Source organism: Nesoenas mayeri (genome assembly GCF_963082525.1).
Source record: "Nesoenas mayeri genome assembly, chromosome: 2".
In the NCBI taxonomy this organism is placed as follows: Eukaryota; Metazoa; Chordata; class Aves; order Columbiformes; family Columbidae; genus Nesoenas; species Nesoenas mayeri.
Window position 1 is genome coordinate 49,011,404 of NC_137543.1, and position 126,927 is coordinate 49,138,330.

A 126,927-nucleotide genomic window follows, 5' to 3' on the forward strand; every position below is an offset into this window, starting at 1 on the left:
TACTGTCACCCAAATGACTTGTCAAGTGTGTTTTTCTTTAATGTTCACATTTTTGAGGACTTGGGGAAGGAAGGGTTTGATTTTGGTGGGTGAGAAAATCAATTTTGTTGACCAATGATCAGTTTTTCAGAGAAATAAAAACATTTATTTCCATCTGTCATTGCTTGACTGCAGAATTCTATATTATGAATTATTTCTAGGGACAACTGCTATTTGTATGTAGGCATTCATCCTGCCTGAGGTTTATTTACAGTGGAAATGAAACCAAGACGTCCTGAGGGCCTGCAGACCAGTTGCTTTTTCTTAGACTTCAGTTTGAGCGGTTTATTATTTCTTGAGGGTCTGGAGGGATCGTCACTACCAAAAATCAATACATTGCATCAGGTCCCTGTGTTGGATTTGGCTGCCACCTCATTGATCTGGTTATTGTAGACCTCAAAATCCACATAGCATTTGGGATCCTTTATTTGAGACTGAAACTGCTAAAATCACATCCCTATCCCTCTTTGAAAAAAAGATGCGGGCCCATAGCACAGAAGTTCATCCTCTTTTAAACTGAGTTAGCCCTGATAGCTGGAAACCAGGCTTCTAGCATCCATGCTGGGGAGAAACCCTTGTGCCAACCTGCTGAAGCATCCTCTCTTTGTACAAGGATAAACTCCAGAAATGAAGGTGGCCTCTAATAGTTAGGGAGAAGTCTGCTTTTCCTTGAATGTGTGGATTTTTCCACATGTGTGTTGGCCTAGGGGCTCAGTATCTTACTGAGCCCCCTAAAATAATAAAGAGTGTAGTATTTTGCAACTGATGTTGGATTTTATGGGCCAGATCCTATCTTCTGCCCTCTGTATTCTGATTACAGATTGGTGTCGTTTGTGGATTGTAAGAAAATACGCAGCACGGTGATTGGCTGTTGTTACTGTTGCATTGACAGCAATTGTACGTTGTCTCTTGCATGTTGCTTCTAAAAATACATTTTTTTCCATTGCAGGTCAGAGGAAACCTGGTTTGATCAGACTCTTCTCTCTCAGCTCTATTGAAACTGTATGTCCATGAGCTATTCTCTCCAGAGAACCCATTGCTGGCGTGAACAGGCTGGGTTTGTGCTCCTTGGGGGGCATGAGGTGTTGGTGTCCTCACCCAGCCCAGCAAGCCCTGGTCCTTGGAGCACAGCTCTGTCTTGCTGGTCCAGGGAGAGATTTGTCTCTGTATTCCAGAGTCTGGACTGATAAATGATCTCATCTGTAGCTCCAAATTGTCTTCTAGCTTCTGTTCTATTATGTAGCTTGTCAGTGTTGTTATTAATTTTCCTGAGGAAAGTGTGTAGTGTGGGCTGGCTGGCCTTGCCCGCTCGCCATTAGGATGCAGTCTGAAGCGCAGGGCAGTGACCTCTCGAGTGTGTACCTCACTTTGGGCATTGACTTGAAACAAAAACTACACATGCTGAAGTCCCCAAATCTCATCTACTGCACTCATTCTGGCTTTAGTTCAATCCAGGGGGCTTAGCGGGGATCACCAATGGATGGTTGATACTTCATTTGATTAACCTGCAAGCAATTACACTCAATGCAAAAACAAAAGATAAAACAACCAGAGCATGAACACTAGTTCTGAAGCTCTGTAGCTGTGATTTCACTAATCCCTGCCGCTTCTGAATAAATACTTCAGCTCCAGGTGGCTCACATTTATTGCCAGATAAGTAACAAAAGTAGCTCTGCGTTTCTTTCCCTTGCTTTCTCCAGTTCAGGAGGCTTGTTTTTCTCCTGCTTGGGGCTGTGCCCGGGCAGCTCAAGAGTAATAGTTTTGGCCCTAACACAGTACTTGGTCTCTTCAAAGCATTGTACAAACCTTCAATTAAACATCTCTCTACCTGTAAGGGGAAAAAGGTAGCAATAAGCTCACCTTGCAACTGGGGAGGTTGGAGAGGTTTGGCTTCCACCCACCCGGGTAGCAAACTGCGCTTCAAGAGTCATGCTCAGCTGCCCCCATCTTTCACAACCCCTCTTGCAGAATAGAAAGAGGCTGGAGTCAGTGAGGTGCTGTGACACATGGTTGTTTAAAGGTGAGACTTGCAAGCTATTCAAGCAAACACAGGGCACCCCTAAGTTATCTAAATAAGCTTAAAAAGAAATGCTACAACCCTGTTAGGCTTGATATACTTTGGGGATTTTTTTTTCTTCCAACTCCTTCTCAAGTGAGAGAAAAACAAATGAAATAAAATTCCCTTCACCTTTCATGTTTTAAGTAGGGTCTGCTAATGTCTTCATCTCCTTCCTCTGGTTCAGTAGAGACTATAATTTTCAGTTTATGATATTTCAGCTCCTTACCATAGAACTCAGGCATTACAGGAGGTGGCAGGGGGAGAAATCACAACAAAAAGCTTCCTTGAAATTTGTGAAAGAGCTCTGGTCATTCATATAGCGGTCACAACAAAATCCTGAAGCACTCCAGGAGGGTCGACAGCAGGAACATTTTTCAGGTGTGGTTGCTGAGATGGGGCAAGGCATAGCTGGGCCCCAGCTTCAAACCCTCCAAAATGAAAATGACAACAGTGGGAAACTAGGTCTTAAACCCTCATGGATTATCTTCCTCCTTAAGCATCTGCTCCTTTTTCTCGCAGTTGTAGCCTTTAGATGAGTAGTTTAAAAGCTGTGCTATCGCCTCAACCATAACCAATGCAGCTATTCCAGGAGAAAGCTGCTTGGCTCAGGGACAGCTGTTCCACAGAAAAAATTCTCTTCTGATGCATTATTGATAGATGTAAGTTAAAGCCATAAAGCTCGCAGCTTTATCAGGCAATATCTACTAAATCCTGGAAGCATGTAAGATAACCTAAATGTAATCTACTGCATACCAGCTCCTTCAGTGATGGATAGCACAACAAAAGCAGGACTAATGAAAAATTAATGAAAACAGTTACTTCCATAAGAGAAATGATCTGTTTTCTCCCACCTTTGTATTGATTTTAACTGGCCCTGTAATTGGAAGTGTATAATTTTTTCCTACGGTAGAAAGCATTGAGGGCGAGGGAGAGCGAGCGTATAATTCTATCCATGTTTGTGACATACTTTCAGGCTACAAAAACAAAGCATTTTCCTTAGGATGTTGAAACCGCCTGTGAATGCAGACTTCAAGCATATTTTCTCAGCTCAGGCAAACTGCCACGCTGGTTGCCTGAAACCAGATATTGCATGAGCAGAGTACTTGGAGTACTTTGAAGGCTAGCGAGGAAGTACAAAGGAACAATGTTTAAGAAAAATCAAATATAGTGCATGTAACTTGGTGTGCTTAACATGTTTCATGCATTCAAGTCTATTCCTGATTGATCTGTCACTTTCTGAAAGCGAAAAATCCTCCAGTAGCTCTTTGGAAAGTGAATGAACGTCAGGCTCAGAGGAAGAACCTTCTCTGTGAGACCAAACCAGTTGCACCATGTTGGTTGTGCTCTGGCTTGATAGTGAGCTAACTGCCACATACAGTCCCACCACCTTCTCAATGACACCCTTAAACACAACTGTCTCTTCCCCTAAATTTAATAGAGCATGTTTTTTGTTTGTTTGTTCATTTGTTTGTTTGTTTCCACCATACAACAGCAGAAATCAGCCTAATCTGTGATGCTGCTGCAAGCTCTATGTTATATTATTCTTAAGTTTTTACCTGCTTAATATTAATATAGCCACTGAGCCCAAAGGGAACTGCTGAGATAATAAATCAATCAGAGTAGCATATGGTTTGTTTTGGTAGGGAAAAAATGCATTTCTCAAAGTGTTTATGAAATGCCTCTTTCCTGTGCCCTGTTGTGCATGGTATAGGTCTTTTTCTAATCTCGTCCATGAGAGCTATTAAAGACATGATGTGGGGCCATATTGTGATGAGGAGCTGAGAAGAAAGATGTTTCTCTGTATATTAGTAATAAATGCTACTCTTTGTCTTTCTCAAGCATCTTCTAGCTAGTATGCCTTCACATAAAATATACAGCTATTTATTAACTGGAGAGATTTAGCCACATCCTTGGTTGTTGCTTTTTGTTATTGTCTTTCTCATTGACCTGGTAACAGCTGCAACACAAGATGAACCACCTCTTTTGATGCATGTCATTAAAAATTAGGGCATTTACTTGTCCTCAGTGTTTGACTTGGCTTTGTTTTTGTTGCAGCAATCTCAGCTGGTCCAATCTCATCTGGTGCTCTGTGCAGCAGATGTGGTGAGTGATGGACATGGGTAACCAAGGGCTTCCTTTTAACAGTGCCCTCCCCGGCTCTCTGGGCCTTGCTGTGTGAGTGAGTGTTGCAAGAGCAGCACCAGTGATGAGAAACTACCCAAAAGTTGCTGTGGCTGCAGTAAGGGGCAGATACTGTACCCACTGTTGGGGACTGTCCAGGCTGCAGGGGTGGGAAGGATGCTGCTGTCAGCAGAGTGTCCTGGGTGGCCCACTCCCTGCTCCACCCTCCGGGCAGATCCTCCAGGCACAGATCCTCCATGCTCCCTGGAGATACTCAAAAACCCTCTGGACACAGTTCTGGGCAACCAGCTCTAGGTGGCCCTGCTTGAGCAGGGGTGATGGACAAGATGACCTCCAGAGGTCCCTTCCAACCTCAACTACTCTGTCTTTCTGTTGTTCCCAGGAACATGGGAAGGCACTGGGGCCCCCTAGGGGCTGAGGGTGCTGGCAAAGCACATAAGGGTGTGAGCAGGGCATTCCTGGAACGGGCCAGCTGTTTCCCTGGGTGACAATTAGTGCATGCTTGAGTAGTTAAGTGGATGAAGAGCTCAGCATCCTGGGTCTCAGTCCTGCTGCTCTGCAGTGCAAGCTCAGCTCTGCACGGTGGGAAGTAGTGTATGAAAGGAAGAACACTATGTAAACAAGAAAGGGTCTTAAGGTGGGAAAACAAAGCTGTAAGTCATCAAAAATCGTTAACAGCAATGTCACAGAAGAAACATGTAGGATCACTGGCAACTCTGGCATTAGGTATGTATTTTGTATGCTGCTTGTTAATTCAGGCTAGTGATGGCAAAACGTGGGAATGATAAACGGTGAGGGCAAGTAAAACATGCATGTGAGGAAGTGATTAGCAAATACTTTTTCCTTAGCATGCCAGAGTGAGAGCAGGACATTAATTTCAGTGAAAACACATGGAGTAGAAAGTGATCCTGATCACTTCCATTCTTTAAAGAAGAAAACCTACAGTTAAACCTGTTACTCCATCAAAAAAGGCAGGCCAGCCACCTTATGCTGGGCAAAAAAGAAGAGACAGACTGAAAAAGCCTGTTCTATTACAAATAATGTTCTTACTACTTTCTCCTTTCACCATCTGTACATGAATTACAAAGTCAACCTTCTGCCTGGGCATCAGTTCATTCTGTCTCACTCAGTCTGTGCTATGTACTGTAAGAAAGTTCATCGAAAGAAATAGAAACAATATGTAATTTTTTTTCCAGAAACAATCATTATTTACACTAACACGTGACTGTTTTTCTTAAAAATGAATATGCACTCTGTGTCTGTCCATTCCCCCACCTTGGCATTTAACTGGGCAGGGCAGAGCCTGAGTAAAGTTTTGCTTTGGGAAGAGCAGGAAAGGAGAACTCCTCTGCTCCACACATTGGGATAAAGTTGATGCTTGCAGAAAGAGCTCTTCTCCCAAGTGACAACTGGGAACTCTCATTAAACAAGCATAAATAAAACCAGAGCCTTTTGAGCAGCATCAGAAACAGAATAGTCTGCATATGTTGCCCCCAAAATAAAAAAACAGCAGGGAAAGGGCTTTCATGCTTCCTGGCTCTTCTTAGAGAGCCAGAGAGGCCACAAATGCATTTCTTCCTCCAAGTGTCATGTCACTCTTAAGAAGCACAGTTTATTTCTAAACATCACAATTGTCTTGCATTTTCTTAGAAGTGAGACATCACTTCATTCTGTTTTCCTTTTGTTGATGTATTATCTGGAGTTTTCATTCTGTCCTCTCATTTTTTTCAATCAAGGCAGAGCTTTTGCAGCTTTTATTTTTTTTCCAGTAGGGAATGGAATGGGGATTCAGTCCTAATGGGGGTTGAAAGCCATCGGGTGCCAGGGCTGAGCTTGATGTAATAAACTATATTTAAAGTATTACTCATAGAAAGTCTGTGAACAGTGAAACTGCAGTTCATAATTACATGACATTGTTGCTGAAGAGCAAACGAACAAACAGCAGTGCTTTGAGAAAGGTAAAGCCAGTGCTGCTCAGAGCTCTCTTGTGGGGCCCCCATTTGGGAAGGCATTTCGGGGTGTCCTTAGCCATCAGTACAGTGGAATTTTAGTCTTCGTTTCAATGGGACACTCGCAGTATTTGTGCATATATTGTACATACATTTCCATACCTCACTAAGCTAAGACACGGATGCCTAAAGGAAAGAAGGGCCACAAGACACCAGAGAAAGCTTCCTCAAAGCTCATTCTTCCTGATTTTTTTGTTTGTTTTACTGGTTATAGGGACAAATATTGATTTTCAAGCTCTAAAAAACTGAAGACATATAGCATCTTGTTCTGCCATGTTCTCAATATGCTTAAAAAAAATCACTCCATGACCACATTTTTCCCCTATAAAAATATGAGCAATTAACACCGCAGGTTCTCAGTTCAATGTGTACAATTTATTGTAAAATGTACATAATTGGGTTTGGCAGACAGCGAATGCACCAACACAAGCACAAACATTTTACGAATCTATATGTAATACTGGATGTTGATGGATTTTTACTACAGCAAGATGTCACATTAAATAACTGATGCAGATGTACAGTAGCAAATTACTGGTTCTGCCATTTTCATTAAAAAATGAAACAAGCAAAAAAAACCCTATTCACATCTCCATTATTTATTGAAGATTTTTTTAATACACTCACTGCTGGAGCATCTGGGTGTACTAAACAGCTGAATTCAGTATCATATTAAGCTAAATTGCCCACGATAGGCAGCTGCCTCATTTCACTCTTCTTAAAAGTCCAAAATGTGTTTGCTGAACCTGAGGCACTTGTCTCCTCACTGACATGGTGTGCTGGCAAGTATTTCACCAAAGAGAGGGAGAAGCAGGAGGTGGGGGGCACATGTTGCTCTGCTGCTGAGACCCTGGCCAAGCTGTGGCCAAAAATTTCCATGCACAGGGGGAAGGATAGGAACAGGATTAGAGGTCGAAACTTCATATTCACGGGCCTGTTTTAAAACCTGGTGGCCAAGGAGCCATCTCTGAGCTGCCCAGCAGTTGCAGGGTTGGGTCTGTGGACACAGCCACCCTCCTGAGTTAACTCAGCAACCTCTCAAGCTCTCTGGCTCTCAGATATCTACTGTAGAATCATAGAATAGTTTGGGTTGGAAGGGATCGTCAAAGCTCATCTAGTCCAATCCTCCGCAATGAGCAGGGACATCTTCAAACAGATCAGGTTGCTCAGAGCCCTGTCCAGCCTGGCCTTCAGTGTGTCCATGGATGGGGCATCTACCACCTTGCTTGGCAACCTGGGCCAGTGTTTCACCCCCCTCATTATAAAAAAATTTCTTCCTCATGAATCTCTTGAATCTCCCCACCTTTAGTTTAAAACCATTACCCTTTGTCCTATCACAACAGTCCTATCACAACACTAAAAAGTTTGTCCTTATCTTTCTTATGGGCCCCTTTTAAGTACTGAACGGCTGAAATAAAGTCTCCCCAGGGCCTTCTCTCTTCTGGCTGAACAATTTTCAGCACTCTTTTATCTACAGACCCGTGGATTGACATTTTATTTTTTTAAAGCACTCCGACACGTAGCAGGGGCACACCACAGCAGTCATGCATTCCCTTGGCCACCTGAAGTACCCCTTGGTGCTTGAGGTACCCCCAGCAGGACATGGGGAAATCCCTGCTGCTGGGTGAGAGGCTGGGAGCAGCAGGGTGCTGCAAAGAGGGCTGCACGTGTGTGTGTTAGGGTAGGGGAGTTGTGGTGGGGGGGTGAACTGAGTCTGCCCCGTCTGGCATGCCACATGGCCCTGCCCTGTGCTCCTTGGTCCTGTGGGAAGCCCTGCAGCACCTCAGGAAAAAAACAGAGGGTCCTGCAGCACCTGCCCAGGCTTGGACCCTGGGGCACACCAAGCAGGGTGGGCAGGACAAGGGGACCTCGCTCTGTTCCTTCCATACCCCATTACCCTTATGTCTTTTCCCAGAGACCACAGGCAGCTCAGACAGTTTCCCACCTCTCTGGAGGTGTAAGTGTTCTTCAGAGAAGTCTCTTCATGTCACTAGTGGAGCTCAGACCCTGATGTCAAAGTCCCTGTGTCCATCCCTATACCCAGCACCCCCTGTGTTTCATACAGATGTTCCTCCATTTGTCACCTGCTTTCACATCTTCTTTGGCCTTTACCTCATCCCAGAGTGAATTTTCCCATTTGTTTTCCCATCTTCTGTATCTTCCTTCTCCCTTAATCCATTTTTCATCATCTCTTTCGAGTCATCTGGTTTTTTTATTTCTCCTATAATCCTGCACATTAGGATAATTCTCATTTTAACTCTTTAACATAACCACTAGATTTGTGTTTTAGCCTTGTTTGGCAGGTTGAAGGCTCCCTTTTCTATCTTATGTTCTGCATTTTCTTCTCCCTCTTAATAAAGTCCAGGGTTGACAGACTTGGGATCCAGCTCAGCTTCAGTGGGAAGCTTCACCAGTGATCTCTGTGGGAGCAGGGGGAAAACATTCAAAATATTCCAATGTAAGAGACTATAACTACCTGGGTTTGTCTTTGGCCAGATTTCTCAAGGTAATCCACATTTCCAGCACCCTCAGCTCCAGAGGCACCTGTAGGTAGAAAAAACAACATTTCTGAAAAGCATGTCATGTTTCTTTAGGTTACAGATGACGGAGGGAGCATCATACCTGGTTTGATCCAACATGTCAGAGCAGGGACCTTATCTCCTGCAACTCTCTTCTAGGCATCGTGCCCAGTCCTTCTGCTACATTTATATTTATCAGTAGTACATTTGGAAGGAAGGAGAAAATCTTTTTTGCCTTCCAGCTTCTTTCCAGGGCCAGTTCATAGAATTTCACATCTTTCAAGCAAGCCAGACATATCTGTTCCATCACCCAGTTTACACACTCACGCATTGCATGACTGTGGAGCTGCCCCACGGTAGTTTTCTGTGTGTATGTATCCTCTAGACGTGCTGTGTCCATCCCCAAATCAACAGCTATGATGGGTGACACCATTCATCCACATAGCTAATCTAACAAAAACCCATAACATATGTTCAGCGATAAGCTAGAAAATACGCTTTTGCTGGCAGGAGTTACACCATGACATTTCTTTCTTCAGCAAGCAAAGGAGGGACTGATAGGAGGGATGCCTGCAGGAGGCTCACTCAACCTCTGCGTAACCTGGGGTGGCCACCCTGGCAAAGCTTTGCTAATGCAGTCGTGAAAATAGGCAGCCCTTGTTGTTTCCAGCCTTGTAGAAAGACTCCCACATTGTGCTCCCATCGTATTCAGATGGTTTTAATTCTTCAGTTGCAAAACACCTCAGAAAAATAATCCGAAATGATCTCAGGAGTGAAAGAAAAATGGGGTGGCAGCTGTTTTTGAGCAGGGCTCCTTCATCAAATGGTGTCTGTTCAAACCCCTTCTGTTCAGTGGGAGATGTCCCACTAGAAAAAGTCCCCCATTTCCAGTTGTCTTTCCTGCAGCTGTCATTGCACTGCTCATTGTTCGTGAAGTTACCGACACCTGTGTCTCCCTCAGATGCGATCTGGAGGCTCCCACTGTTTATTTCAATGTAAATATTTTTTTTGTTGAGAAACAAAAGGGCTGGAAAAAGGGAGGTTATGGGAATATTCAGGATGAGATAAGGAATCTGAGGCAGTGAAGAACACATCAATTACCTCAGCTCACACGCTCATCTGCCAGATGAAACCAGTTTTACCGGCTGTTGCCCAAAGGCAAAACACCATAGGGCTTCTGATGTCATGTTGGCCTTTGGTTATGAGCCCGGTTAAATGGGTACCTGGCAGAGAGAGAAAAAGGGCTGTGCTGCTTAATGCCAGCTTCATCTATTTATGTTCGTCTAGCATCAATTAAAAATATCTCTGTCTCATTCTGCCTGCCTGCCTGCTAGTGTGGTATTTGTTTTCTTTCCATAACACTGTAGATTGCCTTGCCTTACAGTTTACAACAGCGGGAGCTGGCATTTGCCTCTGGCAGGGCAAAAGATGAGAAACCATTTCACTTCCATGCTACTTTTCCTCCACTCTTTCTCAGCACAGAGCAGCAAAGGTGTTGGATGTACCGGTTGTTGCAGAGAGGTGATGGAGAAGGCCAGGGTTGTTCATTTGCAGTGCTTCAATAACATTTCTTTTTTCCTTAGGATTTAAATTGAATTGGTAGCATCGCTGAGACAATATAGTGCAGTACATCTGAACTGTGTTCTGTGTACTCAACTGTCATTTTTTCTTTATTATATTAACCTTTTTTTTTCTTTTAAATCCTTTTTATATCAGCAAGACCCAGTGAAGCAGACTTTATGTTGCAATGATTCTGCATGTTTTGGTTATAAATATCCCGAAGCAAAGTTAAGGTTTTTTTTCATATAACTATCAAAGCAAGTGTCTGCTTCAGCACAGAGTGAAAGGGCCATTTTACACATAAAAGCTCATCAGTGGGTGGTAAACAGCTTTTGTCCTAATACATATTGCAAATATTCTGTTGCGGTGTAGACTGAGGGCTTTGGTGAAATTGGTAGCATCTGACTGAGATGCAACAGTTCTCTATGTTAGTTGCTATCGTGGGAGCCTAACCAGGGTCTGAGCACTCAAGAAATCCCAGGAAAATCAAGTTTTTTGCCTGTTGCATTACAAAACACGTCTCCTGTGTTTTAAATTTCCAGTTGTCTCCTTGAGCAAAAACAAAGCCACAAAGTAATTTAAAACCAAAGGAGGTAAAAATCAGTAACTTCAGCAATAACGACGTAGACAGTTTCCTCCATCTTAATCTCCCATCTAGATTTTCTGAGCAGAGTTGTGATTTCAGCAGCTGCCTTGGCAGGTGCCCAGCATGATGCACCTGAAAGCAGCCAGATTGTCTGAGAACGGATCCGCAATGGTTTTGGAAAATCAGAGGTCTTCAAGAGTTCTCAAGTCGAACATCAAAAACTACTAAATATTTCACATTTTTCTCCTTCCTCAGTGTTGCATGCCCTCAGAATGGCAAACGTTTCATGATCTGAAGTCAACACAACAGCACTAGTGTATCACCGGCTTGCAACAAAATCTATTTGAAGGGATGTTTTAAAGCAGTCTGCAGTGCTGGAAGGCGGCTTTTTCTGTGCTGCTTCTAGCAAGGATGTGCTGATCTGAGCACTCAGTGGCATGATTTATTTATTAGAACTTCATACCATTTTTTTCTCCCCATCGACACAGGATTAAAATTAAACATCCTTAACTGCGCAAGATGAAATTGTAGCTTCGGTCATTCAGGTACGTCTGTATTAGATATGTGTGTAAGTGATTGCTCTCTAGTAGCTTGATTTTGTTTGTGTTTATGTACAGGCAAAAGTCCACTGAGACAGCTCGCCCAAGTCAAATGTTCAGAAGAACTGTAACTATTTCCGGAGGTGGCAATGATTGGAATAGGCCAGGGCAAACATTTGCAGCCTTTGATTCTTTGAAGACCCCATCAATAGCTGCCACTGATACTAAGGGGGGCTGTCATTAAGGCTAAGGTCCTTGTGAATGCATTAAATTCATGGCCTCATCATTTCACCTGCTGAGCATAGTGCTGTGCCAATAAGCCTTAAAGCTCAATAACTCACCTCTTCGTGGGCTGATGAGGAGAAGATGTGTTCTCAAGTCATGTACCTACCTGGCCACTGAGCACTGCTCTCCAGTGGTATGAGTGGCCCTGGGGACACCAGTGCTGGAAGAGTCTGACCAGGCAAGAGGCACATCCACAAGTGACCGCAGCACGGTGGGAGATCTTAAGTTGTAGCAGCACTGAAGCAAAGCTCGATGCAGGTTTACATTCAAAGACCCCTTAGAGGTGCACTGGGCCAGGGGTGGTGCTTCAGCACGTGCAGATTTTGCACGACAGCTTGGGAAAGCAAGGGAATGCCAGTGAAGGCAGCCGCTGGCAGCACAGACAGTGCCCACTCTACTTCACATTAAGAATTTGCTCACAGCAGTTACCAAGGCTCAGGCTAAGGGCTATAATGGTACCTTACCAGGGTCTCATCCTTTGGTCATGTTTCCTACTTGGAGATGGTCCAGGAAAATGGGAAATGTCTGGCTGGGTGTCCTGCTGCTGGTGCACAGCAACACCTCACAGGGTGACATCATGGAAAGCCAAAATGCTGAGAGCAGCCCTGGAGATACACAGGACCCAGGAGAGGGGAGGAAAAGCAGGTCCACTGTCACGGAGGCACTGCTGGCTGCTTTGGGTGCTGGGGAAGGAACAGGCACGTGAAGAAACACGGCTGGCAGGGAGGGTATCTGATGCAGAGTGAATCGGGACCCACATCCAGGCACTGCTATAGGCACCCAGGTGACCCAGCCCTGAAAAACACTGCGGGGCCAGATTGTACTGCTGCAAATGGGTTGTGTTGTGCTGCTCCACCGTTACATTTTCTCTTGCCCCATCAAGCACAGTTGCTCCAATGTCCATGCTGACACGCAAGAATTTGAGCTTGAGGTTCAAACACTATGAGTGAGGCAACGGGTCTCCAGAAGATAACACCAGCTTTTCAGGGAGGTGGTTTACCTGTGCCTCTGCTTCCCTTGGGGTCTCCACTGCCCTCACAGCTGGGGAGAGAGCAATGGGACGTGGTCATCCAAACTGGCCATGGGTCAAGCGGCCTGCTGGTCTTTTGCTGATGGACACGGTATTGAGTAGCCAGAGCCAGGCAAGCTTGTGGGGTGGTCTGTTGTCATGCTAAGAGCGTGCATGGTGCAGGCTTGCTTGGCCTGAGGAGAGTTTGAAAGGGGCTTGTTGGGGATGCAAAGGTCCTTTTTTTGGGAAAAGTGTTGCCTGTGAGGGACTCTAAGCTTCACAAAGCATGCAGGTGAGCACACTGCTCTGAAAAGAGTGGGAAGGACTGTGGCAGAAGGTGGGCTCTGCCCCCTCTGCCAGCGGGTCTGCACAGCATCCAACACATCAGAGTAGGTGCAGGCTTCAGGGGAAAGCAGACCCTGTAGCGCTGTGTTAAAGCTGAATGCTTCCCCTGCAAGGATCACAAAGGAGTAATGAAATATGCTTCTTACTGAAAACATTATTGAATGTACAACTTGCTGCCTTTCACACCAGCTGCTTTGAAACACAACCTCATCCTGCATGCAACCAGCTGCAAAAGCAAGGTCTGCTTTAGCCTTCAGACTCCCTAGTTTCCCTCCTTTTGCAATAACTAACAAGTGTATTACTTTGTCCACTGGTCTCTGTGCATATGTTATGTGGTGACATATGATGTGGTGACAACATTGAAAACAGCTGCCCTGTGCTCAAGATTCCCCAAGGTTTGGAATGAAAGTTATCATCACAAAGACCTTCACGCTTGAGTTGGTTGGTGATTACAGAGTATGAAGGAATGAGATAGTAGAGCTTGGGTAGTTTTATTGCAAACAGTGTGGTCAAGATTATGCTGTAGATGTTGAGGTGGCCTCATTCATGAAGCTTAAATCACACGATAGGAGATGCAGTCATGTTACCAATGCTCGCAGTAGCGTAATGTATATGAAAGTACTTCCAGTGCTTCCATCTCCCCAGAAGTAAACAGAAATTAAAATATGCTCTAAGTTTGCACACACAGAATCATTAACTTTGTATAGTTAGGGACTAGAGGGAGGGAGGGAAGGGGGATTTTTGGCAGTTTTTTTTCTTTTTTTTTTTTTTTTTTGCCTTGAGCAAAATTTTCAACATTAACTAATTAATGTTTATAAAGCACTTTGCATATATAGTGCCTTTCATCAGGGGATCTCCAAGTATTAGATTATATTATCTTGAAGGCCCCAGGCTTGTGCATACTAGCCCTATAAAGTATTAGCCTTATAAACTTTAGTAATACACTTTGGTTTGGTTTTTTTTTTCTGGGCTTTTTATTGTTGGGTTTTTAATCTTCCCTCTTCTGAAAATGTGCCGAGCATTTTGGCTGTATATGTATAAAGGCGGTAAAAAGGGTGGTGTCAGACAGAGTGACCATATGAAAAATCAGGGCCCCATAATGCACTTCTCAAATCCTCTAATTGCTGGAGTTGGGGAGTAGCAACCGTGCCAAACTTAAATTGAACTATAAATCCCACACATCAAGTAGGGATCAGGAGGAGGCATCATCACCGGTTGGGGAAGAGGCTCTGATATATAGTCTGTATTACCTGGTAACGACAGTGGAGATAGGGAGAGAAACAGAGATCTCTGATCTCTAGCAACATCAGGAGGCAAATGCAAGCTCCTGCACAGGGACAAGCTGGTGGCTCTTCTGTATCGCATTAAGTTTCAGTTACTGGTGGCTAGGAGCCAGGAACCCAAGGATGAGCATGAAAATGGTCACATTCAGCCTGCCTGGAGTGTCTCGGTTGCTGTCATCCTCGCGGGCAGAGGCAGGAGACAGAGTACCCCAAAGCCACGCCAACAGTAGTGAATCTCCCATGTGTCAAATCTGAAAAGCCTGCTTGGGTGTGGGCTCAGTGGATGACTCAAACAATTATTTAACAATAGCTGGTTGCGTGAGCTGGCAGGGATGTAGCCAGGTTCACAATGGAAAAAATGTGTAGGCATCTTGGCTTCAGCGAAACACATGGGGAGCAGACTTGCTGCTGCATGCAGGAACTACCAACAGAGAAAGCAAGGCCTTGGGGAGCAGAAACTTGACAGGGACAAGGCAGAGGATGTCTTTGCCCTTACTTGCAGGTCTTACAGGTGGAATTCCCCCAGCTGAATTTAGCTGGGTAAGGGCTGCTGTTCTGAGGGCAAAGACCCAGCAGGAAACCCAGTCTTTCAAAGAGTCAGCGGTATTCAGAAATCAAGAATGGTGCCATCCCCTTCAAGGCTGTCTTGCCCAGACCAAAGTACCCTTGTGACCAGTGAAATTGCACAGTGAAGGGTGGGACATCCCTCTTTTTCAAAGGCAAAGGAGAGTCCAGCAGGTCAAAAGCACACTTGGCTAAAACCAGACCGCTACTGCTTCATAGAAACAGCCTGAGAGCACTTCCAGAGCTCACACACATTGAAGAACTTGATAGTGAGCTTGGGATCAGTAAAATCACTCACTCCCCACTCATGGGCTGATGATCTGAGTCCCAAAATAACCACTGCGTGAGTACCATGGGAGAAGCAATTGAGAGAAGTGTGCAAGGGGGCTGCGGGGAATGGCTCACTAGGCAGGATGCAGGTAGAATCTGGGCATGGAAAGTCATATCAGGAAACTGAGCAAGTAGGATTCACTCAACAGGCTTCCAATATGGACAAGAGGCTCATGAGACTAAGCCTTGCACTTCGCATTGTGCACTCCTGGTCCTGGACAAAAAATGGGAACCACATACAGATCTGGAGGGTGCTCACTGTGTTGACCTAGAGGAGCATTCAGATGTAGATGCAGGTGTAGCACAGCTTGTGGTGGCAGGGAGAAGCCAGAGATGGCTTTGCCGTGAAGCTACATGTTCTCTGTCCCTGGAGCCAGCCCTGTGTAGAGCACCCAGGAGGCCACATACTGTCTTGGCAGATCTCCTAGGAAGCATAGCCCACGTAAGCTGCTCCTGTTGTAGCAGCAAGAGAGGGTCATAAGGGCCAACTATGGACTAAGAGTGAAGAGAGAGAGAACTTTTTTCCTTTGGAGACACTACACTGCAGAGACTTGGCCTGGGAGCAGCCAAAGGTCTCATCACCTTGATCCAGCCTACAACTGTAGGCTGATGTACAATGTATGACCTCAGTGAGCATGAGGAAGAACTTTTCCTGGTCTTCGGCCTCCCTCTCAGCTAGCTGTGGTTGAACAGTGACTAGAAGAAGAGGAATTGAAGCAAGAACTACACTGGGGTATATCTGGGTCTGCTCCCCGGGTTCTGATGGTGCTTGTTTCCTGGGATCTCTGCATATGCTGGGCGCACTTTGCCCTTTCGGCTTCTCCTACACTACACGTGCCATATTTGTTTCACACTGGCAAGTGTGTATTTACACTGGCAAATGAGACAATCTACTAGATAAAGAGCCTCTAACAAGGCAAGTAGGCATGTTTAGGAGGTGCCATTGCCACTGGCTGTGTGTGTATGTGTTATTCTCACCTCTTCTTTGAAGTAGACACTCCACTTACCAAAAGGGTCAGGCTAATACACCTGGTCCTTCAGGCCAGGATACTCCCACACTTGCTTATTATGCAGCAGGAGGGAGTGCTTGGTACTATTGATATTGCCTCCAGCCTAGAGCAAGGGTGGACTAATTCATGCTCATCAATAGAGAACAAGGCACCTTTTCCCTTTCAGGGAACTCAGGAAACAAACGTTGCTGCACCAGGCCCCAGGGAGCCTGGAGCTGGGCATGACAGCTCACAGGTAACCATAAACCTGTTGTGAGTCACTCCTACCCTGGAAGCCAACCAGGTCCTGCTCATGAGCTACCGTTGCAAGAGCTGCTGCTCCTGTTAGACATGAGTGGTTTTGCTGCCCACTGGTAGTGCTCTCTGCCCACTGGGTTGGAAGTCACCTGGATTCTTCTTACATAGGTGTCTGGTACAAGTGCTTTGGAGAAAAATACAATGCTCAGCTTTGAAGATAACAGCCTTTTACCCATTGCATGGCTGCAGCTCCACCCCTCACTGAAGCAGGTGCACTGCCAACTGCAGACTTCAGTCTCAGCAGGTCTGGGAGAACTGGGGCTCTTTGGTTGCTCTTCCCATTTGCATGCAATTCCCTGTAACTCCTGAATCCTCTCCCTGAAAGAGGTAATTTGCCTACCTTACAGGAGCTCAAGAAGAGCCACGTAGCCTGGGATTTCCCCAGATTTCACACCAATGAGTCCTTATGAGTGCACTCCTGTAACTGTGAGCTGGGATATAAGAGCGAAAAGGAGGCAACGTGCAAGGATGAGAGTGGCTTCTGCTGAAGCAAAAGAGATGCCGGTCCAGTGAAGAGGGACAACAGTAATGTGTGTGGGATTGGGAAGACCATCTCATAATGCTGTGTAAGTCAGTCTTGGGAGTCCTCTCCCATGGATGTCACCTTGCTGGTCCTCTGGTGTAGACAGCTGTAGCTGAGCAGCTGAAGCATGACCAGAGAGCTTGCAAGGACCGACATCACGGTGCTGGCAGTGGCTGAGGGACTCCAGAGGGAGGGACAAGAAAGGACTTGCTGCAAAGCTGACTCTGCAAGGCTGAGTTGGGCAACAGCAGTTTAGATCAGCTATAGATCTAGAGGCCCTCAAGTGAGGCAGGAGTTGGAGGAAGCTTCCCTCTCCTGCCAGCACATCCATATTTGGAGCTGTGGGTGAAGGCTGCTCACCGCCTAGGGGCTCAGGCACCAAAAAATGGGGCAACTTAGCCTAGCACTGGGGAAGTTTGCTGCCGTGCTCCCCTTTTCAGGTTGGGGGCTTTTTGGGTGACTTTGAAGTAGGAGATATACTAATTTGTGCCCCCAGATAAAATATCTTCAGCTCTGTCCTGTAGCATGCTCTTGCGTAGTGTGAAAAGCAAATAATGTTCCTCCAAAGAGCCATTGTGGGCAAATGTCCCTGCCTCGGGCAGCACTACTTTGGTTTTATGGTCCAGGCTATGTACAGCTTTGAACTGTTCAACGTAGTAACTGTGTCTCACTAAAGTCTGTGGGACAAAATGGAGATGCCGCTTCCTCACCACCTGTCCAGGGGGAGCAGACCAACACTGGTGCAAGTGGCTGTTATTACCCGCCATGGGGAGATGGGCACTGGGGATCGTCTGTCCCTCCAGGCAGCTCAGCAGGGACGTGAGGGAGCAGCAGTGATGTGCCATGGTGAGGGACAGCACTGCAATGAGGCAGCCTTTAGCAACTGGGAGGGTGAGTTGACCATATGGGGCTGCAGCACAGGGAGTATGGGTTCCTATAAGCACTTGTAAGCCTCAACTCCAGCCTGTCAGCACTCTCTTCCCAGTGGAGGGAATGCAGCTTCCCCTAGAGCATTGAAAACAGGGAGGGAAATACCCTTCAGAAACTGCCCAGATTTTGTATTTGAAATTCAGACCACCAGTCTTGTGATTCCTGGAGATCTGATTCATGCTTTTTGAACGTGTGGGTTTGGCAATACTGTGCTTGCACTTAGAGACATTTCCCAACCCTTTATTTTCCCCAGAGGTGTTCTTTTTTCCCTTTTTTTGCTCTTGTGTATATAAAATAAACTGCTTGGGGGTTAGAGGAGTTGTTACCGATAGCAAAACTCATCTATTAAACTCACAGTGAGCTGCTCACTAAACAACAACAACAAAAAAAAATTCCCCGCAACTTTATAGTCTAAAATAACCATGGCAGGTTGGAGCAACTCCTTCCTGCTCCTGCTTTGCCTTGGGGCGGGATAGACTGGGGAAGGGCTCCTTTCCCCAAAGAGCAGCAGAGAAAAGCTGCCCCTCAACTGCACCATGCTTGGGGCAGCGGACAAGCCCTGGACCTCCATGGTAGATGTGACCTGTCTGTCCCCACATGTTCTGTGGGAAAACTGAGCTCCTGCCCCCATCTGCTGCTCTGGGGATGGAGGTCATGAGTGCATGCGGGCATGCAAGACCCTAGGAGAGCGTTTAGGTGCCTCTCCTGTGGTCACAAAAAGAGGAGGGACTTGTTTCAGGAGATTAAGTTTAAGACTTTTGGACGCGTATTGTTTTTTTCTCTCAAACGTTTTTTTCATCCAGTCATGGCAGCAAATGTCTATCACTGTACATACCAATCAGGGGCACAAGTGCTACCTGAGCTCAGTGAAATAGTATTAATTCCCCACAGCCTGTGCTAAGCACCATTTGTATTCCCACAGACTGCTGCTGGCACAATAGAAGGCAAAATCCCACACCCATGGGAGTGGAGACTGTTTTCCATTCCCTGCGAGGGATCCCTGCCCACTTGAAGACAGGGCAGCAGTCAGGGAGCAAAAGGGATCCCCGCTGTGAGGGACAGGGTTTGCAGGGTGTCAGCCTCAAACTGGGCTGCAGCAGGTTCTGAGTGCGCGGGGACAGGCGTGGGAGGTGCTACGAGATGTGTTCTTGTTGGTAGGTTTGGGACTCAGGGCTGATTTCTGGAAAGGCCTTTGTCATGGTAAATATTAGGGAGCTATAAACAGCCCCTGCCACTCTAGGAGTCCACTGCTGCAAGAGACATGCCAAGGAGATCCCCAGAAGATAGCACATCAGGAAGGGGAACTACCTAAAACTAGATGGAGGGAAAACCCCAACAAAGGGCTTTAGCTGCTGAGAAGGGAGCGCTTCCTTCTTGCAGTGTTCACTGTGGTGCCACAGAAGCCTAACAACAGCAAGTTTTTGTTGGCATCACAGCAAAGGACAATTTGAAGGAGACATCCAAAAGAGAACAGCTTAATAGTCTAAAAGCACTGCAGCTGTGTGGGACAGCCCACCTCCTTCCTGCTGGAAGTGCACACAGGGGTCTAGGAAAGAAAAACTGCCCTCCCTCCCAGCTGTCCTCCCCCGAGGAAAAGGCAACCTGCTTCCCCAGCACCTTGGGAGGCTGGAGATGGCAGTGGAGATCTTTGCAGCCAGCATTCCTCAAGGTTCTCCAGAAGTCACATCCAAGATTTGGAAGCTCTTGAGAGGGCTAGTGCAATGGAAGCAACATTGGCTAGTAATTAACAAAGGTCATAGGAAGAGAAAGTAACTGGGCCCTATTTTAGCCCTATTCAATTTGATTTAACATCTCAGCATGATGGAGGGTCTCCAGGTGCTCAGAAGACAATTGGTCTGCTATAGAGATCTGTGAGCCATTAGCCCTGACAAGCAGTAGCTGAGGAGCTGCTTGTGCATGTCTTCCTATGGAAGGCAAGCAAAGCAGTGAGCCTGAAAAAAGCTGAGAAGGGATGGTAGTCATCCAAGGGAAACAGATTATTTGGGAGATGGGGAAGAGAACTGGCACAGCCATGGAAGCTGAAGAGGAACGCAAGCTTCTGGGAAGAGCAGAAGTGCCCAAAAGGCTGTGTAAAGGTGGAAGCACTCAATCTGGTCTTTGCTTGGTCATGACCATTTCACTTGGGTTTTACCTGAGCACAGAAGTTAAAGCCAGGCTGGAGGGTGCCCAGACAAAGCAGACAGTTCATTCCATGTTTAGAAATCATTCCCATCATTAAAACACTGCGAAAGGGCAGCAGCCAGGGAGACCAGCAAGCAAAGGTGGGCAGTGCTACAGCAGGTTTGTGCTGTAAGGCACGAGCATGGGGGCAAAATGCAAAACTAAGGCAGCTGTGGTGGGAGAGGGGAGGTGGGAAGGAGATCCAACAGCACAGAAACCAGGTGGAGGAGATGAAAGGCAAGAGTGGGAAAGATGAGCTGGGCCACTGCTCCTCAGCCAGGCATGTTTGGGGATCTTGTTCAAAGAGCCAGGGAGTGCTTGTGCCATATCTTGATGTCAGGAGCTGGAGCCCCTTATGTATGGCTTACCGCCCAAGACAGAGACTCGTGGAGCCTCCCTGTGTCAAGGACACCTCCTCAGCACGAGGCATGTCTGTGGAGGCTGAACATACAGTGCCATGACAGACCAAGGGGCACCCAGTGGGACTGGTGGGCACAAAGAGGGCTCAAAGCCCCCACAGCCAGGCCTCCCTCCCACCTACGAGCTCATCCTCTGGCCGAGAGCCACCAGACCCCAGTCTGGCACAGCTGAGGGGCAGGGCAGTCCCGCAGCAGCTCTGCGGCCCCCGGCAGGCTGGGCCGGGCCAGGCATGCCTGGTGGCCCTGGGGCGTCGGGGTGGTGCTGGCTCCTCCGGGCCCTCCGCCAAGCCGGCGTCTTTCCCAAGGGCAGCTCCGCCAGCGCAGCCCCACCGCCCCTCCCGGCACCGGGGTCCCTGGGCAGGAGCTGCAGGCAAGTTGCTGCTGGCTCCCGCCACCCATTGCCCCCGTGTCACCCACCCTGCCCAAACCCCGCGCCACTTCGACTTTCACATGTTAAAGTGCCACCCAAGGCAGGTGACAGCTACACGAGGCTTAAATCCTTTCTCAAACTTTCTGGGGGAAAAGAAGTCACAAAAAGAGACAGCACCCTACCCCCTGCCACCCCGCAGTGGCTGGGCTGTGCCTACCTGCCTTTCTCCCTTGAGGGACGCTTCCCCAGGGTCACCTCGTCTTCCCTGGTCCAAGCTACAGCCAGAAACTGCAGGACTGCAAAAAGTCTAGCCTGTTAAAGAGAAAAAGCCTGAAAACGCAGCCATTTGGGAGGTGGAGGAGCCTCACCCAGGGGTAGGGATGTCTGGAAGACTTGGGTCCCTGCAAAGTTTTCTTAGATTTTGACTTGATCAAGACTATAGAGAAAAAAAAAAAAAAGAAAGAAAAGTCTCCTGACTCACTGTCTTCCCAAGACTGCCCTAGCCCTGAGCGTTTTCCCTGCCTTGGGAAGTGTTGCAAAATCTGAGCTTGCCCTGGAGGTATCTCTCACTAATTACTGGATATCCTGGTTTTGTGTAAGGACACAGGCAGAACCTTCCCACAGGTTCTTCTTTACTGCATGGGAAAAAAAAAAAAAGAACACCCAACAAAAAAGCCGAAACACTGATTTCTGTTTCAGCATCCCGAGCAGACTGCTGTGAAGGGCTGATTACCCACTCGAGGGGATCTCTTTCTGGAGCCGTCCTCCCCAGCTCTGGGGCATCACTCACCAACAGTCTCTAAGAAGCGAAGAATTTCAAAGGCATAAAAACAACCTTACTTTTAATATTTGCCCTCTGTACCTGAAGTTTGGGTCACTTTCAAATTTTTTTTCCCCTGTAATAAGGAAGGCTCAAGCTTTCAAATTAGAAGCAAAGACTCTGTGAGATGAGGCCCGTTTGAGTTCGCACCACCTGCCAGCCATGGCTGCTGAAGGGCAGGGTGCAGAAAATTACAGCCCTGGCCCTGACAAGAGGTAGTACAACCCTGATTACCATGTCAGCTCGGCGCAAGGCAGATGCTCACACAGGCTGTAAGCCTCCGTCTGTGATTTATTCACATCAGCAGAAGAAAACTGCTCTGGCTCTGAGAAGCTGACTAACCCGCACTGTATCTACACATGTTCTGCTTGTTCCAGATTCTCAGCAGCAGCGAGGCCACCAACTCCCATGGACAGCACACGTGCCCCCGCACCCCGCAGTCCTTCAGCTCTGTGGCTGGACCACAGCACTGGGCTGCAGCTGGTGATAATCCTTCTTGCCACTCCTTCAAAGAGAGATGAGATTATTTTAGTGGGGTTATCCCAATTTTAGGAAACATGACGTTAAAAACAAAATATACGTTGAACAGGAAACAATGATTTAAAGATTTCTTCCCAAACAGAAATGAGTCAATAATTCTGCTTCGTTAAATACATAGTCTGCATATAAATATCTACCTACTTTGATGGATCTTTTTTTTTCTAGAAAGGCTCTTTTCTGTCATTAATCTAAATGAAAGCCATTGCCAAAATGCACATAAAGGTATCACCAAAGCTCCTGGAGAGAGGAGCAAGCTCTGTCTTCAATCCTCTGAGTGCTTTCTCTTTTTCCTACCCTCCCTTCTTGAGAAGTCCTGCTGATCAGCTCTTCAAGGGAGTCTTTATTCTCTGCCTAATTTTGCACACAGGTATCAAAGGATTTTAACATATTAAAACTTGAAACCTCTTCAAGAATTTGTCTCCTTCCTCTCTCCTTGTTGCTAGAGTTTCACACCTGGGAGCTGTTATAACTCAGCCCTTACAAGAAATAGGGTATTTCTTTTTAAAAGTTACTTAGCCATCCTTATACTCTCAGAGAACATGTATATTCACACATAATTACTTGAAAAAAATACTCTCCCTCCTCCCTTCCAGCTTCTAAGGACAGAAATAAGAAACACCTTCAAATAACTGTAAATAATAAACCCCGTCACGCTAAACACTTCAAAGTGGAAGAGCAAATATCTCAAGAAGCTTGGGGAACTACACATAATTATGAATTAACTCTCAAAACCAGATGATCTGTCAGATAATTTTTCATTCCAAATAGATTTAAAAGTAATATTCCCTGTGATCTGGTAGACAGAATAACCACTTACTGGTAACTGCAATTCTTCAAGGAAAGCCTGTGGAGTGGGAGCATGCATGCCAAGTGTCTGAGATGAAGGTAGTTTTTTTGCCTTAGCAGTGTCCATGCAGAAGACCTCCACATTTGCACCAGGGCCCCAGGGCCAGCAGCCTTTCAGTGACACTACTGATGGGCAGAGCTCTGGAGAAGCACACAACGGTCATCCCTGTGGTCTCAGTGCAGGTCCTGTATCTAGCCAATGTCCACCTGAATCACGCAAGACAGGGGTCTATAGCCCTCCCTGCTTCTGAGACAGAAACAGACTTAGGAGATATCTGGAAGAGCTGTGGAACTGTGAGATGGGAGCCGTGGGAGAAAATGGATGACCGACTCTGATATGGTCTCCAACAGGAACTTTGGGTGGCTCTGCCAGGGAAACATCCCTTGGAAGGTGGAAAGTACCTACTGCTGCAAGGACCTTATAGAAAACTCCTGACTGAAGTAGGGCTTAATGGCAGAGATCTCAGCCACCACGAAACACAAACTTTCTGTGAGGATCTGCTCCCTGCACAGAAAGTAGCAGCCTCACAGCTGACATGAGCTGACCTGCACCACCACCTCCTTCCACTCCAGTATAACCATTTAAGTCCAGGATGGAGATTCTCCTTTTCCTTGCTCCTTCACAAAAAAAAAACACCTTTCAAAAGCAGGCTGCTGGAGGCAGCCTATACACAGAGAAGAAGGGGATCCTGATGAGAGACTGGGGAGCAAAGTTAGCAGCTAACACACCAGAGTAACCACAGGGAGCAGGCAAGAAGTGACCAGCTCATGCCTATAGCCAAAGCGGTATGAAGAGGTGGAGCAAGGACTGCTGTTACCTGAAAAGACAAGGTTTCTTGCTTACTCCTTTAAAGTGTTATAAAGCCAAAAGGGGTGCTCATCTGGCTCACAAAGGGCCTGCACCAAGTGAAACACTGGCCTTGTGACCTCCAGATAGGCAGCCCTTCTACCAATTGAGAGTGGGACAAGCCACCGACATGTGGTAACAAGCCCAGTAAGTCCACTTACGGTAGTAAGTGGAAAACAGAGGTGTCTGGTGTGCTACATTCTTCGGTCTCGGTAGTCAATTTTGTGCTCATCAAAGGAGCAAAGCCTTTACTGCAGATTGCAGTTATCTCCAGACCTGCAGGCTCCAGCCATGGGATTTTGGATAACAACGGTTGGATCCAGCTCTTGGAGGATGTGCAGACATCATGTGTGCTATGTGCACAGGGAAGTGTGTGCAGTGCTTAGCCTCCAAAACCCAGCAGCCCTTGTTTTAAAACTTGCTGAGAGCAAGCCTATTTCATCAAGACCAATCACTTGGACTGTTTGCCCCTTCAGGACATCCTCGTTTGCTTTTGTCTTTCCTTCTTCACCCCAGTGATTACAAACGAAGAGGAAAGCAAAGAACAGAGCAAAGAGATGAAGCTGGAGAAGAGCTGACAGCGCTTTTGCTGAGCACAGTGCACTCACATGGCAGGACACAGGTGCCTACAAGAGAGTGGGTCTGCACAACTTGATGCAAACAGTAGCCTTAAGCCACTCGTGTCAAAGTGTCCAAGAGAGTGCAATGGCTTTGAGGAATCATCTAGCAATGTCTCGCGGGCCCTGCTACCTTCCTCATTAAACCTTGAACAAAGCTGCGGGGTGTGTTAGCGCACTCCGGCTAGCCTTTCCCATGGGGAGAAGGGAAAAGCTGGAGTCAAAGACAGTGCAAAGGGCAGGATTTAGCAGTAGGACTTGAAAATGGCAATAAAGGGAAAAAGCAGCAGCTGAAGGAGAAAGAGTACGGGACACTTTTGTTACCACATAACACAGAAAACTTGGCAAATTATGCTGCTAAGATAGTAGCTGTCAAGAGCCAGTAACAACAGCTTCCCCCCCACAACTGTACATAATGCTTTCTTTCAAGGCTGAATACTTGAGTGGCAGGGATAGTTGCCCAGGCAGCTCAGTGCATCAGAAATAGCCACCAGGCTAGCAGGCCACCTGGACAGCAGTTAAGTGCCTGGAGCAAGCCTCAGACCCCTCACAGCATCGGTGGCATACATGGCTCTACTGCAAGGTTCCCAAGCTTGAATACGAGCATCCCGAGAACTAAGAGGCAAGGGAGCATCATGGCACAGTTTGTCCTCATCACCTTATGACTGGGATTTTAGTATGCCCATAAAAGGCAGCAAGGTTGGGGCAAAAGTGGGGAATTGAACCCCTGGTCATCTCTCCTTTTAATTCCTGGTGTGGCTGAGCAAAGTCCAAGTGTCTCCTAAGTGTCGTTTTAGAGGAAACTTGCTATTCTTAAAAGCAAATCTGAGCTCGAATGAGAGGTGGGCAGAATACTTGGGAGGGAAAGCAGTATTTTTAAGCTTTGCACCAAGGTGTCATCTGTCCCTGTCTGAAATCAGGCCTAAAGATCTACTGGAAAATGTTTCTGAAAATGTCTGCTGCTCCTTACAGCATAAATGTGGGGCTCGGCGTGTGTTTGGGGCAGGGGAAGAGGGCACAAAGGGAGGAACCACTGGTGAGAGACAACTTGCTACGGCAGCAGTGAAGGCAAGCAATCTGCATCATAGGCAGGCCATAAAAGCACTTCGATCTCATCTATCATACTTTATATACATCTGTTTATCAATGAAGTTTTTGTCTCCAACAGATTTCATTTTAATTATTGCATTGGTTTAAAGAAGATGAAAAGGCAGGCCAGTAAGCAGATGGACATCTTTTTCTCCAGCCTGCACTTAATTATTTGTGAGTTGCTTTAAAAATAATTTAGGGCAATGCTTCCACTGCACATTGCTGAAGTCTGAGACAGCTCCTGTGTTTTTACTTCCCAGAACACATGCAAAGCACTCACCCCTACCCAGCTGCTAAAATAACCAAACCAACCCAAAACCCAACCACCACCAGACTCCATGCTGATTGACTTGAGGAAATCAGACAAATGAGAGGCTGCTTTTTCTCCCTGCCCACCCCCCTTCAAGTAATTCTTCACTCCCATCACCTAGTTCTGTTTAAAAACTTTAAAATATAGATGTTTATCATTAATACGTGATGTGAGGCAACCATGCCAATTACTGTGATGTGCAGATAGCTGGGGCTTGCTCTCAGAGCCACGCCATTAGTCATGGTGATGACAGCTTCAGACGCTGAAGTTCTCACATTAGGAAATAAAGTGACCAATTTATTATTTTTAATAAAATAATCACTTTAATGCAGTATTTAAAATAATTTTAAACATCTGATCAATAAGATACAGTACACAAATATGGAAAATGCTGCACTTTACATAAAAAGTAAAGCTAAGCATTTAATTATAGAAAACAATTTTGCCTGATGCCATCAATATCTTGCAAACCATAGCTTTGTCAAAGTACTGCTTTTCTTATATATTTATATATATATATGCTATATATACATATATAAATAATTTACAGCATCCATTTACTAGATTTTTTTTTACTACTGTTCCAACAAAAAACCATAACTCATTCAAAACGTAGTGAATTTGGTAACTATCTGCAGTGGTTCTGACAGTGGAGGGTGTTTGAATCATCGCTTCAAGTTTTGAAGTAGCATGCCAAACAACCATTGGAAGCTTGTTCCTTAAAAAAGAAAAGAAAAACAAAAAACAAACAGTTTCAGCAGGAAGCCATTCAATACAGTCAGTGCCTTTCCCACAGGTCCTGGAAAATAGCCATGCTATACAGCACTGTGTCATAGGAGGCAAAATGTATGGAGGCTGGGGAGAAGGGTGACCCAGGGAGTTTTCCTTCCACCGCAAGGCAGTGTTTACCAGCAAGTAGAGAGAAAACCTTTGAATCTATTCTAGGAGTCTTAATAATCTGGAGTTGTCCTCCTCACTGAAGGGAAACCAGGTAACTGACTAAATACTTTCTATTTGGGAAGTTTCCCTGTTATACCACACTGAGGTATTAAATCAGTATTCTAAATAAAGCAGTGAATCCTGTTCTTTGCAAACACTTTTCTCCTTAAGAGAGCATCCAGCTGCAAAACTTCAATGCATCTCAAGTTTTCCCTTTTTTACAGTCAGCACATGTTGCTTTTGTTCACTTCTTTCTACATCTATGCTCAATTTCAATGCTATTTTTTATAGCTACAGGAAGATAAGCTGTTTCTTCTGTTCACCCCTACTTTTTAGGCTCTTTCACTCTTTGTATTAAAGTTTAGTAACTGTAAGTTTTCCCTCAAACATCAAAGCATGCCCTAACTACACTGCCTGATGTACTCCAATCACAAGAATGACCAATTCGTTCACCTTCCCTCAGTCAGTTTCTCAGAGGAAAGGGGGAGGCAGTTGAGGCCAGGGGAGGAGAAAGCACCCCTCATTCCTCTTGCTTGCTACTTTGCTCTCCACAAACAAGCATTCAGTTGTAATTCTAAACCCAGAAAATTTCAGGAGATGCTGAGCCAGATAGGCAATACATTAGCATGTTGACTGACTGCTGCTTCATGATTAAATACAGTTGCCATGCTATGTAGTGCCTTTAAAGTGTTATTTGTTTGCCTAAAAAAGGTTGGGTTAGAAGAAGGCACTACATGTAGAGCAGATGTTGCAGACTCCGGAGTACTAAAGCAAGTGACATACATAAACTAGGGGCACATATCAAGCCCTCTGAGCCTGCATGACAGTTAAATGCAAGCAGGTAGTCAGGTGCTTGTGTGTACAGTTCAGTGTTTTCACTGGTTTAAGTAAAATATTATTAAAAACCCTGCAGGTGATAAGTTAGGTATTTAATAAAAATGTTTATCTGTAAACAAGAGTTATCCTTACAATGGATCATTTTCCACAACTTGGAATTTCAAGACAGTGCAACAATGCTTCAGTGTTTTCTTTGGCAGTAGACAGCAAGTTGAAATGTAAAATTCAAATCACTTCAGAAGAGCACGGTACAAGGTTAGAGAATGCTTCATCTCCCGCTCTTGTTCCATGCAGAATATCAAGTCCCTGAGACAGACGCGGGTTATTCTTGGACAGAGCAGCTGTTTTGTAAGGCCAAAACCTGATGATCCAGGAGCAGTTCCATTGCCATTCAAACCCTAAGTGGGGGAGGGGGAGAGAAAAAAACATTAGAATTCCATATAAACGCAAGTCTTTAACCAAACTCATTGGATTATAGTGCCTGTTGCATTAAACTAGTCTGCTGATGTTCAGCTGAAAACCAAAAGTCCTTGCACATTGGATACTTTAAAAGACAAAGCAAGCACTTGCCACTTAATGGTTTATCTCAGTCAAAGCAACCAGAAAATGTTATCTTTCTTTAAAACTATGTTATTATGGTAAGATAAATAACTGCCGCTTCACTGAAGTCATACTACAGAGACACTTGCTCTAAGAAAGGACAAGCTAACTACAAAGAAGGTACCGACCACAGTTCCTGTGCAGAGCCCCAGGTTGTGCACGGTTCTTACTCCCACACTTGCAAACCCCCCAAGCTCTAAATGTTCGCATCTCTTGAAGAAAACCATCACTGAGAATAGGCTCTAGCCTTGAAACACAGCCAGGAGAAACTCTTACCCCAACTATCACCTGTGAATTGTCCTTTAAGGCAGTAACAAATACGCACAGCCGAAGCATCCGCATGTTCAGAACGCTGTATCTGCGCCTACCCATCTCAGTTGGCCGCCCTGCTCGGTTATGAAAGCACAATAGGTAGGAGATGATGATGTTTAGTAGTTATACATTCAGGCTACTGGAATGAGCAACCCCCACGCATTCCAAAATGCCCCAAGATTTATTATTAGGGGTGGGGAGGAAGAAGATTACCATGAGCTGCACAATAGACCGGCTACTTATCTTGGAGCCAATCTATGCTACACAGCCAGTCTCTTATCACTACTGGAGGGTTCTTGGTAATGAATGCAATTTGTACAAATACGAGTGCTCAGTCTCTGTAACTTCAGCAAGGCAATGCCTGCCAGCATCAACACCACTTGGAGATGGTGTTGCTTGGATGCCGTTTTAACTATATCAATTCTTACCCTAACCCTCTCCGCAAGACTTTAGCAAAATGACTTTGCCCACTTTGCTTAGAGAAATCTGGTTAAAAAACCCCATATATTAGAAACAAATACTAGTGCTGGACTATCTATAGCAGCGAATGCTACCCTTGTTAGGGGGCAGGCATTGAAATTTATTTTAAAAAATGAAGAGATTGACCAGAGAGCACACACTAGCCACAGAAAACCCAGGGCATATTGCAGAAATGGAAGCTGTATGTCTTACTAAAGGCATGCAGGGTATTCAGCACCATTTCATTTGCTTTACAGTCGATACTATTAAACACTACGAAATGCCATCATTTCAAACTTTCAGTTTGTTAAATGGCTTGGAACAAACGCGTGCGTAGGGAAGACTGCTGGCCACACTGCACAGAGAGGGCACCGCTGTCCTGGTAAGACACAAAAGGGTCACAGTTCAAGTTTGTCATATGACGACCCAGAAGGATCCAGGGAAAAGATAGCTCTGCAATGCAGCTGCCAGCACGGGTTGAAAAGGAGGTCAATCCAACAGGATGCAGCAGAAGGCCTGAGGCGACGTTATAAATGAAACAAACCCCAAGGGTTTTCAGTAACCCAACAGCAATGTCCTTTATAATTCAAAGAACTTTATGGAGGTGAAAGTATTTTCTCTCTAAATAGTCATTAGACTACAAGTCTTACCTTTAAAAAGACACCAAACAGAGCCACCTCAACTCTATTCACCCCCTTACAAAAAGGAGGCAGACAGCACAAATCCTCCAGCCTACTTTGTAGCTGCAAGATGCTATACAACAGGACAGAAGTGTCAAGCTGCCTGCGTTTGGGACAGTTATGCGCTTGTTTCTTCTTAAATTCTTACCCCATGCCCAGTGCAGAGCCATTAAGCAATGTTATGCTGTAATATCACGCCCGAAATCAAGCTTATCCTGGAGTTCTGTTTGCTAAGACAGCCGGTTCATACTTTTAAGTTTCATGTAACATCACACCAGCTTATCAGAGCTACTGAGCACAGCATTTCAGGGACTCTTCGGCTGCTTACTGAACATACTTAAACCGACAGCTGCCACCACATCCAAGTTAAAAGAAAAGATCCTTCTCTCGAAGTGCAGATGGTTTCAAATTAAAGAAGCCAACAGACAGCCTGGGTCATTCCAGTCCAGACTGGGACAGCAGACAGGCTTCGTCTGGTTGGCGAACTCACCCAGCACCATATGCCTGGCTGCACAGAGCCTCCTGCGTGCGTCTCTCAACACAATTTATACAGTGATGAGTACCAATTCCTTTTAGCTTCTGTCTTCCACAGCTGCATCAAAACATGGATCTTTTTATGGTTTTGTTTTGGACTTTGGACCAAGATGTGGAGGGTGAGGTACTGCCTGTCTTTTTGTAATAGAACATTTAAAGAACCAGAAGTGAAAACACTTGAAGATGACATCTGTGCATCAAAATGAATCATCACAGGTGCTTCTGTTAACATCCAAGACCTTATTTAAGAAGCGCCAGACTCTGAGCTCTCCAGCTCACACCAGGGACACTTCAGGGGAAGGTCCTCTGCTGCTCAGTTCTCAGAGCCTACTCTTGAGCAAGTCCCTGTTGGGCAGCAGGTCAAACTTGTCTGGCCCTAGGCAGTCAGCAGTACCCTCCTTTAAATCTCACATACTCCTTCCTGCACAGAAGTTCCCCCACACTACTTTTGAGACCTTAATACCCTGGTTAGAAAAACACCAGCCTACTCCTTGGCTCTTTTACATTCCTCCTAGTTGGGCAGTGACCACTTGCATCTTGCTATTTTGGGGGATTCTTCACTGCCAAAGTCTTCAGACTACCCTAAGACAGCTTTGTGAATCTCTTCTGAGGGGAAGTGAAAAATGCTGCTTTGCAACCAGGGCACAGACAAGTACAAAGACAGGTGAATATAAAATGCATCCCTGCAGAACCAATTCTAGCAAAGTGTACTGCAACCAGGCTGTACCCCCCTTCTGCAATATCTAATTTTAGTGGCTTAACTAACTTTTTTTTTTTTTTTTTTTACATCAGGAACACTCTTCTTCTCCACAGTGGAGGCTGCAAGAAGTTCCTGTCTTTCACTGAGCCCCAAGCATGCCATTTTCCTTCTGAAAGAGAAATGATGCAGAGACACACAGCCCGAGATGGGTAACTACCAGCATAGATACCACCTGGGTATCAGCAGCCATGCTACAACAGCAACAACAGCTTCAGCCCAGCTGACAGACCCTGTAATGGCCAGGTAAGGTACTGTGACAATGGGACTACGCACAATTGGAAACTACCCTTCACAGTACAGAGACCACCAGTTGGCTTAAAACCACCCCTGTGAATCCACAACAGCTGCAGTCCTGCTTTTGGCCTCTCCTCAGAGTTGAATCAAATCAGCAGCTTTGCCAAAGCAACACACTGTCGCCTTTGCTTGATCCTCAGAGCCTTTTATATACACCTGCCAGAGATCTGCTATTCTCTGTGATCTTGGCAGCAGAAGACATGATGGAGCTCCTGTAGCAGTCCCATGCCTGCTGTGCAGCTTGTCTTGTTGGGAGGTTGCTCCCAAAACCTGTCTTTAAGATCTCTAGAGCTCTCTCCAGTGGCTGGACCAAGAATTAAATACTAACTCTGAAAAGGCACGAGTGAAGCTGATAGGAGAGCCACAGCTCACAACAAGGCTCTTCTTTTACCTGAGCTACCATTGTCACCTTATTCTTACTCTGAAAGGTATCTGGAGCATGTGATCTACAAGTCTGCATCTTGGGTACTGACAAGGATATCAAAGCTGCTCAGAACTATGCTATGGGCCCTGACACAAGATCAGAGGGCTCTGCAGACACCTTCCTTCCCTCCAAGTCTGGGTCAGGCTCAATGAGTGTTTCTGGCAGAATACATGCTCTCTTCTCAAATTCAACAGCTTCATACCAATCACATTTTAAAACTCTTAAGAGGCGGACACTTGAGGGGTGCAAAGCATTCAGTCAAAAGTCAAGCCAAGAGTTCTCACTTCGATTTTTGGTGTGGCATAAACACATCCCAGACTCAGAGCCAAGATCCCAAGAGAGCAAACTGTCATTGCAGCTCTGCTGTGCATTATAAAAATACCACCGGCAGAAGGAAGCAAAGTCGCAAGACAGTATTCAATGACATCTCCAAACAGTGAAAAATTACAGCTGCGTGCAGAGATGTTGTTACAAGGTGGTAAGAGCACCTACCGAACTGGAGCAAAAGCATCCAGGTTCAACCCCCAGCTCTGTCACTGAGGTCTCTGATATCTACTGTACCCTGTACATTAGTTTCCCAGCTGTACAACACAGAACACATTCCTGTCTCACAGGAGGAAAAAAGGTTAAAAATCCATTAAGCGATTGTAGAGTGCTCAAACACTTTCCTGGGTCTCCCCCAGCAGCAAGGGGGAAGGAAGAGACCCTGTCAGACAATTAAGTGCCTAATTTAGGCTGGAGAAAACAAAGCGTAAGAAGTTGATACTACTTGGGTGACAAGCCAGCCTATTCTAACAAGCCTCAGTCTGACAGAAATACTCCCATATTCACAATTACTCAATACATTACTCAATATTTATAGAATTCTTTTTTTAAAAAATAAAGTTGGTTGTGTTAGGTGGTTGCGGTTTTAATGATTTTTTTTTTCTAGACCAGGGGTGTCAAACTCATTTTCACGGGGGTCACATCAGCCTTTCAGTTGCCTTCAAAGGACCTAATGTAATTTTAGGACTGTACAAATGTAAACTATTCCTGCTGTTCTAGACCATTAGGATAGATCAAGCCAATGTCTGAAAGGCTTAGATCTCTATTTCCAGGCTGCTTCTCATGCAGCTGAAAACAAACATGTATATTTATGATGTTATCTGTAGTCTACAAAGAAGTCTCACGAAGCTGTAAGATCTATATAATAGAGAATGCTATTCAACTCTGCATTTTTCCTCAGATTTCATTGCAACATTCCTGCAAGTCCTTTCAAATGTAGGCAACAGCATGTTTTACATATTGAAACAAATCACTGCGAATGTAATGTCAGTTTATTCACTATTATGCCCAAGATTCATGTACGCATGTCACTTCGTATGGCTACATCAGATGCTTAATCTGTACCTGGAGGTAATGAATACTATACAAATATGTCATGTTAGTTAATAGACAATTATTAAGCTGAAATTTTCTGGCTCTTTGCCACATCATTTCAAGCAATGTATTGTCAACTAAATTATAAATCTCTTGACCCTTCACATGTCATCAACATTTGCGCACTACCAATATGTTCTGCCTAAAGCTACAATGCAATTAGTCATTTAAATTGCAGATATCTTTCGCACATAAGAAGAATTAAGTTCATCTCTAGCACGGAGAAGGCACGATACGGGCCAATGAACTGTATTTCTGAAGTGTGTGAATGGCAGTCAAGAATATTTTTGCCTGTTTACATGGGAAAAAATTCACATCAAGTGTATGGCCTAGACTGACAGCAGCCAGGAAATTCAGCACTGAAATTGAAACTCTCTAGCTGACAGGGCTGCGCTTAGGTCTTGCAGCAGATAAGCGAGATGCTGAAGCCATATTTTATAATTGCAGCAATACTTTTAGCTCCCCTCTTCCCCAAAGGTATGACCACACTGTTGACTCTTCAATTGTCTGATAGCCTGAATGAGAACCAGAAACTGAAATCAAGGGTCTGCATATATTAAGCATATGCGAAGTATAAAAAAGAAAACTCCTCCTGTATCACTTTAGACCTATAGGATGGGGGAAGGGGTGGTAGAGACAGAAAGAGACACAGAGAAAGAGAGGGAAACCCCTTGGATGGAGAAATAGATTTTGTGGCCTGGCTCTGAACACCTACTTACATGCAAGTAGTCTAGGTCCACCTTAAAATTATTGCTTTTAAATTCATTTTCTGCAGCTTTTAAGAAAATACTTTAGCAGGCTATCACGTACCAATGCCATGCACCAGCCAGCAGCTCCTCTGCACCCCATGGATACATACAGAGAGCAGCAAACCTATTGTCAGTCACTGCAGAACCAACTTCTGCGTTAAATTCACATTTAGATACAGTCACTTCCTTAACACCAGTACTAAAGTTGATGAATTATGCTAGTGTGCCCTCTCATTAGAAGAGCTTATGGCCAAAAAGGCAGCAGTAACTTCTACAGCTACGGCTTGTAAGAGTGTAAAGGCACATACGCACTCAACTACCACATATCCCTCCTGCAAATGCCAAAGAAGTGGAAGCGATTCGATCATAACACAGTGGAAAAAAGAAAACACCTCTCTTCCTTGGTCATTTAGAAGAGTTAGGATTTTCTTTCATTCTGCAGAAAAAGACTTGTTGCTCAAAGGCGTAGCTTTTCCTGAGTCAGCCTAAAGAGCATTTCCAAAGGTTAAACAAGCACCATATACAGAATATGTTTAATCGACATGCATACCAGCATCCTAAGCTGTAAGGCAAGAAGGGTAATTTTCAGTTCTCCTAACAATGGTCAGATGTGCAGAGACCTGCTAGCCCTAAAAGAGGACAAGCATGTTTTCTCCACCCACAATCAATAATAAAAATGGAACAATGACCAGTGTGGTAAACAAGACATTTCTCCCATTTCCTCTTGCCAAACTTCTTCCCAGAAGGAGAAGACAAGCTTATTTGTGGACTGCTGCATTAGATGTGCGTCACTCTGGAAGTATCACGTTATTTTATGCATGTTGGTCAGAGCTAGGAATCTGACAGAAATAAAGTACTTGAATGGCTCTGCACTGGCCCCAGGATATACATTTACTTCTGTAGCAGCTACTTGCAGTAGCCACAGTTTCCACAGCAGAGGTAGACTATGGGTGGCAAGGCAAGAGCCACACGTACTGACAGAGCAGCCAGTCTTGGTGTGGGACAGAAGAACCAAAAGCAGTATCTGGAAAGAGGAAATTTCCTTTGCCATCAGACCAGGCAAAAAGAAAGAAAACCCACAAGATTTACCCCTTAGTCAGTTAACATGACCAACCTGGAAGAAGCCAAGTGAAGGACATGCCACCAACAGCACTTCAGGGCAAGACACATGCATCACTTCAAAGCAGTTAATGTGTTACCACTGAGCCAGAAAACAGATCAGAAGCAAGCAGTATGCAAAAAAATAAAGTGCAGGCATTCAATTAAGTTTGCCTGTATAAAGCAGAAGAATGGTCCAACCACACTCTTTAGAAACTGACCATAAGAGTAACAGCCAGTCTTCAAACCCTACTTTCTAAAAGTATCTAGACTTATTTTTCCTCCCTTCTGCATGATACTGCACAAATATACTGCTCTCAATTCAAGGCCAAAGAGGAGCTGGGAGCTGAGACACCTTTGGATAGAAGGAAAGAAAGTTTAAGGACTCAGAACTACAGCCTGCTTCCTCACAGCAAAAAGAAGTTTTAAATATTTGCAAGGGTTTTCAGACTTCTAAGACTCCAGTTACAGTGAGAATGAGACAAAGCTGTTTCCAAAATAGCTTTGTCATCAGAAAAAGCAGTAAAACTTAATTCAAAATAATCTTTCACTATTTCTCAGCATTGAAAACATCACGGTGCATGTTACCAACCAATAAAAACTGTGAAACAAAACACAGAATCGGGGAAATAAGTCTGTGGCTTCAAGTATACTTGTTTGTGATTTGTTTTAGAAGTGTTCTCCCTTCTCAAAATGAGTTACTTTTCAATTCTTCCCACCCTTTCATTCATTACTGTTCACCACATGCCCCCCAGAAAAGGAAAAGAGGTGGGTAACAAATACACAAACAGAAAAACACATATGAATGGAATCCAAAGACTTCTCGCCCTTATTGTATCCAAAAATGTCCAGAGGGACCAGAATGGGACAGATTAAGATATTACCACCTCTGGAATACAAGTAGCACCAATTAACACATTTTCACAATAGAGGGATTTTCTTACCAGGGCCTTCTCAAATTACTCTTTCTGAACAATACCATTCAAATGTTAAGTTGTAGTGAAGAGAACATGTAAAACTACTCAAACCAGTGTTTCCAACCAGGAGAAAAAGAGTTCCCATTATACTGATGCCTTCTTTTTTTTAATCAGGACTGGTGCATTAGCCTCATTTTTTCATCCCATGATCTTCAAGGATTTCCCCCTACTCCTATTTCAGGTTTAGTAATATACAAGCAATAACCATGGCAAGATAGAGTTTACCCTTTTTATATTGCTTTTAGGGTCCAAATTAGTTGACAGACACTCCTCTGGGCAAGAACCTCTTTATTTTCTACCTGTCACACTACAAAGTGGTGTGGCTGCTGGTAAGCAGGCTCATAGCTATAAAGCACATGCTCATGTTCTAGTTGCCAGATTAAAATAATCCATACTAGGTCTCCTTAAAAGACAAACTAAAGAAAGCAGAATTTCAAAGAACAAGATAGGATGAATGTGCAGGAATTGGGCATTCAACTATCCCAGGAAAAAGATTTTCCAGAAGAGGTGCAAAACCAGATAGCAGAATACAGAGGAAGCAGATACCTTGGGCTGAAGACCATCCCAATTAAACACAGACACTCATTTGTGGAGAAAGGAAACATGGTATACCAACAAAATGCTGTTCCTAGCCCCTCACACCTGTTATTGCACCAGAAGGTAGCAGATCTCACACCAACCCAGACTGCTGAGCTCAGTCTTCACTACCCATTATACTTTGGTACTGAATAAAGAAAGGGAAATAGATAACAAACTTGCTTACAGTTTCACTTTTTAAATACATACTGTAACTGATGATTTCTTCCCTGTCTCCTCAAATACCTTAGGGCTTCAATTTACATCAATAATGGCTTGAAGCAATTCCTTTCCTTTAATTATTGCAGTAGGCAATGATAAAAAGAAGCTGAAGAGAGTCAACTTTGCTCCAACCCGGACGTAAGAGATACAAACATTGTACAAAGAACATTATCCAAGGAAAGTTGAAATCTTATTCAAAATCTCAAATGCAGTTAGCAGTTATTTAATTTGATGCTATCAAAGGATCAATCATATTCAAGAATAACTTCTTCCGTCATACCTGCCTACCAAGATATTAGGCTTAAAAAAAAAATGGTCACAGGAGTATTATGTATGGATTTACTCCTTGCTATTGCATAGTCAGGAAGTTCTGACATTTCAGACTACTTGAGAGGAAAGCTGTCTGTATTTGCAATTTGAAATGAGAAAGTACATCCTGCCTGTTTAAATTATTCTCAGACAGGTTACCCAAAAAGACGATTTTGAAGATGCCCAAATGTGTATCGGCCTAAGGCCATATTGTGCTCGCTTTCAGTTTCAAAGACCTCCTTTCATCTTTGAAGAATGGAATGTTGTTTACTGCTCAGGAAGTTTTGCCATGTTATCATGAATGTATTGCAAATGTTCTGCCTCTTGAACTAGAGAGTGTCTGTCAAAACCATTCCTTATTCTACAGGAGAAGTCTTAAGCCTTTTATAAATCCTGCTCAGATATATTGGGATGCTTAAATGTCTAAATCTAAACATCCCTCTCAAGTTTGCTATCTGCATAATTTCACAAAAGAGAAAAAAGGTCTGCAGAGAACTGCTTTCTGGCAGCACAAAGCCCAAGGACTATGCACTGGAATGCAAGACTGCATGTGACAAACACAAGTAGATGCACCAGCAGAATTACTTTCATCTACTACCCTTACAACTCAGTGTAGTAATGCACCTATACAAAAAGCCTTTTAAAATACAGTGGGTAAATCTGTGACAATGAAATGCTGTCAAGGTTTATGGTCAGTTTTAGGCATGTTATGTCCAGGTTCTTTTAAACTGACAATGTAAATAATGGATCACCACCTTTAGCAACACTGTTATCTGTCTTACTTTGGCACAATCTCATGCAGCTTTTAATAAAGCAGACACACTGCGGACGATGAGAAATAACTGAAATGTACCTAACAGGCAGATTTGTTAAATATTCAGAAACAAATCCGGCAATAATTACAGAAAACCACTACGAAGAACAGGAATAGTTACTCAATAGAAGCTTGGGGGGAAGAGGAGAAAAGGATGGGGAAAACTGTTTTTGTGCTAGACTTATTTTTTCAAGTTTTTCCAGTGGTATTATAAAAAAACAAAACAAAAACCCCCAAAACCAACAATACTTTCAGCTTCATGTGAAAGCGCATTAAAAAACTTCAAAGAAATGAAGAATAGCTGCTCAAAAGCTGGGAGGACTGCTTTCTGTGGCTTGTTTAGATACAGATTCCTTCATTTGTAGTAAAACAGGGAGCACTCAAGGAGCTAATTGTGTCTCCATGTCAGAGAAATGGAGACTACTTCACCTCCTTAGTGAGGTGTTTCATCACAATCCAGGCTGAGGGAAAAACATACAGGACAGAAGCCACCTCTATCTCCTTTAAACTGCAAATAACTGAACTTCATACAAGGTCCTTCCAGACTCCAGCATGTAAAAAACTGGAGTATTTAAGCTTCCTCTGCCACAAGAATGAAAAAGACTTCAGGTTTATCAGAAAGGACAGAACCTTTTGCACCACTGCTTCTACACAGGAGTTACTTTCCAGGCTCCTGTTGACTGTGCTTGGGTCACAACCAACCAGCCATTCTCTTGAGCGATGTTGAGGCTTCATGAGGAAGAGGGACAAAACCGGCAACAACACCTGAGCGACAGCTCACAACAGATTTCTTCCTTCTCCAGCCAAGATGATCACTAACAGAGGTTGGCTGTCAGTCTCCTTGGAAACACCTTGTGCAGCCTCACAAGCTTCCCAGGTCCCAGAAAAAGTTAATCTCCAGCACAACATTAAGGGATTTGTTCAGAGCAAGATTTGTTAAAAGCACCTTCCAGTCACTTTTACTACACAGCATGAGCCAGAAAAGGTGACCTGGTTCATTGCAGGAACCAAACGGTCTAGGTTTTATTTCTTTCTTTATTGCTTTTTGGGGGGTCTAGCCAAGGCAAACACAGTATAATTGAAAAGAGTCCCTATGCATTGTGCGTGGAAATAAGTCCACAGCCAAATGTCAAAACAAGAGCCATTTCGAAAGTCATCCAAACAGCCATCATGACTTCACCTGAGAGGTCATGACCACTATCTGCTGTGGAAGACCACCACAACTTCGTTACCCTCCACCACAGATGGGAGTTTCTCTGAGACATCGTTTCACTCAGTCCTTTACATACGGTGCTTTTAACCACAGTTCTTCCTATAACACACCATTAAACATCCCCATCAAATTTACCAGAAACAATCCTTTGAAGTATCTAATATATGGACTAGCTTTCTTACAGTACATAACCAGCAATTTATTCCTACAAGGAACGGTAAGATTAATTCAGTATGAAGATACAACAACATAAAAGTCATCTCTGTACCTCCAGCCCAGATCCAACGTTTGATGAATCCAATGGTCTTTTCTTCCTTGGTCCAATGGCTGCCAAAGCTGTGAGGTTGGCTTCTCTTTGTTGCATTTGTGCTAACTCCAATTGTTGCATCTAATTTAAAAAGAAAACACCTACATTAATTATGGTGTACGGTATTCTGAAGGTCTTGGTTCTCCTTATGGCACCTTCAGACAACTCTGCAGTCCCCCCTGAAAGAATGTATTTCACAGCATTTTTTTCCTGCCTTTCTAGACAGCTTTCCAGTATTTTGGAGACATTCCAATACTCAGTCATGCTTAGAGCTCTGAACACTAATGATGCTATAGATAGTACTAAGTAACACTTTTAATAGAGACAGTATTGTGGTATCAGTGGAGCCTTAACAGGAGCGTGCTGCAGCTCCTCAGCTCATAAGCTTTGCCGTTTCTGATTACCAGAAAATATTGATCAGAATTGCTTTATGAAGCTGGACTAGTTTTAAAAATTGAAGTTACCATGTTGTTTGAACTGGGCACATTCTTAATTCAAAATCTCAACTCATGACTGCACAAGCAAGACACTCAATTTCTTCACACTGTATTACCTGAATCCAGCACTCAATATTGCCATTCCAAAACATCTTATTTTCCAACTGAACCAGGACACTTACTTTTCACCAATATTCTTTCTTTTCCCAGTACCTATTTGAATCTTCAGGCATATCTGAAGCAAGTTAGAGATACACTGCATATATTTATTTTCACTCATCTCCAAAAGCTGTTCAACACAAAGAAATCCTTAGAAACAACCTCTACTTGGGTTAGGTAAACTTGGGATGAGAGAGAAACCCATAATCAAGAAGATTAATTATCTGAGCAATCCAAGGTACATACAAGTCCTTTCTATTGAATAACTATAGATGCTAGTCACTCTGGAGCTCAACCCAGTGAAGTCCTCTCATAAACTTACTATTAATATCTTGGACAGGCCTCCTTGCTAATACAATTACACTGCCTTCAGATCCACCAGTTGTCCAACTTGGAGCGTGGGTGGAAGGGGACACGCTCACTCTCTCTGTAGAGAAGGAAGGTTTTCTATTTACACAGGTCGAGTTTGTCCTTAACCACAAACCTCTAGGTTTGATGCTAATTTTTAAATGATCCAACACACAACTATAACAGCTCCTTAGCCCATGCTCTTCCCACTCACAGAATCACAGAATGTCAGGGATTGGAAGGGACCTTGAAAGACCATCTAGTCCAATTCCCCTGCCGGAGCAGGAGCACTTAGATGAGGTTAAGGCATCCAGGCGGGTTTTGAATGTCTCTAGAGAAGGAGACTCCACAACCCCCCTGGGCAGCCTGTTCCAGTGTTCTGTTACCCTCACTAAGAAGAAGTTTCTTCTCAAATTTAAGTGGAACTTCTTGTGTTTGAACCCATTACCCCTTGTCCTACCATTTGTTGTCAGAGAGAAGAGCCTGGCTCCATCCTCATGACACTCATCCTATATATATTTGTAAACATTAATAAGGTCACCTCTCAGTCTCCTTTCTCCAAGCTAAAGAGACCCAGCTCCCTCAGCCTTTCCTCATAAGAGAGATGCTCCACTCCCTTAATCATCTTTGTTGCCCTGCGCTGGACTCTCTCCAGCAGTTCCCTGTCCTTCTTGAACTGAGGGGCCCAGAACTGGACACAATACTCCAGATGTGGTCTCACCAGGGCAGACTAGAGGGGCAGGAGAAACTCCCTCAACCTACTAACCACCCCCCTTCTAATACACCCCAGGATGCCATTGGCCTTCCTGGCCACAAGGGCACAGTGCTGGCTCATGGTCATCCTGCTGTCCACCAGAACCCGCATGTTCCCTTCCCCTATGCTACTTTCTAATAGGTCATTCCCCAACTTATACTGGAACCTGGAGTTTTGGATGAGAATTCTTTACATTCATGGATGTCCATGTCTTTTAAAGAAAGCACAGCCATATCATTATAGCAAAGCATCCAACTCTCCTCCCTTCCCTCAACCCAGCAATTCATTAAAAAAAAAAACACAAAAAAACCAAAAAACAAACAAACAAAAAATCCTCATTCGTTCAGTATAGATATTTTGGTTAGTAAGCTTGCAATACACAATATGTCTTTGTTTGCTTTTCAGCTCCTAGAGATCTCACTTGGAGAACAACAATTCAGCTGGTAAAGAAATGAGCTCCTAGCACCTACACAGCACTAATCCCCCACTTGCTACTATATCACTAAGAATCCATAATTAAAAAAAAATACCATGGGTTCAGGGGGCAGAACAGTGGTGTCTTTATTGTTGTCAAGAGTTTGTTTTTTCATTTGGGTTGGTTTTTGGGGCTTGGCTTCACCCCCCTGCCAAGTCTGTTATTTTAGTTCAGATTGGTAGACTCATTCTTACTTTAGTGATGCTGGCAGATTCACATCAAGTACTGCAGCCAGTTAAGCTATTTAAAGAAAAACAGTATTTCAGTGCAAGAGTCCTAAAAGGATATCCTGCCTCACAAGACTCAAAATATACATATGCTCAAGATTTTTCAACAGAAATTGGGGAATGCAAGACTTTGATGTACATATGTTGAATAGTTGTGGGTTTTTTTGCTGTTATCTGTTTGGGTTTTTTAAGATGAGACATGGTTCAGTTACAAAAACAAACACCATTTGCAAGTCAGCTTTCATCACACTACGTAGGCTTTTCCTTATAGAAGTGTAGAAGTATTTCTTCAATGCTAGACACCATCATTCACTTACCTCACACCAGTCTTGCTTTAGTGTGCCACGTAAACATTGATAACTGTATTTATTAGAATTACTTCAGTTCTGAATGGGGTTTTTTGTCTTTTTCCAAGTATATACTATTGCTTTCAAGAATATTTTAGAGACAGTAAGGTCCCTTAAACTTGAAAACTACAGTTCTGAAATCATCTGACATTACCTCCAGCTGGCCTACTTGGATAAGATGTTTAAGATAAAGTTCCCTTCAATCTCAGTCTTAAATATCTATATTTATTAGGAGCACATTGCAACCAATGAGGAATGGGCAAAAATAAGACTAAATCCAAAGAAGTAACTTGAAACTTCATAAACCTCTGTGAAACACTGAGGCTTAGAAACTACTTTTTTGTGATATCTTCACTCCCTGGATTAATCGGGAGGAATAAAATGCTGAGATTCTTTAAAGGGGGCACATGCTGACTTCCAGCCCCAGCTGCCCAACACCTGGAGCCACCTCTACCTACAGACAGCTTGGGAGCATCCCCGTAGAAATGCACCTTCCTGCGAACCATGTAGTTCGGTTGTCACAGTGGTTGCATGGACACCGCAGTTTTCTTGCATGAGAAGAGGCACTGCAACACGCGAAGCACATGGCATCCCTCTGGGAGAAGATTAAATCCCAAAAGGCTCCAGTGGCAAAGAAAGCCAGAAGGGGAAAGATGTTTTGCTTTACTTTTAAGAATCACTGCACTTAAAATGAAAAGGACTTGTAAAACTGTTAAACCTAAAACAAAAAAACTAAAAGTCTTTATCAGTCTAACCTTGTGCTTCCATCCCTGGCAGCCATCACAAAACACATCCCCCCTTCTCCCTTAACCCCTACAAAACACATACAAACCAGCTTTGCTGCAGTTACACATGTCAAAAACAGGTGGCTGCTGAACATTTGGTCACTGGCTTGAAGCAGCACTGAAATTCTGGGCTTATTTAGCCTGGAGAAAAGGAGGCTGAGGGGAGACCTTATCGCTGTCTACAACTACCTGAAAGGAGGTTGTAGCATGGAGGGGGTTGGTCTCTTCTCCTAAGTAGCAAGTGATAGGATGAGAGGAAACGGCCTCAAGTTGTGCCAAGGAAAGTTCAGATTGGATATTAGGAAAAAATATTCATGGAAAGGGTTGTCAGGCATTGGAACAGGTTGCCAGGGAAGTGGTGAAGTCACCATCCCTGGAGGTGTTTAGAAGACATGTAGATGAGATTCTTAGGGACATGATTTAGAGCTGGACTTGACAGTCTTCGGTTAATGGTTGGACTTGATGATCTTAAAGGTCTTTTCCAACCAAAATAATTATATGAAATAAGGCCTCCTCTCCTTTTTACAGCTGGTGTTGAGGAGCAGCCATGGTAAAGACGGAGGACCAGAGGCAGAGCTATGAATTAAATCCCGAGGGAACTCTGTGTTGGCATCAGCATGAGTGAAGGGGACTGGGTGGGTTAGGTGCCTCTTGAGGGAGGCACCAGAGTGCTGCTCTGGCTGACGACTGGGGCACTGTCACCATTTCCCCACACAATCGAAGCTGGCCAAACACACTGTCACCATGGATGCTGTCACCACAGACGCCTGGAGCAGCGAGTGCTGCTGCTGGAGGGCAGGGCTGGCAGAAAACCCACCGATACAAAGGGCGGGATGACATGGTATGAAAACGACGTGCTTTCTAGAAGCATAATTGCTGCATCTTTGACCACGCAGTTCCCAAGATGATGTTGGAAATGCATGTCATTACCATCATCTATTCTCCCCAACACATTTTCCACCCTGTTATCAGTCAAAGGATTTTTCAAATCAGAAAGAATCTCAGCTGGGTTTTATTGTAAAAGAAAAAAAAGAAATCATAGTCTTGTTGCATTCTAGACATCTTGGGGATTTTTCTGAGAAGATAATTAAGACAAATGAATTTAAACACTCAATCTCCATAATGGACTCAACAGATCCCCATTAAGCCATTTGGGCAGGCATCCAAATTACCCTGCTGAAGCCAGCAAAATCATCTTTTCATCAAGTTTTGTTCCATTAAAAAGTGTGAGATTAAATGTCCAAACATTGTATGAGCAGTTAAAAGCACTGGATAAGGGGAAGACAGGCAGATAACATCAAGGGATACCTGAGGATACTGGCTGGCTAACTATTGCTGGAGTTTCCTAAACAAGATTAAGAGAGGGCAAGAGGCAACTATGTTCAGTCAAATCTTTCTTAAACAGACAGTTTTGTAGCACACAAGTTAGGGCAGAAAGATCACTGCAGCAAGTGAAAGACAGTTAAACTATAATAGTAAATACACTTTATTAAAATATAACATAGAGAAGCTGCATCTAATATTTCTTCCTTTCTAGGGGCCGCTTTCACTAATACTGGTGTCTCTGAAATAGGCTACAAATAAGAACTGTCATACCCACGTCTGTATCTTGAAAACATTATTTTTCTTTTCCCCTTGAAGATACAAGTGTGTCATGGCAACTCAAGAGGAGGAGGGGGAACCTGCCCCATACATCGGACCCACAAACTAGCAGGTTTCCCCTCAACCTGACCTACTTCATCTTGTGAAAGACACTGCTGTTCCACCACAACACAAGAGTCCAACACATGTTCAAAATTCATCCCTTGAGAAGGGTGTTGAGAAGGGACACTCTCCAGGCAAGAGGCAAATGAACGTTCAGGCTTCTTCTCCCCACTTTCCAATTTTTACATATGCTAAGAATTGCAGTACAAAGAGTTCTAAAAACCTGTGTATAAAGATCAAATTGCTATGAAAACGTCTCAGAACTTGTAAAATAGTCTTTGTTGCTGCTGGCCTTTTTAATAATAAAAATAGGGTTTAAAGTCTGGTCTTGCAGCAAGCAGGAATCTCTAGGGTGGCACAATAACCATTTTAGTTAATCTGACCTGCAGCACAAATCAAGAAGTGAGGCACGTTTTAAAGTCCTCCCTTATAGTGAAATGGCATTTGCAGCATGGCTGTAATCACACAAAATGAAAGGTTTTTAAATTGACCTCTCCGTTCTTCACTCAATCCTTTACTGAGAAAAATATTTCTTTTCCTGCTCACAGGAACTCTATCTCACTTATGTTTCATATTCCACATTTCAAAAAAAAAGCAAAGTCTATTTTAGTACTACACCAATGACATTTTTTGTGGCATTTTATTATTAAAAATTAAATTTCAAGTTGCATAAGAAGATAAGAAGTACTTCGGCTATGAGATGCCGAGACTTGTTTTTGTAAAGCAATACTGCAAGTTGGCTTTAAATCCTTTCAGTTACCAAGTACATGATATGTGGTTGTTCACATTATCAGAACTCCAGTAATTCAACTTATGCAGACACTGGAGGAAGAATTCCTTAAACACAGTTGAAGAAAGGAAAAAGTATACTCTGCTACAAGTAAAGTCAACTAATTCATACCAGCTAATCCATGGTGTGTACAGCAGCTGTATTATCAAAGGCGGGTAACAGAAGAGCTACCTAGCTCAATATATAGAATCCTAGAATCATGTTGGTTGAAGACACCCTCAGGATCATCGAGTCCAACCATAACCTAACTCTGGCACTAAACCACATCCCTAAGGACCTCATCTATAGGTCTTCTAAACACCTCCAGGGATGGTGACTCCACCACTTCCCTGGGCAGCCTGTTCCAGTGTTTCGCAACCCTTTTTGTGAATAAATTTTTCCTAATATCCAATCTGAACCTTCCCTGGTGCAACTTGAGGCCATTTCCTTTCATCCTATCACTTGCTACTTGGAAAAAGAGACCACCTCCCTCCATGCTACAACCTCCTTTCAGGTAGTTGTAGACAGCGATATGGTCTCCCCTCAGGCTCCTTTTCTCCAGGCTGAACAGCCCCAGTTCCTTCAGCTGTTCCTCATCAGACTTGTGTTCATGTTCACCTTCAAAAGGAGTAAAGAAAACCTTCATGTCAGGTCACAAAGTACCCAAGGCAGAACAGGGTATTTGGTATAAGCTTTCATAGAAGATGAAGCATGTGAAACCTTTACCCTCTAGATCCTCAAGAATAGTTTTACCAGGGCAGATTTCCCTAGAGACAAAAAATTAAGCACCTATATTAGCCGAGGCTCATAGAGCAGTAACCGGCCTGAGGTTAAAGAAAAGCCAAATGGGTGGAACTCGTCCAGCACAATGCTGGCAGATGACATGCATCTCAAGACATTTATACCACTGCCCACTTCTGCAGAAGCTTCAATATCTAAAGCACTAGGAGATAAATTAAGAGATTTCTTTTCTCCACTGCTCAGATTTAAAGGCTAGGAACTTATGTTTAGAAAAAAAAAAAACCCACCCCAAAAATATTATTGGCAAAATAACAACAAATAAATACAGCCGTATGGATGTAAATGAGCTCAGAAGAAATGCTGCAAAGACAGATGGGGAAGCGAAACACCACAGATCTGGACTTGGTTGTGATTAATAGAAAGGAAAGACTAAAAAGCACATGTACATGATACTGGGTTTAATATCAATAAAAAAGTGGGGATGTTCCCACATATGACATTGTAGGCTGAGAGTATGGGACAGATTAAATAAATATTTAAACTAACAGAAGAACTGGCAGGAAAGGAAACCAGGGAAGGCTGAAGACAAGTTAATGTATGCCTAAGGGTTATGTGTCTTATCCAGCAATAAGTACATCAGGAGTAATAAAAGCACTAATGTAGATGAACAAGAATTTGTAGAAGACTTGCAGGGGAAAAAAAGCAAGGAATATAAGCATACAAAAGAGGCAGAAGGCCCCAATTCTTTCAGCCTCCACAATAAAGAAATTAAACAATAAATTAATTAATATTAAAATTCAAAGTAAGTAAAAAAAACCTGTGATCAAATATCAACATTGACTTTTTTCTTGCTTGCATCAGTGAAAAAGGAACCTGAAAACCTACATGGGTCCTTACTATTGCCTCTTAATGAAAATTTTTGAAGAACTAAATATTGAGGTACTTTTTAAGTGGGGCCGCTTATCCCATTGAACCGACTTCTCTCTCTTCTTTCTATTCATTCTTCTTCCTGAGCATCTTTTTCAACATTTCACTGGGTTTCACTGAGTCCCCCATTTAGTGCTTTGAAAGTTTTCTACTGCTCCCAGTCTCTTCTCCCTTCATTGTCTTTGGAAAAAAAGAACTCGATTTTTTTCACATTCTGTTAAGCATTTTAAGGAACTTGTGATGAAAATGAAAAATAAACCTTAAAAATCTGTTTTCTATCCCAAGCCTCTCGCACTGGTTGTCATAAAGCTCCATGAGCATTACTGCCTCCAGCCTCTACCTTTCCCATACTAAATTTTCTGCCCTACAGGTTGAATGTGGTTGAATAGCAGACTTCTCATATGGGGGACATTCTCTAAGGAAAATTGATATTTGAAGGCTGCATATTTAAACATTTATCATCCTCTCCTCTTGACTATAATGCAATTTCTCTTCTTGCAATTGCTTCCTTTCAAACTCTTTTAATTAGCCATACAATTAGTTTCCACTGACTTTTCCCTCTGTTGTAATTTAGATTTAACAGCAGAAAGGCAGAATAGCATACAGTGGTTTGATATGCAGTCCTAACTTATAAGAAGGCTATATGTAATACTGTAGGTTTTTTCAGGTAATGTTCCACATATGTGCCTCAGTGGCAGAAATGGGCACTCATGTGGCTACGTCCCCAAGACCAGGTCCATTGTCTGTCTAGAACTAGAGGGTGCAATAAGATGTTTTGGAGAGCAACAGAATTTTTTTTCCAGTAGTAATCTATCCATTTGGAAAAAAAATAAAAAAAATCAGTTGCTATTTGACATTCTCTGATATATAACTAACTATGTCCCCACAGAATTAATGAAAAAAGTGAAGGGTGCAGTGACAACTTGACTCCTAATTTTGCCCATCTTGTTAAGAATTTCCTAAGTGTGGAGTGTGTATTTCACAGAATCACAGAATGTCAGGGATTGGAAGGGAGCTCGAAAGATCATCTAGTCCAATCTCCCTGCCAGAGCAGGAACACCTGGATGATATTACACAGGAAGGTGTCCAGGCAGGTTTTGAATGTCTCCAGAGTAGGAGATTCCACAACCTCCCTGGGCAGCCTGTTCCAGTGCTCTGTGACCCTCACTGAGAAGAAGTTTCTTCTCAAATTTAAGTGGAGCCTCTTGTGTTCCAGTTTGTACCCATTACCCCTTGTCCTATCATGGGTTGTCACCAAGAAGAGCCTGGCTCCATCCTTGTGGCACTCAGCCTTTATATATTCGTAAACATTAATGAGGTCACCCCTCAGTGTCCTCTTCTCCAAGCTAAAGAGACACAGCTCCCTCAGCCTTTCCTCATAAGAAAGATGTTCCACTCCCTTAATCATATTTGGTTTTTTATTTCCTTTTCCAATGATTTTTTTTTGTTTTGTTTTGCTTAATTATTGATGCATGTCTGTATATTCTAGTATACCTGGAGCATGCTTTTCCCTGTGCAGTCACATCAGCTTGCCTTTTGGAGACCCAGAGAAGTTCCTGGGTGTCTAGCATCCAGCACCAAGTTCTTTTCATGTCTGTTTTCAGACACAGCCCAGGCTACTTTTGCTACAAGGTCAAGAAGAGGCTACAGCACACCACACCAAAGCAATATATTCTGCAGTTTTTGTTTCAGATGCTATCAGATGTGAGAAGACTGCTCAATGACCATCAGCAGACCTGCATTATCGCAACAGTACAGTGCTCAGCCCTTGCAAGACGTTACTGTAAAACCAATCACAGTTCTTCTAAACACATGATTTTTTGAATGATTTTCACCTGCTGTAAACACTGTGTATTGATTCACTCACTCTTGAGGTCTCAAAGCTAGAGGACATTTAAGACTTATCTTCTACCTGCAGGTTTCTCCATCTCATCATTTAGTCCACCCAACACTCATTCTCGGCGCAGAACCCTCTGGTTCTCCATTATCATCTTTTTGTTATACTTTCAGTTCTAAATTTTCCTCTATTAGCAAGCTTCTAATCCCAGGCCATACTTTCAGCTGGTTACATGTCCATTATAGTCTATCAATCAGACAAACCTAGAAAAGGCTATTTGAAAACCCAAGAACAGGCTTAATGGAGTTCTGGGGGGGCTTTTGTTTTTCACTTGATAAAGATAGTTGTTCTGATCTTCCAGTCAGCTCAGCTTAGGGTATCTTATGCAGCGTCTCAGCTGCTCTTTTCTTCTGCTCCTTCAAAACACCAATACAGATGTCCTATAAACAGGGATTTGACTGACTTTTTAGTTTCCTCAATAATGTAACACTTACAGAATTCCCATCCCTGACTTTCTGCAAGAAGCATAACACACAGATTCTCTGATAAAAGCCCTTTGCTATTTTGTAGGGCTACACTACAGGTAACAAAATTTATGTCTATTCAATAATCATGCCTTTTTTTTTTTTTCCCAAAACATGCAGAAGCAGGTAAGAAACACTACAGAAAAAAAAAAAGATAATATAAATCAGATAATTAAACAGAAGCTCTCAGGATGTCACTGAAGGCTCATATAAAAGCCAATTGATCGTGATGAGATCTTATTTTGCTCGCAGCATCTTGTTTGCTTTTTTTGAGAGGTTATGGTTAACTAGGGAGTTTCCTCTTCCCCTGCCACAAGAGTTGTCTTAAAGAATTTGAACCGTTAGGTCCAGAAGACGAAATAGAGAAGCAGCAGAAAAGGTGTGGGGGAAAAAGGAAACAAACATCTTGAAAATGTGGGTTGGAGATGGTAGGGAGAGCAGCTGACAAAGAATCATGTTACAGTTACTTGTTATCTGAGAATGTGAGAGGAAATAAGGGAAAGAGTTAGGATGGACACATGAAATAGAACAAAAAAAAAGAAGATGATTTTTTGAAAAAAGATAGTACAGAACAACTGAAGTTCAGTCATTACTATATAACATCCAGGAACACACTGGAATCATGCAGACCTTTTGTTTCAAGTTTTTTGTAGGGTTTGTTTTGTCTCTATTAAAAAAAACCAACCAAACAAGCAAACGAACAACAAACCCTGGGGTTTGCTATTTCCCTCCCAGTCAGTTGATAGTAAAGGTATTGAATTTTCTCAGCATCTCATCTGCTGCCATCTTGCGACATCTGTGTCAAAATCAAACCAGTAAAATGCATGAGTGCATCAAGCAGGCAGGAACAAGGGACTGGGTAGAGCTGTGCAGTCACAAGCAAACAGAGCTGCTGGAAGAGCAAGGTGTGGGGCAGGCACGTCTGCTGCCCATCAGGTGCTTCACTCATGCCTTCCTTTATGCACTAATAGATGCTGTGAGGTGCCACAACATAAGAGAAGAGACGAAGGGAGCTGCTGCAGAATCAGCAAAAATGCTGCCAGTACGATGCCCATTCACCTGCTTGACCCCAAGTCACAACCTTGGATACAAACTACTGGGAAGGCTTGCCCGGCCTCTGCCTTCAGCTTCCTGAAGCCACCCTATGAGCACAGCCACTTTTGAAGATGAGAGACAGAAGCACAAAAGATCAGGGTTTATATTTAAAGTTACAGTACGTGCTGTTGAATACTGACAATTTACAGTTCTTCTGGGATGCACTGTTCATATGGCATGCTTGTGCATCTGATGGTATCCTACACCCACTCAATTTAAGCAAGCTAATTTCAGAAAAGGGATGAAGCCAGGGATAAACTATAAATACAGTGAAAAGAACTACACCAACAGAACAGTTTCTTTGTAATGGGAAGCATAGTTGAAAGTAGAACGGGAAATAGCAGAAAGCACCTAAAAACAGTTATGGTTTAAAATTGCAAACATCAGGGACAATGCAAGGACTGTCTCCTCTCAGCTTGAAGTAGCAGATAAGGTTGAATGAAAAGCAGGGGTAATTTACCCTGACTTTGGGAATGCCATTGCACAAAGAGCTGGCCCATGAGGTGAGCAAGGGCAAAAATCTTGAGTGCACAAAGGAGCAGCTTGGGGCGAGCCTTGCAGCTGTGTCAGAAGGAATGCACACTTTCTGTAGGTATTGAAATCTGCTGGAGCAGGTGAAAGGGGGAAGTAAATAAAGACTTAATTCATAGCAAGCTACATAGACTAAGAATATAGCAAAGTAAATGAGTTGGCATAGGGGAAGTTTGAGGCAATAGGTCATGCAAAAAGGGATGAAAAGGTCACAGCAATTATGTATATAGCCTTTTGGATAAAAGAATCCACTGCTGAGTCTCTGGATGTACCTCCAGCAATGTTAAGATGTTGCCTCCAGCTGCCGGATGACAGCACATCCTGGATTCATAAGTATTCATTTTTAGGATGTGCACTCTGCATTTTGGGAAACATTGCTTTAGAACATGCCCCAGTGCCATTATCTCACAGCCTTCTCCTGGGAGGTCACCAACAACAAACACATAAGAGACACCTTTGAGGAAGGAAGGGCCATATTCATTCTTAAAGAACTTTAAGCAGATCAGATTGGGCTTTCCAGCAGATACTCACCACAGTGGCCTGGAAATGATCCGATTCCAACTGACAGAGGTATCAAAATTCTCAAGTGTGGTTTGTTAGGAGCAGGTTACACTCACAACATGATAAGACAGACACCGGTGAGCCTTTTCAGGCTTTCATCCCAGTACACACTGTGCTTTTGAGTCACCAGTTTCAGCCTTGGGATATTTGTTGATTTTTATTTTGCTCTTATTACAGCTCAGCTCAGGTTTGCATTTTTTTTCATGCAAATCTGTGCTGACCATTTATCTCCAAACTGTCAATAAAGTGCCCAAACTGACCAGCTGCATTTGGGCTCATTTCCTCTCAAGCCTGGGATGGTCTCACAGGTAAGAAAGCAGCCCTGGCATGGGAGGTGGGTTTCCCGTGTGGCATGTGAAGCCTGGAGAAGTTCTGGCTGCCCCACTCTCCCGAGAACAAAGCGGTAGGACAGATGGCAAGGCGATACCAATACAAAGATCTGTGCTGTCCCAAGAGGCACATTTGTCTCCTCTTCTTTGGTGAAGCAGTTGGGAGACTATCACTCTTGAAGCAGCGCAGCATAGAGAAATATGCAGGACAAACACAATGAAGGCTGTGTTAATCTGGCACAAGATGCACTGAAGGATGTGAATTAAAGCACTTGATAGAACATTAAGTACTAAACTCAGACACCTTTCCACTCTGTTGGCTCCTTTTTTTGTACACCTATAGGCCACTTTTTGAGAGGTCTCATTAACAATACCAACCAATCTAAAAAGTGACCCAAAACACACACATCTAACTTCTTTCTGTTCTAAATATGCAAATCACAGAATATTTTTCAAGATCCTACACATTATTGTTCAGAGGAAAAGAGAGAAGTTGCATAAACGAATTGCTTTGCAGTGTTTTATTAAAAGAAAGAACTTCTAGAAACGACCAGATGATGCGGAGGTAAAGTCACCTACAAAACAAGACAAATTAGCATCACCCACTGATTGTTGATCCTGGTGGCACTAGAGGCAAACTGGGAAGGGCTTCAGGGCAACTTTGTACTCACAGATTGTAAGCACGAAGAAAGAGATGTAACCAGAAAAAAAGAATTAAAAGACAAATAGTAAAGCACGTTCTTTTTCTCTCCTCTTATTTTACAAATTTCTTATACTATGGTGCAAATCCAGAGCATTGATTTTAATACTATTTTACTGGATTTCCATTTGTTTTGCCTGGGTTCCTACATTAATCCAAACAATAAGGGCCTTTAAAGCATTCATAAATAACCTGCTGCTGCTGCTGGCACGTAGGAGCCAAGTGCAGCAATGTTAAGCAACAACAAATTTCATAGTTCAAGAGGCACAGTTAAGGAAAAAGGTTGCTCAGAAAATCACTCTCATTTAGCACAAAGATCCTTAAAAATTGCATGAAATCAGTCAAGTAACTATAGAAACCAATTTCTTCAGCTCTGTATCACACGTCTCACACCTCAATTGTCTTTATTATCGTCTGCTGTCAGATCCTTAATCAGAAATGTGAACAGGCTTGATGATTTATTCAGCAGGGAAAAGAATCTGTAGGTCAAGTGAAAAATTTCACACACACATACACACGCACACACATCTTCAACCTTAGGTACTTTCATTTCATTCTGTTCCCAGTAGCTCTGGGGGCAACTCCAGTGAGATCCAATATTAAGGCTCAATTAAAATAAGCTCCAATTAGTGGAGCTTTTTTCTCTCAGGCTAGAAAAGTCAGGAAATGGATATTGGGAAATGTAAAAAGTCAGCTACTGAGAGGAGGCTGCAGACATAAATGAACTTATTTGTTGATTTCTACAGTTGCTATGCAGAGGCCTCTGGGAGTAAAAGCTTAACCAGTCTAAGCTATAAACTAAAACCCCTGCAGCTAAACATGAACTGTGTGAAACAAGGGCTCCATTCCAGAACAGAAAACTGCTGGGCCCAGAAAATTAAAAGCCAGAGGCGTTTTCCATTTAAAACTAAATCCCAGTACCGCCTCCCAGCCAAAGAATTATAAGCAGTATCAGATTTACAAAACGAACAATTACCCTGGAAAAATGTAGCCTATTGTACAGTCCCAGATGCTAAATCTCAAAGTTTCTTTTTTTTTTTCCCCCTAATCCCACATTATATTCCTACCAAGTGTAGCGCTGCAGTTTACAAAGGACCATTTCTAGACAGGACTGAAACTATGAAAATAAAATGTTAAAAAAGAGAGCTCATAATTCATTGACCTCATTTGAAGCACTGCCCTTGCCTGTGGCAGTTCCTGTCCTTCCCCAAGGCCTCTGCAAATGGTATGCAGCAGCAAAATAAACCCTGACCTAATTGCCAGGACAGGGCTGCCAACCTTCTCTCAACACACAAAGGCAAGAATGGTAACTGGAAAGTCCTACCTCTTTCGCTTTCTGCTTTAACCGCAGTTGCTCTGGATCCTCTTTATTGGAACGGCTCTACCAAAGGAAGAGGAGAAAGACTGAGTATAAATAACTGGCATCCAAACACCATCGTATCCATTAAATATTTAATAAATGACAATTTTCTCTGGTGATTGAAAGATTTAGCTCCAGGGCTGAATGCCTCAATCCAGACTGGCTTCCCTCCCCCTCCACACACATACACACACCCCCCTTCTCATCTGGGCCGGCTGCCTCTGCTCTAGCCTGAAGCAAGATTAAGCTGAAAATGATGCTAACACTGTCAGTCAGGTCCAGTCTAGGCATGATGTTGTTCATGTCAGCAGCAGACACTTAAAAACGACAGGAAGTACAGGAAAGAAAGGGAGTCATACTCCCGCAAGTATAACGTGATTCTTTCAAATCTAGATTAGGCTTCCACCCTAGGGGCTCCAGAATTCAGCTTGAAACAAAACCAAAAAAAAAGCAACCAACAGAAGACAATCAAGTCACATCTGAGGGAGCAACACCTACTGATTTTTTGTCGCTTTGCTTCTTGAGGGAAGGGGGAAGAAGGGTACTTATTCTGTGCTAGCAGTGGCTCCATCAGGGGTTCTCAGATGGCAGGGTATCAGCCCCATGGCTAGTACTCTGATCTGACTACAGAAAAAAAATACAACTGGCAGGGTGTGGGCTTCCACCAGGCTTCAGCTTGAACAAGCACAGTGAACCCATACACAGATATGGAGACAGGCATACTGATTACAGAGCCAGAAATAGAGCCAAGAAGGACACTTATGGCTATGTGAATACTTCTTTTATTTAATTTTCACCAGTAGGAATAATCTCAAAGTGAGAGTTCACCCCACTACACATTCGAAAGAACTCTTGTTATTTTTTAAAGAATGGAAAAAGCTAAAATCCCGTTCTGTATAGCCTAAGCTATCCTAAACATTACACATTTCCACTTACAAGGTTAATGGTTACTATATTTAAAGCAGAAATAGGAGAAACCTGAGGATGTTCATCAGTCTAAAGGACACCACTACTTCCTTGGAAAGCAAGAAGCAAAGTTCTTACCTTGGCTGCTCGAAGCAACATTTCACGTTCCTCTTCATCCTTTCTCTGCTTTTCTAGGTGATCAAGCTTTTCAAGAAATCTCAGCTGTGCTCTGGTGTCACTAGATACGATGTACCTATCATTGCCCTGGAAAGACAAGTTTCTTATAGACAACCAGGCTTTCACATACACCACCACAGCTAATAAGCCCAATGGGAACAATCTGAAAAGAACACCCCAAGTTTTCAAAGTGTAAAAGTGTAGGCTGTGTCAGAACGACTTCAGGTGGTGGTTAGTCATTTCCACATCTCCTCTCCACCGAAAAAGTGTTTCTTGGCATCTATGACTAGCAAGAGGATATTGCAAGAATGACATTAGCAACATCTAGTTTTGTAACTCTAACAACAATGGAACAAAAATGAAGTCTAAATGCTAAAATTTTGTTTTAAACAGCAATTTCATATCCAGTAAAAACACATGTACAAGACTGTCTTTTGGACAGGTTAAGAGGGGAAAAAAAAAAAGAATTTTAAAGCCGCAGAACATCATATCTTTCCATTTTAAAGAGAAAGGGTGATGAAAAGATAATATTTGAAAAGTTATGTTTCTAGTGTTTGGTATTTTAATTTCAGCCATTTAATCTAGACTTTGAAATGAGTCTCACCTGGTATTTCCAAGAGAGAGTTTATGGAGCAGAGAGGCGATTTAAAACTAGTTATAATGAATCTTGAGGGTGGAGAAAGTGAGATGATTAATTATATATGGTTCATTATAGCTTTAGGAATACATACTTTTGCTTCAGTGGATGCTCTCAAGTCATAGAATAGTTTATGTTGAAAGGTGACCTGTGGCAGTCATCCGGTTCAGTCCCCTGTGCAAAGCTGGACCAGCGAATGACAAATTCTAATAATAACTGAACACACACCCACATTGAAACAAGACCATGGTGCTTTTAGTCTAAAAAAAAAAGCAATCAGTAGTGTATTTTTCATACTATTTTTGTCCTCACTGGAAAGTCTGAGTGAGTTTACTTTTGCTTTGTCTAGATAGGAAAGAAGACAGAAAGGAAAGACTTAAAACGTGGACAACTGTCAATGAAAAGCTTGGCTTTGCTGTTTCTGCTCTTCCAGACACATGCTATTTAAGCCGTGCGTTGGCCAAGGGGCATTAGGCAAAACAAGGGAGGGAGCCCATTCTTGAGGTACATCTGTGTCACCTGTTTGTGCCACACTTTAATGCATGTCCTAGAGTGATTTTCTTTCTCTTACTCTGTGAACTTGTCTTTTCCTGAGAAATTTATCCTTGGGCTTTTACTAGCCAAAACCACTACTTTTTTCATCAACCCTTCTTTCTGCCCAACCCCAATCTTACACTTTAATGAAGCAACCTTGACACACAACTGTTCTGGCATAAGCAGAGCATATATTAGAGCTACATTTTAGGCAAGGGTATATTTTAAGTATATGGACTATCAGTGACTTCAGTTCCTAAATTTCTAGTTTTCAAACACATGATACTCAGACTCTCTTTCCCATACCCAGTCATATACTTTTAAAACCTGGGAGAAAAGTAAAAGTCTCTTTGTGGGGCGCTGTTGTCTCCCAGTCTGAATTCCCACAACCCAGCCAGCCAGAGCATGAAATCAATGCCTCTTCTGGTATTAAGTTGTGTTCCCTTCAATGAGCCACCACATTGTCATGTATCAACAACTGTGGTTCAGACCACACCATGTGCTGCCACCAAGGAGACTTTCTTTCCCAAGCAGAGACTGTGGCTTTGCAAAAAAAAATGTCCAACAAACCTTTCCCTCCCCTTCTGCTACTGCTCAGGATATTTGTTTTCCTGCTCCCCACAAGACATGTGGTACTTTGAGTCAGTCTCAGTACATTAATACAATTTGTTTTGAAGCAGCAGTTTATAAGAATATACCACCATGCCACAATCCTTTTAAAGGGACAAATAAGAAATCCATATTACAAGATTATTTTCCCAAAGTTTAGAAGTGTTTCACTCTGGAATGCTCAGAGCTAGATACTTACATTTTTAAAGCCAAGTCTAAGACTCTATAACAATTAGGAATGCAAGCCTCCCAAACAGAAGCACTCCAATGCACTACCATGAGCTGATATGGGACAATAAATGGGTGCATTCCTAACGGTATTTCTGCTCATCAACTGTTTCCAGATACCTTATTTCAGGTTTGTTGGTTTTTTTTTTAGAAGAGGAACACCTGCAGTTATATTTTGTAATACTCAATAAACTTGTTCTCTGTGATCATTTAACATTGAATTGCTTAGACAGAAAAAAAAATGTATTATATAGCTCTTCATAACTTGTAGTCATCACTGTAATAATGAAGTTGTACTCAGTTCTAACGACCAAGTTGGACTCAGCTTTTGTCCATGTAACAGTTCAACTTCCTCAGGTAAGACCAAACTGATCCCAGCTACAACAGTGCAATCCCAATAAAACTAAAGTTGCAAGTGTATTCGAGAACAGAATTTAACTTAGTGACAAACAAAATATGTAACTACAATACAGAGTGTGGTTAGATTTGTATATGCCAAGCTGAACTTGTGTATCTGACCGTTAAAAAGTCATATTTACTGTAACTGAGCTAAATTCAACCCAGAGTTCACTTCGCTATCCTGAAAGAAGCTAGTGCTTTCACACAACAGCAGCACACTAGTGCATCTTTACAATCCTGTTACGAAATTAATTCCTCCACAATTTTTTTTTTCTTCAAGAGAAATGTACGCATTCAAGACTTCATGGATGCTCTCTAAAGCACAGCCAGCTCCTCCCAAAATCTTTATGTTAGGTTTTCACATATTTGAAATACGCAGCATTGAAGCAAAGCATTCCCAGGTGTGAATTTAGTGAGAAGAGAGCCGGTGACAAATTCAAGAGCAGTTATTTGCCTTGTCTGTGATTTGCAACTTCCTTCCTAGATTGTCACATACCTGTAAATGAATCTGAAACCTGACTAAGGCACTTGCGGTTTAGCACCAGGAATGTATTGCACGTCCAGAGGCATAAAGGAAAAACCCACATACAGGGAAGCGGCACGCCAGTGCAGCAGGAAAGAAATTGGAAGAATCCCATGAAGGCCAGTTCTCCCACAGGATCTGAACAGTTTAAGTCATATTGAACAGCCTTGCTGAGGACAGATGAGGGACAGGCAGTTGCAGGGGCCCAGCTACTATGTGGGAACCTACTAAACTTTGGCTTCTATATAGTCAACTCCTAAACCAAGGTAATAATAGAAAATCTTCTGCTAAGTTACCTCTGCACTCTGCAGTTTGATGGTGTGTGGGGTGGGAAGGAGGAGGCTGCTGTTTTCACATCTAACCGCACTCGCTCCACTACATTTAGAGCTCACCCCTTAAAACAATGCAGCTGCCACACCACATTGCCCTACAGATAGTACAGTTTAGGGTCTAGTGTTTTACTGCTACTGCACATGGGGAAGAATGTTTTCATGGAGCAATGTTTATAGCACAGCCATGTACAGTGCCTCTCAAAGCCATGTGCTCGTGGGCTCCAAGCACAGGAGCATGGCAGTCATCTCATGCTGTGTTGAACCTGCCCACAAAAACGTTTTTAATCACTGTACTGTTTAGTTGTCACTATTAATTCTGGTTTTGGGTATCATATTATGTCACATGCATACTCTTATACCTCAGCAGTTCTCTAGATCGTGGGAAGGAAGCAGCTGAGGAACCAAACCAGCTAATTGCCTTTATGTCTTACCAAGGCTCTACAAAGGCACTGCAATGAGTTGCAGCACAGGCAGCAGCTTACAACAATCTGAAAGGCTATTCCTACTTTGGATTAAGGGACTACCATGATAGTTTTAAGCCAGTTAAGTTAGTAACTTTCAATTAAATATAGTTTCCTTTTTCCTAAGAGGAGTTTCCTGAGCACGATCCTATGAATTACTGACTTTTTACACCAACTTCTCCCCTAACAATAGTTACCTTGGTTTCACCACACCTATCTCTATTACTGTGTGTCTTTATGTAATGAAGGTAGACCAACACAAAGCCTTACAGGGCAACTACCTAATCTTCCTGGAAAGGATCTGGATAATTCTCTGAAATACATGGAGCCCACATTGCACACTGGTGCCTATGAACAGCCTAGAGGGAAAAGAGGGCAGGGGCAAGCAGTGGGGGAGATGGAATACTGGGGTCTGTAAGTATATATATATATATATAGACACATAACAGGGCTCCAAACCCCTGTAGTGTTCTGTTCTTGAATTTAGATTTGTATAAGCCTGTCAGCATCTCTCACAATACTACTACTCACAAACACAATCCTGTAGGATACTCTTCTGTAGTGCAATACCAACTGCCTAACAAAAGAGAGCACCCGTGCCTCTAGGATTATTATGCCCATTACTTTTTGTTTATTTGTTTTGTTTTTGAGAAAAGAGGCAAAGCAAGCAAGCTTATTGCAGTCTTACAATCTTATCATTGTTTCTGGCAATTAAATCAGACAAACAATGAGAAAGAAATCAGCCCCATCAAGCCCACTGTCCAAAAACATTCCCTTGTGTCCTTGCTGTCTGCAAAGACACTCAGTCCCACTCAGGACTTCAGCTTCCACCTCACTTCTTCTCACGAGCTTTGTTGGATCTCCCGCTTTGGAGAGACAACAAAGAACATGTGCAGATTACTAAAGATTTATAAAATAAAACTCTTTCATTTTTCTGTATTGTTTTTATTTCTACTGCATCTTCTTCTGGCAAGGAAAAGCATACTCCAACTGCTCCAGACATCACTATAAATACTTCGAAGTTTCCAAATAGTTCCTGCTCTTTATTATTGCTTTTCCAGTGCTTAAAAGCCTATAAAAAGCACTCAGTACAGAAATAACCCCTATCCCATCAGTTAGCTGCTCTTGTTAAGTTTCATTAAGTGCTAAGCTCCTGTAAAAAGAAAAAAAGAGAAAAAAAAATCCAAAACCACCACAACAAAAAAGAATTTAAGAGTTGACGGATACATCTAACTTCCAAATCTAACTTCCAAATTTTTTCTAAAAGAGCTTGATACTTAAAAAATTAAGGACTAATATCTTATTATTGAATGACAAAAAAAAAAGGCCTCAAAGAGCTATTTTGGCTACTAGCAAGCTATTGCTTCCCATTTGTAACATACAAGCATCTTAAGGGATACTGGCTCACTGAAACCCAATATACTTTATATTGAATGGAGCTTACACAAGAGAGAGGAAATCTTAAGCAGCACTGGCAGAAAAAAAGTCCTAGAAACTTTAAGATCAAAAGGATCTCTGCCTTCACAACGAGCACTTTCTAAAACTAAAATACTCAATTCAGCTTCCCAAGGCTTTTTACTGAGCCAATACTGCAGTTTCACCAACAGTAAATGCATAAAGCAAACCCAAGTCCCTAAATCAACCTGACCACCAAGAGCATTCAAAAATAGCTTTACATTTACCAGGCAAGACAGACTTTGTATAACAACCATCATTTCTATGGAAGAGGAGAAATGTGTGCATTCACTCTTTTGCTGGGTTTTAAGAGCACCCATCGAACAAGCCGAATGGAAAACGTAAGGAGTAGTTAGAGGCTATAAACAGTTAAAATAAAACCAGCCTTTGGTAGATACTGAAAATGCACATATTGCATATGATGTGCCTGTGCTTGGAAGAGGTTTACCTTCAAGGCTGCAAAGCAGGAAAACTTTGGTGCAAAACTTGCTTAATGATTTCCTTTACCTTGTGGGTTGATAATCTGTGCTGAGCAATTACAGTTAGTTTTTCTAGGAGCCCTCGTAATCTCTCCTGTGTAGCATGGGAGATCAAGTTCACAACATCAGAGTTAAGTTCCATAATGTCATGCCTTTTACCTGTGGAAGCAGAGAAAATCCATTACGTGTTTTAGTAGTAGCTGATAATTGAAATAATTAGCACAGCAGGTATTCTGTTCCCCCTGGAAGTCATACCCATTATGAATAAAGGTTTGGAGATTATGATTTTCCTGGAAAAGTCACAACTTCAAAGATCTTAGACATTACATTAATAAAACTTAGCCTGGAGCTTCAGAAAATATAGACATTGTTTCACTTAGCCTCCAGAACCACTCTCCTTGCAAGGTCATTTATAGGACAAAGTTAATAAGAACACAAATCAAGCTTCATGTTCGGGGAGGGGGAGAAGCAGTAGCTGTAGAAATTAGTGCCATATTCTGTTAATTCCAGTAATTAAAAAAAAATGGAGAATTACATTTTGCCCTGCTTGACACCGTGCTTGTTAACAACTCATGACATTTATTCGATCAGCGAGGATGGTTTTTGCAGCGTATTTCAGGCACATGGGACCCTCTCACCTGCCTCAACTGAATTAACATGAGGCAGACCAACCCAGCCATCCTGCTGCAGCAGCTGGGACAGCGCAGATCACGTCCAGCTGGGGTCATCATGCCATCACCTTCAACCTTTTCTCCCGGGCTGCCGCTGCCTCTCTGCGTTTCAGCAGCTGTGACAGAGGCTGGTGACAGCTCCAGGCAAAGCTGTCCCAGCCCCATGCCCAGAGCTGGGCATCACCTCCGCAACCTTCCTGCGGCTGCAGGCTGCTGACAGAGAAGCCTTCCCGTGGTTGACACCATCGATCACTCAACACGACTCCGTCAAGACACCTGGACAGCAGCAACTTTTCCCTGGTAGGCACAGCAGGCAGCAGTTTCACATGCTTTCATATGCTGTACCTGTCAAAAGCATTTTTCCTCGCCCCTCGCTGCATTTACAGCGGCTGTAACATTTTATGATGCAATATACAGCACACTTTCAAAAGCTGTTTCGGTATTTATTGCCAAGTGGAGTGTTAAGAATGGATAAACAGTACACCATAAAAAAAATTAAAAAATCACCTTTTCATTTGCCTTTGCTACTCTAACTGAAAATTAATAACAATCTCACAAGACAGGGAGAATCTACAATGTTTTCTCAAATATAATCGCAGTGTTCCCGCTGCTTGATCTTGGCCAGTGAGCACTGGCCTGTACATAAGCTGAGTGCAAAGCTCATTTTGCTCAAGCACCTTTCAATACTTTCTCAGCAGTTTCCCACTATACCATCAGCATGCTGAGATGTCAACTTAAAGACAAAAGAAAATCCCCCCAAACCTCAAGACCTCCCTTCACGTGCACACGCACACTTCCTAAACCAAAGAGGGCTTAGTTCAAGAGCAGAAGTGTTCATTTTCCAAATTGCTGTACTCCCTAACAGTATTCCTTCCCTTTCAATCAAAACACTTCTCATTTATGACATGAACTATTCTTCTTCTTAGGCATGGTAGTGGTATTAATGTGGAACAGCTACCATGCCAGCCATAAACAGCCAGGCTTGTACTTTCCATCTTTCAATGAACTGTCTGCACACCCCAAAACAGACAGTTATTATAGAAGCACTTTACGTTTTTGTAGAGGTCTTTATTTATTTTTCCTTATATCTACTTCCCCCTCTACTGAATTTTGAGAGAAGCTTCTAGGCACCAGTTTCAATGCATATTTTCCCTTTTTCACTAGTAATACAGCACTTACTTCACTCAGCTATGCCCCACACAGCTCAGCCGGCACACCTGGGCGGGACGTATTGAGGCAGCTAAGAGCATTTGCAGGTTCCGTGCTCATCGCAGGCGAGTTTGGTTGCATGTAGCAGGACTTTGCAATCATGTAGTTAAAGCACTGTGACAGAATTATGACTGCACATACGAACCGCAAGCTTTCCTGAGTGCTCAGCTCTAGACTCGCTGTTCCAGCATGGCAGCAGAAAGCAGGAGCAAGGAGTTGAGCAGCATTCACCCAGTTTGCCATAAAAAGCAGCGGTACCAGCCAGTGTGGTGCTGTCCAAATTCATGCTCCCTGCTCTGACATAATACAACATTGCTAAGCAACAGTTATTGTTTTGCTCAGAAACTAACAGCTGAAATGATACATACACTAAAAACTTTCTATTACAGTTTAGTCTCAGCCACTCAACATGTATTTCACAGTATTGTTCACTGATACAGACAACTTTCATTAATTTTCTGTGAAAGAAATGTTAAAGATTTTCCATAGAAGGAGTCATACACAAAGGTCTGCCCTGTGCATATTAGCAGTTTGAAACTTCTTCCTCATCACATGGCCAGGATCTGAAATGTTGGTCAATAGAGTACATATATCTGAATGGGCTGAGGAATGCAAAAGCTGTTAGAAAAGTCAGTGTAACGGATCGAGTTAGGAGCTGCAGAAATAGAAGAGCATGCTTAAGTGTCTGATTTGACTCTAGCATCTATATGGTTATGTGTTCCATTAACAGTAATAAAGTTGCTCAGTTGTCACATGCAAAAGTGGCATCAATTTCTTTTTTCTGGTTGTGCTTCAGACTATTTCCATGTAAAAAAGTTCAAGAACAGTTGTTTCCTAGAAGAGCAAGTAAAAAAACTCAGTATAGTTTGGTAGAAATACATGAATTGAGATGACAGATCATAGCTCCAGCTCTTTCTTCAGAGACTGGAGGTTGGCTGCTGAAACAAGCAAGGACATACTACATCCATACGTATCTGTTATGTATGCTTTCTTCTCACCTATGTTCAAGATCTTCTTCTGAAGTGCTTCCGAGGAGAGAAAAGGTTCATCTGCACAAGAGTGGATCACTGTACCAATGAGCTCAGAGTTTGTTGCCAAAATACACGCATTCTCCTCGTTAAGATTGACCCCAGCCATAGAAGTCACATCGTTTATGTCATCTTCATCTCTACTAAAGAGAAAACCAATATTTTATACTCTGTTCAAAATGGATAAATAGAAAAGGCCTTCCAACTACCAATAAACAGCCACATTCAGGTACCTTGGAAGCTACCCCTATACGATAGATGCTTAGTGTAGGCATGGACACAGACGGCTCCTATTAACTTTCACACTCCAGTGCACTAACTCAAATGTTAGCTTGACAAATGCCTCAGTTGCTAGGTATAAAAATACTTTACATTAAACTGAAATTCTGAGCAAGCTTGGAAACCAAGGACTCAGCTAAACCTGGATTAAAAGTCCCCACAAGTCCCCCACCATGCACCACCGCTCTTACAGCCTGGAATTTGTTCTAAAACTCTAATTCACCAGGTAAAGCCACAAGTTGATTAAAGTTAAATACTGACTCATTGAACTTAAAAACAAGCCAATTTTCTGAGATGCCTATCCTACAAACTGAAGCTTACAGCACAACTGTATTAGCACAAACCTGATCTTCATTCTTCTTTTAGTGAGTTCCCTTAAAAATAAGATAAAAACGCTCCTTGTCAGTAGTATACAGAACACACCAGACCTTGCCCTTCGAATCAGTCCTACCACACAGTACTTATGTATGTAGCACGAAGGATGCTGCACTTCTGAAGAACAGCAGCAGAGCTCTAGTTCTTAACATCCACCCCTCCACTAGCTGGATTCTGTTGTAGTACCTTTGGCCTACATGTTTGAAATAAAAACTCAAGTCTGGCGTACTTAATGCTAACATAACTAAGGCTAACTATAATCACAGCAAAGCTCATGTTATGCAAGTAGCCTGTGTGCCTCAACTTTTTTTTTAAAAATGTAATTTTAATTAAAATACTGAATGAATTTTATATGGGTAAAGTTTTTGCAAGACTTCAGCAATGAAAATACCCAAGTTATTTTCAATTAAGTTTAGATCATCCAAAGAAAGCCTTTTTACTTCACAAAGTGACAAGGGCCGTAATGGTGGCTTCAAGGATTTAAAATCAAGACACAAGTGAGCATTATTAATAGAGACAGGTGGAAGCACTCTATCTGAAGGTCTTTTGATTTGGAAAACAAAAGAAAACAAAAATGAAAACATCACTCCCCCACCTTCAGAAAACACTGTGTGGTCGATGTAACTCTTGAATGAGGAGACTTGCTATTCTTAGGTGAAATGAGATCTCTTAGAGGCTGTCCTCTTGAGTGGCAACAGGTAGAAGCTGAAGTTATCAGAACATGGGTTTGGTTTGGGCAATACTCAAAAGACACAGGAAAGTGCTGGGATTTTTTTCTGAAAGTATAGATGCATTTTCTCCTTTGGGCTTCAATAGGTTTCTATGGTGCAAGTCTTCTCCCACAAATTTCTAGAGAGAAGCCTGGCTAGGAAAGGAGTCCAGCCTTCCCCTACTGATCCCACCATTTGTTTCTGTGCCTTCATGGCTAGGACTTCCTATGTGATTTGTACAGGAAAAAGGCGACACAAGAGATTCTCAAATCAGCTTCATTCATAAAGCCAAACAGATATATTTTCATGACTGGGCTTGTGTCCCAAATCCATCGTGCTATGAAAAGCATTAAACCTTCAGATTGTCAGAATTGTGACATCACCACAGTTACAATCCACAGCTGAAATCACCTCTGCCCTAACAGCTTCCTTCCTCATCCCACCCTTTTATAACCAGCAACCAACCAGTTCCAAGCACATACTCATGCTCTATCAGCCTAACAGAGACCCTGATCTTTCACGAAGCGTGTAAATGAAGCTTCACTGCATGTTAACTGAGTCTTCAAAAGTACACTCCAGTTTCTTCTTCTCAATGACCCCTACAGAGAAGCCTTTGCTGGTGGCAAAGACAAGAATCCCACCAAAGTGGAACTGTCACAGATCTGCTGATAAAGGAGTTTACAAAATCAGTACAACTAGTACCAAAAATGCACATCACAAGCTATCAGAGCTGCAACATTACCCTGATGGAGCTGTTACAGGGAATCCAACTAGGGATGCTTGCACCTCAGGTACAAGTAAATCAGTAAATCATTTTAGCTTCAGTACATCATTTTAGCTTTCAATCTGGCCACATACTCCAAATACTCAAGCAAGAAGGAGGTAAACTTTTATACTATACATCTCTCGACATACACAAGTTCAAGTTCTCTAAAACCAGCCTTTATCACGTTACTATTTTATTTAATATTTCCATGCACAGTCTCTCTTGGGAGTACACACGTACAAAAGCTTATATGCGAGTAGACATCTCTACCTGTGCTGTTTTTAATGACCAATTCTAACTTCTTCACTGTGGAATATAAGTTTGCATTAAGTCACCGAGTCACTAGCCTTGATGAAAGATTGATTTGCACCTACGAAAATACTGCTGCACTTATTCTACTTAACGAAACTATCATTACATTTCCTTAGAAGTCATGCTCACTAAAGATTAATGTAAGTTTCAGAAGCCATGTAGAGTTTGTACCATTTGCCATTCCTTTTTCCTTGCTGTTCAAACAAACCTCAGTCTTTTTAAGCAGGGTACCACGTACTTTGAGTAAGCTATAAAAATCGTTCTACTGAAGTGATAAATTTAAAATACTTCAGAGTATACACGCAGACATTTCTGTTGGATATGGACCTGCTTTCATTTTCAGCAATCCCTCTAGAAAGCTCCTCTTCTACAACACTTCCTTTAGTGTGTTTTGCATTTGATCAGGTCACACCCAGAAATCAAGAAGAAAAACTCTCCCAGTCTCCAGTGACTTAAGCTTATCAGGACACAGGGGAAAACAGAACATGGAGTTCTGAGCACTACCGTGCATTAAGTCAGATTTGACATTTATGCTTAATATTCCACTGGAAAAAAAAGCCTAAGCAATGCAGATACACCTCAGATGTAAGAATTGGCTTGTCTCGGCTGAAAAGTGAGTCTGTGGCACCCTCTGGTGTTGGACCAAGGCACATGCCTTCTTCTGAATTCATCTTTATTTACTCAATTTTATACAACAGAAAAGTAGAAAGGCACACTTACCCCAAACCTCCCTACACCATTACGGACAACTACATGGGACAGAACAATTCCAGCAAAGCAAGAACCACCAGTGCTTCCCGCCACCACTGGGCAGGGGGAGCAGCTGCCCAGATGTTTTCCACTCTGCTGTCTCACTCCTGTTTGTTCGCTAGTTGAGATTGCTGGTAGCTTCCAGACAAAAAGCACAAATTGGAGTTCTATGTGCTTTGGAGAACAATTCTATTAAATAAATAGATGCAAAAAGATATTTGAGGATGCAAATACATGTCTTATTTTTTCCAGAGTGCTGTCGCATACACTTTACAGAAGATGTAAGTGCAGTACTTTATAAAAATCTTGAGGCTTTTAAAACAGACTGTCCTTTATAATACATGCCATGGGGTAATCAAGTGCCAGTGATGCTCATGCTTAGTAGAAATAATTTCCAGAGCTTTTTTTTTAACTGTGGGGGTGGAAATCACCATTTTTTCTATTGCTCATCTCAAGCAACCAAAACAGCCTGTCAAAGAACAGACAAGGTCAAATTGCAGCTTATTAAGTACAGCTTAGTGAGTATTACATTCTCAAATCCTAACCTAACCTGGTCACACAATGGCAGACAGCATCAGGCTTGATGACACACTGCAAGGTGAGTACACAGCTTAAGTGTCACATGTACAATCACATCCATTTCAAGACATGCTCTCTGCCTATAACAAGTCTCATCACAAAACCTGAAAGGGGGCCCATGGTGCTTCTCCCCGCCTCACATATGATCAGCATTTGACGGATCACAGGTCACAAAGAAAAGCTGTGCTGGGAATACTGAAAGTAAGGACAAAAGAGAGCAAACACCTACATGGCTTACTGGGAAACATCTGTTGCCCAGGCCAGATTGACAGTATGTGGTGCTACACCTGCTTGGTGAACAGATACTTCACCTCAGGAAGCCAGGAGCTCAGGTACATACCGCCCATACCAGAGAAAGAGAGATGCACCAGGGATGCATCCAAAAGGATAAATTCTTCAGACGCAAGAGACTCACTAGAAAAATTCAAGGCAAGTTAGAGATTTCCAATCTGAATTATCATGGACTTAAGATACTATGAAAATCATAATCCAAAAGCAAGAATAGAAATCCATCTTGGATCACGACGTAAAAGCAGCAGTTTTCCTACACTAAGAATAACAATTCAAGGAAGGAACTTCAAAAGTTCACACTTTTGATACATTGATATATCAGTTGATATACTTCAATGGGAAGATCAGAAGAAAAAAAATTATTTCTATCTTTTTTGAGAGAATTTGTTTGTTTGTTGCTGTTTGTGCTTTTTAAAAAAAGTATTATATTTATGAAGTGATTTTTTTTCCAAACATTACTACCTAAAATTACATCTCGAGTTATACTCTGAAGTATGTTTCAGAAGAGCTTGAGGCAGCGGAAAAGAGCAACTGCTTCAACATCAGCTTTTCACTTCAACTTCTGGCTACCTGCATTTTAAGTGTTCAGTGTACACTGTATGTTACTGTAAACAACAGCTCTGTCTATATGAGTGCAGACAAAGCTGTAGCTTTCAAGAGATGTGTCAACTGGTCAACAAGACAAAGGTGTCATGTCTGCTTTTATCCCTGGAAGAGTAACTTCAAGCTCGCCTTAAGTCATAAGATCAATAATGCTTATGGCAGTCTGTACCTCTGTTCCAGCATCACATTTCAGAGCTCCAAAAAATTATTTCTGTTTTTGAAAAGTTAATCAGTTACCAGAACTAAAAGCTTTAAGCATTCTTGTAATCCAAAGGCCTAGAGAATATGCCAGAAGCCATAATTAGAGGTATAGTCAAAGAAACTCACCTCTACATACATTAATAAGCTTGTAAGAGGAGCTAATTTTGAATATTTTGAAATAAGATTTTGAAATATAGCATAGAGCTTTAGACAGGTTACCACTCAGTCCAAATAGCAGTACAATGCTATCTGTCCATCTGTAAACAACAGAGATTATATCTGCTCTAATCCTATGGGGAGCTTTTAATACAAGGTAACTTTGCTTTACTTAATAGTACGTATAGGACGGAGATCAATATGTCTCTTCTAGAAGTTAAAACTGGTTTATATTGATGCACACTGTTTATATAATTATACTCTTGTGACAATATGATGAAAATCTAACCTCATCAAAAGTTTTCTTATACTAAGAGTAATTAAATCTGCTATGAGGTCAACATTTTTAGGTACTTGTCAATTAGTATTATAACATGAAAAACACCTATAATAAACAGGTTTCTACAGAAACTTGGTTTTATTTGGACTTTGTTCCCACCTCTGTACTTGCTGTCTATTCCTTCTGTTTCTTCCTACAGTAAAATTCTGATATTGTATTTTTTTACCTGAATGATGTTGTTCCATTCTCTTTTATTTTAGCATTCTGAATAGAAGATGCTTGAAGTGACAGAATTTTATTTCCTGGCAGGGTAATTTGTTTCAGAATGGAACCTAAAACAAAGCAAAGAACACATCACAGTAGAAGGCACAACATAAGGTAACTGTTTCATCAGTTCATGCTTCTGGTAAAGGCTACTGGAGACTCAGTAACAACTAATTAGGTTCATTTGAAATCCAGGCACTATAGAGTCTTACATTCTACAAGTTCTGTATGACCAAAAACCCTACATGTTCTGAGCAAACACTACCCTCTGTGCTGACTAGTGAAAGGTTTTAGTGAAAACTATATGGCTGAGACAAATTCGCATTATACATCAACCTGGACCTGTTGAAGGAAAAAGCAGAGTCTCATGAAACAACTCTCAAAAGCATCACGGTTTAAAGGAGTTTACTTGCAGTATTTTAACAAGCACAAATGTTTAATTCACACATTTTTAACAGGTGCCAGAAGTAGACACGGCACAGTTTCTCATCAGAACTCCAAGCAGGCAATAAATATGTTCAACTTCTCGCACGGAGTTGGCTGCTCCAGACAGAAAACCACTTTTTTACATTCCTACAACCTACAAACAGCCTGCACTTATTTCTGTACTTCAGCAGTCCTCTCCCTTCTCCACTAAAGAGGTCCCACTTTACCTGCAGAAAACTGTTTAGTTTGAACGAGTGTATTCAGAGGTATCCTTTTCTCCGCAGATGTCTGTAGGGTCAGCGTTGAGGGTTGTGGGTGCGTGGATACTTGCTTTACAATGGTTCCTGACGGTCGCTGGACTACCTGGAAGTGGAATATCCAATATCAAGAGTGAGAAGAGCTAAACGCACAGAGAGGTAAACAGTATCAAGACGTTCATTCAGCCAGAAGTGCCGCTGGGCATGCATGCATGTCTAGCTTTCAGTTTAAAGCAAACAGCATGCTCAGAAAAAACTCTTTTTGTTTTTTCATTTCATTACAAGAAATGTTGACAACTTGTGGTGAGCTTTAAGCTCCAGCTCATTCAGTGAGCCCTAATAGACACTTCACCCCTGCTCTCTATTGATAACCATTATAGACCAGTTTCCCCGAGTATTACACAATCCATTACACTAAGAAGCTTTCCTCTCTGTAAGTCTTGCTTAACAGTCTAACAATCGAATATTGAGTCTTCCTGCCAATAAGTTCAAAATGGTAGGTATCACATACACCTAGTTGAAAAGAGGGAATACCAAAACAAACAGTTAGAAGTCTTGCATTAAATCCTTTTCCTACCAAGAATTAAGAGGACATGCTATAAAGTTACTAATGCATTTTTGGAGCTGCAACATCAATTGTAAATTGAGTTGCTGAGTTTCAAAGTGTTAAGCAAAAGTACACTGGACACATCAGGTAGCGGGAACATGAAGTACCAGCTAGCAACACCTACAGTGAGTAGAGCCTCTACATAAAAACATCAGCACATTGCTGAAGGGTAAAAAGGAAGGGGGTTGATAGTTTTGTTTAAAGAGGCTCTTGAAAGAAACAAAACCAGACAGCAGGGTGTCATCACAACACACACCTACAGGCACAGCCCATAAATACTAATTCTTCCTCTTCAGGGGCAGCTATTAAAATGCAAGACAGTTCTAAATTGCAGCAGCCCTGAAAAGCTTCATTTCTAAGCCTTCTAGCTAGCAGAATGTGAGCTGCAGCTTTTGATACATCGTTTAGAAAAGTTCTTGATTACTAGTAGACAGATGTGCTTTTACCAAAGGATAGAATTATCAGCATCTTCAGACTGAATCTTATTTTTTTCAGAGGCAAAAAGCTAACACAAAGGAATTTTTAGGGTCAAGAAACTGCTTGTTCTTCAACTTCAGAGAGTCTAAAGAATGCTTCTTCAGCGACTGCACAAGTTGCATTGAAGAACTGACATGTACTATATTTCAGAAATTAGACTGTCTCCTTCTGTCATCTAACTGCAGATTTATCAGTAAACCTCAGCAGCAAAAGCATCATGCATTCACAAAAAGAAGTACTTTCTGTATCGAATAGTCAAGATACACTCCACCCATCCCCATATTAATAGCATCATCATTTGGTATAGCAGTGGTAACACAGAACAGCTGAGAGCTGAAGGTGATATCTAAAGACGAGACAACAGACAGTTCTTGAGAAGAAACATAAGATCCATAAGAGGAAAGAACCATGGGAGTACAGGGAAAGACTGTGGACAGGGTAAAGGCTCACACATGTGGCATCTCCTCATGAAGTAGCACAGGCACCAACATATGCTTATATGGGGTTTTACCAAAGCACAGTTATGTCAAATCATCAGCCTAGGTGGAGATTGGGAAATAAGTAACCAAGGAGATCAAGAAGAAACAGAAAGGGTGTGCTGACAGTAAAGCTGATTTTCTATTTGCCATTCTAGCTGCTAGACAAACAAAAGCTGCAAGTCCTTGGGACTTGGAACAGGAGAGGGCAACAATTCTAGAAATTTTGACAAGGATCTAAGGACAGAAGTATTACAAAAAGAGGTAATATCTGTGAGAAAGAGTTACTGTCTCTTTTCTTTAGGTTAGCAGCAAGAAGTAATGGAGAAAAGGGACTACTCCTTTGTGCCCCAACAAGAACGTTAACAGAGACATCAGAATAAAAAGCACTGACACCCTTAAGTAAAAAAAATGCACCACAACAATTAGGTTGAGGCCAGTTTTATGAGGTTTAACAAGCCCAAGTGCTGGGTGCTGCACTTGGGTCACAACAATCCCAGGCAGCACTACAGGCTCAGGGAAGAGTGGCTGTAAGGCTGCCTGGCAGAAAAGGATCTGGGGGTGTAGACTGACAGCCAGCTGAATGTGAGCTAGCAGTGTGCCCAGGTGGCCACAAAGGCAAACAGTACCCTGGCTTGTATCAGGAATACTGTGGCCAGCAGGGCTCGGGAAATGATTGTCTCCTTGTACTTGGCACTGGTGAGACCTCACCTCAAATCCCGTGTTCAGTTTTGGACCCTCACTACAGGAAAGACACTGAGATGCTGGAGAGAGTTCAGAGAAGGGCAACAAATCTGGTGAAGGGTCTGGAGCACAAGTCTGACAAGGAGCAGCTGAGGGAGCTGGGGCTGTTTAGCCTGGAGAAAAGGAGGCTGAGGGGAGACCTTATCACTGTCTACAGCTACCTGAAAGGAGGTTGTAGCATGGAGGGGGTTGGTCTCTTCTCCCAAGTGACAAGTGATAGGACAAAAGAAAATGGCCTGTTTTACATTCATAAAGCAAAGCTCAGAGACAGCAGAGAGATGCTGAGGTATCATCACACACTACAAGCAGTAGTGCTTCATGAAGGAAGCCTCACCATATGAATGCGAAAGCATATACTCAGGACAAAAAATTCATGAAAAATCACGGAGGCGACTCTTTGTTCAAGAAAGCTCAGTTCTGAGGGCACTCAAGACTACCAGCTCTCTAAGAGCAAGTAGTTAAAACAGCACAAGCACTTGACTCCTTGCTTCAACTATTAGTAATACGCAGGGAGAGCATCTCACTGGTAATAGCAGGCACTACACTGCAGAACTCTTGGTCTTTATGCTTAACATGAAGTTGTAGCCTCACATTTGCTTTCTCATCACTGGAACCCAGCAGCTGGTAATGTACATTTTCATTTCTTGTGCTTTAACAAGAGACAAAACAACAGTACAGCATGACAAGCTTTATTTCCAATACTACACTTATTTGTAAGACAATGCCCTTAAATGAGACTATATTAAGAAAGTTACCAGGAGAGAACCCTACTAAACATGCAACTCTTGCAGCACAGGTGTGTGACCAATCCCAACAGCATCTCTGAAGAACAAGTCCCTTGGTGTCCACCATACAAACCCAGAGTTCCAACAATGAAACCACAGAAAAGAAACTTAAATGTCACATCACTGCAGTCACAATTTTGATTTTAGAATACTGCAGTGCTGCATTTTTAAGCATAATCAACATTACAACAGAGCTGGCACATGAAAGTTTGCTTTACATTCCTCAAGCACCAGAGACCTAAATCAGAAATGGGCATGGAGAGAGAGAGTATGGCATCAGACAGCCCTGCAGGCTGGAAAGGCAAAGAAATTGCTGGCAGTATTGTATGGACAGATTTGCACAGCTGACATGTGCTTGCTTTCAGCTGGCAGCAGGACCCTTCTGTTGAGGGAAGGTTCATCCAGATTTGTTTTCTTGTGGGAGGAAAAAGACCCTCTGTCCTTTCAAGGAAATGCACCAGGGAAACCTTAGAAGATGAAGATGCTTCTACTAACTTGCTCTTCATGCTAGTAGGTTGCCTGAACAAACACCAAGCTCCTGATATGGCTTTGCTGCAAAGTGGTCAACTTAGCCCTTCAAGCACATCCAAAATCAAAATTAAACAGGTATTTTGAAGAGCAGGTATTTTAATCACCGTGCCTGGGATCTACCCAAATGAGGATAAAAATATGTTTTGTATGCAAGTCAACATTTGTATGGCACAGTGAAGAAAAGCAATTGCAATAGGCTGCCACACTGCAGTAGTGGAGGAGGTAGAAGTAATTTATTGAGTTCAACAATATCATATTCAAGAAGTGTTTTGAATCCCTAGTGTAGAGTTAAGCTGCTTCATCTATTTGTACAGATGGTCAACCTCTCCCCTGGATTACATGCCTTGCTGTGTAGCCAAACTGCTCTCCAGCCCTTCTACAACCTAAGAAACCCTAATTTTCTTCTGGCTGGAATTTCAAATTTAGTCCTCAAAGACAGTAAGGGTACCAACTCCATCTCCAATTTGGCTTTAGCTACTACTATTGAAGACTCTTGATAACTTTTCAGTTTGGTTGTTCAGTTGGTTTGTATTGTTTTTAAAAAACACTTGTAAAAAAGACCCCCTATCCCCTTCATAAAAGGGAGTGCTTTGTTAATTTATTTAGAATTTTTTATTTAGAATGCAGGATGCTTGTATTATATCCACCTTACACACTTTGAAAGGAAGAAAATTTTAAAAGCAAAACATTTTAGGGGTCTGAATACTGTAAATCAATTATACACAATAAATAAACTATAAAGGAAATTTACAAACTAGATGACCTGCTATACCTGTGGAAAGTAAATCTAGTTTTACATGAAGACTAGTGTTTTATTCTCTTTTTGATGAACAAGTCTTTACAAGGAAGTGCTATTGAAGAACTGACTTCTTCATCTGCCAAAGAGGGACCAGTCTCTCAAAACACTTGAGAACATTACTCGCAGGTAGACCAGTCAGACAGCATACTACATATCTCAAACACCTATAAAAACCTAATGTATTTCACAACGTTGCTCTTTTGGGTATACCTGTGATCCACAGTTTGTTGGTATTTAACATTAACATTAGCAAGAAGTTAACCTGTGCCAAGAAAAAAAAATATTAACACATTGTTTTTGCAAGTATTGTTTTAATAAGACATTTATCCCTCCTGGAATTTGCTAGCTAACAAGATCTGATAGAAAAGCTCACTTTTGGATGACTTCATAATTAAAATGTCTTAGTAAATCTGGAGGTCAGAGCTCTGCTCTGAAAAGCTCCTTCAGCTAGTTTGTACATTTCAGTTAACATATCACTAAACATCACCAAGCCACCTGTGCCTGCAAAGTATCCAGGGTAGGAACTATGGAACTAGAGACTGGAATCCCTAGCAGCCAGCTGAGGCACAGCCTTAAAAGGCCATCTAATAGTCATTAACATAAGCATCCCATCAGCAATTTCTGTTTCTGACACTTGCATTTCCTGCCTTTTCTTTCAGATGCCAACCTAGCCCAGCTGCACACACAGCAAGGGTCAGAACTCATGTTCCCTTGTGTCTCAAGCTGGAGGTTCAGCCTGGTAGAAGAGCAGTCAGTGTGCCTTGCAAGAGACTGAGCTTACAGCTTGGCTTTAGATTCACCTTCTCAGCAAGGGCTCAATATCCCTAGCTATGGAAAACAGAACTGATTAACTTATGACAGACTAGCTTCTGGTAAAGCCCAGTTAGAGAAGCAGAGAAATTCATCTTACCAACTGTTTCACTTTAACCACCTGCTGAGCACCCACTGACTGCGGAACGATGGAGTTTGGCTGTGAGATTTTGATACTGATTGGGGTTCCAGCAACTGGTTTCAGAGACTGGAGAGGGGTTGTCCCTGAAGATACCGCTGTAGAGACCAGCACTGGCTTTGCAGACTGGAGAGAGGACTTTGCTACCACAGAAGTGAGGACGGGCTTGACAGTTTGGACAGCTGTCAGCCCTGATGTTGTTGTGGTGAGGACTGAAGACGCAGGCCGAAGAGATGCTGTCACCACCGCAGAGGCAGGAACAGGCTTCATGGTCTGCACAGCAGCTGTTGTCGACACACTGACAAGGACTGGTTTGATAACCGGAGAGGCTGTGACTGTTACAGAGGCAGACACTGGTTTTATAACTGGAAGAGAAGTTGTTGCCACAGCTATGGAAGGAGCTGGTGCTGCAGAGGTACAAGTCGAAACAGTTTCTTGGGTTGGAGCTGGCTGCTGCATACACTGCTGGATAAAGCTCTGAGCATTGGGCATTAGCTGCCGTAAGGCAAGCATGCTTTTCTAGAAGAAAAACGAAAAAACACTGGCTGTAACATCAGCAGAGTCTTCCACAATACATTCCACATTAGCAACTGAATCTCCTTCCTCATCTTCCAATTTAATTTTTCATAAGACAATAAACTGCTTATTCCAAACAGGTTTTGCTAGAATTCAGGCACCCTTAAATTGATGATGATACTGCTCAGTGAAGACCACAAGAATCATCAACACAAGCTGAGCAAAGGTCAACAGTCACCACGGCTTCACTGCATGTAGCAAATTCCATCTATAGAGAAACTCACCCATAACTTTATTCTTTTGTTTAGATTTTTCAATTTGAAATTTGTGTTCTAGAAAAACACCAAGTGTTTAACTAACTCAAAAAAAAATCTGTTTTGCCAAAAATCCCTCCTATATTGTAACAGCTGTGTTTACTTCATGGAGCCTGTCTGACAGAACTACAAATTATCCAACGAACTCAGAAACAAGCTCCAAAGATATGAGCACTTCCACACCAATACAGCTAGATGTACACTAGGGGGGGATACCACTTTAATAATGCCTGTATAGCTGCAGCAGCACAACTTAAACCAGATAGTTCCCTGCGACAAGAGAACATTAGCAAATGTATCCTGGAAGATCTCAGTTTTATTACAGCTATGTTGGAGAAGGTTAATGGACAGAATAATCTTCAGGCCCTCTACAGATTTTTCTCCTTGACTATTTACAATCTATTATGGTTCAGAACCAGGGGAAATCAGTTCTGCAGCTCCCTGTATATTCTCACAAACCTTTTATCTCCCTTCCTAACAGTTGTTGAAGTTTGTAGGAGTCTCTGGCACAGTACTGTTGCTATGGGCTTCATGAAAAAGGAACATGTTTCACTTGCTAATATACTGAGTGAACAAACTGTTTGGACATCTAGACCTTCTGTGGCACATCTATCTTTAATGTTCACTTCCTTTTTTAAAAGGCTGCTCAGCTTTCCTCATGTTCCTGATGCAATTTATTTACCAAAAGGATCCAGTAGAGATAAGAAAATCAAGCAGGCTTTACAGCCAAAGCCACTGTCCTTTTTCACCTATCGGAACAGACAAAACAAAACACATGTAACAACTTCCATCAAAAGCCTGCAGCTCAAAGATAAGAGGCAAGTCCAGAGAGTCCTCTCTAGAATTCCACTTCATTGGCTAGAATTGAATTGGCAACAAGTCGTATCTATCACATTTCTTTCCAGCCATAAGCTGGAAGCATTTCCCCCACAAACAAGGCCAGCACTGATCCTCATAGCACCTTAAGAGAAGTGCTCCTGAAGTCACCTTCCATTTGGCACTTGGTCCTGTCACAGCTGCTCAGAGTTACAGACCAGACCTAACTGATGTGTATCAACTACACATCTTTAAGGCTTTTTGAAAAACCAAACCAAACCAAACACATTGTAGGAAAAAAAAAAACCGAATCAGGGTGCAAGAAGTTTTAAAGGATGGGTAACACTACAAAATCCACTAGCTTTGACCATGATGGTGTCTAAACAATATTTCTGAAGTCACAGTATTTCTTTGTTAATATAGTGTGCAACAGGGAGAGAGCACCCTGTCACAGAAAAACATGCAGCAGCTCTTCTGTGATGGGTCAGGGTCTGATCCACGCTGATGAACCCAACTTAACTCCTGTGGAACTACTTCAAGGCCTGTGCACCACATGTAGCAGCTCCCCATCATTGTGGGATGGCTTATGAATCCCGGCTGAGCACCTCCGTGAGCGCACGAGGACACCACTGTGCCCAAGTTAATAAACCCTTGGAGGACTCAAAGGGGTGGAAGCGTTAGCAAGTGCTGTGAAGCCACCTCTTGCTTCAGCTCCTCTGCATGAACCAGACCAGGGCTGTCAGGGCTCACCATCCCCAGATGAGGTCTAGCTGTGCCGGTCTTAGTCTAGGTCTGTGTGGAGCAACTGAGTTTCACAGCACAGGGGCACCTGAGCTGGCCCCACACACAAGCAGCCAGCCCACATCCAGTGGGGTTCATCAGCCAGGGCCCCGCAGAAGGCAGCTATGCTACATCTGAAGCCAAACTTGGCCTGGCTGTTAGTGGAGCTCTGCTGAGACTACACGCAGCTCAAAGAAAACCTCTGCCAGTCACACTGACCCTGCATTCACAACCTGCTCCTTCTGCAGCCAGAGCTACACTGGGTGCAGAAAGGCCCATACTCTGAGCTTTTTATTTTTACGCTTTTGCATGAGCCTCTAGGAAACCTCCAAGGAATTAAACAGAGAATAAGTAAGTAATATGAAAATTTTATATCAAGCCTTGCAGAAAAGACTGTAGTGTTCCAGACTCACGGCAAACTTTCCAGCAAAGCATTTAAAGGCTGCCACTGTAACAAAAATATTCATCCCACACTTTAGCAGATTAACATCAGCCACCTAAAGTAATATCAACATTATCACATGCATTGTTACATGCGCTGTCAAATACTAAGAAGACAAACTCCAGAAAACCTCTGTCCTAGCTTTAGCACTGAACCATTCTTCCTTGATTCTCAACTGTGCCTATAGTGAATGGCAAGCAAAAGTACAGACCTATAAATCCTAACAATAAGATGTGCTTTGCAACTAAATATAACCAGGTTTTCTATATTTCCACTGGAATTTAATGCTTCTTATACAACAAAGATATTCATTTTAATTTTGATTGTTAATAAACTCCATTTTAAAAGGACAGCATTTAAAAAAATTTACATTATTATTTGCTTGAATAGAGGCAGAGTTATCCTGAGTTACTCTTCCTAAGTGGCATTAGTCCTGGCAGATCTTTCCTCACTCCACTTAAACATGAGCCAGCAGACAGATGAATGCTAGTTCACATAGATTCTTTGAGCTTAAAAAATGCATAAACTGTGCACAGCCTCCATTTTCAGTCATCTGAATTACAATTTAGTAAAGTTACAGTTCTGATGAGAAAGTAAAAGGTTATCTTACGCACAGCTGCTCTACTGTAGATGCACCAGCTTCCAAAACATTAATCTCCACTAATGACTGGAGGGTAATTACTCTCCAATTTAAGAACATAGCATAAATTACTCCTCCAAAATCCTCCCTCCCTAAAAATCTTGTCTTTCTAAGAGCAAGAGTCACACAGGTCGAGGTGAAACACCATTTCCTCAGCTAACCTGAGCAAACACCTGTGTGAATGCTCTGACTCTCCTTGCCTTTTCTGGTCCTCCTCCCCCACCTCATTAAATACTACATATCCACAATCAGACACTTACCTTGAGAAAAGGAACTAAATACGGTTGTGGAGATGACTTGAGCTCTATGTATAGTTTTTTGGTAAATTCTTCTGGCTCAATTTTCGCTTCCTAAGAGGAAAGTATAATTACATTGGTAATCTATGATTTCTTTTTTTCACAGGTGTTTTAAAGATTAATGGAAATGTACATTGTTGTGGAATTGTTCAGTGTCAATACTCAAATTTTTTCCTCTTTTATCTTTAAACACAAGGTTTTAGGATAGGATGATCTTGTAATTTAGATGCAGTATTATCAAATTAAATTAATTTCTTAAACTCCAGGCAAGTAGCACACTTAAGGATACTTGTTCAAACACCTCACTCAAGTGAACTGATAGAAACACATTTATAAGTAGCAATGAGTACCTCATTGTTAAGCAGAAATATTTAAAACCCACTCTTTTCTGTAAAGGTAGTTTATCTGCATAAGGATCAATTTAAAGAGACAGCAGACAAAAGACAACTCAGTAGTTTTTGTAAGACAATTCTAATCTAATGCACACATAGCATAATAAAGCAGAACACTTAACATCGTCTTTCAAAAGCAATGGAAACTGAACATAGGAACATTACTTGTGCATACCACGGTAACAGTTCTCTGGCTTGCTGAGTACAGTCCCCTTCAATGCTTTCTGCTCTGCCCCAACAAAAACACCTGACCCAAGGGCTTGACAGGGTTAGGAGGCTGCAGGAGACTTCTCGGGACCCTCACTCACCACTTCAGTGTCACCACGACAGGGCCCAGGTGGTGGGTAGCCCCAAAAAGGTTGCCCTTTCTCACTGTCCCAGGTGAGACACTGTCACAGAGCCACCAAGAATGTTACCTCCTCCAAGAAGGTGCAGACACACAGGAAGAGGGACTCCAGCACCAATCTGTCTCTGCAGAGAAATTACTCCTCTTACCCATATTCTCCTTTGGAGCAACTGTTCCAAGGAGTTCCATGACCAGAGCACAGGTTTTTAGGACTGTATATTCACAGACAAACAGAACTTACAACACCTCTCCTATTTAGTCGTTTGATCTGCTGCCTGTTCGGTCTCACTGATCTTTGGATACAGGTCATTGAGGTCTCACCGACACAGATGCAGTGATTTGGTACACTACATTTTTCTGTATATAAGGTGCTTGACACCTATTTCATGAGATACTGCCTTAAGGGTCATTTTACTTCACAGCTGCCATTTACCCATTTCCTTCGCCCATACGAAACATTAATTTATTTTGCATTTAAATCGTATATACGTACTGAGTGGCAGAACAGCAGCATTTTAAAAATATTACATAAAGCAAATAAATGCACACTTAAACGATATATTAATATCTGGTAACAACTATTGTTAAAAAAAATAAAGTACTGTAAGCACAAGAAGGAACAATTCTAGTATTTCCCTACATACTCAAGGTGTAGAGTGCACATACTCAAGGTGTATAGTCCAGCAGGGACACAAAGGCAGAGGAAGAAGAGGAATCAAATAGTTTTGCAAGGCTGCATCTTAGAACAATCTGCTCTTTGAAATTACACTTTGTCTACACCACACTCCTCTAGACTGGAAAGTCCTTTGGTACCACTAGCAAAGCCATCCCCCTCTACCAGCCCACAGCCTTCTGCTACAGTGGAACAACAAAACAGCAGTAGTGGTCAAAAGCCAAGACAAGATGTGGCAGAAGAAATCGTTACTGAGAAAACCCAGCTGTGCTGAGGTACAGCACAAAGCGGCACATGGAAGCCACCTGCAAGGAGAGAGAGAAGCTGGCAGCCACCATGTTATTTTCTCCATCTCATTGTCTAAAGACATAGATAAGGTCATGCTTGTTCCACTGGAGCTTCACTATCAACCTGTAAATCAGTTCTGTAAAACAACAGTATGAACATAGCACTGCATTACAACCTCCATAGTAATACTCTTGTCACTGAGGACTCAAAATTACACTAACATGAAAAGCAAGGCAGCTCAGACCCAGAAGCTGTGTTAACACTATCCGCTCCTACTGCTGTCTGTTATCTGTGTACGTAAAATGAAACAGGAATGTGAAGGGGAAAAAATACAGCATGGAATCCAGTTAGAAATAAGAGTTACAAAGCAAGACTTAAAGAAGCTCAGATGTACTTGGCCACAAATCCAACTCTTCAGCTGTTAAAAAAAAAAAAAAAAGACAAGGAACAAAAGTATAATTAAATACATGTCAAAAATTAAATATAAATGAAGCAGATTTTGTTTAAAAAAAAAGTCTCACCAACAGATTTTGCACCAGATTCTTCACATTCTGCCCCATCTGAGGGGCTTGAGGTCCACTGGATGCCAGTTTTATTAGTGTAGCAAGAAAATTCTTGCACTTCTTCACATTCTCTAGCATCTCCTAGTGTGGAAATAAAGAGAAGACTGTTAGATGTGGCATCGGCTCTCCAACCTCTGATGAATATAGAGAATGTTAATTTTTAATTAAAAACTTTTTTTTTTCCCCTTACTGTAGAAGTGCTGGTCTGTGCTACTGTTGTGCCCTCTGCTTTCACAGAGACTGCCTTTTGGGAGACAGCTTGCGCAGGTGGTCCTGTAACTGGAAGTTTTACAGGTGTTTCAGTACTCGAAGGCTTTACAGCAGTAACTGTAGTAACACTAGCTGTTGCAGCTGCTGGCTGAAAAGAAAAATTAACACTTCTTAGCCGAAGACTAACGTGACAAACATACTGTATTCTGCTAGTGTGTAAGGTAGCACCCTCCCTTCACACTACTATTTAAAATATAAACAAACAGTTTTTACCTTTGTTTTTAAAGTTTGGATTAATTTGCTTTGAGAGGCTCTATTTAATACAGTAAGCTACAGAACCCTCATAGCCATAATTCTGTTTTTAAATCAAGGGTGGGGAAAATTACAAAGGCTCGCCCAGACTGAAGATCTGCCTGCAACTTCAACGGGAGAAAGGTAAAGTTGTCTTGAAGAAGCCAATATATTAACTTTGCCAGGCTTGTTCAGTCTAAGACTAATGAATTTTGAACAATGCTAAGCCAGGTGATACTACTCTGAAGATAAATACAATCTCAAGTCATTATTCATTTTCCTTTCCTCTCCTGCAACTTCCCTCCCAATTGCAATATCCCTTACTCTTCCCATCACACATGCAGTGGGCAATGGATGGATGTGACAGCAGAAGCAGTCAGTTAAGCAAATGCACCTAGCAAACCTCACAAGTTCTTCCTGCCTTTTCCTTGTGGGCAGCAATTTGACTCTTTCTCTGCTGAGACACAGACCCTCACAAAATTCAGTTGTCTTGAGACCTGTGTTTAAAATCTCATAAGAATTTACCCATAGATTCAGAAGCTCCAGCAACAGGAAAGTAATGAAGATTTAGGAAAAAAACAAAAACACAATTGCCTGTCTCCTTTGAATACCAGGCTACATGGAAGTTTCCAGAAGAAAACCTACTAAACTGAAGTCCTTCTAGTTCAGATATTAAAACCAACCAACAGACAAATTAACTAACCCCAAAACACTGCAACCAAAAAGCCTAACACAGTTCCCATACAACACAACACCATATGAATAAAAGTCTGCCTCTACAAAAACCACTACTTTTGATTTCTTAGGTTGAAAACTAAAAAGCCAAATTGAATCTGCAGGTTACAGAAAATAAGGAGTTTCAGGTTAGCATTAGAAACCTGAAGTTGGGTACTTGTTTTCCTCCAAATCTCTCAACAGAAAGGTCTCAAAAGTCTGGTTTTGTAGGCCAAGTTCTAGTTTAGGAGGTGCACATCTGCTTTCACTGACTCAACACATTTAAACAGCCCCGTTTAGCCCAACAACCACAAATTAATGCTAATTGCATTAATGATAAGACAATAACACAAGAGCCTAACTTATCCTATCATGGATAAAACAAAAACTGATCAGAGTTGGACAGAAACCATGCAGAGTATCAAAGGGCTTTTAAGTCTTTCAGGATAGGGAAGATTAGTGAGAAACATATAAAGCTGAAGCAAAACGCACTTTTGTTGTTTATTTATAAATTATTTTTTTTTCCTGGGTCTGTGTCCCCCTCTCCCCAAGCTGCTGCCAGTTTGACATGAAAGAAGCAGGCAGCTACCAGTGAGCTTTCCAGCTTAGGCTCCCACTGCTGGTAACACTTCAGCAGTTCTCTGCAGGATCTTTGCCACCACCTCTGCCTCTTCCAAGGATGAGGCTCAACAGCTCTAAGACCACAGGGAGGCAAACTGGGCATGAGAATCCCACAAACAGATGGACGGGAGGAAGACAGAAGGGGACAGAGTACAGATCTGTCAAGCTGCAATGCCCTGGGCTTTTAAAAGCTGAAAACGTGAGGTTCTCGGGAGCTGATCTCTTGCAAATTTCAGCGTGTTTATACATCAAGACCAGAACAGCATTTTATCAGCTGAGGGAGGGAACAACAGGAAGCCTGCTGGACCCTTTCCCCAGGAAAATGAATATATGGGAATTAAATTCTGTCATCTGCCCTCAACCTTTTTCATTACCAACAATTCTCCTTCTCACTTCGAGCAACAGAGAAACAGCCACCACCAAAAAAAAAAACCACCCACGACGCATTAATCCTGCATATTTTGAAGTAGTTACAAGAGAAGAGGTGCTCTGCATCTAAATGAAAGTGCCCCAGCATGATACTAATTAGATACTTTGCAGCTTTCTTACCCCATCTGGGAAGAAGGTAAAAAATAAAAATGTGCAGGTATTTTGTCTAACTTCTGAGCTTAAACATTCAGGAATGTGAACAAATGGAAATATTTTTGTAGATGAGGAGAAAAAACGCCGGAGTCAGTAACCAGAGAGAGTTTTGCAGATAGCAGTGTTCCAAGCTGTACTTTGCACAGGATAGGAGATACACAACCAAGCCAAGGATAATTCCCTCTCCCCTGTCTCCCATGTTCTGTGTTGACATTGTACATCCACACCAACACTCCTCTTCTATGACCTCAAAAAACTGCCAAGACTAACATCAGCAAGTTATTCTAGGACTGATGAATGAAACAGCTGCCAAAGTCAGAACCAAAGGTTCTTCCTTTCTTTCTCCAGACAACCTTATGCACAGGTTCCCTTGTCAGCAGTCTTCTCTCACCCACCCCAGGGTAAGAACTGATGTGGCTCTGTGATGGCAGGACGTATCCATATTGCAGCTATTCACTCTTTATTGTACAAGGGACTTACACAGATAGCTTTGCAATCCTCTGCAAAACAGGCTCCAAAGAAGCCACTCCAAACAAAACAGCACTATTCATTTTCCCTAGAGCCATCCTTCCTGCTGTTTAAATCCAACATTAGACATGTTCAAAAATCTACAACTGAAAAATATGGCTTAGAAAAAAAAATACTCCATGTGTACCTCTTTAAATATCCCAGAAGTACACAAGTTAAACTGATCACCTCAAAACTGAACTAAGAAAGTACAAAAGAACCAAGTCAAAGGCAGATACAAGTTAAAAAACCAGAAAAATTAATAGCATGATGAACCTCAATGTTTATCCACCTGAGAGTATAAGGATGCAGGCAGGTTCATCTCGCAGAGACAAAAGGATGCTGGGACAGGAATTAGCAGGGCTCATTTGGAGAGCTTTAAACTAGATTCGAAGGAGGATGGGGTTGTAGCTGGGCTTGCATCAGTGGGACAGCACTCTAGACTTGATGAAGATCAGGAGGCCTCCCATACCCCTAGGGTGAAATCGGCATGCTCAGCTCGCTCCCTGAAATGCCTGTACACCAATGCACACAGCATGGGGAATAAGCAGGAGTTAGAAACCTGTGTTCAGTCAGGAGATTATGACCTGGTGGCAATTACAGGGACATGGTGGGACAGGATGACTGGAATGTGGTCATGGATGGCTATGTCCTTTTCAGGAAAGACAGGCCAGCCAGGTGAGGTGGTGGAGTTGCTCTTTATGTGAGAGAGCAACTACAATGTATTGAGTATTGTCCAGTCACGGATGAGGGGCGAGTTGAGAATCTGTGGGTGAGAATTAATGGGCAGGCTGGCAGGGGTGATACTGTTCTGGGCGTCTATTACAGGCCACCAGATCAGGGTGAGGAAGTTGACGAGGCCTTCAACAGGCAGCTGAGAGCAGCCTCACAGTCACAGGCTCTGGTTGTCACCGGGGATTTTAACTTCCCTGATGTTTGCTGGAAGGACTACTCAGCCAGCCACACACAGTCCAGGAGGTTCCTCCAGTGCATTGACGACACATTCCTGATGCACATGGTGGAGGAGCCAACTAGGAGAGGAGCACTGCTGGATCTCATCCTCACTAACAAGGAGGGGCTGGTTGAAGCAGTAGAGGTTGAGGGCTGCCTTGGCTGCAGCGAAAGTGAAATGGTGGAGTTCAGGAACTCACGTGGCAAGAATAGAATAGCAAGCAGAATTGCAAGCAGGGCAAACTTTGACCTTTTCATGCAATTTATAGGGGAAATCCCATGGGAAAGGGAACTTGAAGGTAAAGGGGCCCAAGATAGTTGGTTAGTATTCAGGGACTGCTTCTACCAAGCTCAAGATCAGAGCATCCTGACACACAGGAAGTCAAGGAAGGGAGCCAGGAGACCTGTGTGGTTAAACAGGGAACTGCTGGGTAAGCTCAAGTGGAAGAGGAGAGTTTACAGAGCATGGAAGTGGGGGCCAGTCACTTGGGGAGAATATAAGGCTGTTGTCAGAGGGTGTAGGGAGGCAACTAGGAAAGGTAAGGCCTCCTTAGAATTAAACCTGGTGAGAGGGGTCAAGGAAAACAGAAAGAGCTTTTTCAAATATGTGGCAGATAAAACTAACACCAGAGGCAATGTAGGCCCACTGATGAATGGGGTGAGTGCCCTGGTGACAGAAGATACAGAGAAGGCAGAGTTACTGAACGCCTTCTTGGTCTCTGTCTACTCTGCCGGCAGCTGTTCTGAGGAGCTCTGTACCCCTGAGGCCTCAGAGGAGGTCAGGACAATGGAGGAGTTTGCCTCAGTTGATGAAGACTAAGTTAGGGAGCCATTAGGCAATTTGGACATCCATAAATCCATGGGCCCAGATGCGATGCAGCCACGGGTGCTGAGGGAGCTGGCTGAGGTCATTGCTGGACCACTCTCCATCATCTTTGCCAAGTCTTGGGAGACTGGAGAGGTGCCTGAGGACTGGAGGAAAGCAAATGTCACTCCAGTCTTCAAAAAGGGCAGGAAGAAGGACCCAGGTAACTACAGACTGGTCAGCCTCACCTTCATCCCTGGGAAACTGATGGAACAACTTCTCCTTGGTGCCATCTCAAGGCATACCAAGGATAAGAGGGTCTTTAGGGGCATTCAACGTGGCTTCACCAAGGGGAAGTCGTGAATGACCTGGGGGTCCTGGTGGACAGCAGGATGACCATGAGCCAGCACTGTGCCCTTGTGGCCAGGAAGGCCAATGGCATCCTGGGGTGTATTAAGAAGGGGGGTGGTTAGTAGGTCAAGAGAGGTTCTCTTCCCCCTCTACTCTGCCCTGGTGAGACCACACCAGGAATATTGTGTCCAGTTCTGGGCCCCTCAGTTCAGGAAGGACAGGAAACTCCTGGAGAGAGTCCAGTGTAGGGCAACAAAGATGATGAAGGGAGTGGAGCATCTCCCTTATGAGGAAAGGCTGAGGGAGCTGGGGCTCTTTACCTTGGAGGAGACTGAAGGGTGACCTCATTAATGTTTATAAATATATAAAGGGTGAGTGCCACAAGGATGGAGCCAGGCTCTTCTCTCTGATAACCAATGGTAAGACAAGGGGCAGCGAGTGCAAACTGGAACACAAGAGGTTCCACTTAAATTTGAGAAGAAGCTTCTTCTCAGTGAGGGTGACAGAGCACTGGAACAGGCTGCCCAGGGGGGTTGTGGAGTCTCTTTCTCTGGAGACATTCAAAACCCACCTGGACAGCTTCCTGTGTAACCTCATCTAGGTGTTCCTGCTCCAGATGGGCATCGGACTAGATGATCTTTTGAGGTCCCTTCCAATCCCTAACATTCTGTGATTCTGTGATCCATCAGATGGAAAAAAAATCTTAACCTTAATCTTTTCTCCCCAGTGTCAGGATAGTATAGTAGATGACTACTGCTTTTATATTCTGAAGATCTCTATGCAGATAACACAAGCACATGGTTTGCAAGCTAGTATTCCAAATTAAAAGTGGGTAAGGAATATCCACTACTGTTCTTAGACACAAAGTGGACGTTGTTTCCATTCTAAGCAAAACAGAAAGTGTATTAAGAGAGGCCTCTGGGTTTTCCCCTTTAGCCCTGACATTATCTATCTGTAGTGAGAAGGAAGAGAGAGAAGATCACAGACAGAGCTATGGGTAGTTTTCAGTTGCTGATACGGAAGAACAGCAAGAATAAAAAAGGATAAGTCAGGCTGTTTGTTACCACTGTCAGTGAACATATCCCCCAATCCTTCAAACACCCTCAAGGTCAAGAACATATATCCAGCTTGGGGTTATTGAATGACTGATCCTGCTCATTTACTGAGTGTCTGGTCAACCACAACAGCCTAGTCTCCTTCAAGCTCTTGTTTGCAAATGAAATGTACAAGCCAGACTTCTTCCTAATTTCCCCTCCAGGTTAGGAGGAGAACAGAATATTTTAGCTGCAGAAAGGAGCAGTTTTCATCACACACATTTATCCAGAACTCTGGTCCCCATAAACAGAGGAAGATCTGTATCTAGGAGAAGTCTCATATTCTACGGGTAGTAATAGCCCCTTCAGAAGAGTCCTACAGCATTTTTCTCTGGAAAAAGAGAAATAAGACCTAGGAAATAAGACAAAAAAATTACCTAAAAATAAAGAGGTATGTCCAACCATTGTCTATTTACAGTCATATCTCTGGAACCTGTCCGCTAAATTGAATTAGAAAACAGAGGTCTTCAGTTATGACCTTCCTTTAAGAAGGAAAAAAAGTGTAGACATGAAAACCAGCTTGACTGGTGCAGACAGTACATCTTCCCCTCAACAATATCCCAGGTATACTTTTTTTTTTTAGCTCTAAGGAATCAAATCAGGGAAATCAAACAGGACAGAGCATTAGGAAGTCTCCATCTCCCAGAAAATCTTCAGCTAGACCTTGAAGAAGCTATGTCATAGGCTACAAAAGCACTGGAAATGGCTCTCTTAACTATTAATTTTATCCACTGTTCATGCCCTTTCTACTGTAGTGAGAGATGAGCTGATGCACACTGGCAGAAGCATAATTAAATTATGCATTTAAAAAAAGACACTCAGGAAAGAATTTATCATGAGGACAAGAGTTACTAGCTCAGTGAAAAGCAGATTAGAATTAGAAATAACAAGAATGAATCCATATTTTCTTCAATTCTCTCCGTCACTTTTTCCACTGCACTATAAAGCTTGCCACCTACCTGTATTACAGCAGGTGCCTGAACAGTAGAAACCACAGCATTTGTTGTTTGAGATAATGATTTCACAGGAGTAGATGTTACTTTCTTTAGTAACTGGTTGCCAGAGTTCTTAAAAAAAAAAAAAAAAGAATAATTAAATATGCAGAGTTGTCGAAAAAGTCAATAACAAAACAGACACTGAAGTTAGTACCTGCTCTTCTCCAGCATAAACCAAGACACCTGGCCAGGAAGGCCAATGGCATCCTGGGGTGTATTAGAAGTGGGGTGGCTAGTAGGTCAAGAGAGGTTCTCCTCCCCCTCTACTCTGCCCTGGTGAGACCACACCAGGAATATTGTGTCCAGTTCTGATTGACCTGGAACTGGTTGACCAGTTCCCCTCAGTTCAAGAAGGACAGGGAACTGCTGGAGAGAGTCCAGCGCAGGGCAACAAAGATGATGAAGGGAGTGGAGCATCTCCCTTATGAGGAAAGGCTGAAGGAGCTGGGGCTCTTTAGCTTGGAGAAGAGACTGAGGGGTGACCTTATTGATGTTTACAAATATATAAAAAGTGAGTGTCACAAGGATGGAGCCAGGCTCTTCTCTCTGACAACAAATGGTAGGACAAGGGGCAGCGAGTGCAAACTGGAACACAAGAGGTTCCACTTAAATTTGAGAAGAAACTTCTTCTCAGTAAGGGTGACAGACACTGGAACAGGCTGCCGAGGGGATTGTGGAGTCTCCTACTCTGAAGACATACAAAACTCACCTGGACACCTTCCTGTGCAGCCTCATCTAAGTGTGCCTGCTCTGGCAGGGGGATTGGACTAGATGATCTTTTGAGGTCACTTCCAATCCCTAACATTCTGTGATTCTGTGACACCCACTCTTACAGTAGCAAAACAGGTATCATTCACCTATGTAGCCCGTACAGTTTAAACACCATTCAAATCTATATGTCTACCAGTTTAATACTCAAGAGCAGATTCAGTGACATTTAGACACAGTGCCTAATCAGAACAAAACAGTTAAAAGATTAGCATGGTGGCAAGACCTATGCAGATGGTTACTTTTTTGTACCCACTCTTACTCTTCCATGCTGACCACCTTAGAAGAGATGGAAGCAAAAGGTCAGCAGAGCTCAGGGAAGGAGGAACATCCTGGGGACACTGGAAAGGTCCTCAGCTTCACTCAGCTTCAGAGAAATTATCCCACCAGAGGATGGTTTATGACTGTTTACTAGCAGTAACCACTTAGGTAGTCAGGTTTTGTTGTTGTTGGTTGGTTGTTTTGTGTTCTTGTGGGTTTTTTTTTCTAAGCCCTTTATATCATCAGGGAGGAATTCCTTAATTTGAACTACACTGTATGTAACGGCTAGCAGGTTTTCAAACTAAGAAAGCAAAGTGCATAGTGTTTATGTGCAAAACCAAACATCATCACCCTGTTCAGAAAGTGTTCAAATGCCTTTTTAAACCCTCCATAACTTATTTGAAAACCCTGTTATAACTATAAAACATAAAGCTACATCAAATTAAAGCTATGAGAGAAGTTACCTGTACAGCACATATTCTGATTGTAGGTGTGCTGGTTGGTACAGATGGTGTCACACTTGTGTTATTTTGTGGCTGACTCTGTGTTCGTGCTGTTGCTTGTTGAGATACTAGCATCAGTTGGCCATTACTGCTTTTAATGAGAACAGTTCCTGTTAAAGAAAAAACATCCAGAGTGTTAGAAATGAAGCAATATTACAGCTTTCCTATGCTTCTGTGGAAGAAATAATTAGACCCCACTGATAATGTAATATTTAATTTCTTACTCCAAGGAACAGCTGTCAAGAAAGGTAAAAGCTAAGTGTACATCAGTTTTACTCTGCATTTTATGACAGAGAACAATTCCTAAAGTCAAGAGAAAAACTTAACTAGACAGCGACATCAAAACACTGTGTGCATACAAGATGCAAACTGCAAAGCAGTGCATCATTTCAGTTAGAATAGTATTTTGGACATGAAAAGGACAGAGACAGCCCACATATACACTCTGAGATTACTTCAACAGTAACTTCTTTAAGCAGTTCCTCATAATTCATCACCACTATCAGATTGGACTGCGTCTATACATCTTCACTTTCTGAACATTTAGGCACATACTTACAGACAAAGACATGGTTTAAAGAAAACCTGTAATGGGAACTGAAGCCTGATTAATACCAGTTCATGGTGGTCAGAGAGGGCAGTGGTCTCCAATGAAAGCCAAGGCCACCACGGCATTTGAAGCTGTCCCTCTGTCAGGGGTCAGCCTAAAAGCATTAAAATGCATGGTTTTCATGAAAGCAGCTTACAGACAAACAAGGAGATTCCAGTGGGGAAAAACAAAACCACATCCCAACACCACTCTTCTGCCTTGTTTCCTTGCTTTTTGGTTTTTCTTTCAAACCTACAGCTATGTCCACCCAGCACGATTCAGCTCCTACCACCCTTCTCCTACACAGCTGTAATGACAAACAATTAAACAGTTAACAAACAATGAGTATTTTTACTAAAGCTTTCAAACAACAATCACCCTACTGAGGATCAGAGAGATGCCATGGCACAGTCACATATTCCCTGCACTTGGAAAGCATTCAGCTACCAATGCCGCCTCCTCCTCCCCAGTCCCCTGAGGGCCTGGCTCTGGATAAACCCAGATGTTCCATCAGGGTCACAAACACAAAATGTCATCTGGATCCCTGGTCTCAACGGCTTCAGTTCCTTCAAGGGAGCTACAGTGCACCTTACCTTTGCTGGTGCCTCACCTCCCTCACCTTCAACAGCAGCTGCTGCAGAGTCCACCACCAACAAAACCTCCCTCAAACACCTCACTCAAGAAAGGCCTGTCCCGTAAGAGAAAGGGGGAAGGCGCAGGAGAATGCCAGATACATAAATAAGAGCACCTCAACATTTTTTGAGGACTGCACTAAACTTTCTTGCAAGCTATTCAATATCTGAAGAATCCCTGATCTTCTATCCACACTTATGATCTTTCCTAGCATAAAAAAAGACTGTATCAATAGAATAGCCTTTTTACTACCTGGTTAGCCTGGAAGCTGTCAAAAATACTGCTGTGCAATGCAGCCTAAAACACTGCTTCTGTCTGAGCTGACATGAATACAACTGGAAAAGCCACAAGCTCCTTGAGTTGGGTTTTGTTTAAAAAAAAAAAAAAAAAAAAAAGAAAGTCAAGCCATAACCACATGCTCAAACAGTTTTTCATCCTCCACATCTAAAAGCATAAGAGGATACTGCAAGACAACACAAGACTTGCTATGAAATTCTGTAATGTCAACATATTGCCATTTATATAGCACACACAAACTGAGACTGCAAGAGCAGCATCTGGAGCGGTTTCCTCCTTTCTCAAGCAGCCTTTACCAGATGGGGCAGATGCACAGGACACTTGCATATCCAGAAATATACTGTTACTCCATCTGACAACTCAGCTTTCTCCTACTGCACTGACATCTTGACTATAATTATACTTAGGGACAGATGGATCTTTTAATTTAATCAATGAATACCCAGAATCACTGAAAACATAACAGATTTCTAATTTTCTTTTCATGCCATCTTATTTCAACAGTGATTCATGGCACACAATTTATCATCAGTCAAAAAAGGTAATTTTTTTTTTTTCTTATTCCCATTGCATGCTTATGCAGAATCTAGGGGAAGAGAGAAAGCTGATGTTACCACACTGATTTTGATAGCAATAGCATTTTTCTCTGCCCTAGGTCTACACTCAGGATGGCAGAAATGTTACTTCTGGAGGTTTTAGGGCTTGTTTTCTAAGTTTGCTTAAAAATGCCATTGCTAGCTCTACTCTTTGAAAAGGCACATATAAATTTATCATCTAATTCCTTTAGAGATTTGGAATGCATTAAGTGTTTTGTTTTCATGTATTTGGATATTTTGTCACTACTCATTAATTTGTTTTTCAAGTCAAACCATCAGAAGCAGTTTCTACTTCTCCGAATCATATCACATACGAGAAACAGCAATGTCATCAGTCAACTTGATTATAGGTTTGGTGGTCTTTTTTGCACTTCTGAAGTTCCAGTTAGCATTTGCTGGAAATGGAGACCCTGCCTGAAGAGTCTCCCATCCTCCAGGCACTTGACTGGGGAGAGTTTCCAACAGACTCCACTGAACTTAAGAGCAACACAGCTAGCAAGCTTAAACAAATACAATACAGTTCATACGCAAATTCATGAACATCTGAAAAACAAAAAGTAAATAAAACCAACCACCGCAAATCTTAACAAGAAAGTCCCAGTAGCCCCTTAACATTTGACCATGAGCACAATGACCCCCAACAGCACTGTACCCTGAAACAGAAATAATCTTTCCTCCTTGTAACAGGATTAGTCTATACAAAGAAATCCATACTTCACCAGAACACTGTGAAATAACTTCAGGCTTATTCTTGGTAAGAGCATCCACAGAAGTTACCTAAGGCTGCTCCAGTGGTCATAGCCATTGAACAGACAAGTAAGATGATGTCTGTTTATTTCCATATAGGTTATGATAAGAACCCGTTCCACTTGGAACAAACATTAATTTCCCTATATTTGTTCCATTTGGAAGAATTTTTTGATATGGTGGTGGCTTGTTCATGGCTGTAGCTTTTCACAACAGCTAGCAAAATTAGAACTCCAAAGTTAATATTACGGTAATCTAGTCACTGCTGCTTTTGTACGCTTAATACAATAAATACCTGATGATAGCACAAATAAAGCTGAAGGCAAATTTGAAATGACTGTCATAGCTACAGATCCGTACAGTGAAAAGCCACAAGACATCACTTCAATCATGAAACAGAGTTTTGGGCAGTTACAACCTAATGTCGCAAAGTGACAGTAAACTGACAAGTGGATTGTCTGAAACAGTTTGAAAGCTGTTGAGAACAGCATTTACTTTTCACTTCCGATTGCCACAATTTAGTTATACTTTTTCACAACTTAAAAATACCCCCGGTCTTTTGATACTCCCTTTTTGCCCTGAAACAAAACCAACAACCTAACACTGAAGTCGATAGTGCAGGCTCCAGGAAGGAGACACAGGAGGTGTCTTCTGCCAGAAGAGAAGGTTCCACAGCACTCAAAACCAATGCCTTAAGTCTCATATACCACATACAGTTCATATGTGTGAAACAAGGGAACAGCAGGTGATGGTAACCTTGAGGTTCTCAATAGAAAGGTCACATACACAGACTCCTGCAGCTACCAAGATGCTACTATCAGAAACACAGAGAAGATAAGTGCAAGAATCCATATACTTCACATGGGAAAACTTAAAAAAAAAACCAACAACACCGAAACAAAACACAACATTTATTATAAAGAGCTGTTTTCACATTCATTAGAAAGCATTTTTGCCAAACTAAATGTGAAAACAGATCAAGTCGTGCAGCCATTGCAACCCCACAGGAAAACGGGCACAGGGGTAGGGAGGGAAACCACCAAACATCTGAAACATTGCAGTTTCAGCTAACTCTCCTCAGCACAGCACTTAAAACCAGAAAAGATACCTGCAATCACCAACCACAATACCAGAACCAGCTGCAGTTACCCAACAGCAAGTGGGCATCTTTTTAACACTACAGGTGCCCTCTTTTGGGCAGTACTTCCAATAATGCACCATTTACAGGATACAGAGTTTGATTGTTTTACTGAAGTTGTTTCAGAGAACAGGAAAGACTTTCTCACTACCTGTGCATTTGATAGTAAGTGGAAGGTATGATCCCTTTGGGGCTACAAGGCTGTTCCTATTTTCAGATCACAAAAGAAAACCTAAGTGACTAGTTACAGGCAGAGATTAGTTCTTACATGCTTCACTAGAGGACTCAGGTGCTTCTCAAAGATTAGCAGACAGCCTTTTACAATGAATTGAGACTTCTGGCTCCAGATATTCTGCCTGTCCTGCCAAAAACATCCTTTGGAAAGTTACTTATTTTTCTTGACTACTAGAGAAGGCAGTTAAAATAAAATCAGCTATTTCAGCCCTTTGTTTCCTACACACCTTCCTTCAGCTGCAATCCTGCAGAAAGGCTGGAGGGGAAGGAACCAACACCTGTAACCCAGCTCAGCTTCTTCCAAAGCCACCCAGAAGGAGCCACTCTATAGCTTCTCACCTGGCAGAGGTCTCATTGAGATTTATACCCCTTCCCTGCAGCAACCTGCCTTCTCCTGGCACAGGGGCTCCAGGAACCATGCCTCCAAAAAGAGCACCTGGCATCAATCCTGCAGAGCTCGGGCAGCCACCACCCAGAACAGCCTCTACCCGGGCAAGCCAGCAGTGTGTGCGACGGAAAACCAGACGCCTTCTATTGGAATTCCATTTGCTGATCAAACCTGAGGTGCCTTCACTGTAAATTTTTGCTGTCCCAGCACCACCAGCCAATGAAATCCACCTTTTTCCAGATTTGGTTATAACGCAGTTCAAATTTTCTAAGCTGTAGCTGTGATCAGCATCCAAGCCAGGAATCAAGGAACACAAGTTAGCAGGAAGAGCAGTTGCAAGATACCTCTTCATTATAACTACAGAGAACCAAAATCTCACCAGAGACATGAAAAGGATGCTGTGAGATCATGGCAGAGATCTGTTTATGCCACTGTACGTAAGGCCATCTGCATGGGCTTCCCTGTATTTCAGGGAATAGTGTTAAGGAAACCACACTGTTATTAATGTCAAGCTGTGCTGCCAACTGAAGCTCAGGGTTTCATGCAGCAGTGTTCACCAATGTGTGCTGAAAGCATCCCACCATGATGGCAACTTCCACCATTCAATTTCTACCACATAAGACAAGCCCAAGGACATTTCTGAAGGGGAACATCCAGAAGGAATTTCCTGAGATGAACCAGCCAGCAGGTGTGCTCCAGTGGAGATACACCATATGCTGCTACACATCAAGCTGAAGTTATCAGGCTAAGCCACCACTTTGATTACATGGTTTACAACACAACTGCTCAGCACAACAGCTCTCTGGAACTGCTGGCTGGGGAGCAACATGAGGAAGCCAAGTCTCCTGTTCCTAAACCAAAATACAAGCAACAACCAACTGCATTAGACCCAACTCATTTAAGAGAACACAAGTTACAAAATCTGCTTTCAAAGAAGGCTAAGTTTAGCTTATATCAAAACCAGGGGTGCCTGCATCAGGCACGTTGCCAACTTTAGTAAAGTTCACTTTAACACCAATTACAGGTACGGGACTAAATGAGAATTTCAGGTCCCAAATCAGTAAGCGAACAGTTCAACAACAGAAATGTTTCCGATACTGAACTGACTTAACTTTTACATGACTTACATAACCCTTCTAATATGTTAAGGCTGTATCTTTTCAGATCAAGTATGGAATGTACTGCATGGAGGAGAACTACTTATTCCCCATGACCTTCACCTGGTGCTTGAGTCTTCCTAGATGTCTACTGCAGATTTCTGTACTGAAGATGAAGAAACAAAGATAATAACCCAATACAGAGGCAACATCCAGCTGTGCTTCTCACTGTCTTAGGAACAAAGCTACAATAAAGATCTGGCGGCCACTCAAGGTTTCCTTGCCACAGGCTCCAAATAATGAGCTCAAACTTCTGTTCTTTAATCAAATACAATTGATTTTGGACAACTGATCTTCTAGGAAGCCACAAAGATTGCCTGTTTGGGGCTTTTCCTGGGAAAGCATCTCTGATTGCTCTTAGATTTCCCAGACAAGAAGGGTAGAGGGCTCATCTACACCGTGTAGGTCAAGTTGAGTTGTTCAGCTTGTACACTACACCTACAAAGCATTTAAGATAAATCATTCCAACTTTTGGAAGTCAATATTAGTTGATGCAAGAGGAATTCAGCAATGATCAGTCCATAATTACCACTGTTAGAGCAGCAAAAAGAATCACATACCCAGGCTCTCAACCAATTCATTCTGCTCCCATGTCATTTCACTAACCAAATAATTATATATCTCACAAATCACCTCTGCATCCTTTCCCTCTGCTCCATGGAAGGCTCTATACTAATGGGTATTTGTAGCAATGGCTCAGGATCAGTGACTAGCATGTAGATATTGTAGTGTTACAATGACATGTCTGATTTTGAGTTCAAATGAAAGACACCTTGTTTTGCCCACAGGTGTGGAATTCACTTATTTCCAGGTCAGGAGAAAAGTTCAAGGTGCATAACCCCAATATGCTTTCATGCTCCAACAGAACACAGACAGCCTAAATAAAATACAATACAAAGTTATACCCACAAGTTCTCTGAAGAGGTTGACTGCATCTTTGCCAACTGCACAAGCACCACACTGCAGATTCTTGCAAAGTCTTGTCTACAACTTTTAAGGTTGCATGAGCCTCAGATGTCTCACATCTCACCTTTTCAAAGGCAGGGACTAGCCTTCCTCACAGACATCACTGTCCAGTTGACAGCGCTGTTTCACTAGCATTAACGTTTCCCAGATTGCCTGCGTTGCCATGAGCAGCTTTTCAAATCACCGCACTCTCACAAATCTGTCACACGAAGAGCTCAAGAGACGTACAGCCCCAGTGAAGGCTGCTGCCTCCGGTAACTCCAACCTTTCTCTGGCAAAGTTCTGTGCTAACAGCGAGCACCAGCTCCTGAGACACTGAGTACAGGCACAGCCTTTTCAAGCACAGGGAGGCAGGAAAGGGAAAAACATCTCTCTTCTAGACAGTATGGAAAAAGAGTCTGACAACATATTGTTTCAAATAGACTGGAATAATGGACACCATGCATCTTTCTGAACGGTCTAAACAACAACCCTTCTCCCTCCCTTCCTCCAGAAACTAGATACAAAGTGCTAAAAACTTAAAAATCTGAAGCCAGGTTTCACACACTGCTTAATCCTTAAGTCTTATGCAAGGTGTTGGAGGCTAGCTGTTCATCAATGCATTTTGGTGCTCAGATGAATGTCTCTATTTAACAGTCTAGCAACTGGGCCCCCACAGTGCTAATGTGTGTTCACAGAGTACAGGCCCATGTTTCAGAGCTAAGGGTTCTCTACTGCACACATGGTTGAGCTTCATCACTTCAGAATACATTTCTATCCACACAATTCTACAGTTACAGTAGAACTCTTGTGAAAAAAGAAAAAAAAAAAAAGGTAGTATACCTTTTATATATAGCAAACAACAGATGTCCCTACCAACCACCTAAAGAAAATATGGACATTGCATTGATTCTTGGAGGGGCTGTAAATAACCAACAGGTCATAGATATTCTCTGGGCATAGTTCCAAGATGGCTCTACTGTATCTGTTAGAATTCAATAGAATTTATTGTATTTATTACACTTGAATCTCAGGATTTTTCCTGGGTAGGTGTATGGGATTCCCAGCCAACGCTGCCTTCCACAAGGCACTCTTATTTGGTATCGTGAGAACATCTAGCTCTTATCTTTGGGCTATGTCTTTCAGCAACTGGGATCATTTTCCGTCGGCATTTCCTCATCTCATCTTTGTGGTTTGCACCTTCGCTACTTAGGGCTTGGTTGCTTTCCTATCTGAGTAATCAGACAGTTCCAGGACTGTATACAGATAAGATGATCTGACTTAAGAGTTCTCCAGGATACAAGTTACTAAATGAAGGAGCTTCAAGTATTTGCAAAGGATTCAGCTGGTGGCAAAGGAGCCAAAGTGACAGTACCTTACTTCCAAGACAATTCCTACTGCACTGAAAAAGACACTAAATCTTGCACCTCCCCCTCTTCTAGTTTGCTGTGTATTCCTAGTATTCACTGGAGTCAAATTCTCTAAAAAGCAACTTAGATGCTTGGCACACTGCAGCCAAATATACACAGCACACAGCTTTATAAAGAGAGCACCTTTCTTATGAAGACAGCCTGAGAGAGCTGGGTCAAGCCTAGAGAAGGTTGAGAGGGGATCTCATCAATATTTATAAATATCTCAAGGGTGGGTGTCAAGAGGATGGGGTCAGACTCTTTTCAGTGTGTCCAACAACAGGAAGAGGGGAAGCAGGCACACACTGAAGCACAAGAGGTTCCATTTGAATGTGAGCAGAAACTTCTTCACTTTGAGGGTGCCAGAGCACTGGAACAGGCTGCCCAGAGAGGCTGTGGAGTCTCCTTCTCTGGAGACATTCAAAACCCACCTGGACACATTCCTGTGAAATCTGCTCTGGCTGAATCTGCTTTAGCAGGTAGGCTGGACTAGATGATCTCCAGAGGTGCCTTCCAACCCCAACCATTCTGTGATTCTGTGACCAGAAGGTATGCCAATACGCTGCCTTTTCCATTTCTACAACACTGTGAGCTATTAAGCTCTTACAGAGAATTGTGAAACTTAGAGAGTGTTGAACTACAAATCTTAATTTTAAACCAAGAGTTGCTAAGAACATAACAGGTGTCTTGGTAGAGTTCTAATAAAAGACAAGATCAGCCCCCTTTAAATCTCTAACTCCTTTAAGTAAGAGGAGAATCAACTCAATTAATCCAGCTTAATTTTGCAACGGGACACTTGTTTTCTTGGTGTTCACATGGGGACCGGCAGAAGGTTGAATTCCACTCACTTTCCTCTAAAAGTACATATTCACTCCTCTGTTGGATGGATGTTCATTTAGTTCTGAAAGGCAAGCAAAGGCTTAACACTGAATTTTAACACTGATTGCCACCTTGCGCTAAGTGGGATGGAGCAAACAAAAACTCTTGTAGAAGACAGAAAAACCTTCACGGAAGTATTAACTTCTGTCTATGTGGATGCTGTGGCAACTGTCACCAAAACTGCATGATATTTGTCAAATGGTTAGTATGCAAGCCATATATAAAGTTGTTCTGAATACGCTTACCCCCTTCAACAAACACCATCAGCTGCCTTGAGCAGACTGACTTGAACTAGATGGCAAATGTCACTTGATAAACGGCAAGTGAAAAATCTTCAGGTGTTGCATCAACCAGAGCATGCTGCTTCACCCCTACCTGTTTATCTAGCCTGTACACCACACAAGGAACTCTGATTGCCCAGGCAACTCCTAAGAGCAGCCAGTACTAACTAAGCCGTCTCCTTTGCCTCGAACCAACTGGAAGCATGCAGTAGAAGAGGTCTGCAAACACAAGCTATGAAAAACATGTACTATCTTAACATTTGACTGTTCTTAGTTCACCAAATCACCCCAGTAAGATCACTGAGCTTCACGACCCTAGATTTGCTCATTAGCAACAAGGATCTTCCATCTGCTGCCATTATTAACCTGCTTCAGTTGTGATCAGAGACTATTTCTTCAAGATACTAGAGGGAAAGATCCATTAGTGGACTTTGTTCTAAAGGTGACCCAGATGGCAGAACAGACCTTAATCCTGACAGTTTGAGTAGCGAGACACTTAGAAACATCTATTGTAATCTTTTCCACTTTGCAAATTGTACACATTTTTCTTCTGAAATTATCATAGCTTTCAGAGAAGTAGCTTCACGACAAAAAAGCATCTGGCTTTGAGTTTTTGTCCAAGTCATTAGGGCAGTACTAATTATTCATCTTTGATAGTTATCAAAGGCTTTGGAACTTACAGCAAAACTCCCATATACAACTGTAACATACAATCCTAACCACTAAGCACAGAATAGATTTCTACCATGTGGCATGACAAATACTTGATTCTCTAAGACAACTTAAAAAAAACTAGTATTGCATACTATTAAAAGTAACTCATGAGCTTACCTACTTTATCAGCATCTTTGGGAAAAGAATAATCAAACATAATTAGTATTTCTTCCAGCTGTCACTTGTGTGTGGATGACGCTATTTTTACTGCTACAAGCTGAAGAGTCCTTTTAATACTGCAAAAACAACAGAAGTCAGGCTCACATTTTCTCTCTTCTAAAGATTAAAAAAAAGTTTACTATTCACCAATTGGTAGCTGTAATTCTTTGCAACGCACTCCAATTGATTGTAAAATCTGAACAGCATTTAACATTAATTTTACTGAGCATCATATTTCAGTGCTTCAGTATTCAGGATGCATTTGGTTGTGTTTTTTTGTTGCCTCTTTTATTTTTTTTTGGTGAAAGCCATAAATTCAGACGTTAGCTTTATATCTTCTGCCAAGATTTAAATCATAATTCCCAGAGGGCTGTGCATTTAATGGTATGAAGGCATTGTTTTGCTAGACACATTCAGCCCCGAAAGGAAAATCAAGTCCTGCAGAGCAAATGAAATTTCTACTGGTTGCAGCAGAAGACACTATTTTTTACGCTCGATTTAGCTCCTCAAGTCTGCCAAAGCTTTGCTGACCCCTCCTCAAAAAAAGCTGACTGGTGTCACCTATTGTGAAGAGAGAAGTTTGCAAACAATCCAGCCTGATAAACCTGCTAAACACGGGACATGCAATATGTAATATTTAGCCTCTACTAGTCATCCAATGCACAAGTATTATGCTCAAGCTTCATGAGATATTAACATCCAGAAACGGCAGAGTTTGAAGGAGTTTCTAGATTTTTTTGTGTTGTCGAAACAAGAAATCTTTGAATAGCCTCCTCCTACCCAAACAAAATATGAACTAAGAAGTATTTTGAAATCAATGCTTCCTCCTATTCCAAAGTGAAAGATCAGATGCAATTATGAAAATATTTAATTCCTTGTGTGGTTTTACAGTCAAGAAATAAAAACTAGAACATGACGAGGGAAATTCAGAATACCATGCTTGAGAGGTATCAAGCCAACTTCAAAAGGAGAAGGCAGCAGCATCCAGATGTCTACCAGCCCTTAACTCTTTATGTTACCTTAGTTTCTATACACAATTAAGAGAAATCTGACGAGATCAGGCTCTGTACCACCCCACAGCAGTTTTGGGATACCCACATAAGCTCTCTCTCTCTCCATCCCACCCATGACTGTCCGCACGCCGACTGCCTGCCTCTTGGGAGGCAGCCCTGGCCTCCTGCCATGAACACTGCTTGTGCTTTCTGCACGGTTACCCACTATCAGCCTAAATAAATACACTCTAGGCAGCGGAAAACCTGCCACGGACAAGCCAAAAACATGCAGACAAAGATAACTGAGCTGCAAACAGAAACCAAGAACTTCTACCTGCTGCCATTCCCCTCCAAGTCCGGTGCAAAGGAAACTCTACATGGTGGCCATGCCTTGCATCAGCTCACTAGTGCAAACTGAGGCAGACTGGGGGCAGCTTCTCTTTGCTGACACCATACTTGTTCAGGCCCATTGGTGTTAGCAATAACAGAAAGCATAAAACAGAAATACTCACAGCAGAGGCAGCTGATGCTACAGCGAAAAGCATCAGCAGCTGCTATCATAGCCCTGTAACCAGCAGCAGTGCCATCAGGTGAGCTTTTTGAAAGGCTTCTTGCTACAAGCCGATCCTAAGGTAACAACTGAGAATCCCTAGCATCCAGGAGAATTCTCTATTTTTTTCAACCCTCCACAAGAGCAGCAGATACATCTGCTAATTGCCCTTTCAATGCCTACCTGTAATGAGCATTCCAGGGATAGAATCAAAGACATAAAAACAGACACAGAAATGACAAAAAACTAAGTTAAAGAAAAGTAAAGAAGAAAGGAAATCAAGAAACAACATTCTTCTCATTATTTTTATGCTCTTTTTCTACCGTCCTGTTCTCCAAAGCGGTGCAGGGCCCAAATACACTAAGGTGATCTATAGACATTCATCACAGCCCATGAAAACCTTGTCACTCCTTCCCCTTTCCAACCGTTTAACCATTTTGTTAATAGAACAGCCCAGCCATTTTTACCTCCAACATTAAGCTCAGGTTAACCAAGGAGACTATTTCTTGTTAAGCAGATGGCCCATGACATGAGACATTTGTAGTTTTAGGAGCATCAGCACAGACCACACAATCACCAGAGCTCAGGACCAAGGGATCTTCTGGCAGTATGGCACTCGCCATGCTCATCTGCTCTCTGCTGAGTCCCACAGACTCATTTGCTACATGCAAACCCTTCTGAAATGCTGCTAATGTGTTCCTGACAATAAAAGAGCAATTGAGGAAAGGCCCCTTTGGCAGATCATACAATTCCCTCCAAAAAGCAAGACATAGTCCAACCATTCAGCCTAACAGCTGATGATACGTAAGGGCAAAATGCCACAACCCAACCTTCAAGGCAGAATCTGTTCAGCTGAAGATGTACAAAGGACAGTCCCCAGGTGAAGTCTTACTGTATGTTAAAACCTCCAGTGGCAGCTGGCTGTAATCCAGGGGTGGGCTCACACCTCCTGACTGCTAGTACAGGAGATACTCTACGGGTAAAGGAAGCACAGAATCATTTCAGTTGGAAGAGACCCTCAGCAACATCGAGTCCAACCATAACCTAACTCTAGCACTAAACCATGTCCCTAAGAACCTCATCTAAATGCCTTTTAACACCTCCAGGGACAGTGACTGCACCACTTCCCCGAGCAGCCTGTTCCAACGCCTGACGACCCTTTCCGTGAAGAATTTTTTCCTAATATCCAATTTAAACCTCCCCTGGCACAACTTTAGGCCACTTCCTCTTGTATCACTTGCTACTTGGGAGAAGACTCCAACACCCTCCATGCTACAACCTCCTTTCAAGTAGTTGTAGACAGCAGAGAAATTTGTAGACAGAAGGAAGGCATTGAGTACCAGCTGGCTACTCAGTTGAAAATCAGCATTTTGTAGAGGAGAGCATAGGAAGGTGTTGAAAAACCCTTGTTACTCATGTGCAAGTCTGGGTCCTGCAAGACTTGGAGAACTTGCAAAGCTCAGTGATCTTCCCTGGGCAACCAGGTAAAGCAGCACTTGGCAGAAGGACAATCCATGCTCGGAGAAGTGAAGTCATACCTGGTCATCAGCCAATGCCTTTCCCACTGCCAGGCTTTATTCTGGGTAGAGATGGAAGAAAAAGAGCATCCTAAATCCCCGACTTCCAGGAACCTCCGCTGCCCCCACAAGCCACAAGGTCAAATGCAGCTCCCCTGGTGCCCTTCCTTCCCAGACTGCAGCCCCACAGAAGCACAGGAGCAATGCCTGCTCCAGGCCACATGCAGTTCAAGAGTATTTCAGGATGACCAGTACAGGCAGTGCTGTCCAACCCTCCCCAGAACAACCAGTTCAAATACCTCCCTTCAAAACTCAGGGTGAAAACGCTTTCTGTATGCATTTTTCGTAACAGGTTGAATGCCATGATTTTAAAGCCAAGTGCATCCTCTCTTCTGTATTTTGTCCTGATTGGTTAGAGTTTACAATTTGTTTGAAATACAGATGTTTCAACCCTAAGAATTTGGTGTTTTATTCCACTGTCTTTTCTAAGCACGCTAACACTTGTAGCTTTAATGGCATTCATCTTGCATTTAAGTTTCCGAATGATTTTATTAGTCATTAACAATCAAATCTACATAGAAGACAGAGGTAGAATACTAATACTTACTCAAGCCAGAATGCATTTTTAAATTGTCTTTAGGATAATTATATAGAGACGTTTCTCTGAAACAGCGATCTATTTGAAATCCAACAACTTTTGTCCTCTTTCTGGAACATTACTCTCTACAGTTACTTTCAATTTACAATGCTGTACACAGTACTGGCACCTCTGAACTTCCAATAGGAAGCCTGCTTGCTTTCTTTCTTGTCCCAGCAGCAAGGAAAATAAGCTGATGCAACTGAAGGGTAACTGCCATGACACAAGTTAAATGACATTCAGCAGGATACCTTGATGTAATCAAGCCAAGCTACTAGGAAAAACAAAAGTTCTACTAACCTGTAGTTCCCAAACTACAGGCAACTCACCTTCACGAAAAGATGTTTAATTCCAGAAAGCAAAAATATTAGAGAGAAAACCTGAAGATCTGGAGGACCCTACTACAAAAAGAAAAATGTACATTTTGGTTCATTTCAGAGAAAGGTTGGCAAGGATTTAGACTCATCCTTGAGTGCTGATTACCCAGACATAGCATCATGTGAGTGCTGGGAATCCACAGTGAAACTTACTAATTAAAGGCAATGTATTTTTCAAATTACATCAGGATCATGTATTTGCTTGAGAGGTGCAGGTCTTTGATAAAGACATGGAAGGTTGGGGAAGAAAAGAAACAAAAAAGGAAAATATGCAAATATGTACCAGCAGCACAGGAATTAATGTAAAACCAGTCATCCTTTAGGCAACATCCTACCTGAAAGTAATTGCAACAGATGCTCTAACAAAGGAACTGTCCTGGCAGGAAATCATTATAGCAACAATAGCAATAACATGATTACAAATCTTGGGATCTCAATATAGCAAGACCAAGACCAGTGGAATCAAAGTCATGTTCTTTTTTAAAAAAAGCATTTAAATACAGCCAAACAGGGAAGAGAGGGAAGTTTAGAACCAACAGCATCTTCTTCCTCTTGTAAGGAAGTGCAGGTAGGAGCTCTGGCTAACCCTGTGCTGCTATGCAAAGTATTAAGCCATCTTTATCAGCACTATGCAATTCCTACATCAATATTTTCTTTGCCACTATAGGAAGTACATCTTTAAGTGTGGTACCTCTCTCAACTCTTCCTTTCCCACATATGGTTTACAGAGAAAAGCATTTCAAAGGGCAACACGTCTCGAAATTTTAACATTACGCTCCTTATGCAGGGTAATATTTTCTTTTAATAACGATTCACATTGGCCTGGTTGTAACAGTGAAAACAGCTCCTCCAGAACAGCTTGCTTGGAGGGGGAGTAAGAGCACTGTGACTTGCACTGTACGTGGGAGTTACTTTGCAGTCGCCAACCCACGCTCACACTTCGCAGCGTCACCCTTTCATCCAAGTTCCTCGAAAGCCTCAATTAGTCTTTTTCACGTCACAAATCAAGGTAACTTGGCCACTGAGTTGCTGGTTAGTCCTCCTGCTCCTCGTGCTATCCAGCAAAGTAAGTATAAAGTTGCCTTAATCCAGAGACTTCCAGATTCATCCTCCAGATACGCCGTACGCACCTCGGATGCTATAAGCATCCCCATTGCTAAGTGACTTAACCCATGTACGTTTCCAACGCCCGGCAAGACAGACAAACACCCCAATTCCCAGAAGTTTGGGGCAGAAAAGCAACTCGCCCCAAACTTCGGGCACAGCCGCGAACCGCCCCCTCCTGCGGCGGCAGCTGCCGTTCCCCCGCCGCCCTGCCCGTCCTTCGCTACGGCTCGTCCCCTGCAGCAAGGGCAAGGCGACGGGCTCCCGGGGACGAGCGGCTGCCAGCCCGTCCTCCCCACCCGCTCCCAGGCAGCGGGGAGCGCGACGCGCCAGGTGAGCCGCGACACGGGAGCCAGCCCGCAGCCCGGGCAGGGCGACCGCCCACTCACCTGGGGGCAGCTGGAAGTTGGCTGGTAACTGCAGGGTGGCCGTGGGCGGCCGCTTGGGCGCCACGGGCCGCGGGCCCCCCGGGGCGGCCACACTCACCACCACGGGAGCGGCCGCCAAGCGCGGCGGCGGCGGTTGCGGGGCGGCGGAGGGCGCGGGGCCGCCGGGCACCTTGGCGGTGGGGCTGCCCGGCTCGGGCAGCGGGCCCGCAGCGGGGGCGCAGAGGAGCTTCACGGGCGGCGCGGCGGCCGCCGCCGCCTGCTCCGGGTGCCCGCTGGGCATCAGGCTGACGGGGGCCGCCGCCGAGGCGCTCATGGAGGAGGATGCGGCGAGGGGACAGGGGGTGGCAGCGTGGCGTAGGGCCCCGCGCCGCCCCGCAGCATCGCGGGCGGGAGCCGCTCAGGCGCTGCGCCGGCCGCCGGCTCGCTCGCGGAAACACATGGTGGCCCCGCTCCGCCGGCTCCCGCGCACGTGGGCCCGCCCGGCCCACCCTCCCCAGCCGGCGGCGGGCGGGAGCGAGCGAGGGAGGGCGGCCGGGCGGAGGGCGGGCCCACGCCGCCGGCGCACCCTACTGCGGCGGCGCCCGGCACAGCCGGGCCTGGCCCCACCGCCCCTCAGAGCGCACCCGGCCGCGGCGCGTCCGTGGCCGCGGTGTTTCTAGAGCCATGCGGACGGCACGCAGGCGCCAGACTCGTTTCCCCCGTTCCCCGCGGAGAAAGTTGGCGGCACCTCCACGCTTGGCAGGAGGGGGGTGCGCCCAGGCCGGCCCGGGACGAGGCTGCGGGGCTCCGCTGGGAAGGCGACGCCGCCCTCGCCCCGCTGCGGGACCCGGGTCCCGCCACAGCCGCCTCCTCTCCGAGCCCCGGGTGCAGCGGGTGGCGCGGGCACGGCAGAGCCGAGAGCCAGCGGGCCGGGCGCTGCTCATCCCGGCCGCCTGCGCCAGCCCTCCGGCTGTGTCTGAGGGCTGCAGGTGGCCTTGGGTTTTCCCTTAAACACAAAGGGGCTCCAGCAAGAAGCTCTGCACGTCACGGTCAGCTCGGCGCCGCAGCTGAACTTGCTGACAGGCTGAAGAGCCGAGCACAGCACATACCTGTAGGGATGAAGGGGATAAAGCCGTCCCGTTTGACCTTCGTGCCCAGGGCTCGATTTGAGGAGAGGCTGAGGAGGGACAGTGCAGTTCACTCTCCTTGCAAAGCAAGCGTGATGATTACAGGATACATACAACAGTTTTTGGAGTATAACTGAAGGTGTTTGCTCATTTGATAGGGATGTCAGCATGACCTTCAGTAATTCTGTTTGGAGGCTTTTGTGTATCATAGCTAAGTTTGGGCTAAATTTCAGTAGGTTTTCAAGCATGCTCATGCACGTGCTTCTCTTTACCCAAAAAACTTAAGAGGCGTTGCTCATCTGTCCAACTTGAGCACAGCGTGATTACCAAGGCCTGGTATACAGTTCATTGCAGTAGTACAAAAAGCACAAAATCCAACCAAATGTTAGGAGAGCAAAAAATAATGACTCTTGTATTAAACATACTTTGCAAAAACGTTTTTTTCAGGTAGAAATGAAGAAATTATAATACTTGAGGATACACTGAAAATCATGTAAAACGTGAACAGAATGCAAGAAGTTATACAACTTATCTTTCCATGCCCTGATAGATAGTTCCATGCACTGCTGCTTACAGGTTTGTCACTGTGGGAGCAAAAGAACCACTCCTCTCTTCAACGATTCCCATTCACAATCTTGCTTGATTTCAGAGTATTACTGCTTTAAAATACTGTCAACACCAACCAAAACAGCTACAGAACAGAAATCCCTTGAGGTAAGAGTGCATATGGCCACAGCTTAATTTCCAGGAGAGTCACAACACAGGCAACTGCTCTCCCAAACTCTACTAGTACAGGTAACAACAGGCATGAAGATAAGTCGAATGGACAAGCTGGATAAGTGCCTTAATCTCTTACCTGCGTGCCAGGTTCATTCTACCGTGCTTTTACCAATGTTGTTACACTGGTAGCTTTAACAGATTGCAGAAAGCGCAGCTATTGCACCTGCCTTTGCAACTTACCAGGTAAGAAACACAGTGCCACAGAGGTCTATATTTAGGAACACACAAAGAGGACTGTTCAGGATCCAAACACAGTATTTGCTCTCTCACACAGCATCCCCTCTCCTTCATCATGGCAGCTTTCACCTTGCCCCAGCTCTCACCATGCTGATCATTCCAGAACAAACAGCCCAAAGTCCCAAAGAGGCAGCAGGAGCAAGGATTAGAGTTTCCAAATGTGAGAGCCAGCTAGGAAAATGGTGGAAGAGGAAGCAATGGGATTATGCAGGAGGGAGGCAGTCTCTGTACACCTAAGAGCTCTGCCAAGTCTGAGCAAATTGCATCGCTTCTTGTGCCTATGAAGCTGTGTTATACACGAAGTAACAACCAGGACGCAGTGAGTTACGTCCCACATACCAAAGGATGCTCAGAGACCAGGAGACAGGGAAACTTCAGTTCTAGCGAAGACCAGCGGCAATTAATGGCAGAAGGAGGAGGATGCAAGGGAAGGTACACTGTCCGCTATTCTTGGACTTCAGGAAGAATGGAGTTGGCGCATTCCTTAAGGCCAAGTTTTTCTCTTCTTGGGGCCATTCAACTTCTGAAGGAATCTCTGAGCCCCCCCTACAAGTGCTCTGGAATGAAAGTGTATGTGGAAGAGACAAAAAGAAACAGCTGAAGCCAACAGACGTCTATGCACTAAAGCTGTGAAGCACAACAGACTGTGAAAAGACGAAGTAGAAAATACAGCATAGCAAGAGAAAAACATACGGAGGCTGAAAAAGGAGCAAAGGACGTGATATGAAAGACAATCCAGAAAAAGGTATAGCACAATGATAATAAAGAGGCAAAACCAAGCAAACATCCCCCCCCCATCACTGAACAAAGCCCAGAAGATTTAGAAATATGCGCATCTTAAAAAAAAATGGGCTAAGTTAAAGTGCTGTAAGTGTCGTCTCCAAACAAAGCAGATGCACCCATCATTCTGTGAAACTGCCCAGGAGATAAAAGAAAGAGTCCTTTTTCCAGACTGGAAAAATGTGTTATAATAGAAGACTGAATATTACCAGTATGTAGTCTTCATTACCCATGTTAAGAGATATGCAAAAAGTCAGTCAGAATAACAAGGAATAAAGAATCTGTAATTTTAAAGCTATTTTCATAACAGAACAGGTTACAGCACATGTGAGAAAAGTCACTTTTGTCAGTACCCAGAGTTTCGTTGTTTTGGTTTGTTTTAAATCTTTGTTTTCTTGAATGACTGCTACCACAAAAAAGTCTGAATTAAGTCAGCATTCTTGTTTACAACTTTTTTTTTTTTCCAAGACCTTATCCAGGAAATACTGATAAACAGGATAACTGCTTGTCAAAGTCAGCTGAAGATACATGGAGCTGTTCATACCATGAATGCCCAGCCTTGGCAAACTGACCTGCTTTACTACTTCAAATAAAGCATGAATGGACTCATCTGACATTCATGTAGAAGTGTCTTCCTTACCTTCCAGGCACAGGAAAGCACAACAGCAAACTGCAAACAACAGTCCAGATCTCTTTCCCAGGAGCTGTTAGGTTATGTACTGCCCGTAGTTTGGTCTGTGTAACCCCTTCCCAGCAGCTGACACTTACACAGAGCACACTGAATTGGTCTCTGATGTCCTAAGCTTTCTTGAGGCTTTCAAATAGCATATTTAAAATATAAACCAACTACCCACCCTCCAAAATTCCTCTCCAGGCAGCAGGCCTTAACTTTTCGAAAGAGAAACCTTTATAAAGTCCTCTAGATGTTAAAGTCAGTTTCACATCCAACAGGTTGGTTTTAGTTTCCTACAACCATGTAAAATCTGTCTAATATGCTTCGGGGTTTTTAATCTGCAATGATCCTTTCTATGAATACAAAAGTTTTATTTTCTCTCTGAATGATAAATCATCAATTAAATACAACCAGCAAATTAGCTGGAATGAGAAACTTGTAGTACAGAGTGTTTCAAAAAGATGGACCCACTTTCATGATGGCAACACGTTACAATTACACAAAAATTTGCAAACAGTTTAATGAGTTACCAATTTGGAGTAACCTTTTTATAAATGCCCTATCTTCCCTCTACCTGCTGTATAGCCAACATCAAGATGATAGCTGAATTAATCCCAAACGCCTCTCCCATTGGGTCCATGTTTTTGGAACAACCTGTATTTGCCTTAAACTTTTTTTAAATGACAGAGACTTAGCGGCACTACAGAATTAACTTTAACATGTAACAGGAACACGATAGGAAGGAATACATGTGAAGATTTAATCTCATTAGTTAAAACTAGTAAAGTTTATTGGGAAAAATTAAAAACTTACCATGAGACAAGTTAAATAGTAATAAAGAACAGTAGCTCTTTAGGAAAAAATGCTGAAAGAAATTATATACTGTAGATAAAAGCAATAAAAAAACCCAACAGGGAATAGAAAATAGAAAAATCATTTTTTAAAAGAGTAAGAATGAGTTAGTTGGAAATACAAGAATAGAAAATATGACAAAAAGAGGAAGTAATGTGAATACAATTGCAAATATGAATTTATTTACTAATGAAAGCAGCCAAGTGAAATCACAATTGGCTATTAATTATCCTCAGTAACCACACCTATACACTAAGTTTGCAATTTGAGTAGATTTTTTTAAAGTTATAGTCAGCATTACAGTCTGCCCTGTTTATTCTGTCTTGACTGATGATCTTTTATGGGGATCACAGAATCACAGAATGTTAGGGATTAGAAGGGACCTCGAAAGATGATCTAGTCCAATCCCCCTGCTGGAGCAGGAACACCTACATGAGGTTACACAGGAAGGCGTCCAGGCAGGTCTTGAATGCCTCCAGAGTAGGAGACTCCACAACCTCACTGGGCAGCCTATTCCAGTGTTCTGTCACCCTCACTGAGAAGAAGTTTCTTCTCAAATTTAAGTGGAACCTTTTGTGTTCCAGTTTGTACCCATTACCCCTTGTCCTATCATTGGTTGTCACCGAGAAAAGCCTGGCTCCATCCTCGTGACACTCACCCTTTGTATATCTGTAGACATTAATGAGGTCACCCCTCAGTGTCCTCTTCTCCAAGCTAAAGAGCCCCAGCTCCCTCAGCCTTTCCTCATAAGGGAGATGCTCCACTCCCTTCATCATCTTTGTTGCCCTACACTGGACCCTCGCCAGCAGTTCCCTGTCCTTATTGAACTGAGGGGTCCAGAACTGGACACAATACTCCAGGTGTGGTCTCACCAGGGCAGAGTAGAGGGGAAGGAGAACCTCTCTTGACCTACTAACCACCCCCCTTCTTAATACACCCCAGGATGCCATTGGCCTTCCTGGCCACAAGGGCACAGTGCTGGCTCATGGTCATCCTGCTGTCCACCAGGACCCCCAGGTGCCTTTCCCCTACACTGGTCTCTAATAGGTCATTCCCCAACTTATACTGGAACCTGGGGTTGTTCCTGCCCAGATACAAGACTCTACACTTGCCCTTGTTCTATTTCATTAAATTTTTCCCTGCTGAAGTCTCCAACCTGTCCAGGTCTCGCTGGATGGCAGCACAGCCTTCTGGCGTGTCAGCCACTCCTCCCAGCTTGGTGTCATCAGCAAACTTGCTGATAGTACACTCTATTCCCTCATCCAAACCATTGATGAATATACTGAATAATACAGGCCCCAGTACTGACCCCTGAGGCACTTCACTAGATACTGGCCTCCAACTAGACTCCGCCCCATTGACCACGATTCTCTGGCTTCTTCCCTTCAGCCAGTTCACAGTCCACCTCACTACTCGATCGTCCAGACCGCACTTCCTCAGTTTAGCAGCAAGGATGCTGTGGGAGACTATGTCAAATGCTTTACTGAAGTCAAGGTAGACCACATCCACTGCTCTGCCATCATCCATCCACCTTGTTATGTCCTCATAAAAGTCAATGAGGTTGGTCAAGCACGACTTCCCCTTGGTCAAGCCATGCTGACTGCCCCTAATGACACTCTTATCCTTGATATGCCTTGAGATGGCACCAAGGAGAAGTCATTCCATCAGTTTCCCAGGGATGGAGGTGAGGCTGACTGGTCTATAGTTACCCAGGTCATCCTTCTTGCCCTTTTTGAAGACTGGAGTGACATTTGCTTTCCTCCAGTCCTCAGGCACCTCTCTCATTTCCCAAGACTTGGCAAAGATGATGGAGAGTGGTCCAGCAGTGACCTCAGCCAGCTCCCTCAGCACCTGCGGGTGCATCCCATCCGGACCCATGGATTTATGGATGTCCAGATTGCCTAACTGCTCCCTAACCCAGTCCTCATCAACCGAGGCAAACTCCTCCACTGTCCTGACTTCCTTCTGGGGTCTCAGGGGTACAGGGCTCCTCAGAACAGCTTCTGGCAGAGTAGACAGAGACAAAGAAGGCATTCAGTAACTCTGCCTTCTCTGTATCTTCTGTCACCAGGGCACCCACCTCGTTCATCAGTGGGCCTACATTGCCTCTGGTGTTAGTTTTATCTGCCACATATTTGAAAAAGCTCTTTCTGTTTTCCTTGACCCCTCTTGCCAGGTTTAATTCTAAGGAGGCCTTAGCTTTCCTGGTTGCCTCCCTACACCCTCTGACAACAGCCTTATATTCTTCCCAAGTGGCCAGCCCCTCCTTCAATGCTCTGTAAACTCTCCTCTTCCACTTGAGCTTACCCAGCAGTTCCCTGTTTAACCACGCAGGTCTCCTGGTTCCCTTCCTTTTGGACATTCAGGTCACAAATGCCAAACTAAACATCATGCTTATTTATATAAGTCAAACTCTTTGTTCCATTAGGTACAATACACTGCAGCTTTAAAACCTTATAAAACATTTAAAAGTACAACAGGAAGGTACAACAAAAGAATTAGGTATATACTTTTATATTGTTCTAAGCTGTAAAGCTTGGCTGAGTATATTGAGCTACTAATAACAAAGAGAGCTAACTGAACATGGAGCTTAGCCACATAGTGAGGTGCAGTAAATTCCACCAGGGGAAAGCCCATCTGGATGTGTACCTTCAGTTCCTGCTGGTTTGGGGAACCCAAAGCTACATCATCATAGAATCACAGAATACCAGGTTGGAAGGGACCACAAGGATCATCTGGTCCAACCTTTCTTGGCAAAAGCACAGTCTAGACAAGATCGCCCAGCATCCTGTCCAGCTGAAGCTTAAAAGTGTCCAACACTGGGGAATCCACCACTTCCCTGGGGAGATTATTCCAATGGCTGATTGTTCTCATTGCAGAAAAAGTTCCCTCTCGTGTTCAGTTGGAATCTCTCCAGGATTAACTTGCACCCATTACATGAAGCCACAGAAGTGATCTGATGAGGTGGGAAGGTCAGGGAAGCACATGCACCTCACAGGCTAGGCTTTAAGTGAGGAAGAAAGATCAGAGGACTAAATGAAGAGAAGGGAAAGAGAGAGATAAGCGAGGAATGGCCACAAGCAATATAAATGGTTAGCTGAAAATACACAGTAATGGGAAATAGGTGCAGTTAAAATGTCTCTGCAAAAGAGGTTCACAGTATTAAAGGCTTAGCCATCAGGCACAAATATATTCTCAATGGAACACAAAGAGTAAAAAAAATATCTAAGACTTAACATTTTAAGAACCACATAACTGTATTAAGAAGTCATACTGGATACCACTTGCTATCTGGTAAAATTCACAAAAAGAAAGCAGTTGTATCACTGAAGCTGCAGTGGCCTATAATAATAATACGGCATGAGGTAAAGTGACATTGCTAATCTATTTTCCATTAATAAAGTATAGCGTTGCAACATTTAGTGAATGAAACAGGAGAAAAATCAGAACTTTACTGGACTCATTATACCACTGAGCAGTAAGTATGCCATTTGCAAAAAGTTACAGTAGAAAAGGAAAGAAGATAGGGGTTCTGACAGATTTTACATATCTTGTACCAATGCTAACTAGAGCAATCATCAGCTCCTCAATAACATGTTAACAACTTTTTTATGGCAAGCACATGTACAAGAAAAAAAAAAAATATGTGAATATATGCCTCTTTGTAGAGCGCAAGATGAATGAGCATATTGGTGTTCATTTACCACCTTAAACAGAGACTGGAATTCTGCTATAGGATGTCTTCCTGTTCTTTTATGCTATGCCTTAGTATTAAACAAGCTCAGGTGTCAGTCAGAACTATATTCCACTAGGTACATTCCAAAATTTAAAAATGTGTACTGTATTTTATTGCATTTATCAGCATTTTATAAACACATAGGTAGTTATGCCAGATATTAGAAATTTTAATTTCTAAAAGAGAACAGAACGCTCAAGAATTAACACTTTGGTGAGTATTCCAACTTCATTGAGAAAATAAACCTAGAGTTCAGTTATTTTTTCTCTGGGGAGAAAAAAAGGCAAACTAAACTGACTAAGCAAACACCAACAAGCACCACTGACTGGAAAACAGACATTGCAAATCAGTTTCATCAGGGCAAACCATGAATTCTTCAAATTACAAGGTTGTGTCCCTGTTTTCCTCTGTCCTCAGAAGTAATCACGTTGTAGGAAACTATTGCTGGACTGGTGCATTTAATTTCTACCTCCTTGTGCTTGTATATCATTGTGGATTAAGCAGGTGCATGTTTTTTAGCTGAACTGCTGGCTGTCCACTGGAAATTCATAATCTGATTCTCCCTTAAGCACACACAAAGCATAAAAGCATGGAAATATACGATTTCTGAACCTGGAACTGCAATCTTGCATCCTTCTTTTAGTTCCATGGATGTCTCAAACATACTGGTTTACTTGACAAAAAAGAAAAGGTGCCTGCAAAGAACACCTGGATTTATCGTTTTACTTTTACTTTTGCTGAAAAATAAAAAGATCAAGACTCTTTTTTTCTTCCTCTCTCTCCCCTCCCCATCCTGTTCTTATATTTGAAGGGGCAGAGAGGTATTTTAAACTTTGAGCAAATGTTAAAACTAAAAAATTAGTCTGATTAACATCAAAAGCATTAATGCAAAGCAAATTAATTTCTTAACTTTACATATTTGGGAAAGTTTGTGCTGTTTTTCTAAACATCCAAGTCACAGTCACTTACTGTACTGTTGTATTGGGAGAAATCAAATGTACACTGAATTTCAAAGCACACATTCATTGTTAAAACTTGTTACTCAAGCTGAAGGCCTAGAGACAGTCACCTTCTCTCCATCCACACCTGAGAGTTACTGGAGGAAAAAACAAACAAACAAACCTCACAACCAAACAACAAACACAAAAACAAAACCAAAACAAAACAAAACAACCATGATGAGCTGGAAAAATGAACGCAGTTTTGAAGATGATGTCTTTATTTTTCTGCCATCTCAGAATCACCAAATGGTTGAGGTTGGAAGGGATCTCTGGAGGTTCTCTGGTCCAATCCCATCCTGCCCAAGCAGGGCCACCTAGAACCAGTTGCCCAGGACCATGTCCAGACGGCTTATAAACACCTCTAAGGAGGGAGACTCCACATCCTCTCTGGGAAACCTGTGCCAGTGCTCAGTTATCATCTCAGTGGAAAAAAAAGATGTATTTCCTGATATTCAGAGGGAACCTCCTGCGTTTCAGTTTGCACCCATTGCCTCTGGTCCTGTCACTGGGCACACCTGACAAGAGCCTGGGTCTGACCTCTCTCTACCCTCCTTTCAGGTATTCATGTATGTTGACAAGGTCCCCATGAGCCTTTTCTTCTCCAGCCTGAGCAGTCCCAGCTCTCTCAGCCTTTCCTCATAGGAGAGATGCTTATCATTGGGACCCTTTGTTGGACTCTTTCCAGTATGTCCATGCTTCTCTCCTACTGGGCAGCCCAGAACTGGACACGGTACTCCAGGTGTGTTCTCACCAGCGCTGAGCAGAGAGGAAGGATCCCCTCCTTTGACCTGCTGGCAATACTTTGTAGTATGTAGTAAGTAATAAAGTAACTGTTCCAAAAAACAAAAATACTGTGTTCTGGTAATATTTTTAATGTAAATTTTTTGTATACACTCTAAAGCCTGTATTCCCCACTTGTGGTAGAAACAGAAGCTATTAAGCTACAAAGGAGACCACAGCATGTCAGAAATACTGTGATAAGAATCACTACAGGATAAAACATTGCTATAATTTTCATCATTTTCAAAGACAATGATAATGTCTTACACAGCCCACACAAGTAGCGTGTTGCCATACACCTTCCTACGCTGCTTCCTGCATGAAATGTTCCCAGTAGTGTCTTACACTACTATAAATTAGCAGTAATCACTATAGCTTCCAGCACTATCAATCTACAGTGACACTACAAAAGTCACCTAACATTGCACCACCAGATGTTAGGGGAGATTTCATGCATCAACTTGAATGCACATGTATCACCCAGAATAATTTTTCTGAGAAGATTTTGTATACCAGCTATACGCTTGTTTCCTATAAACTCATTAAGACATAGCTGTGGTGGCTGGTTTCTCCTTATTATAGCATGTTCAGTGTTTTTTCCGCCAGATTTCACAGTGTAGCATCCAATGAAATCACTAAAACAAGTAGATTTACCAAGCATTTCACATTTTCATGAAGGAAAGAAGCCAAAGCTTTTCTTGAAGCATTTATGACATGCTTTATACTGGATTATTTCTTAGCAAAGCTGATTGCTGATTCAGTGTTGTACCTTTAAGCTCCTGTAGCTACTTCTGGGTAATTCTTTTCCAAAAACTCTTACCCAGTTTTAGCATTGCCACCAATTACACTGGCCTGTCGAGGTCAGAAAAGAAGTTATAAATCTCACCACAACATACATTAACTTACGTGCTGTAATCAGTCTTATAAGGGCTTGTATACCTTTCATACTGGGAGTCCTCCACCATCACTATGCAACATGCAGTGTACAACTTGCCAGTCTGCCAGGTCAATGATTTCCCCTTGCAGCTTCTGCTTAGACTCTGCTCATGTTTCAATACTTCATCTTAGGGTATCTGGGAACATAAATATGTGAGAATAGCAGTTCTCAGCTTTTTCGTGCCATACATGTCTTTTCTTTATGAAAACTATTCCAGCAACTCTATTTGTTAAAACCCCTTCTCATGTAGAGCTAGAGGAAGGACAAATTTCAAAACCATTTAACACAGTGACCAATAGTTGAAGAAACAATAGTTGAAGAAACTCAAACTAAATTCTGTCCATGGGAGAAACATCCTGAGTAAGCCAGGATATAGAATACATCTTTAACCAGTGTAGATCTATATTCAGGGTTTTACAAATGTTGTGTTGTTTGTGGTGGGTTTTTTTCAGTTAAAAACCAAGAAGTTCTGTTTGGAAGAAGTGCCAAAGTTTGGTAGCTCTTACATCAGGAAAAAAAAGGGATACACATGGTTTCTCTCAAATGGAATTCAAAACTTTTTACAGTTTCATTGGCATTTAAATTGCTATCAGAAATTCCTAGTGAATTGAGGAATGTCCATGTGGTCTGGTATGCAAGACTGGCTTCTAGTGCTGCAGCTATTGTATTTTCTTGCAATACCTAGTGAATAAATATTTCTAGTGATTCAAGGATTATCTTCCCCTCTCTGAAATTTAATAAGAATAAAAATATTCTAATGGAATAATAACAGCAAAATCACTAACATTTATTAATTTAAAAGGGAAGTGGAAGGTGAGCAGAAATTTCATCTGGGCTTACTGAGGAGCTGATTATGACCATCTCCACCCCACTTTGTCAACCGTATCCCTAGTGACCCAACTGCCAACACACCTCTGCCAGTCCTGCAGGCAAGGTTCCATCAGCATTTTCTCAGACTAAAATGAGAATGGCAAGAATGGTGTCTTGCACTGTTTACAGTATTTTATGTTTACAATAATGTCATTAATAAATAGTTGTCAGATTCTATAAATCCTCAGCTTTTCACAGGCTCCTTGCTTCATCTGTCCAACAACCATCTGCATGTCCCAGGACTGTTTCCCAGCTAGCTCAAAAATGCCTTTGAGGTATTGTGATAGCTCATGAGCACGGCAGTCTGTGTTTTGGTCTGAGTTCATTAGAATGAAAGAAATCCACAGGACAGGGGAAAAGCAAATGGTGGCTAGGGCTTCCCTGGTTTCTGGCTCTTGGGAATCAAGCAGAGAGTATGAACTGCAATCCAATTAACTACACCCTTGAGGCAAAAGCTAGGGAATAAGAAGCAACTACTGGCAGGTCCCAGCAGGACAGGGAACCAAGAAGGTGGCGTGATAGGCACATCATGGTATAGAACAACAGAAGACTATAAAGCAAAACCACTACCACCTGCATTGGTATGTAACACTGCTACTCTATGCTTGCGTTGGGAAAAAAACCAACCAAACAAAAAAACATGCAATAATTAAGGAAGAGGGAAAGAAGTAATTAGGACATCTCCTACCCTTTTGTCCATAACCTCCAAGTTAAGAACCCAAATCTCAGAGCAAAAGGGAGTTGGTAGATAATGCTAACAGCAAGAATGGCTATTATCTGACATATTAAATTATCTACAAGGCAACTTTCCCCACAAAGTTTCTTAAATGGAGACAATGCAAAGTGTTTACTTACTTGCCAGTTCTAGCAGCTATGTTAAAGCCATCAATAGCATTAAGAGGTGTAAGAAAAAAGGCAATAGTATCAAATTGATAAAACCACTATTTACAGTGCCAACACAGGAATGAGAAATACCAATATAATAAAGCTGTCCAGTTGAAAACAAAGACAGTCAATACAGAAGTGATGCTCACTATTCAGCTTTCTCTTTGGATGTATTTAATCGGTGAGAAGTTATTCTCACTATTCAACTTTCTCTTTGGATTTATTTAATCAGTGAGAAGTTATTCTCACTATTCAACTTTCTCTTTGGATTTATTTCATTGGTGGCAGAAGACAGGGAGAGACTTATAAAATATGCAGAACATACATAAAACTAGTGTAAGACTTAAAAGGAACCTCATGCCCTTCAGTTCTTGGCCTCAAAGCAAATGTTATCTTTGATTTAACCTTCACCAAGGCACATACACTTGCACATCTGGGAGAGTTTTAATCCATTCCGCAGAAAAATTGTTCCTATTTACACATAACCAAAGCACAGAAGCTGTTACAGCATGCTAGCCTACTAACTTCCCTCTGCCTAAGTTTAGAAGATACTTATTTTCAGAGGGAATTAATCCAAAGCCGCCTGAGCAGTGAGGGTGGACACTGCTCCTGTCTGCAATGGGGAGACCAACCCACTTCAGCAGCTTTCAGCTGCCACAGCCACAGAAAAGTTGTCAGCACATGGCTCCAGGCACCAGAGCTTGATTATCTCTGTCGCTACAATAGTCTCCAGAATACATCAGCAATAGGCAGCCAGGACACAGCTGGAGGCAAGGAGAGTCTGGCATGAATGTGGTTTTGGGGACAAAAAGTGGTCTTTGGCAGTTTCATTCACTAATGAAGAGTGAGCTCTCTTGTGAGCTCATGCACTGTAAGGGCTTTTTCAGCAAGCGCTAGACACAAACTCAGCAATGAAATCACACCAGTCGTTTGAAGTGGTAAATATCTGATTGACTGAGTACAAAGTACAGGCAACACCGGCTGCAGTCACGTGTGACCGTTTCTTCAGACAGAGGACATCCTCAACCCTGCCCCTACATGTCTTCAAATAACAACAACAACAACAACAATAATAATACAGTAATAATACTCTTGGCCATCGCTTCCATGACCAACCAACATATTCAACAGTTTCTCCACAATTAGAAAGGAAGCCTAAATATAATCATCCAGATTACTCTCTCACCACTGCTTCCAGCAGCACGGCTGCAACGCTGACAGGGAGGGCTCATACATACACAGAAGGGTTCACTGTATTTGTTCCAGTCCTGCTCGAGTCAATCACAAAATCCTGTGATGGAGAGCAAGTTATAACTCAAAATTCTCTGGCACAAGAACTCCAATAATGGCCCAGTTGCTGTTTGTGTTCTTTCAAATAGAGCTGATATGCAAGTTCTCAGTACCTGTACAGAAAAGTTTCTATAAAAAGTGACCAGTGAACAAAAGAATCACAGAGAAACACAAGATATATTTTAGATCTTTTTTTTCCTGTATGAACAGGCTGCCATTTATCAGAAGTATCAAGCCTTTGTAAAGCTTTTACATCTATTTATGGATTTTTGCTATAGTTCATTATAACTTTATTTCCAAAACCAAGTATGCTCCAGTGACTTAGCTCGAACCTTCCTTCTGATCCTGTTGATGTTTGGTTCAGAATTCAACATCCAATGTCAGAGACATTCAGTAACTATGCAAAAACTTCTAGTGCATAGATTCCTCATACAGTCCATATATGTAGTACTTACATATAAGTACTTAGATACTTACAGATAATACGCATGTATTAAGTTGACACTTACCTTCCAAGACTGGTAAGTACCAGATGGATCTGTCTGGTGCAGGTCAGGACTCCCGCTCCTATGGAAGCCCACAGTCGAGGCAGACATAACAAAAGGTCCACAGCCACTGTCTTGTGTGCAGCACTGTGAGAAAGCTGACTGGTTTTAGCATCCCAGAAAATTAAGAAATTTACTGGCCCAATAGACAAGCAAAGCACAAGACTGAAAAGGCTGGATAGAGGTATTCACCATGAACCCCTTAATTTCCATTACTTCAACAGCTTCTTTCTGATCATCAGAAGTCAGCTTGTGGTCAGTGTTCTAGTTGCTCAACTCACATGCAAGTAACTGAGGCAAAAACATCACCACTATAAAGAAACTACTCCCTGTTAAAACCACACAGACTACAGGAATTAAGGTTCAATCAGATTATCCTTTAACACGGTCTCAAGCACTGTTGTGAACAGATTTGAAGGAACACCTCAGATGGCCGCAATCAATCTGCCTGCTCACAGGTGTTCTCCTAATCTTTAGTATTAGAAAGTAAGAATCTGTATCTGAGTTTTACATTCAATTTGTCATTTCACATTGCTCTCTTCTGTAAGAGATTTTGTTGTTTTCTGTTTAAGTTTATAGTTTTATCTCAGGTATTTTATACAGCAATATTGTTTGTTCTCTCTGCATTATTATTTCCAAATTATACAATAAAGTTCTTCATTCATTTATACATATGAGGAACAGTTATGTTTGCTCGTGCTTCTTAAAAGAAAAGAGCTCATAATGGTGATTATTTTCTTGTGAAAAGCAGTTATTTTTCTCAAGTGATATTCACTTTTTTTTTATAGAAGTTGTGCAAAGGAAACTTAGCCTCACTTCCTTTTTTACAGATAATAATAGAAACACTTGGTTTGTTTTCAATACTCAGGATCATCTGATGCTTTTAAGCGAAAACCTAAAAGTGTTGAGGTGCTTCCCTGCTGAAGTTGCAAAGCAACGTGTGGTATATTCTACTGCAACTAGAACCTCAAGAGTCCGTTTATGGCACTGTTAACCACTATTCTGGCACCAGCAGCCAGGTCTGAATAATCATAATGATAAAATCATCACAAAGACTCTTTCATTAACTAGCAACAAATTATTACTCAAGAAGGCACAAACCATTGCAACTTTTTTATTTTTTAAGTCAGAAACTGCTGAAAAAATTATGTAGGTGAAGACAAATTCAAACCAGCACACAGCAGTAACTTTATTCTAGCTGAGAAACAACAACTTCAAGTAAATTTCAGGCCATAATAAGTTTTAGGGTTACAGAAAGTTAACTGACAGAACTCAATATGGATTTAGCCCCTCCAAAAACACACATGTAAAAAGTACCCTGCTCCATACCGTACCACATGTTTTGGTATTGTACAACTCCCTCCACCCCTCAGTACCAGGAAATTGGGGTTACAGCACCATACCAGCTGAGGTACATCCTTATTCTTCTTCATTATAAGCTACCGTAGACAATATAAGGCACATTGCACATGGTAACTTTCCTGGCAGTAAAGCCAGTTGAGTAGGTTCCTGATTTCCCAATTTTCTAGTCACTGATTCACTCACCAGTGTAGTTCTTCATCCTCCTGCTCACCCACAAATTCACCTGCTTGTGAGGCCAGTGAAAACACTCAGCTTTCGAAAGTAAAAGATAAATTTTAAATTATGTTTTAAGTTGGATCATTTTCGTGAGCCATTTACTACAAAAAGATGAACATTTCTTCTGTCATTTGGAATTCTCTTCTTGGGGCGCAGCTCCATGGTCAGCATCAGCTGATCTAAGAACACGCTGCTATCAAAATCGGAGATTCTCCCATCTCTTGTCCCTCACTGAATCTTCTCATTCTCTCCCTGTGTTAGGATGAGCTGTTCTGCAGCTGTTAAGTCAGATCAGTGTGTTGACCCAACTCAGAAATAAATTTTTTTGGACAAGCTGAGTTTTGTTTTCAACCCTTCTGAAAGCATGCAAAGAGGACAGTTTCACATCCTGATAGCATCATCTACATGGAGATTGCTACAAAAGCAGCAATTCTGTTCTTCCCAGCCACTTCCACATAGACATTCCAGCAGCTTCCCCTGAACTGTATTTAACAATCACACAACTTTGTGGCCATTAACCAAAAAAAAAGAACTCACTTTCACATAATCACAGAATGTCAGGGATTGGAAAGGACCTTGAAAGATCATCCAGTCCAATCCCCCTGCCGGAGCAGGAACACCTAGATGAGGTTACACAGGAAGGCGATCAGGCGGGTTTTGAATGTCTCCAGAGAAGGAGACTCCACAATCCACCCTGGGCAGCCTGTTCAGTGTTCTGTCACCCTCACTGTGAAGAAGTTTCTTCTCAAATTTAAGTGGAACCTCTTGTGTTCCAGTTTGAACCTATTACCCCTTGTCCTACCACTTTGCATCAGATCACTGAGTTTAGGACATTTTCTTCAGCTTGCCTGCACAGTTGGTTGGGTGTAACATCAAATTGCACCCTCAGTGGGTGGTAATAATTGTTTGACCACCAGAAAAGGACAATGCCATCTCCTCCCCCAACTTCTTCCTTCACTCTTCTTCCCACACAGAATTATGGAGTTCATGCAGTTGCACATTGGATCAATTCAACAAGCAGATTAAGAGGGGTTTTTGTGTGAGGGTAGTGAGTTGAATCAACTCACAAGGCGTCAAAGAAGCATCAAAAAGGGCAAGAGTGCCCAGGGTAGAGCAGAGACAGGAGGCAGAAGTGGTACCACCCAGGAGCATGCACTTGTATAAGAGTTTAGACTGGCCGAAGTCAGTGCTACTGTGGCTCTTCTCTGTGAATTGCTCCCCTTTCCCCTGAGCTGGCTCTCTCCTGGCCTTGGTCAGACACTGCACAAAACCTTTTATTCCTGGTTTATTTCTCTGCCAGCCGGCAGGCTTCCAGCCTGGCTCACCCTGCCTCAGCCGGCCAGCAAAGCCAGCACAAAAGTGACAATGGAAAAGCACAGCCCAGAATAAGACCTTTGTCTTGCAGTGGCAACTAGCCACGACCAGTCAGAAGAGGTCACACGGAACTGTTCATTGAGATGAGACGTATGCTCTAGGCAGTTTTGCTACCCAGTTTGCTGAGTTTCCGTGCAGTCTTGCCTTCATTGAATCCTCATTTGAAGGAAAATATTCCTTGCAGAGGCAAATATTCACAAGTGTTAGTTGATATATGGAACAGGGTTCTCATAAATGAGACAGGCATGTCAAGAGGTAGTTGTCGTAAAACTCTCCAGGAATATTTCCAATATCATCCTCATTTGTTTTGCTGAATTTGATCTCTAGGTTTGCCTTTCTGATCCCTTTCAGTCTGCCTGTTGCCATTGCAACCAGTACAGAGCATCTTCTGCTAACTAAGTGGCTTGTCCCTCAGGATGAGCTGCAAAGAGACTCATGTAACATGATTTAAAAAAAAAGAGGGACCAATAAGTTTTAACAATTTAAATAATTCCTACTGGCCCCATAAGAATCCTTCAGCTATATTCAAATCAGTTATGTAGGAGCCCAGGCCTTCATATCCCAAACCACCACATCCACGTTCACAATTTTTTCATAAATCCAGTCTTTAAAGGACTTTTACATACTCCACACCTGCAAAGGAGTGCAACTGTGGAACAATACCTGCAAAAGCCAAACAGACATGATCATCAAGTACATACATTTTCTTCACAGTTCTTTCCTCTGGAAGCTTGGCAGCAGATGGTTTTTTTTTTTGTCTGTGTGTGCAACAGAGCTGTATCTAGCCCTCAAATTCCAACCTCTTAGGTGAGAATAAAGAAATAGTTCTTATTTCCAATATTGACTTTATTTATGTTATGCAGAGGAGACGTTATAATACCAAGTCTTTTCACAAGGACATCGGCAAACAGCTGTGTGGAGGCAGTGTCATCCTCCCTGAACAATAAATAATAATGTTTGACATCTGTTAGGAAGGAAAATAAGGTCTGGTAAACGTCACAGCAAAAACTTTCAAAGTTGCAAAAGTTGTGGTTTACAAATGCAGTACAGAGAGGCAGCCCCTGAAAAAACCTTACAACCAAAATAGAAAACAAAGGAAATAAGGTGGTTACAGACACAAGAGCCCAGGGAGACAGCAAGACAACACAGATCAATGTGATGAGCAGTATTCTCAGTACTCACTGCTCAGAGGTGTGATCATGGCCAAGCTGATCTGAAAGCTAACTGCTGACAAAGAAGGGTAATGCTGCGCTGCTCTTGTGCCCCAGCAATTGTCTTCCCTTGCTTTGACATCAAAACTCATCTCCTCCCAATTTGTGCAACTTAACGGGCAGAAATCTGCTTTTATAGAAAAGCAATTGTTTTTCTGCTAATTTAGCTTCTTTAAACGTCTCACTACAGGATCACATGAGTAAAAGCGGTGGCATAGGAGACTGCGTGGGAACACGTGGCCATGACTGTTGAGGGGACAGAACGAAAAACAGGGCTTTTGATAACAGCTAACTGTCAGGTTTACTTACCTATAAGGTAATTCCAGACTACAACTTAAATGCTTGTCACTGGTTTCATAGGTATTTTGGTGCGGAAGAGTTTCGAAGGTAGATGATGACATACTGCAGACATTTCTGATAAGCTCCTTTCATATCCACAGGCAGAAAGAAAGAAAGATGAAGAATGCTGCTTTGAAATCTTCCAAGAAAGACTAATGGAAAGGATGTTAAGGTCAACATCTCAAGAGCAGATAAGATCTTTGTTTCTTTCATGGTTAGTTTGAAACAGCATTTCCCCCCATAAAACCTTTTTCTTAGAAAATGCAAATCAATCATTTTTTAACATCATGAAAGATGAACACGTGATATCTGTATTTTCAAGCTAAGAATAAAATGTATGCATCATTGTACAAGAAATGTTATAGACCCTCACTCTGGAACTGGATCTCCAGTCATTGTAATTTCATCCTCAGAAATACTTGAAAAGTAGAAAAAAGCATTGAAGAAGCATGAATCCCACAGACATTAAAAGTGGAAAACAATAAATGTACATTCATTACAACAAGATTTTAGTTAGAGTATATTTCCCAAATTGGTTTCAAGCACAGTAATACTCACAAAGCATATTTACAAAAATGTGAGTGTATCGTTTCTTTTGCTATGCTTTGTTGTTGCTGAGGTGCTGTGTATGAGAAATAGCAACACTGGTTATTAACAATGACAAGACTCTCTCTATAATCTAGTTTTCATCAAATACAACTGTATTCCCTATTTTGTATTTCATTGTATAATTTAGTATCTTTATTCACCAAAAGAATTAATCTTTTAAGATTTTAAGAACTTCTGATAAAATATACAGTAACTTTCAGATACATTTTGTATAGAAAGTTAAAGAACACAATGTTAAATGGCTATTTATTGCTCTTCTATGATTTTAGAAAGCAATATACAGAGTATATCAACAAAAACAGTGGACAGAAGAGAACAAAATCAAATGTCATTTACGTGACAGCAGCAGGAATGGAGCATGGAACTCTGCCTTGGGATAGATGAGGAGTTGATTGGGAACTGCTGGGGCAGAACAACATAGGCAAAGTTCTGCGTGTCTGCTACAGACACTTTGATCAGGAAGACAGTTGGAAGAAACTTGGTGTTTGTGGGCCCTGATCCTCATGAGGGACCTAAACCATCCTGACAACTGCTGGAGGGGCAGCATAGCAGGGCACATGCAATGCAAAAGGTTTGGAGAGTGCATTGATTGACAAATCCCTAACAAATGTGACTGAGGAGCCAACAAGGAGCCAGCAAGGCTCTACTGGACCTCACACTTAAAAACAAAAAAGGACTGGTTGGGAATGTGAAGGTCTAGGACAGCTTTGGCTGCAATGGCCGTGAGACAGTGGAGTTCAGGATCCCAAGAGGAAAGAACAAAACAAAAAGCAAAATCACAGCCCCAGATTTCAGGAAATCAGAATTTGGCCCATTCAGGGACCTGCTCGAAAGAGTCCCATGACCCTGACAAAACCCAGACATAAAAAAGGAAGCATAGCAGAAGTGGAAGCAGGGACAGGTGACCTGGAGCAATACAGAGACACTGCTTGAGCATGCAGGGAGGGGAAAGCAGTGGATTTTTTTTGTGTCAACCTAAGTAATGTTTTAGGCAGTTACCTCCAATAACATTCTCACAGGCAAACTGAAGTAACAGATTAAGTGTACAGTGAGCTGTACTGAAAACTAACTGAACTGCCAGGCTGATAGGGCGGTCAGTGGCATGAAGTCCAGCTGGGGGCCCATCAGTAGTGATACATCTCAAGGGTCAATACTGGGGCAAATACTGTTCAACATCTTCATTAATGACCTGGATGACAGGTGATAGTACACCCTCAGCAAGTTTGCAGGTGTTGCAAGACTGGAAGGAGTTGTTGATACACCAGATGGTTGTACTCCCATTCAGAGGGACAACAACAGGTTGAAGAAATTGGTAGACGTCAACTTCATTAAGTTCAACAAGGGGAAGTGCCAAGTCCTGCACCTGGGGAGGAACAAGCCCAGGCACCAGCACATGCTGGGGGCCAACTGTCTAGAAAGCAGCTGGG

General features: G+C 42.7%; 1 protein-coding gene across 1 annotated transcript; it reads right to left on the bottom strand.

Annotated features, from left to right (window-relative positions):
• Positions 1–28,074: 28,074 nt before the first annotated feature.
• TAF4B (TATA-box binding protein associated factor 4b) lies at positions 28,075–106,230 on the bottom strand (the record flags this gene model as incomplete). Its single annotated transcript, XM_080340579.1, has 15 exons — positions 28,075–28,242; positions 39,553–39,672; positions 54,166–54,222; positions 55,246–55,371; positions 60,970–61,100; positions 63,820–63,992; positions 69,378–69,483; positions 70,069–70,204; positions 75,428–75,985; positions 79,235–79,324; positions 81,491–81,613; positions 81,723–81,890; positions 88,618–88,725; positions 90,147–90,295; positions 105,918–106,230. The coding sequence occupies 15 exons, from the start codon at positions 106,228–106,230 to the stop codon at positions 28,075–28,077; spliced, it is 2,526 nt and encodes an 841-aa protein (XP_080196705.1).
• Positions 106,231–126,927: the final 20,697 nt, after the last annotated feature.